At 37.5% G+C, this 144179-nt stretch overlaps 1 protein-coding gene and 1 long non-coding RNA gene across 2 annotated transcripts; one reads left to right on the top strand and one right to left on the bottom strand.

The window, feature by feature from the left end:
• Positions 1-75798: 75798 nt before the first annotated feature.
• On the bottom strand, positions 75799-97974 carry LOC132538212 (putative uncharacterized protein encoded by LINC00472). Its single transcript, XM_060190821.1, has 5 exons — positions 97844-97974; positions 97405-97799; positions 93721-93800; positions 84248-84290; positions 75799-76809 (listed from the first exon to the last, which is right to left on the bottom strand). The coding sequence occupies exons 1-4, from the start codon at positions 97972-97974 to the stop codon at positions 84258-84260; spliced, it is 639 nt and encodes a 212-aa protein (XP_060046804.1). The 3' UTR covers positions 75799-76809; positions 84248-84257.
• A 72-nt stretch (positions 97975-98046) lies between these two features.
• LOC132538103 (uncharacterized) lies at positions 98047-138897 on the top strand. The gene is made up of 3 exons (XR_009549509.1): positions 98047-98864; positions 132645-132726; positions 138741-138897. It is a non-coding gene; the product is annotated as an uncharacterized LOC132538103 (long non-coding RNA).
• Positions 138898-144179: the final 5282 nt, after the last annotated feature.

The following is a 144179-nucleotide window of genomic DNA, read 5'->3' as shown; positions in this document are numbered from 1 at the left end:
AGTTTAAGCAAGATATTAACCTTCATTATAGCAAGCAGAAGTTAAAAAAGGATAGAAATAAAATTCTCCTCAGGTCAGTGTAATTACTCTTTTAGTAACAAAAGAATAAAGGGGTGTACAGATACCATAGACAGAGTTTTGTTAGATATGACTTCAGTTTCTTTGGACTTTATAATCACATTTTAAATGTTCTTCTTTTTGATATCTCAAGATTGAAATTCTATTATATCCCTTACTATGAGTTAATTTTAAAGTGAAAATACTTAAAATAATTTAAGATAATTTAAGATAATTTAATTTAATTTAAAATAATTTAAGTTATTATCTTTGATTTTACTCATGACACTGACTTGCTTAACCCTCCCTGGGGTTGAGATGCGGGGTGATTTTTCAGGGAATATGAAATTCCTGGCTTACTTATAGAGAACAGGTTGACATCTCTCTCTCCTTCTATCCAAACAGGTTGACATCTTTCTCTCCTACTATCCAAACAGGACTATTTTTCTTATTAGTAATAAACTGCTGTGCTATACTACAAATAGATCATGACCTACTAGGTATCTTAATAACTGGCTGGAATTTGCTGCATTCAGACTGAACATGACTGAATCATATAGTTTCTCTGCGACTTACTTAACTTCTTTATAGTTTTTTTTCCAGTTCTAAAAATCTGCAAGCAGTGTTGTGAAAACAGTAATTAAGCCAAATGCATATTTGTACACTTGTCTTATTTTGACATAAGAAATTGTCATACTTACTAAGTCTTACAATTCTACCAATACTCATGTCTGACTTTGACAATGGTATGAGGATATGATTTAGAAAGCATAGTTAGTCTCTCAGGTATTCAATTAAAAGATTATGTCAATACTATGCAGCTATGAAGAACAATGAACCCACCTTCTCTGACCCATCTTGGACAGAGCTAGAAGGAATTATGTTAAGTGAACTAAGTCAGAAAGATAAAGATGAGTATGGGATGATCCCACTCATCAACAGAAGCTGACTTAGAAGATCTGAAAGGGAAACTAAAAGCAGGACCTGATCAAATTGTAAGTAGGGCACCAAAGTAAAAACCCAGTGGTGAGGGGTAGACATGTAGCTTCCTGGGCCAGTGGGGGGTGGGAGTGGGCGGGAGGGATGGGTCACAGTCCTTTGGTGGTGGGAATGGTGTTTATGTACACTCCTAGCAAAATGTAGATATATAAATCAGTAGTTAATTAATATGAGAGGGGGAAATCAATTGTATGTCTCAAAGTTTCTCAAAACACAAACTGAATCTTTTTAATATATAGGCTATGTATTTGATATACGGACTCTCTCAAAAGCCTAGACCAAGTAGATTAGAAGCTTCCAATAGCACAGCTATATACAAGATACTGGGTACTGTACAGCAAACCATAACAAAGGGACTTTTCAAAGTTAACCCAATTAACAAATAATGTGATGATAATATTAACTATTGATTGTCTTTTTGAACCCTAAGACAGCAGGAACCTCATATCTTCACTATAGAGCCCCTACTTCCCCCAGTCCTGGAACCCTTGGATAGGGCCCACTTTCCCGTATACATCTCCCAATCCAAACCAAATAATATCGCATCCGCCGATCACAACCTAACCAAAGCAACGATTGCCATCTCAACATGCTTCACCTCAGACTGTATCCAGAGACTTCACGTGTGGAATGACAACCCTTCAGCTTCATTACTCGGGTGAGACCTTTCCTTTAATAGTACACTCTAATTTCATCTCAGGTAGTTCACTTTCTAACAAAGTCCCATAACCTAGATATACACCAGTTTCTGTGAGAGAGAGCTTATGTGCACACGTATCCATAAACTACTGCAAAATATATACCTGAAAGCAGGATTACACTAGAGTTTGCAGTGAGTACCTCCCTAACACTTCCTCTCCACTATTCCAAGCTTGGGATCCATGATTGCTCAACAAATTGTTTGGCTTCATATGTTAACTCTCTTTTCAATCACCAGGTTCCAGATGCCACCAGGATGCTGGCTAGGCTTCCCTGGATTGAAGACCCCACCAATGGAGCTCAGCTTCCCCAGAGACACACCCTACTAGGGAAAGAGAGAGGCAGACTGGGGGTATGGACCGACCAGTCAACGCCCATGTTCAGCGGGGAAGCAACTACAGAAGCCAGACCTTCTACCTTCTGCAACCCTCAACGACCCTGGGTCCATGCTCCCAGAGGGATAGAGAATGGGAAAGCTACCATGGGAGGGAGTGGGTTATGGGGATCGGGTGGTGGGAATTGTGTGGAGTTGTACCCCTCCTACCTTATGCTTTTGTTCACTAATCCCTTCTTAAATAAAAAATTAAAAAAAAAAAAAGAAAGAAAAAAAAAAAAAAGATTATGTCTACTACCTTGAATATATTCCTCTACAAATATCAAAGGCTTGGAGACAGTATAATGATTATGCAATAAGTCTTTACATGCTCGAGGCGCTAAAGGTCCCAGGTTCAATCCCTAGCACCATTCATCTTGAGCAGTGGTCTGGTAAAGAAAAGAAAAGAAACTATTTCATTGGATACTTTATGGTGTCTTTTTAGTTCTTTCTCCTTGCTTGCTACATTTATTGCTACATTAACACTGTAAACTACTGTATACTTTTGCTTTAAGGTATATGCTTTTCCCCAACTCCTAGATATATGTGCATATGCCCTATCTCATGGACCCTGGTCTATATCTAGGTTTTAAGGTTTGTTAAGAAGTGCACCACCCAAAATGAATTTAAGGAGTCATATGAGTTAAGAAAGATCTCACCAGAGTAATGAAGCTGGTGGTTGACATTCCACTTGATGTCTCTGGATGCAGTCCGAAGGGAAACATGCTGAGGTGGTACTGGTTGCGTTGATTGGGCTGGGATCCACAGATGCAGTATCAGTTGGTATGAACTAGGAGAAACATGTAAGAAAATAAGCCTTGCCCTAGAGGTTTCAGGACTGGGAGAAATATGGGCTTCATAGAGAAAGGGGAAGGAAGGTTCCTGCTGTTTAAGAAAACAATGGATATAGCTATAACCAAATCATTTGGCAATTGCGTTGACTTTGAAAATCCCATTGTTAGGATTTGCTGTAGCATACAAGAGCCCACCATGATTTATGCCCCGTTATGCTATTTACTTATAGCTGTATCTTATAAAGGAACATTACCAGTTGCTTCTGTTCTCCCTGGTCTAAGCTTTTAGGAGATTTATTATTTCAAAGAACAAGTCGTTATTAGAAATGTATTAACAATTTGATCCCACTGTTAAAATTCAATATGATTGCCAATTTGAAGTCTTAAGTGTTTAGATTGAAGGAACATATACTCAGAGCTACGTAGACCTATATATGCTCCTCACTTACCTTTCCTCAATCACTCCAAAGCTAACCTTGTCAGACAAAGTAAGGACTACAAAAGGTGAATAAGGTCAAGTGACTGGCATACTTCAATGATAACTCATTAGTCATTACCAGGCCACCCCCTCACCTGGGGCCCTAGTCAGGGAGTCCTGGGATTCCCACACAGACATGATGGGTCTAAACTTCTAACAGATCCCTCTTCCCACTGTCACTAGTCATCTCCATCAGGAACAACACAATAGAACCTTCTGTGGGCCCTTATTTGACCTGGCCCTCAATGTGTATCAAGAATGGTAGGGAATGTTCCATTCTCTGAAGGGAGGTTGGATAGCATACTCTGCCTTTCACCTGAGGATGATGGGTCTGGAAATTTGTGCAGCCTAGAATATTCCTAGCTGTGACCATGGAATGTGAGCTCAGACCTACAGTGATGCAAAAGTTACATAGGCTGCTGTGCTGACTATGAGTCTCAGATCAAATTGATGGGATTTACAGTTAACAATGTTTATATACTTTCCCCATATTTGGGAACTACTATCTTCCCTGATCCAGCTTTCTGGTCCTTTTTCTAACTATGATACCATCCTCCTATACAATAACTTAGGTCAACTGCATATTAAATGTCAGGATCGGGTAAAAACTAGTAGAGTCATGGGCCCCCTGGAATGTACCTAAAATAGACATACTAGCTATTTCCAAAACAGAGACCCCAAATCTTCATCTGCAATATTCCAGCCTTTAAGTTCATGATTAGTCAACAATTTGCTCTGTGTTCTATCTTAACTCTTTTCAGCCACCAGGTTCCAGATGCTACCATGATGCCAAACAGACTTTCCAGGGCAGATGACCTCACCAGATGTGTCCTGGAGCCCCGCCTCCCCAGAGCTTTGCCCTACTAGGGAAAAAGAGAGAGAGAGGCTGGGAGTATGGATTGACCTGTCAATGCCCATGTTCAGCAGGGGAGCAAATACAGAAGCCAGACCTTCCACCTTCTGCATCCCATGGTGACCCTGGGTCTATACTCTCATGGGGTTAAAGAATAGGAAAGCTATCAGGGGGAAGGGATGGGATACAGAGCTCTGGTGGTGGGAATTGTACCCCTCTTATCCTATGGTCTTGTTAGTGTTTCCTCTTCATAAATAAAAATTAAAGCAAAACAATAAGAACATTTAATATCAGGTACTCACTACCACACTGAGCCCAAAAGTGAAAAGGGGAGAGACAGATACTACTAGAGCTACATAAAGGCTTAAGAAAGACCACCATAACAAAATTGCTACTATAGAGGAAATACAACCACCAGTAGAAACAGAGGGAATGGAAGAATTCTGTGAGAAATGCAGTGATGTTTTTGCTCTTGTTCCTCCCTCCTTTCAATCTGCAGCAGATGCCTCCCACTAACAAAACCTATCCTATAACTAAAGGAAAGGGAGTCTAGGTGACACACTGAAAAGTTCATCATAGAGATTGTAAAGTAGATGGGAGGAAAGTGGAACCAGAGAATAACCAGTATAAAGAACTCGACCAGTGTTACACAAACTGTTAATCAGCTGCTTCAAAGATCATATGACTTCTACTGTGACAAATCATTTTTTCCATAAATTATTTAAATAACTGTTGCAGATGTCACACTCTTTAAAACCAAGATCTGTTTTAATGATAGGCATGTATGTGTTAAAGAACTACATTAACTAAACAATATCAGGAAGGGAAGACAAAGCATGAAAGTCCATGCAATCATGCAAGATATTTTTGAATTAATGACAACAGAAGCCCAACAGTTTCCTCTTTGAATAATATTGAAAGAACTATGTACCCATATTTGTACTGTACAGCAAATCATAACAAAAGGACTTTTCAAAGTTAACCCAATTACCTAATAATGTGATGATAACATTAACTATCGATTGTCTTTTTGAACCCTAAGACAGCAGGAATCTCACATCTCCACTATAGAGCCTCTACTTCCCCCAGTCCTGGAACCCTTGGATAGGGCCCACTTTCCCGTATGCCTCTCCCAATCCATATCAAATAATATTGCATCTACCAATCACAACCTAATCAACACAACAATGGCCACCTCAACATGCTTCACTTCAGACTGTGTCCAGAGACTTCATCTGTGGAATGACAGCCCTTCAGCTTCATTACTCGGGTGAGACCTTTCCTTTTATAGTACACTCTAATTTCATCTCAGGTGGTTCACTTTCTAACAAAGTCCCATAACCTAGATATACACCAGTTTCTGTGAGAGAGAGCTTATGTTCACACGTATCCATAAACTACTGCAAAATATATACCTGAAAGCAGAAGTACACTAGAGTTTGCAGTGAGTATCCCCCTAACACTTCCTCTCCACTATTCCAAGCTTTGGGTCCATGATTGCTCAACAATTTGTTTGGCTTTGTATGTTAAGTCTCTTTTTAGTCACCAGGTTCCAGATGCCATCAGGATGCTGGCCAGGCTTCCCTGGATTGACAACCCCACCAATGTGTCCTGGAGCTCTGCTTCCCCAGAGACACACCTTACTAGGGAAAGAGAGAGGCAGACTGGGAGTGTGGACCGACCAGTCAACGTCCATGTTCAGCAGGGAAGCAGTTACAGAAGCCAGACCTTCCACCTTCTACAACCCACAATGACCCTGGGTCCATGCTCCCAGAGGGATAGAAAGTGGGAAAGCTATCAGGAGAGGGGGTGGGATATGGAGATTGGGTGGTGGGAATTGTGTGTAGTTGTACCCCTCCTATCCTATGGTTTTTTTAATTTATCCTTTCTTAAATAAAGAGAAAAGAAAAGAAAAGAAAAGAAAAGAACTATGTACCCATATTTAAAAAGGAAGGGACTTGATTGAAGGCAATCCATCTAATGTCATGAACGAGAAAAAAGCTTTCAGAATTTTCAAATCTTAAGTGTTCCTATCTGTCTTTCTTCTAAGTGCTGTACAACACAGATTAGTTATGAATGACCTAATACATTTTATTTTAAATACTTAGAGAGATGCCTTTTTCATATATTTATATTTCAGTAATCTTAACTGAATGTTTTGAATGACTATATCCAATTTTGCCCCTACACCCTCTAGTATTGCTTTTTAACCTTCCTGGAATGCATTTTCTGAAAGATAAAGGCATTGACAAACCAAAAAAAAAAAAAAAAAGCCAATTAAACAACTATAGCAGTTACAAAGCAATATTTGTATTATTTAGCCTTTCTTTTAAAGAGAGCATTATTCTCTCTCTCTTTTTATGTTTTTACAATTGCCTCTGGGGCTATCATTGGAGCTTGGTGCCTGTTTTCTTGTTTATTTGTTTGTTAATAGGACAGAGAGAATTTGAGAGGGTCCAGGGACATAGAAAGGTGTCTCATAGACAGAGAGACACCTGTAGTATTTCATCATTCTTGAAACTTCTCTCCCTGCAGGTGTGGTGTGATGGCTCAAATTATTTTACTCTTTATATGACTTCCTAATAAGACTGTATTCCTCTCCTAACAATATCAAAAGGGCTCAAATTAAATACCAAATTATTGTGCATCTATCTGACTAGAAGGTAAAATACTATTTAAAAAATCTTTACTTCAGTAAGTTGGTATATAGAATAATTTGGTCTTAAATAGAAAATTTTGGCTTGGATAAATAGAATTTTTAAAAAGCTCAATAGAATAATTGACACTAGAGTTTTGCACAAATTCTGATATAGATAAGTCACCCTAGAATCTTCCCACTTCTGCTGTTCTTCTACAAGTTTCCACCATCATCATTTAATTTTGACATCATCTACAAGGGATTTGGCCAGCAGTGTTTCGTCTTGTGCTACTGAATCTTCACTCTAGCAGGTATGGCTTTTGGTGATAGATGTCATAAACATGCAGAGACAGTATGAACATAAAAAGATAGTTGTGTCTCAGAGAGAAAAAATAATTAAGCAGAGTGATGCTAGCTGTCAAAGAATGTGATGATCAAACCTATTTTCTCATACTTGTTAATAACTGCACATTTTAAAGAAAAAATGCTTTCAGAAACATTATTATAGAGAATATTATTTAATAGAAGGAAGTATATCTGACAGTAAATCATGGATGGATTTTTAAAAAGAATGAAGACCGCTGTAGTGAGCATTTATAAACTAGGAAAAACCATGAGGTAGTCGACAGCTTCCCAGGCATTAAAATTTCCCTTTCAGCCTTGAATCATACAGTTTGATTCTTTCAGACTTGATCAGACACTGACAGGGCCAACATGTTGACTCTCAATATGATTGAATGTATTATGAACATTTAAAATATGTTGGATACTTGAAATGTGAAGTGAAATTAAAAAAAATTTACAGAGTAGGAGATGGCATAGTAGCAGAGTTGTGAATTTTCAATCATGAGGTCCCAAGTTCAATATCCAGTATCTACATATTCCAGAGTGATGTTCTGATCTCTCTTTTTCTTTCTCTCCTTATCTCTAGCTCATGAAATAAGTAAAATCTTAAAAAAATGTTTCCAATTTTTATTTATTTAATTTTATATGAAATTAAAATATCTAATGTAAATGATTGAGTCATAGACTTCTTCTGTAGTTATTGATCAATAACATGACATAAAAATGATACACAATTGTAGGTGGGGTAGAGGTAATAAAATGTGAATGTCAAATTTTCAATCTTTTTCATTCATTATTAGACTCAGGTGTCTGAAAGGACCCTAGGGTAATAATTTGTTAGGCTTTGTTTGATTCAGTTGTGGGGCCAAGTGTTGGCTCACTTATTACAATCTACATGTTACAATGCATGAGGACCCAGGTTCAAGAGGCTGATCCACACCTGCAGAGCTCAAGCTTCAAGAGTGGTAGAGAAAAGCTACATGTCTTCTGCTCCCTCTATTTTTCTTTGTCTCTATCACAAAAATGATCATCAGGATGGGTGGAGCCATTTAGGCATGGAAATACAGAGAAAATATCCATGGCAAAACAAAGCCAACTAGGGATTTGTATCCCAGCCTGAAATTTCTCAAGGTTTCTGATTTCAGGCATACTAACAAGTATTAAGCACTAGCTGTTTCTGCTGGAGACAATTCAGTAACTGTAAGGATGAGTGATTTAGTCAGAATCTCAAGGGGGAGTTACAGGCAGAGACAAGACTAAATCCTTTTGTTTTTTTTGTTTGTTTGTTTGTTTATGCCTAATCTATGCCATCATGGTGCTTTTTCAATACAATAAACTCAGAAACTTCTTTGACATTAAAACTGAATTTTTAAAATTTAGTACATTTAAAAACCCTACGTAATCTCATTTAGCATAATGCTCTCCGGAAGGTTATTTTCACTACTACATATTTTAGGCAATATTATAATGGCTAGTTTGATAATTTGCTATGGTACTCAATATGTAAATTCAGTAGCCTGTAATTCCCCATGACACTATCTTTTTTCCCCTTTTTATTAGAGAGGGAGAACTTTTTCCTTCTTTCATCTTCAGAGATTTTTTGTGTGTGTGTGTACTTTATAATTTCTCAAAAAGATTGAATAGTGGCTCTGTAGTGACAGCAGTAAAGCAATTTGTGATCCTTCAAAAAGAAGCAGTGCAACTAAAAATTACTATTCTGAGTTAAAAAACATGACATATGACACAATATATTTTGCTCTGGTCCTCATAGCTATAGCTCCAACTTTCCCAGAATTATGTCTATGAAAATATATCTTTAAAGTGTGTTATAGACAGTAGCCAAACTGTAAGAAAATATTTTTATGATTTCTTTTTTATTAAATTGAAAATTGTGAGAGTTATGATCATGACTTTTTAGGGAACATTCCCTACTATTGTTAAAGGATGTTTGCAGTTCCAAGCTGAACATTCTGCTTTCCTTTCTGGGTCTCTGTCAGGGTTGTGAAGTAAAGACTTCCTAGTAAGTCACTAAATGCCAACTAAGTGATCCTCACTTGGTCTAAGTCATTATGTTGCCCATCTTACAGAGTTGCTGTATACCCCCACAAGCTCTGTACAGTTAGAGTAATGCAGAGTTGTTTGTGTGTGTGTGTGTGTGTATGTGTGTGTGTGTGTGTAACAGATCCCTTAATTCAGGATGTAGGTGACTGCTCATTTTAGAAAAATAAAAAAGTTGATTAGGGAAAGAAATATATGTTGGATAGTCAACCAGGGGCCAGAAATAAAAAGTAGCTGGAGGTAGCAAGCTCTTCCCCCCACTTTTTTTTACTCCTGCCATTTAGCAACTCCTTTTTGTCAAAAGTCAGTATTTATTTGTCTTTAACATGGAGAAGTCTCTGGATTCTGCTTCAGATACTTAGAAACTCATAACATAATATATAAAATGGGTAATATATAAAATTGGTATGGGTCGAGAGCGAAGCCTGTTGAAAAACAACCTACAACCCAGGTTCCAGGACTGGGAGAAAAATGGATTTTGTAAAGAATGGGAAGGGTTCCTGCTGTCTTGGGATTTAAGAAGGTAATAGATAGTTATTATTATAACCAAGTTATTTGGAAATTTGGCTGACTTTCCAAGTCTCATTGTTAGGATTTTCTATATAATACAAGACCTCACTTATGTCCTCTGATGCTATTTACATATAGCTCTATCTAGTATAGTGACTCAGCTAGTTGCTTCTGGTCTCTCTGGTCTATGACTATATAGTTGATTTAATATTTCAAAAAGAAAAGAAAAAGAGTTACTATTGTAAATGTATTAACAATTTAAGCTCACAATTAAAATTGAATCAGGATACCAATTTGAAGCTTTAAGTGCTTAGATTAGAAGAAAATATACTCACAACTGAGGTCTGTGCATCACAAAGTTTGAGACATTCAATCCATTTTCCCCCTCTCATATTGAATAAATAGTGAATTATAAGGTTATAAATTAATAGGAGTGTGTATTATCATTCCTGCTATAAAAGGTCTGTGTCCCTACCCCCCCCCCCCCCGTGAAGCTGAAAATCTATTCGCCCACCACAGAGTTTTTTTCACTTTGGTGCAATACTCCAAACTCAGTCAAATTCTGCTTTGCATTCCCCTTCCTGTTCTTCTTTCTTAACTTCTCACCAGTGTACCCTGGAACCCCATCTGTCCAGACCCCTGCCACACTAGGGAAAGATAGAAATAGGCTGGGAGTATAGATCAACCTGCCAATGCCCATGTTCAGTGGAAAACCTTTTACAAAAGCCAGACCTTTCAACTTCTGCACCCCACAATGATCCTGGGTCCATACTCCCAGAGAGATAGATAAATAATAGGAAAGCTTCCAGTGGAGAGGATGGGATATGGAACTCTGGTGGTGGGAAATGTGTGGAACTTTACCACTTTTATCCTATAGTTTTGTTGATATTTTCTATTTTTTATTTTATAAATAATTTTTTTTAAAAAAGGGAAGCTTCCAATGAAGAAGATGGGACATGGAACTCTGGTGGAGGGAACTGTGTGGAATTGTACCCCTGTTATTTTGCAATCTTATTAATCATTATTAAATCACTGAAAAAAAAAAAAAACCACAAAGTAATATAGGAATCTATATGATGGAGGGCTGGGCGGTAGCCCAGCTGGTTAAGCACACATGGCGCATGGTGCAAAGTGCAAGGACCTGCACAAAGATCCCGGCTGATCCCCTGCTCCCCACCTGCAAGCTGTCGCTTCACAAGCGATGAAGTAGGTCTGCAGGTGTCTTTTTCTCCCCATCTCTGTCTTCTCGTCCTCTCTCTCAATTTCTCTCTGTCCTGTCCAACAACAACAACAGCTGTACCAATAACAATAATAATAACCATCACAAGGGCAACAAAATGGGGAAAATGGCATCCAGGAGCAGTGGATTTACAGTGCTGGCACCGAGCCCCAGCGATAAACCTGGAGGCAAAAAAAATCTATAATGAAAAAAAACGACATATACAATTATATTTTAGAGCTTCTTAAACAATTAAATCCAATGTCAAAATTTGATCATCTTACAACTCTGAAACATTAAATACTTACGCTAAGGAAAATATATATATACTCAGAGATATGGTCTAGGCAATTAGAGAACTTGAAGTAGTAAATCTACCACTCTCCAGGTATTGAATTAATAGTGATTTATAAAATTGTAAATTAATAGGATTATAATTTCATGCCTTTTCTTCCAGCTAACATCTGTGTCTTCCCCCTCTCCCATTCATCCACCTAGATAATAGTTTTCCACAGTTTGGATAGTTTTCCATAGTTGGTTTATTATTTGTTTGTTTCAAATTCATTCAATTCTTTAAATTCCTATAGTTATCCTTTACCTCCTTACTTATTTTACTAGGCATAACCTCCAATTCCATCCATTTTATTACAAAGGACACAATATCATCTTTTGTTTTCCTTTTTTTGCCTCCAGGGTTATCACTGGGGCTTGGTGCCTGTACTACTGAATCCACTGCTCCTGGAGGCTATATTTTTCTCGTTTGTTGCTCTTGTTGTTTATCATTGTTGTTCTTATTGCTGTCATTATTGGATAGGACAGACAGAAATAGAGAGAGGAGGGGAAGACAGAGAAGGGGAGACAAAGATAGACACCTGAAGACCAGCTTTACTGCTTGTGAAGTGACCTCCCACTGCAGGTGGGGTCCTGGGGCTTGAACTGGGATCCTTGAGCAGGTCCTTGCACTTTGCACCATGTGCGTTTAACCTATTGCATCACCGCCTGCCCACCCCTCACAATATCATTCTTTTTTTTAATTGCTGAGCAGTATTCCATTAAGTATATGTCCCAAAGCTGTTTTGTGCTCAGTGTGATGGATGTATTTGGTTACTCTGTATGATTTCAATCTGAAACCAAGTTTCAGTGGGTTTGCTGATGGGCTTCAACTCTAGTCATAGAAGCAGGGCTCACTTTACCAGTTAACTGCTAGAAATTACCTTTATGTTTTGACAACAGATCAGACTTCTTTTGGTCACAAATGCTCCCTGTTTTTTCAAGCTTCACTTTCCTGTAGTTCAGTAGTTTAAAGCCCCTGAGGTTATTAATTAAACGGTCATAAAAGAATTTTTAAAAAGAGGTAATAAAAGCTGAAGCCCTCGTTGGGGAGTCCCGAGATTCCCAAACAGACATGACTGGCCCAGATAGCGAATAGATCCCTCTCTCCATTACTACTGGTCATCTCTATCAGGAACAACACAATAGACCCCTTTGTGGGCCCCCATAGGACCTTGCCCTCAACTTGGAACAACAACGGTAGAGAATGTTCCATCCTCCAAAGGGAGGCTGAACAACATACTCTGTGTTCCACCTGAGGAAGATGAGTCCTGAAATTGGGGTAGCTTGGAACATTCCTACTTATGGCCACAGAATGTGAGCTCAGATCTACAGGGATGCAGAGGTTATATAGGCTCCTAAGATGAATATGGGCCCAGATCACATCAAATTGATAGGGTTTACAGTAAACAGTACTTATACATCTTATTTGGGAGCTACTCTCTTCCTTGATGCACCTTTCTGGTTCTTTTTCCAGCCATGACATCATCTCCCCAGACAATAACTTGGATCCACCTGCATATCAGATGTCAAACCTTAGGGGGGAAAAAAAAACTAGTATAGTCATAGGTTTTTTGGAATATAACTAAAATAGAACTACTAACTATCTACAAAACAGAGACACCCCCTACCTCTTCATCTGAAATATTCCAGCCTTTAGGTTCATGATTAGTCTACAATTTGTTTGGCTCTATATGTCAACTCTTTTTTTCAGCCACTAGGTTCCAGATGCTAATATGATGCCAACTGGACTTCCCTGGGCAGACAGTGCCGCCAATGTGTCCTGGCACCCCGCGTCCCCAGAACCCCACCCCACTAGGGAAAGAGATAGAAAGAGGCTGGGAGTAAGGATTGACCTTTCAATGCCCATGTTCATCAGGGAAGCAATTACAGAAGCCAGACCTTCAACCTTCTGCATCCCATAATGACCCTGGGTCCATACTCCCAGAGGGATAGAGAATGGGAAAGCTGTCAGAGGAGGGGGTGGGATACAAAATTCTGGTGATGGGAATTGTGTGGGGTTGTAACCTTCTTATCCCATAGTTTTTGTCAATGTTTCCTTTTCATAAATAAAAATTAAAAGAATAAAAAACGGTAATAAATTCCCTTTTCTCACCACCAGAACTATGTGTTGCCATGACTACTGCTGCTTATAGAGGGAAAATAATGTTATGCTCTGCTGAAGTTTAAAATTCTTTGTGTTTGGTTTCAGTCTCACATCTCTTCTCACCCCAACTATGTGTGTGAGCACCCACCTGAGGATGTGGTGTTTCTGCAGATGTCTCAGCTGTAGTTGGTGAATTTTATTAAGTTTGATAGTTTTAGATATTTGTTGTTTTGGGGAAGAGTCTTTTTTTAAAATATTTTTTATTGTTGTTGTAGTTATTATTGTTGTTATTGATGTCGTCGTTGTTAGGACAGAGAGAAATGGAAAGAGGAGGGGAAGATGGAGGGGTGGAGAAAAAGATAGACACCTGTAGACCTGCTTCACCACCTGTGAAGCGACCCGTCTGCAGATGGGGAGCCGGGGGCTCGAACCGGGATCCTTACACCAGTCCTTGGGCTTTGTGCCATGTGCGCTTAACCCGCTGTGCTACCACCCTACTCCCTGGGGAAGAGTCTTATCTGGTCGCTGTTACTCCATAACCATGCCTTCCCCTGTGTATTCTTTATTCTTGCTATTTTTTTCAAGTTAATTTGTATCATTTCTCTAGATTCCACATGAGTGAAACCATCTGGTAGTTGTCTTTCATCTCTTTACTTATCTCACTGTGCACAATCACCTCTACTTCCATCCATTTTGGCATAAAGGACATAATACCACTTTTTTTTTTATTGCACATTAGCATTCCATGGAGTACATATCCCGTAACATCTTTATCTAGTCATCTATTGATAGACATTTAGGCTGCTTCCACTCTTTGGCTATTATGAATAATACAACTATAAACATAAGTGTGCATGCTCCTTCAAATTAGTGTGTCCATGTTCTTTGGATAAATTCCTAAGAGTGGTATTGCTTGATCATATGGTAATTCCATTTGCATTTGTTTAAGGACTCTCCATACAGTATTCTGATGGGGCTGCACCAGTCTGTATTCCTACCAGCAGTGTTAACACAGGCCTTTTTCTCTACAATCTTGCCAATACTTGTCATTTCCTGTTTTGTTGATTTAGTCTATTCTCAAAGGAGTAAGATGAAACCTCACTATAATTTTAATTTGCATTTCTCTAATGATGTTAAGTGTAATATTTCTTCATATGTCTGTGAGCCATGTGTTTCTTTTCTTTAGAAAACTGTCTACTCAGTGCTTTGGCTCACTTTTTCCTCCTTCCTCTCTTCTCTTCTCCCTTTCTACTTCTGTCAATCTCCCTCTACTCCAAATAATATTTAAAAAATTGAACTGGAGAGCCAGTTCACATATACACAATGTTGTGTACTCACCCAACAACACTAAATAAATAAATGAGTAAATTGAATATAGGGATAAGCTAAATTTCCACAGAGAATTCAGAGTGCCTGACTGAGGTTTATAGTAGCAGAATGCAGATATCTGATGGTGTCCAGACAAAATTAGTTATCCTAATTCACCATAAATATTCCACTAGATTCAAGAGTAAAGTTATTACTTTCTAAGAATAGCTTCCTGTAGAGAACAAGCCATGAGGCTTTGGTTTTTCACTAACACATATTATATGGCTCCCAGGGTAGGACAGGAATGTCTCCCTTAGGAAGATATTACATCCATCAACAAACCATTCCTTGTATTTGGTCTAATTAAATTGTACACATTGTAGAGGTATATAATAGAGATGCTGACATGTCAGCATTTATGCTGCTGACACAATATTTTAAGTGTAGTTGATGTAAGTGATGCTGACATAAACCTTCTTGAGAATAGCTGTTAGAGGTACTTTTCCACTATCTTCTATCAAATTAATTTGAATATTCTCTAGGCTGAGAACTGAAGCATCCATACTGCAATTTAGTCTCCTAATATACAAATTGAGCCCACTGATTTTAAAGTATTCCTTTTATACTAATAATTAATTGAACTAAATTATGACTTTAAAAAATCAGTACTAGGTAAAGAATGCAGAACTGATTATATTTGTACTGAAACCTTAGTTTGCAGAGTTCTAAAGATGACTAACACAACTTATGTTGTATTACAGATTTAATGTTATTGTGATTTGAATTTCTGAGTTATCTAATAACTAGTTGTCACTGTTAATAATTTTGTAAATAAATATGAAAAACATACAGTTCTATGGAAAATAAACACCCAATTAACATGCTAATATATGTTCCTAATCTGCTGCACCACCACCAGGCCCCAATTAGCATGATACACACATATTTAAGGAACTCATAACCTCCTAAACTCACCTATGAGCCATAGGTCAAGAACTTCACTGGTTCCACTATAAAATCAGAAGTGGCATTTCTCATCTAAATTTGGGGGTGCATCCACCCTATTCACCCTGTTTGTAAAATGACATCTTCACTTATAGTACCTTTTTTTTTTGGACCCCCAGGGTTACCACTGGGGCTTAGTGCCAGCACTACAAATCCACTGCTCCTGGAGGCTATTTTTTCCATTTTGTTGCCTTTGTTGTGGTTGTTATTGTTATTGTTGTTATAACTGTTGTTGTTGTTGGATAGGACAGAGAGAAATGGAGAGAGGATGGGAAGACAGGGGGAGAAAAAGATACCTGAAGACATGCTTCACCGCTTGTGAAGAGACCCCCCTGCAGGTGGGAAGCTGGGTTAACCTGTTGCGCTACAGTCCAGCGACCTCCCCTTTTTTAAAGAATATTGCCATTCAAGGATTTTTGTGATTTGAGATGACCTACCAGCAATTGGAGGCATATTAGTTCAAGTCCTTAAAGAAGTTAATACCAACGCAGGACTAGATTCAAGACAGCACAGAGATTCATTGGGAAGCTATGCACTTGAAAGATGGAGGGGAAAAAAGGTCTTTAAACCTGAAGACTGAAGTGATACTCAATAAAACAAAGAAGAAAGAACTGAATAAAATGTGTCAGATTATTGTAATTAAAAAATAAAAGGACTTTGTGGGAGCTTAGCTTGGCATGAGTTTAAAACGATCAAGGTTTAATACATGGCAGTATAGCAGTATAGAACGGTATATTTTAGGTACAGCAGGATAGACAATTATCAGCAGAAGTAGGAGTAAGCCATGCCCATGAGTCCATAAGTTACCAAAGTTCAGCTCCATGTGTTGTCTCTTGGAATACACAGTGTGGCAGTTCCTGAGAAGCCCAACCTGCCTGAGTGTGTGTAGGAAAAGGAGGTGGTGGGTGTGGAGGGGTGGACTTCCAGCCACCTAGAAGTTAAATAACTGGATTATGTTAGTCCCTCAACCTGACTTCAGCCTTATGCTAATTACATTCTTACAGTTCTGCCTCAGCCATATGCTAATCAAGTCCCATAATCTTATTCACAGACTGTGTCACATCAGACTATCGTGTTTTTATGTTGTTTTTGTTTTTAAGAAAACCTTAGTCAAATCAATAAGGAGTACATAACAGTTATTTGTTAGAGAAGTTCTGCATTCGGCAAAATGGCCTACCCCTAGTAACAACACTTACTCCATCTGTGGATGGTAGAAACCAATAGGGAGCATGTTGTCAGTCAAACATGCTTCTGATGCACGGTTCTTGAATGAAAATCTAAGTAGTCGTCATCATGTTCACTACATGATGATAAAAGTATCATTGTAGGCACAAAAGTACAAACTCTTTACTCTTCTATGTCTTTCCATTTTGATAGCTGCTACTCTTTACCCTGGATGACTCTGCCTGCCAAAGCATCACACAGGTATAAGTAATACAATACTATACATTTTTACTTAGTTTCTGATCACCATTATAGACCCTGCATCTACTATAGTTGTTCATTAAAAGGATGGTGTGGAGTGAACAATATACACAAAGGCTAAATAAACAGAAATTCACTACTATGTTAGTCTTTTGTCCTGGGATAATCAATAATAATATTAACATCAAAATGAAAGCTTTCTAGTTATGACTAGAAACCAGGATATGGGTGGGGATATAGCATAATGGTTATGCAAAGAGACTTTCATTCCTGAAGCTCTCAAGTGTCAGGTTCAATTCCCCACACCACCATAAGCCAGAGCTGAGCAATGCTCTAGTAAAAAATAAAAATAAAAAACAGAATACCACCCAAAATTTGGTGGGAACCATACTATATTCTAATATCTTTCTTTTTAAATATTTATTTATTTATTTTTCCTTTTGTTGCCCTTGTTTAGCATTGTTGTGATTATTGATGTCATTGTTGTTGGATAGGACAGAGAGAAATGGAGAGAGGAGGGGAAGACAGAGAGGGGAGAGAAAGACAGACACTTGCAGACCTGCTTTACCGCCTGTGAAGCAACTCCCCTGCAGGTGGGAAGCTGGGGGCTCGAACTGGGATCCTTAAGTCTAATGTCTTTCTTATTTGGGGGGATTAAAACCAGAGATCAATAGCTGTTTCTGAGGTGGTGCAGTGGATAAGGCATTAGACTCTCAACCATGTGGTCCCAAATTCAGTCTCTGGCAGCCCAAGTACCAGAGAGATGACCTGGCTATATTTCTTTTCTCCTATCTCCATTATTAATAAATAAGTAAAATCTTTAAAAAATAAGATTTATATCCAGCTGCTTAGTGCCTGCACTGTTCCTGGCATCCAGAGGGAGAAAGAGACCTACTTCATAACTCATGAAGCTTCTCCTCTGCAGGCAGGAAACTGGTTCAAACCCCAGGGCCTTATGCATTGTAAAGTACCTATTCAATTCAGTGCACCACTGCTCCCCAACCCCCATAGGAATTCTTCAAATACATAAAGTCAAATGACAGAGTGAGATGACCCTGAATTTAAGATTTAGTTAATACCTTTGATTAGAAGGTAATAACTAAATACTTGAGAAGTCTGCTTTTTAACTAGAAATTAATAAATGACCTGGCTATATTTCTTTTCTCCTATCTCCATTATTAATAAATAAGTAAAATCTTTAAAAAATAAGATTTATATCCAGCTGCTTAGTGCCTCCACTGTTCCTGGCATCCAGAGGGAGAAAGAGACCTACTTCATAACTCATGAAGCTTCTCCTCTGCAGGCAGGAAACTGGTTCAAACCCCAGGGCCTTATGCATTGTAAAGTACCTATTCAATTCAGTGCACCACTGCTCCCCAACCCCCATAGGAATTCTTCAAATACATAAAGTCAAATGACAGAGTGAGATGACCCTGAATTTAAGATTTAGTTAATACCTTTGATTAGAAGGTAATAACTAAATACTTGAGAAGTCTGCTTTTTAACTAGAAATTAATAAATTTCTAAAAAACTGACTCAAAAATAGATTTAAAATACAATTGGCTGAAACTAAATTAAAACATCTAGGCCTTCAATTAGATGGAATAATCTTTCCAAACTAGGCATGGCCTTAGATAAAGACAGGCAAGGCTTTCACTAGTTATGATCTCACAATCCACAGATCTCCTCTGTAATAAATAGAGGATGAGACAATAAAAAGTACTGAACTGCATGGAAGGCAGACATTTGAATTCTCCCTTTGCTATATTAAACAATACAGCCTGCAATCTAGAATGACAGGAAGAGAAAGCCAAGTAAGAAATAATGACTTCGAATGTGTAGGAACCACAATTAAACCCTGACCCTGTTTCAGGACCAGTCTTTGAGCATACACAATTACAGCTGCATTTAAGGGAAGTTGTTTTATTTATTTATTTTTTTTACTTTTTTTTTGGTGGAAGTGTTCAAGGGACTCCTTATGGTCTTCTGGGTTCATCTTTTTAGGGGGAAAAACTCAAAAAAAAAAACCAAAAAACTTCTGACTCACTTAAAAATTGATCTATAGGCTTTAAAAGTATACATGAGTCATCAAACTGCTTACACTTCATCTAACTTCAGGTTTATATATAGATTCTATTTTTAAATTCTTATATCAAAAAACCAAAAATTATCATAGTAGCTGTGGGCAGTTGAAATTTTAATGAAACTTATTATGCCTATAGTCAATTAAAAGAAAATGTAGCGGGGCCAGGAGGTGGCACACCTGGTTCAGTGCACACATTACAGTGTGCAAAGACACAGGTTCAAGCCCCTGGTCTCCACCTTCAGGAGGAACGCTTCACAAGTGGTGAAGCAGAACTGCAGGTGTCTCTCTCCCTCACTGTCTCCCCCACCTCTCTCAATTTCTCTCTGTCCCTATCCAGTAAATAAATAAATAAATAAATAAATAAATAAAAGTTTTTTAAAAAAAGAAAATGTGGGTCACAACTAGAAATAATTTACAGAATGTATGAAAACATCTTGCACCCCTGTTACGACATTTTGAAGATCAGGTTACACTCACCTTTTCAAAAAATAGTTTATCTAGTCACTGTCTACAGAAAGAAAGATGAAAGAGGGAGACAGAGAGGTAGCGAGGTAGAGATAACACAGCACTGCTTCATGGCTTGTGAAGCTTTCCCCCTGCAGGAGGGGACACAGGGCTTGATTCCAGGTCCTTGAGCATTATATCATGTGCACTCTAAGGGGACAATCATCATCTTGACTCCCCCTCTTCACTGGCTTCCATCTATATTCAGCTTTTCTGGTAATGATGCTCTCTGAAGTGAAAGTGACAATGACAATGACCACATTAATGCTTTTCTGGCTCTTCCTCAATATTATGCTCTTTTGGCTTCTTGCTCTTTCTGAATTGCTCCCCTTCCTTGCTTGGACTGCTTGATTCATCTGATCCCTCTCTTCACATTCCTTTAATGCCTTTCCTTCTTTTCCTCATTTCTTAATTAGATGGAGAATTTCAAATTTAGTCATTGGTCCTGCCTTTTTAATAGTATCCATTCCATAGTTTCCAACGCTACGAGGGCTATGAGAACTTTAAGTTTCAAACTTTTCTGGAAGCATCAATTCAAAACTGAATACAAACTTTCTGTTAGACATCTGCAAATGAAGGACCACCTGCATACCAAGTTAGAAATTCACTTTCTACCCCTCTTCTAACTCTTCTCCTACCAAATATCCTCTGTTCATGTTCTCTCAGTCTCTTCAGTCAGAAAAGCTGATTAGAATCATCTTTAAGTCCTTCTCCCTCATTCCTTAATTTTAATGACTTCTAGTATAATTTATATCCCTATAATTTTGAATTTTCATTTCCAATTTAGTCTCATACCAGACTTTCTGTTTTGATTTTTATAATAGGCTTTTGACGGGAACTCCTTTTACTTCCTTTTTTTTTCTTTCATTAAGAAAAACTACTAGGTTGTTGGAGAAGTCATGGCACCTTTTTGCATAGAAAAGCAGGAAAAATATATTATGAACTTTCTTTTTTTTATTTAAGAAAGGATTAATTAACAAAACCATAGGGTAGGAGGGGTACAACTCCACACAATTCCCACCACATATTATGAACTTTCTAATAACCTCTAGAGTCTGTGACTGGCAAGGTAAGCTCACTTGGATAATGTGCCTGCTTTACTATGCACAGAACTTGGGGGTGAGTTTGACCTTCTTTACACTGGGGAAGCTCTGCTATTAAGATGCTTCCTTCCCCCCTAATCTCTATCTAGAAAAAAAAAATCAGCATGGGAATCAGGCTGTAGTGCAGCAGGTTAAGCACACGTGGTGCTAAGTGCAAGGACCAGTGTAAGGATCTGGGTTCAAACCCCAGGCTCCCCACCTGCAGGGGAGTCACTTCATAAGCAGTGAAACAGGTCTGCAAGTGTCTGTTTTTCTTTCTCTCTCTCTGCCTTCCCCTCCTCTCTCCATTTCTCTCTGTTTAATCCAACAAAAATGACATCAATAACAGCAATAATAACTACAACAATAAAACAAGGGCAACAAAAGGGAATAAATAAATAAATTTTAAAAAATCAGCATGAAATGGGAAGGCCTGGAAAGGGAGAAGCCCTGGTGATGATAAAAAATATATAAATAAACAAATATATAAAAATATTCATACATACATATGGTCTGCTTGGGGAGATAGTCAGCACTAACTTGCATACCTGAGGCCCCAGAGACCACAGGTTCAATTCTTTATGCCACTTCATGCCACAGTTGAATAGTGCTCGGATTCTCTCTCTCTCTCTTTGAATATCTCTCTCATCGTCCTCTCTCTGTTTCATAAATAGACAAACAATGGGAGTCAGGTGGTAGCTCAGCGGGTTAAGTGCAGGTGGTGCAAAGCACAAGGACTGACTTAAGGTTCCCGGTTCGAGACCCCCGCTCCCCACCTGCAGGGGAGTCACTTCACAGGTGGTGAAGCAGGTCTGCAGGTGTCCTTCTCTCCCCTTCTCTGTCTTCTCCTCCTTTCTCCATTTCTCTCTGTCCTATCCAATAGCAATGACATCAATAACAACATCAATAATAACTACAACAATAAAACAACAAGGGCAACAAAAGGAAATAAATAAATAAATAAATAAATAAATATTTTTGAAAAAACAGACAAATCTTTTAAAAAAGAAGTACCAGTTTACTTCCTATTCGTGTCAACATTGTGCTGCATCTAGGGAAACAAAAGCTACGGCTTGGTAGGCCAGACTCTTTCTCTGGGATGCTTATAATACACTTGAAGAAGAAGAAAGTGACCAGCATTACATTATTAACACAGGCTTAGCTGGCCCAAAGAAAGGGGTGATGTATTTTTTTTTAATTGAAAGAAGTGGACAAGGGGGTTAGCAAAGTCTTCACAGAGACAGGGACTTTGGAATTTGAATATGGAGATAGGATTTCACCAGAGTCATGGGAAGGGCATTTGAACCAGAGTAATAAATTGCACAGTCACAGAACAAAAAAAATTGTGAGAAGTATTTGGTAGTGTGGTGTCAGTGAGTAGACTGTGAAGTAGGCAGTGAGGAAGGTGGGAGACAGAAAACTGGAAGGTGGGTTGAGTTTGACGGTGAATTAGCCTCAAATGAGTCATTTTAAAGTTATTTTGAAACTGTTTGTTTCGCTTCTCATAACTAATTAAATACCAATTTTTGCACAGACCCAACAAGTTAATACTGGACTCTAACATTTTTTCCTCCAATTCCACTAACTTTGCTTCAATTTTGGCCCTGTTTTGGGGGTATGTGTGTAAGCACGTGTGCAACAGTATGGAACAATTTCAGGATCGATGTTCAAGTTGCCTACAAGACAATTTGTAAACACACTTTTTTTTTTTTTTTTTTTTTGCTTCTAGGCTTATTGCTGGGGCTCGGTGCCTGCACCATGAATCCACTGCTCCTGAGGCCATTTTTTCCCCCTTTTGTTGCCCTTGTTGTCGTAGCCTTGTTGTGGTTATTATTATTATTGTTCATGTCGTTCGTTGTTGGATAGGACAGAGAGAAATGGAGAGAGGAGGGGAAGACAGAGAGGGGGAGAGAAAGACACCTACAGACCTGTTTCACCGCCTGTGAAGAGACCCCCCTGCAGGTGGGGAGCCTGGGGCTCTAACTGGGATCTTTACGCGGGTGCTTGCGCTTGGCGCCACCTGCGCTTAACCCGGTGCACTACCGCCTGACCCCTGTAAACACACATGTTTTTTCTCATTCATTTTTGCTAAAGTCTGAGAAATTCCTTACCAAGTAATTTGATTTGCTTTCAGTTTTCACCTAATAGAGAATGGAGAGATATTTTGGACAACTTTCTACCTTACTCTAGCGTAAAACAGTGTGAATGGTCCACCATGTCTGCCGCTTCTTTCTGCATCAAGAGAAACAGCATTTAATGACTGAATTTGGATGTGGACAAGACTTCTACGTCAGCCTGATCAGGAGCCTTATGACACACTTCTTGGGTGGACCTAGGACCCAGACTGTGCAGGCTTTTGAAGTAGTCCACATAGACAGATGGATTCAAAAGTAGGGCTTCTGGTATCCATTGCCTCCCTCAATAGAAAGTAAATGGAACTGAAAAACCATCTTTTGTCAGCTGCTTGATGCTACACCCCTAGTTTTCACACCAAAAAGAACTCTGTGGACATGATTAAGGTAAGGACATTGAATTCAACAGAAAGATTATCCTGAATTATCCTATGACGCAACTCTAATCATATGAACTCTTGATAAAGGAAAGCATATCCAAAGTCAGAAAAATTCAAAGCTTGGGGAGGTTTCAAACTGCTTTTGTTGGGTTGATAGTGGAGGAAATGGGCCAGTTTCAAAATATCTTTTGGCATTTGAAAACTTCTATCTCATTATTTATTACACAGAATCAAAGTAAGCATATCTCTCAAAAGGGAACACCCTTGATTTTAGCAAGATTTAAAATTTTTTTTTATTTATAAAAAGGAAATATTGACAAAACCATAGGATAAGAGGGGTACAGCTTCCCACATTCCCACTACCAGAACTCCATATCCCATCCCCTCCCCTGATAACTTTCCTATTCTTTAACCCTCTGGGAGTATAGACCCAAGGTCATTGTGGGATGCAGAAAGTGGAAGGTCTGGCTTCTGTAATTGCTTCCCTGCTGAACATGGGCATTGATAGGTCAATCCATACTCCCAGCTTTTCTGTCTTTCTCTTTCCCTGGTGGGGAAGGGCTCTGGGGAAGGGGAGCTCCAGGACACATTGGTGTATTGTCTGTCCAGGGAAGTCTCATAAACAGAAGTTGAGAAAGAATAACAGAAAGGGAAACTCAAAGCAGGATCTGACTAAATTTGTAGCAAGACTTTAAAAGCAAGCTCTCACTATGCTTCACTCATATCATAGTGCTAACAGAATAATAGATGTTCTTCTTGTTTACTACTTTTCTTTCTCTTAGATTCTGCTATCCAATTTTGCTGTTTAAAAGCTTATTTTCCATTTCTCTACTTAAATACACCAATATACTTCCTGTTGCCTATCTGATAAAGCCCAAAATTTCTTGGTATTCCATAACTCCTTCCCTAGTTTTATCATGAATCTTGATGATTTAGAACAGCAAATAAAATTTCTAGGAATAACCCTTGAAATATGTGGAAGTTGTATAATTGTGTCTCACTCACAGATTATTGACATAGAGGCTGTGAATTACTTGTGAGCCTATGGGTTGATTTCTAAAGGTCCTTCAACCTCCTCAAATGACTCATTAATTCTGAGTAAGATATCCATTAAAGAATTTTTCATGGGACAAATTACACATCTTCTCCAAGATTTCCAAGGGGGGTTATACTCCCCAAAGTTAAGAACCTTTGTAAATCTATTAAGAACATAAATATTAAGTGGCCAGCTTAGTAAAACAGTATGTAAAATAAATAAATATAGTGGCAATATCTTAATCAGATCATCTGGTATAAAACTTCAGTAAAAAAAAAGAAGAAGACCCAGGGAATTCTATCTTGTCTGAGATCACTCATATATATAAAAGCACAAATTAGATTTAATTGAGTGTTATCTTTTTTTACTGTTTGTTGTTTCCTTATAAATCCTTGTGTTTCAACAGGAATATAGTGAGGTTACTTAAAAGTAGAGACTTTAACATGAAATAATCTTGATGATGATGATGACAGAGGAAAACTTTGATTAAGGAACACATCTAATACTACAGGCAAACCAAAGTATAAGATACAATAACTGTTCCATAGTGCTGCTCCTTCACGGTTAGAGCATTCCATTTACCTCTTAAAATCCTGGACACTAAGATTTTTTTTTTTTTGCCTCCAGGGTTAAGTGCAGGGGCTCGGTGCCTGCACCAAAAATCCACCACTCCTTGAGGCTATTTTTTCCATTTTGTTGCCCTTGTTGTTTTTTTTAAATTTTTTATGGTTGTTGTAGTTATTGTTATTGTTGTTGTTATTGATCTCCTTGCTGTTGGACAGGACAGAGAGAAATCGAGAGAGGAGTGGAAGACAGAGAGGGAGAGAGAAAGATAAGACACTTGCTTCACCACTCGTGAAGCGACTCCCGCCCCCTGCAGGTGGGGAACCTGGATCCTCATGCTACTCCTTGTGCTTTGCATCCTGTGCACTTAACCCATTGTGCTATCGCCTGACCCTACGATTTCTTATTAAAATCAGTTGCATTCCACAGATCAAGCCATTTCCACAAAAGGGTGAATTTTTTTTTCCAGTTGATATAGTGGAGTCTCAAATTTGTGGAGTTGACGATCTCTGTTTTCATGCTCCAGGTATTTATGAATTGATAAAGAAACTGCTGGTTCATGGGAGTCGGGTGGTAGTTCAGCGTGCTAAGCGCAGGTGTCGCAAAGCGCAAGGACCAGAGTAAGAATCCTGGTTTGAACCCCGGCTCTCCACCTGCAGGGGAGTCCCGTCACAGGTGGTGAAGCAGGTCTGCAGGTGTCTGTTTTTCTCTCCCCCTCTCTGCCTTTTCCTCCTCTCTCCATTTCTCTCTGTCCTAACAACGACGACATCAGTAACAACAACAATAATAACTACAACAACAATAAAAAAGACAAGGGCAACAAAAGGGAAAATTAATAAATAAAAGAAACTGCTGATTCCCTGAGATATTTTTATTAAGCTATGAAAACCAGAGAATATTTTAAACTTTTGTCAGGTAGTTCAACCATTAATTTTTTTCTGTTATTTATTAGAGGGCTAGTTGTTTACAGTATAGTTACTGGCACATAGCTATAGTTTCTCATTTCCTTGTGATAATTGTTACAAAATACTTTCACCAAGCTGGGAGTATGGGTGGACCTACCAATGCCCATGTTTAGCGGGAAGCAACTACAGAAGCTAGATCTTCCACCGTCTGCACCCCATAATGACCGTGGGTCCATACTCCCAGAGGGAAAAAGAATAGGAGAGCTGGGAGTCGGGCGGTAGCGTAGCAGGTTAAGCGCACGTGGCGCAAAGCTCAAGGACAGGCAAAAAGGATCTGGGTTTGAGCCCCTGGCTCCCCACCTGCAGGGGAGTTGCTTCACAGGTGGTGAAGCAGGTCTGTAGGTGTCTTTCTCTCCCTCTCTCTGTCTTCCCCTCCTCTCTCCATTTCTCTCTGCCTTATCCAATAAGGATGACATCAATAACAACAACAAAATAACTACAACAACACTAAAAAGACAACAAGGGCAACAAAAGGGAAAAATTTAAAAAAAAAAAGATAAAAAAAGAATAGGAGAGCTTTCAAGGGAAGGGATGGGTTATGGAGTTCTGGCGGGGAATTGTACCCGTCTTATCCTATGCTTTTATCAATATTTGCATTTTATAAACAAATAAAAAATATAAAAGCAAAACAAAACACTCTCACACCCCAACCTCAATATTTTTTCACCACCTCAGACCTCTCACCCCTACCCTCAATCCCACCCCTCCCTTCTCTCCTTCACCAAAATACTTTGCTAAGGGACAATACACCAGACCCATGATAGTATAGTTTAACTTTGTGTTTTCCCTTTCTGTCTTGTCTGAAGAGTTCCATTGTCTGTTTTACTGATTTCTTAAAAGCTTTATATCCAGATTCATTTTATTAGAGAACACAAGTGCCCTCTACTGTTTCTTTCATGTCATAAAAGTCATTATCTGTTACTTTACAAAAAGTTATTCTAAAAGCAATAAATTTATTTCTGATAAAGCTAATACGATGATTTTTTTCTTTTTTAAAAAAGGGAGCTGTCACTGGTTAAACACTTTAAAAGCATTTGCATGCTTGATAATTTGATTAATAAGTAAAATTCCAAACATTTGCCCTAGTTGTATTTTTATCACTTATATATTAGAAATGCAAATTCTACAGCCAGGATGATAGTTTAGTAGGCAGAGTATGTACCTTCTATGCATTAGATTCCCCAGCACAATATGAGACTGTTGAGGTGAGAAAATGACAGGAAGTACCCCAGGGGGAACACAGACACTGCTGCACTATTCCAGAATACATGTTCCCCAAGCACATATGTTTCCCATACTATGTTTCCCATATGACTGTTGCACAGGAAATGAAAGTGCTAACAGTTGTGGAAGTGGTTTAGAAAAAAGGTGAAGGTGAGTGCTTGGATGTTTACATAAAGTTGAGCTATGGGCATGATCAGGCTCTCTCTCTGCCAAGGTGGGCCTGCCAAAATGTAAGTAATTGGCATTCTGACTCCTTCTCTTTTTCTTCCTCTCTCATGGCCCACATGCACTCCACCATGGGGGTGTTCTCAGTTTTCCTGAATAAAATTTAAAATTCCTGAAATCACACTTTCTCAATTCTTTGTTGGGTTTATGTGTAATGAACCTTTAAACATGTAGGAATGATCTCGGTCCAATTTCCCCTGATAAAAGTCCACCAAAGACTAAAATGGTGGAATTCCATGAGTAGTGAAGCATTGCTTTAGTGTCTCTTTTACTTTCTTTCTGAAATATACCACTGAAAATTAGACTAGGGTGACTCAGTGGTGAAGAATTTGCATAAAGTTTTGAATTTGGACATTACATAAGAAAGAAAGGGACTGAGTGATAGTATAGTGATTGATTATGCATATGACTTTCATGCCTGAGGCTTTGACCTCGCAGGTTCAATCCCCAGCACCTCCATAAACCAGAGCTGAGCAGTGTTCTGGCAAATGAATAAATATGCAGATGTCTCTATCTCCATATCTCCTTTTCTTCCTATCACTATCCAATAAGAAAATTAAATTAAAATTACTCAAAAGATAAAGAATAAGAAAAAATTCAATTTCTGCTTTATAATAGACACATCCAACTTTTAGCATTAGTTTCAATTTGCTTTATACTCTAATTGTCTTTACTATATTGGCTAATATATTGTTAAAAAAAAAGATGAATCAGGTATATTTCAAAGGTCAGGTAATGGTGCTATGCCAGGAAGAGTGTACATGTTGACATGTGTGAGGACTGGGTTTGAACCCCTGTCCCCACCTGCTGGGGTGAAGCTTTACAAGTGGTGAAACAGTACCACAGATGTCTCTGTCTCTGCCTCTGTCTCTCTCCTCCTACCTTCTCTCTATTTTTAATCAGTAAAAAGAGAAAGAAAGAGAGAAAGAAAGAAAGAAAGAAAGAAAACAAAAAGTCACCTGAAAAGGTAGATTCATTGTACATCCACTAAGCTCCACTGATAATCCTACTGGGAAGAAAAAAAAAAGATATACTTCCAATTTAAAGATCAAAAAAAAGTGAAAACTGAGAAGTACCAAATCATGACTTTATTAATACAAACAACTACATTTTGCAACTAAAACGATATCTGCATCTTGTTAAGATATCTGTGTAACTTAAGAACAAAATCATTTTAGAAGTTTATATGGTTGGGGCTGGGTTGTGCGCTCAACCATGGTGGTGCACATGGTTGAGCGCACAAGTTGCAATGCTCAAGGACCAGGGTTCAAGCCCCCAGTCTCCACCTGCAGGGAGGAAGCTTTGCAAGTGGTGAAGCAGTGCTGCAGGTGTCTCTCTGTCTCTCTCCCTTTTCTTTTTTCTTTTTTTTTTTGCCTCCAGGGTTATTGCTGGGGCTCAGTGACTGTACCATGAATCCACTCATCCTGGAGGCTATTTTTGTCCCTTTTGTAGCCCTTGTTGTTTTATCATTGTTATAGTTATTATTGTTGTTGTTCTCTCTCTCCCTTTTCTACTACATCCTTCCCTCTCAATATCTGTCTCTATCCAATAAATAAATAAAGATAACAACAATTTTTTTAAGTTTATATAGCTGATGCTTGTGATTTTCTTTTACTAGTTGTTATATATCTAGATTTTCTTTATTAAGAGATTTCACATTAGCTAAATTAATTTTAACCACTTTTATTAATAAAATCATAAAAGTGAATAATACCCAAGTTTTAATTATTTCCATTATCTACACACTTACACTCATAGAATCTATACAGATCATTCTCTTTTAAGGTCACACATCTTATCATTTCAAAAATGTTACTTTCTCACTGCCAAGGTTTTAAAATTTTTCTAACTGTTTGTAGCTATTCAGATCTTTCACAAAGAAGCAAATCCTGGCTGCTGGCCTTTTGGCATCTGCTAATATTTTCATAGGCCTCAACTGAACTTTCAGTCTGTTCACAGGACTTCAGAGGCTATAATAGAAACAGCTTTTATTTGTATGCTTTCACCCTGCACTTTTAATCTTTTCCATAAGCCACTTGAAAGTCCTGTACTAAGCAGTTCAGGGTAGAAAGAGTGGAAAAAAAGAAAATCTGTGTTCCTCCCATAATGTTTGAGTATCTCTTTTCATTCAGAGAAAAACAAGTTAAGCAAACATTAAAATGGAGGAAAATATCATGGATATAAATAACTAAGATTAATTTTGGATGAGACTTTGATTTACAACAGTCATTTGAATTTCTTTTTGCTAGAATTAATTAGCCAAAGCAGCTGTAAAAGCATATGCAAAAATGGAAATGTGACTTAACAAGAGGGTCCTGTCAGAGTACTGTGTTCAGTTAGGAAAACTATAGAACTTGAAATGTGTCATGGCATAGAGGTTGGTCATCTAAGCAATCTTATATTTGCTGAAGCTCTAAGTAGGATAGCTCTCGGTTGTTTTCCCTCACCCTTGTTCTTCTTCAAAAGAAAAGGCATGACCTGTTTGGCTGGTAATTGTTCTGTTCCTATATCCCAAAGATCAGCACAATTAAATGAAATCTCATACCTATTTTCCATTTAATGGATAATAGGATATGATCTGTGGCAGTAGGAGGTTGAGTCTTTTGTTTATCTGGTTTGTCTAAACTGTCTCATGGCTGGAATACATTTTCATGGATACCAACATAAGCTATGGTCTTCAGCTGAATTATATTGTAATAACAATGTTACTGGCTACCTAAAGGGCAATTTATCATGATACAACTTTTCTCTGTTGTAGTTCCCTTTATGTTTTGAAGGCAATTGCATTGTATCTTTAGTGTGAGCCTAGAGAGTACAGTATATATATATATATATATATATATATATATATATATATATATATATATATATGAAACATAGACAAAACCATAAGATAAGAGAAGCACAGCTCCACACAATTCCCACCACCAGAACTCTATATCCCATCCCCTCCCCTGATAGCTTTCCTATTCTTCAACACTCTGGGAGTACAGACTCAAGGTCATTGTGGAATGCAGAAGGTGGAAGGTCTGGCTTCTGTAATTGCTTCCCTGATGAACATGGGTGTTGATAGGTCGGTCCATACTCCCAGCCTGAGTATACAGTTTCTTTTTAATTGATATTACTTGAGGAAATGTTTTATAAGACTGCTGTGGTTTTAAGAGTAAGACTTCACATCTTCTCAAAATATATGCTAAATCATCTTGCCCACCACCAAAGTGCCCTTACCATTTAGTGTAGGGGTTATTGAGTCCCTTCCCGTATACATCCTCTTCTTCTGCCCTTAGTGATGCCAGATTAGCAGACACAGTCCTAGGGTTTTTGTATATGTCTCACCCTGAACTCTTGCTTTGTTTCCTAAGTTTCACACATGAGTGAGATCATCTGTTATGTCTTTGACTTGTTTCACTAGCACAGTCCTATAGGAATGATTCTTTATCAATAAGCCTTAGCACATTTGAATTGCAAGTCTTAGCCAACAAATTATATTGAATTACAGCCTTTTTCAATGCTTGATGTTTTATTAACTTATTTATTTATTTAGTCTCCAGGGTTACCACTGGGGCTGGGTACTGGCACTATCAATCCACTGCTCATGGTGGCCATTTTTTTTTCATTTTATTGGTTACAACAGAGAGAAATTGAGAGAGGAGAGAGGAGATAAAAAGGGAAGGAGAAAGACAGACACACCTGCACACCTGCTTAGTAGCTTGTAGCTTGTGAAGCGTCCTCACTGCATGTGAGGAGCTGAGGGCTTGAACCCAGATAGTTGTGTGGCTCCTTTCACTTAGTACTATGTGCACTTAACCGGGTGCACCAATGCCCGGCCTCCTGCTGTTTAATTTTTGATGATCAAAATTTTTTACCTTTATGTTCTGGAAAAAATTGTATGGAAGTGCAAAATGTATGGGAATAGATTGATGGAAAAATTGTAAATAGGGGAAGTATATAGATACCTACCCCCAAAGAGTTCTTTTTTGCCACGGAGAGAATTCAAGAACTACTGTTTCTCCCTTAGGAGCTAGTGTCTCAAAGTTACCTTGGGCACCACAGCATTTAAGTTTATACTTGAGAGACGAGTCCTCAAAACATCTAACTTTAAAAACAATTAACTTGTATCCTGAGGCTCACAAAACCCTAGGAAACTGAGAAATGACACTTAAGGGGCCCCACATACTTGGGTCTCACCTGCTCTAGTATTTAACTAGGAACCAGCCTCAGGGTTTAACTAAAAGGCAGAAAGTGCTCAGAAATTACAACCTTTAAAAAACACTTAAGAAGAAAAAAAAAAAGATTCAAGTAGCAAAGTTTCCAATGCCTGCAAACCATTACAGCAAAAATCTTGGGTGTGAGAGTTGGGCTTGGGTGGAGGTGAAGAGATTGAAATAAATCTGAATATTAGCAGATGGGAGTTCATCAGACATAGATTGAAGAGGCTCACCTATTTATATTCATACAATGTGGGCATCTATTCCAATACACAAATGAGGATATTATTGGAATACCCTCTGGGGATGGAAACTACAGTTGCTATCTCTTTTGTTGTACTCAGAGAGCCAGTAATTTACAGAAAAGACCTTTAATCTCATGTTCCCATTTTTTTTTTTACCCTGTTACATAAAGGATACCTCTTGATCATCTTGAACATCTATTTGGATCTGGTTTGTGTTCCTGGTACCATAGGGGAGCTAGTTAAGTTATCAGTAAGTATATTTTATAAGAGTATATCTCCTGTAGAAGTCTACATAATACACACTCTTAAAGCTTAAAACATTGAATAGTAATGCTTTTCTCAACAAAGTAAGTATTGAGGGAACATTCCTGGGTATAATAGAGATAATCTGTGACCATCTCAGAGTAAACATTATACTCAATGGTGAAAACTAATTATTGCATCTTACATCAAGAACAAGGTGTTTTCACTCAACATAGCACTGGGAAGCCTAGCTCGAGAAATTAAGCAAGAAAGGGAAAAAAACTAAACAAACAAACAAACATAAAATGATAACAATGAAAAAACATCTAAATTGGAAAAGAGGAAGAAAAACTGTCAATACAGCAAATTATGTGATATTATAGCTAGAAAAACCTAAAACTCCAGCAAAAAATAAATAAATAAATAAATATATAAATATATAAATAAACAAATAAGGGCCTGGGAGACAGTGTAAAGGTTATGCAAAAAAGACTTTCATGCCTAAGGCAACAAAGATCCAGGTTCAGTTCTCAGCACTAACAAAAACCAGAGCTGAGTAACTCTGGATTGTAGTCCTATTCTCTGACACCATCTTCCCAGACAATACTCATAGCCCACCTGTATGTTAGCTGTTGGGCTCAGGCAAAAATTAGTAAAGTCATGGGCCTCTCAAAATATACCTAAAATAGACTTCCAAGCTTCTTCCAACATGAAGACACTAAATTTCAACTGCTATATTCTTACCTCTAGGCTCCTGATTATTATGCAAATTGCTTTGCTTTATATTTTAAAGCTTTTCAGCCACTAAGGTGCAAATGCTACCATGAGGCCAACCTGACTTCCCTGGGCAGATGACCTTACCAGTGTGTCCTGAAACCCCATCTCCTCAGAGTCCTACCCCACTATGGAAGATAGAAACAGCCTGGGGGGACATTCCTGGGGGTTTCCGGAAGATGGCAGACTGAGAAGCTGCTAGTGGCTTGAACTCTGATCACATCTTCTGGAAATGACAGCAGGAACCTCACATCTCCACTATAGAGCCCCTACTTCCCCCAGTCCTGGAACCCTTGGATAGGGCCCACTTTCCCGTATATGTCTCCCAATCCATACCAAATAATATTGCATCTGCTGATCACAACCTAACCAACGCAACGATTGCCACCTCAACATGCTTCACCTCAGACTGTGTCCAGAGACTTCACAAGTGGAATGACAACCCTTCAGCTTCATTACTCGGGTGAGACCTTTCCTTTTATAGTACACTCTAATTTCATCTCAGGTGGTTTACTTTCTAACAAAGTCCCATAACCTAGATATACACCAGTTTCTGTGAGAGAGAGCTTATGTTCACACATATCCATAAACTACTGCAAAATATATACCTGAAAGCAGAAGTACACTAGAGTTTGCAGTGAGTACCCCCCTAACACTTCCTCTCCACTATTCCAAGCTTTGGGTCCATGATTGCTCAACAATTTGTTTGGCTTCGTATGTTAACTCTCTTTTCAGTCACCAGGTTCCAGATGCCACCAGGATGCTGGCCAGGCTTCCCTGGATTGAAGACCCCACCAATATGTCCTGGAGCTCAGCTTCCCCAGAGACACACCCTACTAGGGAAAGAGAGAGGCAGACTGGGAGTGTGGACCGACCAGTCAACACCCATGTTCAGTGGGGAAGCAATTACAGAAGCCAGACCTTCCACCTTCTACAACCCTCAATGACCCTGGGTCCATGCTCCCAGAGGGATAGAGAATGGGAAAGCTATCAGGGGAGGGGGTGGGTAATGGAGATTGGGTGGTGGGAATTGTGTGGAGTTGTACCCCTCCTACCTTATGGTTTTGTTAATTAATCCTTTCTTAAATAAAAAAATAAAAATAAAAATAAAGAAACAGCCTGGGGGTATGGATCAACCTATCGAGGTCCATGTCCAATGGAGAAGCAATTACAGAAGCCAGACCTTCCACCTTCTGCTCCCCATAAGGATCTTTGGTCCATACTCCCAGAAGGATAAAGAATAAGGAAACTTTCAATGGAGGGGATGGGATTCAGAACTCTGGTGGTGGGAATTGTATGGAATTGCACCCCTCTTTTACCACAGTCTTGTCAATCATTATTAAATCACTAAGAATAATAACAGAAGATGAGTGTCAAGTGATGACACACCTAGTTGAGTGCACATGTCACAATGTATAAGGATCTGGGTTCAAGCCACAGGACCCCACCTGTAAGAAGAAAGCTTCATGAGTGATGAAGCAGTGCTACAGGTCTCTCTCACTCTCTCTCTCTCTCTCTCCCTCTTCCCCTTCTGCTTTTCTCTTGATTTTTGTGTCTATACAATAAATAATAATAAAACTTAAAAAAGATCTATGCACATCTGTGTTCATAGCAGATTAAACTTCAAAGCAATCTAGGTGTCCAACAATAGATGAGTGGCTAAATTGTGGTAAATAGACACAATAGAATACTACTCCACTATTAAGAATGATGAAATCACTTTCTTTATCTCATCTTAGATGAAACTTGAAGGAATTGTGTTAAGTGAGATAAGCCAAAAAGAGAAGAACAAATATGGGATGATTTCATTTATAAGCAGAACTTAAGAAACAAGAACAGAAAGAAAAACCACAAAGTAAACTTGCACTAATTTGATGGATTGCATCAAAGCAAAGTACCCTGGGGAAGGTAGGCATGGTGAGGTCTACCGGGGAGGAGGGGCTTTGAGGTTCTGATGCATGATTAACGAAAAGGACCTAAGTTGAAAGTGAGAGTATTTTGTAGACACCTATCATGGGCAGATAAGAAATTTTGCCCATATGCCAACAATTGTACTGTAAACCATAACCCCAATAAAATGACAACAGGAGGAAGAGGGGAGGGGGAGGAGGAGGAGAGGAAGAAAAAAAAAACCCAAAAATTCAGCACAGTTGTAGGCTACCAAGTCATTATAGAAAAAAATAATAACAATAATAACAAACTATCAGAAAAAATTAAAAGCAACCCCATTTACAATTGCATCAGAAAGAATAAAAATACTAATAATCATATTTAATCAAGAAATTAAAAGAACTTTACATCGAAAACTTTACATTGATGAACAAAAAGGAAGACAAGTAATGGAAATTATTTTATGGTCATAGATTGGGAGAACTTATTTTGTAAGATGTTCATACTACCTAAAGTAATGCACACCTTCAATGCACATTTTATCAAAAATGTAATGACTATATACTTTTTAAATTTTTATTTATAAAAAGTAAACACTAACAAAAACTATAGGAAAAGAGGGGTACAACTCCACACAATTCCCACCACCAGAAATCCATATCCCTTCCCCTCCCGTGATAGCTTTCCTATTCTTTATCCCTCTGGGGAATATGGACCCAAGGTCACTATGGGGTGCAGAAGGTGGAAGGTCTGGCTTTTGTAATTGCTTCCCCACTGAACATGGGTGTTGACAGGATGATCCATACTCCCAGCCTGTCTCTCTCTTTCCCTAGTGGGGCTGGGCTCTGGGCAAGCAGGGCTCCAGGACCCATTTGTAGGATTGCCTGCCCAGGGAAGTCCTATTGACATCATGTTAGCATCTGGAACCTGGTGGCTGAAGAGAGAGTTAACATATAAAGCCAAACAAGTTGTTAAGTGATCATGAACCTAAAGGCTGGAATTGTTCAGATTGAGAGTTGGGGGGTGTCTCTATTTTGTAGGTAATGACTATATGTTGCAGAAAAGACCACACTGTGGACCACACTATGGACTAGGTTGAATCCTAGATCCACAAAGGTGTGCCATCTTAGTACAGGATGATGGCCTAAATGCTATGGTGTCTCTCTCTCTCCCTCTGAATTAAAAAGAACAAAAAAACCTGGCCCAGGAAGAGTGAAACTATGCAGAGTGAGACACCAGTACCACCAAAACAAAAAACAAAAATAAACAGCAACAGAAATTAATTCAAGATAGAATGGACATTTGCATGTAATGCCTACAGGAAAATATATTTGGTAATGATTGTGATTTCAGTCTTCTTCTTCCCTATTAACAGATAGTTTAATAAGTAAATTAAAACTTTCACTATAGGGTTCAGGTAGTAGTGCAGTGGGTTAAGCACAGGTGGTGCAAAGCGCAAGGACCAGCATAAGGATCCCAGTTCAAGCCCCAGCATCCAACCTGCAGGGGAGTTGCTTCACAGGCAGTAAAGCAGGTCTGCAAGTGTCTATCTTTATCCCCCCCTCCCCCCGCTCTCCATTTTTCTCTGTTTTATGCAACAATGATGACATTAATAACAATAAAACAATAAGGGCAACATAAGGGGAAAAAAAAACTCTTGCTATAATTTATCCCCCTTGGCTTTCCCCTTCCTCTTTTTTATTAGAGATTTAATAATAATTGACAAAACTGTGGTAGAAGAGGGGTGCAATTCCATACAATTCCCACCACCAGAGTTCTGAATCCCATCCCCTCCACTGAAAGTTTCCTTATTCTTTATCCTTCTGGGAGTATGGACCAAAGATCCTTATGGGGAGCAGAAAGTGGGAGGTCTGGCTTCTGTAATTGCTTCTCCACTGGACATGGGCCTCGATAGGTTGATCCACACCCCCAGGCTGTTTCTATCTTCCATTGTGGGGTAGGGCGCTGGAGAGGGGTTTCAGGACACACTAGTAAGGTCATCTGCCCAGGGAAGTCAGGTTGGCCTCATGGTAGTATTTGCACCTTGGTGGCTGAAGATCATTAAGATAGAAAGCAGAACAATTTGTTAATGATCAGGAATCTAGAGGTAAGAATATAGTAGATGAAATTTGGTATCTTCATGTTGGAAGAAGCTAGGAAGTCTATCTTAGGTATATTCCAAAGGGCCCATGTCTTTGCTAATTTTTGCCTGAGCCCAACAGCTAACATACAAGTGGGATAGGAATATTGTCTGGGAGTTGAAGACAGAATTAGAAAGCTGAATAAGAGCAAAGAGAAGCTACCAAACATAGGAGACATATACAGATACCGTTAATGGTAAACCTCATCAATCTGACCTAGGGCCCATGTGATTTCAGTCTCAGTAATGATATTTTGCACTGACTCCAAAAACAAAGGCAGTAAAAATGCAAGAAGTGAAACTATATCAAACAAAAAAGTTTCTGCACAGCAAAAAACATCAACAAAATAAAATGGCAGTTACTTAGTGAGAGAACACACTTGCAAATCAAATGTCTGATAAGGAATTAGTAACCAAACTATAGAAGCTATGAAAATAGTGAAGAGGTACTACATAGGACTTGCATGAGAGAGGTACCAGGTTCAGTCTCTAATACCACTAGCTAATTGAGTGGTATTCTGAAAAAAAAAAAAAAGCTTTTGGGAATCAGGCGGTAAAGCAGCAGGTTGAGTGCACGTGGCACAAAGCGCAAGGATCAGAGTAAGGATGCCCTTGGAGCCCCCTGCTCCCCACCTGCATTTCACAAGCGGTGAAGCAGTTCTGCAGGTGTGTATCTTTCTCTCTCCATCTCTATCTTCCCCTCCTCTCTCCATTTCTCTCTGTCCTATCTAATAACAACAACATCAGTAGCAACAACAATAATAACTACAACAATAAAACAACTAGGGTAGCACAAGGGAATACATAAATAAATAAAGAAACTTTTTAGACTGTATTCCTGAATTGGCATAGTGGGAAAAGTGACAGACTTGTATACAGGAGGCCCTTAGTTTGATCTCTGGTACTGTATATGACAGTGATGCTCTGGTTCTCTGTCTCTCGTTAAAAAAAAATAAATTAAAAAACTTATAGGGTACACCCATCCATAGGAAAACTAATGACAAAAAAGGGCAAAAGATTTGTATAAATCTTTTCAAACACACACACACACACACACACACACACACACACACACACACGCTTATTTTACAGGTGTAATAAATGATGCTAATCGTCACTAATCATAGGAATACAAACTAAAAAGCATAATAAGATCAATTCACACCTTCTAGGATGAGTATTATCATAAAAAACAAAAAGTAACAAGTGTTGATGAGGATACAGAGCAATGGAAACTTATGAAAATGTAAATTGGGGCAGTCATTGTGCAAAACAATATGAAGGACCCTTAAAAGACTGAAAAATGAATCACCGTAAGACCCAGTAACTCCATTTCTGGATATTTATCCCAAGGAAAAATAATTATGTCAATAACTATATCTGCATTCATGTGGCTTTTAAAAAATTATTTTTTTTAATGAAAGCAAGACTAGAGCATTCCTTACATCTTATGATGGTGCTGGGGATTGAACTGGGACCTTGGAGCCTCAAGCATGAGTCTTTTGCATAACCACTGTGCTAGCTCATCAGTCCAGAATTTATTATTGCAGCATTACTTACAATACTTAAGGCAGGGAACCAACCTGAGATTTTATTCTCTTTCTCCTCCACCCCTCTGGATTGCTCTGTCTTTATCCAATAAATGAATAACTGTTTTTTTAGAAAAAAAAAAAAAGGAATTGAATTTGGTAGGGAGATCATTTAGAGGAATGATATTAAAAGAAGGTAGTAGAAAAGAAAATTTTCTTTGAAAAGAAAATACTGCTCAAAAGCCAATTTGCTATGTGAACTTAAAGAAGATATAAAATTAGTTCCAGTTTCTGAAGATGTCCAAGATGTATGCTGCTGCTGTATTTTAAGAGATAGATGATCTGGAGATTTTGTCTTAGTCACTAACTGAATAAGAATTCTGTCCACCTCATTTAAGAGTATTTGCGCTTGGACCAGCAAGCATGCTTCCCTGGGAGGATGTCTGTCTTGCCATGCTTGTGATCCAAGTTTGAGTTGGACCACATTACACTGGGAGAAGAATTGGTACTGTGTTGTGTCTCTTTATCTCTGTCTCTCCCTTTATCTGAAAAAGTTGATTTGATGCAGTGAAGCTCTGATGATAACCAAAAAAAAATAGATAAGAAGAAAACCATAAGAACTTGCTTTAATTAATTAACTTCATGGGAGTTGGGGCTGGAGGTAGGGTGTAGACTAGAGAAGCAAAAGCACTACTCTGGCACATGTGGTGCTAGGGGCCAAACCCGGGGCTCCAACTGTACAAATTCTTCTATCTATATCCCTCAGTCACATTTTTAAATTTTTAATGTTTTTCTTTAAATACAATTAAAGGATAACATTCACAAAGGTGCTCAAAGTTTAGCTTGAAGTCTTTTTTTTTTAATATTTATCTATTTATTCCTTTCTGTTGCCTTTGCTGTTTTATTGTTGTAGTTATTATTATTGTTGTTGATGTCCTTGTTGTTGGATAGGACAGAGAGAAATGGAGAGAGGAGGGGAAGACAGAGAGGAAGAGAGAAAGATAGACACCTGCAGACCTGCTTCACTGCCTGTGAATCACTCCCCTGCAGGTAGGGAGTCAGGGGCTCCATCCCGTATATTTACACCGGTCCTTGTGCTTTGTGCCACATGCCTTTAACCTGCTGCGCTACCCACCCCACTCCAAAGCTTGAAGTCTTTATGAAGTGGCATATCTGTGAAATAGGTGCTCAGACCAATCATCACCACATTATACACACGAACCCCCATTTCTGGTTATTAGTTTAATCCCCTACACCCCCACTCAACTCTCAACTTCTGTCACTTTAGATTGCTTGCATTTGAAGTTGAAAATAAAAACATATGTCATTTTGCTTTTTTCATATTCTAGTCCATCTTGTTCAGCTATGAGAGAATTCCTCATAATTTCATGCAAAGCTGCAAATAGTTCATATTCAGTCCATCTGTATATTATTCTATTGTATGACTACACTACAGTTCAAATTCCTACTATTAATGGAAATCTGCATAATTTCCATATTGGTGCTTAACAAACAGTGCTTTTTTTTTATTTAAGAAAGGATTAATTAACAAAACCATAGGGTAGGAGGGGTACAACTCCACACAATTTCCACCACCCAATATCCATATCCTACCCCCTCCCCTGATAGCTTTACCATCCTCTATCCCTCTGGAAGCATGGACCCAAGGTCATTGTGGGTTGTAGAAGGTGGAAGGTCTGGCTTCTGTAATTGCTTCCCCACTGAACATGGGCGTTGACTGGTCAGTCCACACTCCCAGTCTGCCTCTCTCTTTCCCTAGTAGGGTGTGTCTCTGGGGAAGCAGAGCTCCAGGACACATTGGTGGGGTCTTCAATCCAGGGAAGCCTGGGCAGCATCCTGGTGGCATCTGGAACCTGGTGATTGAAGAGAGTTAACATACGAAGCCAAACAATTTGTTGAGCAATCATGGACCCAAAGCTTGGAATAGTGGAGAGGAAGTGTTAGGGGGACACTCACTGCAAACTCTAGTGTATTTCTGCTTTCAGGTATATATTTTGCAGTAGTTTATGGATATGTGTGAACATATGCTCTCTCTCACAGAAAGTGGTGTATATCTAGGTTTTGGGACTTTGTTAGAAAGTGAACCACCTGAGATGGAATTAGAGTATACTATGAAAGGAAAGGTCTTACCCTAGTAATGAAGCTGAAGGGCTGTCATTCCACAGATGAAGTCTCTGGACACAGTCTGAAGTGAAGCATGTTGAGGTGGCCATCGTTGTGTTGATTAGGTTGTGATCGGTAGATGCAATATTATTTGATATGGTTTGGGAGAGGCATACGGGAAAATGGGCCCTATCCAAGGGTTCCAGGACTGGGGGAAGTAGGGGCTGTATAGTGGAGATGTGAGGTTCCTGCTGTCTTAGGGTTCAAAAAGACAATCGATAGTTAATGTTATCATCACATTATTAGGTAATCGGGTTAACTTTGAAAAGTCCTTTTGTTAGGGTTTGCTGTACAGTCCCCAGTATCTTGTATATAGCTGTGCTATTGGTTGCTTCTGATCTACTTGGTCTAGGCTTTTGAGAGAGTCTGCATATCAAATACACAACCTATATATTAAAAAGATTCAGTCTGTATTTTAAAAAACTTCGAGATATACAATTAATTTTCCCCCTCTCATATTAATTAAATAGTGATTTAATGACTACATTTTACTAGGAGTGTACATAAACACCATTCCCACCACCAAAAGACAGTGACCCATCCCTCCCACCCACTCCCACCCCCCACTGGCCCAGGAAGCTGCATGTCTACCCCTCACCACAGGGTTTTTACTTTGGTGCCCTACTTTCAATTTGGTCAGGTCCTGCTTTTAGTTTCCCTTTCAGATCTTCTTCCTCAACTTCTGTTGATGAGTGGGATCATCCCATACTCATCTTTATCTTTCTGACTTAGCTCACTTAACATAATTCCTTCTAGCTCTGTCCAAGATGGGTCAGAGAAGGTGGGTTCATTGCTCTTGATAGCTGCATAGTATTCCATTGTGTATATATACCACAGCTTTCTCAGCCACTCATCTGTTGTTGGACACCTGGGTTGCTTCCAGGTTTTAGCTATTATGAATTGGGCTGCTATGAACATAGGAGTACACACCTCTTTTTGGTTGGGTGTTATGGAGTCCTTGGGGTATAAGCCCAGGAGAGGAATTACTGGATCATATGGAAGGTCCATGTCTAGCCTTGTGAGAGTTTTCCAGACTGCTCTCCACAGAGGCTGTACCAATTCACATTCCCACCAGCAATGTAAAAGGGTTCCTCTGTCCCCACAACCTCTCCAGCATTTGTTGCTGTTGTCCTTTTTGATGTATGCCATTCTTACAGGAGTGAGGTGGTATCTTAGTGTTGTCTTAATTTGCATTTCTCTGACAATCAGTGACCTACAGCAGTTTTTCATATGTATGTTAGCCTTTTGGATCTCCTCTGAGGTGAATGTTTTGTTCATATCCTCTGCCCATTTTTGGATGGGGTCATTTGCTTTTTTGATGCTTAGTTTGCGGAACTCTTTATATATTTTGGTGATTAGTTTCTTGTCTGATGTATGGCATGTGAAGATCTCCCATTGTGTGAGGGGTCTCTTTGTTTGTTTAATAGTTTCTTTGTATGTGCAGAAGCTTTTCAATTTGATATAGTCTCATTGGTTTGTTTCTGCTTTAGTCTTCCTTGCAATTGGGTTTGTTTCATCAAAGATGTCCTTGAGGTATAGGTGGGAAAATGTTTTACCAATGTTTTCCTCTAGGTATTTGTTTGTTTCTGGTCTGACATCCAGGTCTTTGATCCATATGGAGTTCATTTTTGTTTCTGGTGAGATAAAGTGGTTCAATTTCATTCTTCTGCATGTTACAAGCCAGTTTTCCCAGCACCATTTATTGAAGAGAGCCTCCTTCTTCCATTTAATCCTTTAGGCCCCTCATCAAAGATTAGATGTCCATAGGTGTGGGGATTTATTTCTGGGCTTTCAATTCTGTTCCACTGGTCTGTGTGCCTATTTTTGTTCCAGTACCATGCTGTTTTCATGATGATGGCTTTATAATATAGTTTCAGGTCTGGGAGTGTGATGCCTCCATTTCTGTTTCTTTTCCTCAAGATGGTTTTGGCAATTCTAGGTGTTTTCAGCTTCCAGATAAATTATTGTAGTGTTTGTTCTATTCACTTAAAGAAGGTTGGTGGAATTTGAATGGGTTTTACATTAAATTTGTATATGGCTCTGGGGAGAATATTCACTTTGATGATATTTATTCTTCCAATCCATGAGCATGAGATATCTTTCCATTTCTTGGTATCAGTTTCTATTTCCTTGAGTAGCGACTCATAGTTTTCAGTATACAAGTCTTTCACTTCTTTGGTCAAATTTATTCCAAGGTATTTGGTTGATTTTGCTGAAACAGTAAATGGGAGTGATTTCTGGATGTCTTCCTCTTTCAGATTTAGTGTTTCCATAAAGAAATGCCATTGATTTCTGTACATTGATTTTGTAGCCTGATACCTTGCTACTTCCAGTAGTTTTCTGCTGGATTCTTTAGGTTTTTCTATGTATACTATCATATCATCTGCAAATAGTGAGAGCTTGACTTCTTCCCTTCCAATCTGTATTCCTTTGATTTCTTTCTCTTGCCTGATTGCTATGGCAAGAACTTCCAATACTATGTTGAAGAGTAATGGTGACAGTGGACAGCCCTGTCTAGTCCCCAATCTGAGGGAGAATGCTTTCAGCTTCTGTCCATTGAATATGATGTTGGCTGTAGGTTTGCTATATATAGACTCCACTATCTTGAGGAATTTCCCATCTATTCCAATGTTTTGTAGAGTTTTGAGCATGAACGGGTGTTGGATTTTGTCAAAGGCTTTCTCTGCATCTATTGAGATAATCATGTGGTTTTTGGCTTTGCTTTTATTGATGTGGTGAATGACATTGATTGACTTACGGGTGTTGAACCAGCCTTGCATTCCTGGGATGAATCCCACTTGGTCGTGATGAACAATTTTTTTGATATGCTGCTGTATCCGGTTGGCCAAGATCCTGTTTAGTATTTTGTCATTTAGGTTCATCAGAGATATTGGTCTGTAGTTTTCCTTTTATGTTGTGTCCCTATCTGCTTTTGGTATCAGGGTGATGTAGGCTTCATAGAAGGTGGAAGGGAGTATTCCTGTTTCTTCAAACTTATGGAAAAGCTTTAGGAGTATGGGTATTAACTGTTTCCTGAAAGTTTTGTAGAATTTGTTTGTGAAGCCATCTGGTCCAGGACTTTTGTTGTTGGGGAAATTCTTAATAACAGTTTCAATTTCTTTGTCCATGATTGGTGCATTTAGGTTTTGTAGTTTTTCTTGGTTCAGTTTTGGAAGGGCATATGTTTCTAGGAATTCTTCCATTCTCTAGTTTGGTGGTGTATAGTTCTTCGTAGAAGTTTCGCATGATTCTCTGGATTTCTGTGGTGTCAGTAGTGATATCTCCTCCATCGTTTACAATTCTATGAATTTGAGTCTTCTCTCCCTCTTTTTTTTTTTTTTTTTTTGGTGAGTCTGGCTAGGGGTTTGTCAATTTTGTTTAATCTTTCAAAGAACCAACATTTGGCTTCATTGATCTTTTGTATGGTTCTCTTATTTTCGATGTCGTTTATTTCTGCTCTAATTTTAGTGATTTCTGTCCTTCTGGTTGCTTTAGGGTTCCTTTGTTCCTCTTCCTCTACATCCTTGAGGTGTGCAGTAAGGTCGTTCATTTGAGCTTCTTCTTGGTGTTTAATATGTAATTGTATGGCTCTGAGTTTCCCTCTCAGTACTTCTTTAGCTGTGTCCCAAATATTTTGATAGGTTGTGTCTTCATTTTCATTTGTTTCCAGGAACATTTGAATTTCCTGCTTGAGTGAATCTCTGACCCAGTGGTTCTTAAGGAGTATGTTGTTTAGTTTCCAAATTCTGTGACTTTTAATAATTTTCTGTTTGTTGTTATATGTTAGTTTTACTCCACTGTGGTCTGAGAAGATACTTGGGATGATTTCAATGCTCTTGAATTTATTGATGCTGTCTTTGTGGCCTAACATGTAGTCTATCCTTGAGTATATGTTATGTGTATTTGAAAAGGTGTATTCCAGTTTTGGGGGGTGAAGGACTCTGTAAATGTCCAAGAGGTCTAGTCTGTCAATCTCTTCATTCAATTCTCTTGTATCTTTGTTGGTTCTCTGGATTGTTGATCTGTCTAAGCGTGAGAGTGGGGTATTGAAGTCTCCCACTATTATTGTATTACTATTGATGTATTTTTGAAATTCTTTCAGTAAGTGCTTGACGTATTTAGATGGTCCCTCATTGGGTGCATAGATGTTAATAATTGTTAAGTCTTCTTGGCTGATTGATCCTCTAATCATTTTAATGTCCTTGCCTATCTTTAATTACTTTATATAATTTAAAATCTATCGTGTCTGAGATGAGAATGGCTGTTCCTGCCCTTTTTTGTGGTCCATTAGCCTGTATGATAGTTTTCCATCCTTTCACTTTGCGTCTGTTTTTATCTTGTTGTGACAGATGGGATTCTTGCAAGCAGCATATGGTTGGGTTATATTTTCTGATCCATTCCCCCACTCTGTGCCTTTTGATGGGTGAGTTTAAGCCATTGGCATTTATTGATATTATGGATTTAATGTATTGTAGTGCCATTGTTCAATAAAAAAAGTTTTTTTAGCTCTGATATATTTCAAGTATTATAGTAATGTTCTTGTTTATAAGAGGTCTTTTAGAACCTTTCAGGGCCGGTTTGGTGATGGTTGCCTCCTTTAACTGTTGTTTGTCTAAGAAGGTTTTGATCCCTCCATCTAGTTTGAATGAAAGTCTAGCAGGATATATTATCCTTGGTTGAAACCCTTTTTCATTCAGGGCTTGATAGATATCTTGCCATTCTCTTCTGCTTTTAGAGTTTGAGTGGTTGCTTTAGGGTTCCTTTGTTCCTCATCCTCTAAATCCTTAAGGTGTGCAGTAAGGTCATTTATTTGAGCTTTTTCTTGTTCTCTAATAAGTGATTGTATGGCTATGAGTTTCCCTTTACTACTGCTTTAGCTGTGTCCCAGATATTTTGATAAGTTATGTCTTCATTTTCATTTGTTTTCAGGAACATTTGAATTTCTTGCTAGAGTGTCTCTCTGACCCAGCGGTTCTTAAGCAGCATGTTGTTGAGTTTCTACATGTTAGCTTTACTCCACTGCGGTCTGAGAAAATACTTGGGATGAATTTAATTCTCTTGAATTTGTTGATGCTGTCTTTCTGACCTAACATATGCTCTATCCTTTAGTATGTGCTGTGTGGATTTGAAAAGAATGTGTATTCCAGTTTTGGGGGGTGAAGATCTGAAAATGTGCAGGAGGTCTAGTCTGTCCATCTCTTCATTTAATTTTCTTGTTTCCTTGTTGATTTTCTGCTTCATTTATCTGTTTAAGTGTGAGAGTGGGGTGTTAAAATCTCCCACTGTTATGGTATTACTACTGATGTATTTTTGTGGTTCTTTCAGTAGGTGCTTGAAGTATTTAGATGGTCCCTCATTGGGTACATAGATGTTAATAATTGTTAAATCTTCTTGGTTGATTGCTTCTCTAATCATTATGTAATGGCCTTGCCTATCTTTTATTACTTTATTTAATTTAAAGTCTATTGTGTCAGAGATGAGAATGGCTGTTCCTGCCCTTTTTTGTGGTCCACCAGCCTGTAGGATTGTTTTCCATCCTTTCACTTTAAGCCTGTGTTTGTCTTTCTGGGTCAGATGGGACTCCTGCAAGCAGCATATGGTTGGGTTGTGTTTTCTGATCCATCCTCCCACTCTGTGCCTTTTATTGGGTGAGTTTAAGCCATTGACATTTGCTGGAATTATGGATTTAATGCATTGTGGTGCCATTATTCTACAATTTTTTCATTTGCTCTGATATATGGCAAGCATTTTATGGTGATGTTCTTGTTTATAAGTGATCTTTTAGAACCTCTTTCAGGGCAGGCTTGATGATGGTTTCCTCTTTTAACTGTTGTCTGTCAGAGAAGGTTTTGATCCCTCCATCTAGTCTGCATGAAAGTCTAGCAGGACATAGTATCCTTGCTTGAAACCCTGTTTCATTCAGGGCTCGATATATATATCTTGACATTCTCTTCTGGCTTTTATAGAGTTTGAATGGAGAAGTCTGCTGATAGTCTTATGGGTTTTCTCCTGTATGTGACTTTTGTTTTTCTCTTGCAGCCTTTAGGATCCTGTCTTTATCCTTACTTCTTTTCATTGTAACTGTGATGTGTCTTGGTGTCTTCAGGTCTGGGTTGATTCTGTTTGGGACTCTCTGGGCCTCTTGAATCTTAAATCCTTTATGTGGTTCAGGTCTGGGAAGTTTTCTTCTATAATTTCCTCTAGAATTTTTACTTCTCCTTCCTCTCTTTCTTCCTCTGGCAGGCCAATGATACGAATGGTACTTCTTTTGATATCATCCCATATGTCTCTGTTGTTGTTTTCAGTTTGTCTCAGTCTGTTTTTGAGCTCTTTTACCTCTTTCTTTGTTTTCTCTTGTTCATACTCTGGCTAATTCTGTTTTCTGTTTCTGTTAGCCTGCTTTCCCTTCCCTCAGATTCTTTCTTCAGTTCAGTTATAGTATTAGCTTGTTCTGCTAATTGATCTTTTATTTCAGCTATTACAGCTCTCAGTTCTCTAATTACCTCAAGCTAGCTTGTGTTTACCTTGAGGGTCTCATCTGTTATTTCCCTAATTCCTCCATAGTTGTCTTCCTTTCTCTGATTATTAGGTTTATTATTGCCGGCATACTTTTCCTATCTCTTGTTACTTCTGATTTGAAGTTTATTCTGGGCTCCTGTCTTGATTCATTGTGGAGACAGTTTTATTTTCTCTTGATTTAATCATTTTCTTTTTATTGATGTGTTTTTTATTTTTCTGTTCTGTCGTTCTTCACTTGTGTTTTGAGTACAAGCTATGCTATATTAAATACCTTTATGACAGATGTAGTCACCCAACCTCAGGAATTACAACAATAGTAACTTAATCAAGGATTGATGCAGTTCAACCAATGCCAGTTGGCCAAAAAACTCTTGCAGCCCAAGAAAAAAATAGTAACAAATCCAAAAAAAAATGAGAAAGGAAAAAGGGAAAGCAAGAATAGACAATTATGTAAATATACTGTCCACTGTAAATTTTAGGGATAGTAAGAGGAGAAAAAGAAGTAGAGAAGACAAACACACACACACAGAGTCCACTCTGAGTCAGTTTTCTTACATCAAAGTAACTCACAAACAAGTATCTTTGAATTCAGATATTAAAAGAAGGAGGAAGGAAGAAGACAAGAACTAAAAAAAATAAAAAAGAGCAATGAAAGGAAAGAGGTTGTTTTTCTCTTTAATTAGCTAGGAGGAGAAAAAGGAGAGTGGAGGGAAGAGGTAGAGAGAAATAAGTTCCTCTCACACTGAATAGGACACCCAGTCACCTAGCAATGGAGAAAACAAGTTAATTTTGGTCAACCTGAAGAACTAGGGACAAAAGGCTCACATGTATAGAATAATAGTAATACAATAGAATAGAATTAAAAAAACCTGTCAGTCTGCAGCTTGGATAGCTCCAAATTGGCTGCAGGCATCCTGAACAAAAACAGCCAATTATAAATACCCCCCCCCAAAAAAAACAAACCTCCAGGTAGTCTTTCCCAGGCAGGGTGGGGGTGAGGCTCTGATTGGTCAAGTATTTAGTCAAATAGAGCTCCAGCCACTTACAAAAAAAAGGGAGAAGAAAAACAAAAAGGAAAAGCACCCCTGGTGAGCCAGGAATCTTGGTAAAGAAAACAGCTCAGTGGGAGCCTGCTAGGAGTGGCTGTCCTGCCCCTGGCCCCTTGTCATTTGAATTCTAAGAGTTAGTCTCAGCTCTAAACACACATATGCAAACACAAACACACCTACCTACACCTATGTTCATTTTGTTTGGCTCTACCTTGTTATTTACTTGACTCACTTGGGACATGGTCACTCAACAGTACTGAGATAGCCTTGTTTTCAACAACAATATCTCCTCCTTGCATTTAATTTTTCTTTATCTCAGTGACATGGATTTTCTGGTGTAGACCTCATATATATGTTAGACAAACTGCTAGGCAGTTCATAGTTTTTGTTTTTATTATCAATGATATTTTTCACTTTTGCACATAAATAGAAATATAATTCTTGTATATAATCCACATAATTTTTCAACTGTAACATGGGTGTTAAATAAAATAATACCCAAGATGATTGTTGTGGAATAATAAACATTGTCCTCTGCTGCTATTAAAGGAGAAGACAGGAATATATAGAAATTTAAACAAAACAAAAAAAAGAGAAATTTAAGTAGTTTTCAGTTGTCAAAGATGAGGAAGTCTTCTACTTTGCCTCATTTTTTATGGAAGTTGAAAAAAATCATGTTAAGTGATAAGCCTAAACAAGCAGTATGAATGCCAGGTGATGTCACTTATAGGTGAAACCCAAAAAAGGACAGAAAGAGAAACTTGGGTTGGGTATTACACCAATGTAATATGGGCATGTGGAGAAAGCATTGGGGCCTTGGTACATGATGGTGAAAAAGGACACAGGTTGGGGATGAGAGTGTTTTGCAGATACTTAACAGAGAGAGATGAAAAATTGTACCCATGTGTCATTAATTCCCCAATAAAACAATGAGAAATTAAAAGAAATTTAAATAGTTTAAGCAAAAAAGGACAAGGAGACCATAAATGAATAAATTGTCTTTTATTTTTATTTCTGTTGAGCTTTTATGACAAAATTAAACTCATGAAGAATTGCCAGTTGAAGTTTCTACTTTTACAACAATAATGTCTACACTTTAACATAGTATGTTGCCTTAAAATAGTTGTAGCATTTGCTTGACAAATACCAAATAACACAGATGTAGTGTAAATATAAACCATTATTATCAGTATCTAGAGAACAATACGCTTCAACAAGTCAAAATTTACTGTTACTATAAACAATGATAATTCAGATACAGAAACATACATATGTGTATATACACACAAATATACATCTTCATATATCTGTATATATCTCTCTATATATATGTTATATGCTGCTTGGTTTTAGTATAGAGCTATATATATTAGTGATATTTTTATCAATATTGGACCATGTGTAGGACATTGATCCCAACTGGTAAAACACAGTCTAGGTGTAGATTATACATCTAGGTAATAGGTTCTATCACACTAGTACAACAATTAAATCACCTGAGGTATTGCTCAGAACATACCCTTCACTCTAAAGGTGATGCATGATTATATATTTATCATATATAAAGATGTATACAAACATATACATTTAGTCTTTTATAGAGCTGCTTAACAATATCTTCTCAGTTAAAACATATAGTGACTTCTAGAGTGAGTTTATTACTCTTACTTACCCATATCATAAAACAGGCTACAGTGAGGTCATATTTGGAAGAATAATGCTAACAATAATATAATAATGTAGTTCGAGGTTTTTTCATAGACAATGAAGTAAATGTTCCATAACAAACATCATTTATCCATATGTTTTCCCTTTTGATTTAGGCTGAAGAACTAATAAGTTATAGAAAAGTACATGGAGCATTCCTCTACTTCTACTTGAACTGATTTTGTACTTATGTCTGTAATCTGCACCTCCTGGCAGAAAGAAAAATTTCAAACACCCACAGTAATTATCTCTTTGGAATCCTGTAGAGCATTGTTTCCACGAGATCTTCCTCAACCCTATAAATAAAGTCTGAAAAGTTCTCAATCAGATTGAAGCTGCTTAGTATTTCAACAGTGTTTGTCACTGCTACAAAGCCAACTTAACAGCTCCTGACAGCATGCAGTAAGATGGTCATTTATACACTTATTTTTGTTAGATACATGGGACAATTATTTTGATTTGTCTTACATTCTGCACTAAGTAGGTGAAATTAAAAGTTACTCACACAGTTTTAAAAAAATAGATTTTATTTTAAATGAATGACACATGTTGATATAAGACAATATATACAATATTTGTACCCATACTTTTATATTTAAAAAAAATAAGTTATTTTACACTTAGAAAGGTCTATTTATACTAGAATATAAGTTGTAAGTTAAGTATACTCTCTGAAAAGTCTTACTTAATATTGGTTAGAAAGGAAAAACAAGGGGGGTATGAATTTATAGTCTGTCAAATTCTATGCTGAATCAAATTATTTAAATAAAATAGGAAATGATGGCTTTCCTGGCTAAGGCAGAACATAGGAAATAACTCTATACAGTTTTCCCCAGTTTCTTTTTGCATCCCATCTGCCTCTGTCATAATCCTTTCCTTTTTTCAAGAAATATAACTATATTCTGGCTTTTAATAGCATACATTATTCATCATTATCATTCTTTAAATAGGAGTTTCAAACTGCATATCAGATCCTTGAAAAAAAAAAAAAGCAAGTTTCAGGGCACAAGAACTTTTGCTTCAAAGTTTATTCAGGACAGAAATGCTCTTCAGGTTAACAGAGAATTATCTGGTATGATGTGTAGGTGTTTAATGTTTTGTTGTTTTTATAGACCAAACTGTATCAAACCATAAAATGTAGCCTTATACAAGTTAGTAGGACTTTCAGCTCCTGAGTACCTAGCGATCTTTTCTTTCCCCCAAATGATATTAGACAGTTATATATAACTTAGTTTAATATAATATAACATAAATAATTTTGCTGTGGTTAGCATGACTTATTCTTTTCCTTTTAGAATTGATCTCACAACAAATACTGAATAGTATCAATTTCAAGGCATATAAAAATACTCCAAATCGATGTCTCTTTAGTTGATTTCCAAGGCAGAGAGAGTAAACAGCCTTCTCCCAGCTTTTTTACTTTCCACAGCTGAGAGTGTAGGATGTTTACAGTATCTGTCACTCAGTGCTCTCTATGGTGGGGCTGTCGGTCAGCAGCACAAGCCTCAGAAAACCCAGCATCATTTCAAGATACCATAGTGTTGCAGGAAAAAAGAATCACATTGGAAATAATTATGACTCTTTTTAAATGGGAATGGAGAAGTTCCATGATGCCTCTTTCTCACTGCCTCCTTGGTTCTTACTCCTTCCCTCTCTGCACATCGTAGGATTTTCCTGACGTTAGCAGCTTTGGTCATGCACATTCATATATTCTGTAGCACTGGATTTCTAGTATTTTTTTTATTTTTCAAAATAGTCTAAAAAATTAACCAAACCCTTAAGTGATATATTTTTCTATTTGTGAAAGATGTGAAATCTATCTCCTCATTCTCTGAGTTATAAAACTTTGGTGTAGCTTACTACTGCATCGAACTGAGAACAGAGGTTGAATTATGCTTGTGGCATAGGCCATCCATCAGCTTAATTAAAGAAAGCTACTTCTTCAACTATGGGTTATGCATTTATAAATTACATCAAATGAACATAAACTAAACATGACAGAACACAAGTTCAATGAAGCAAATGATGTATTACAAATTACTAACAATACTAACAGTTAAAAGTTTGATATTTGGAAGGAAGCAAATCTGAAATTTAGAAACATAAGCATGAATGCATTAATCTATACTTATTTTTATGAATGATTTATTTAAATAGGTTTTGGACTTAACTTGCTAGATTGATCTACAGTATACAAATAACTTGGGTAGAAAAGAAAATCATCACTACTACAGTCATAAAGCAATTCTTTATGGTAAGAGAACATCACATTGACAACTAAAGTGGAATACTTCAGTTACTGGGTATTGTTCACTCATTCCATCAACAACATTTATGTCTATTTCACTGCAGCAATGTCTTACATTCTCAGTGACGTAAAATACCATCACTGCACTCAAGAAAGATAGCCTAAGCTTTAAGGCACATGCATAAACTGCTGTTATGTAACAAGTGCTGTGTTGGGTCAAAAAACACATATGAATTGGCTGATACCTAGGTTAAGTCTTGATTACTGAATCAAGTAAACTAGGTTAAGATAGACAAGAGATTTCCAAGCAGTTGGGAGAGGAGTGTAGCTAAAAATGTTTTGTGCCCATTTACACCCTAGTTCCTAGATAACCACCATAGTTCTCACACAGCCTAACAGTTTGGCTACCTACTTTTTTTTTTTTTGCAAGTTCATTTGCTAGGTAATCTCTATGACACACAAGAGTGGAACGACTTGTCCTTCACCTCCTATTTCAGTTAGCAAAATTACATCCTGTTCCAAGCATTTTTTTCCAAATGATAAATTTCCTCTTTTGTGATTGCAGTAGTATTTTATTGAATATATATCCCAAAACATTTTTTCTTTTTAAAAAATTTTTATTAGTGATAAAGCCACTCAATAAATGTTTACAAAATTATAAGATTACAGAGGTATAGTATACACACCTACTACCATAGTTCTGTACCCTTACGTCCACCTACCTAGGTTCCCTCCCTCCAAGAATAATAATCATAATTTTCACAAAGTCTTTTTTTTTTTCTAAAGAATTTTTAAGAGGGCCAGGCAGTGGTGCACCTGGTTAAACACATATAGTAATAAATGAAAGGACACACACAAGGATCTGAGTTTGAGCCTCCTGCTTTCCACCTGCAGGGGGGTTATGCTTCAAAAGCAGCTAAGCAGGTCTGTAGGTGTCTCTCTTTCTCTCTATCTCTCCCTTCTCCATCAATTTATCTCTGTCCTATTCAATAAGATGGAAAAAAATGGCCACCAGGCAACTAAACAGGACTAGAACAACTTCAGGAACCCACCAAATCACTGGTGAGTGCAAACACATGTGGCTTGTGGACAGAGAGGAGCCTAGGGAGAGACTAAGTGGCTGGTAACAGTCCAGCAGTATACCAGTTGAGACACCACCTCCAGTCTGCTTCACCAACAAAAAGACAGCTGAAGAGAGGAGAGGACTCCCCTGAGACTCACCAAATGCAACTGTGAGTCTCCATTGCTACTGAGCTCAGAATCTGGAGCAGCAGCAGGGAGACCCTGTGCTGACACCAGGGGACAGAGAACCAATGAGGAAACTCAGAAAAAAATCTATACCTCAGTGGCCTAGTGGTGGGGCTCTGAAAGTCTCTTTGCATAATCACTGGATTATCTCTGCCACACGCTGCTTTATCTCTTGGTCAGGAGTCAGTGATTAAGCTAAGAAGACTACTTATAGTTTAAAAGCTCTCAGGCTCCCATAACCTACAGGGAAGGTTTAGTTAAAAAACTAAAGAGGCTTGAACGGTCACTGTGCTCCAACTCAGGGATTAAAATAATATTGAAATGACTGTAAATTTCCACTACTGTGAACCCTTTAATTACCTTACTTAGACACAAGTCAATCCAGGCAAGGGTGATAAGTAATTTGAAAAGTACTGAGAGAGAGACCTCATAACATGCTATACAGAATGGTTAAACCAACAAGAAGAAATACTGGAGAAATGAACCAGGACAAGAGTCCAGTTAAAGCCCCCCGAAAGGTTGAAGCACAAAATAGTGAGGTTAACTTCCAAACACTAGTTAAGGAAATAACACAGGAGTAAGTAAAGATTTTGAAAAAGTTGTCATAAGAAATGCAGAAACAACAAATAAGACTCTGGAAGAAAATACTAGTTATCTCAAGGTTATTAGAGAGCTGAAAGCTGAAATAGCTGGCTAAGAACACAACTAGCTGAACAAGCTAAAACAGTATCAGAACAGGGTAACAAAATAGATGAACTCCAGAAAACAGTAGAGAGGAGAGAGAATAGAATAAATGAGGCTGAACACAGAATTAGCAAGATCAAGGACAAATTAGAGACAACTAAAAAATAAGAGATCTCAAAGAGATTAAGAGATACTGAAACCAACAACAGAGACCTATGGGATGACTTCAAAAGAAATAATACATGCATTATTGGCTTACCAGAGGAAGAAAGAGAGGGAGGGGAAGAAAGCATTCTTCAGGACGTAATAGCTGAGAACTTCTCTAGTCTAGACAACATCAAAGACATAAAGGTTCAAGAAGCCCAGAGGGTCCCAAACAGAAGTAACCCAGACTTAAAGACACCAAGACATATCATATTTAGAATGGAAAGGAATAAGCATAAAGAAAGGATCCTGAAGGCTGCAAGAGAAAAACAGAGTCACCTACAGAGGAAAACCTATACGATTAGCAGCAGACTTCTCTTCACAAACACTACAGGCCAGAAGAGAATGGCAAGATATCTATCGAGTGCTCCATGAGAAAAACTTTCAACCAAGACTACTGTATCCTGCTAGACTATCATTCATACTAGGTGGAGGCATAAAAACCTTCTCAGACAAGCAACACTTGAAAGAATCAACTATCACCAAACCTGCCCTGAAAGAAGTTCTGAAAGGTCTTCTATAAAGTCAGACCACTATAAATAGGCCATATATCAGAAAACTCTAAAACTCTACAAGAACGGCGTTAAAATATCTTCAGTCTTTGATATCAATAGATGTCAATGGCCTCAATTCACCTATTCAAAGGCACAGAGTAGGATAATGGATCAGAAAACAGACCCCAACAATATGCTGTCTACAGGAAACCCACCAGACTCAACAAGACAAACACAGACTCAAAGTGAAAAGATGAAAAACTATCATACAAGCCAATGGCGCACAAAAAGGGCAGGAACAGCTATTCTCATATCTGACACGATTGACTTTCAAGTAAATAAAATTTAAAAAGATAGGGATGGACACTACTTAATGCTCAGTGGATCAGTCAATAAAGATGACTTAACAATTATTAACATCTATGCACCCAATGAGAAGCCATCTAAATACATCAAACATCTACTGAAAGAGCTACAGCAATATATTAATAGCAACACAGTCATAGTAGGGGACTTCAACACCCCACTCTCTCAACTTGAAAGATCACCCAGGCAAAAAAATTCAATAAAGACATGAGGGAGATAAATGAGGAGATAGATGAACTAGAACTATTGGACATTTTCAGAGTCATTCATCCTAAGAAAATGGAATACACATTTTACTCAAGTCCACTTGGGTCATTCTCAAGGATAGACCATATGTTAGGCCACAAAGACAGCATTAGCAAATTCAAGAGCATTGAAATCATCCCAAGCATCTTCTCAGACCACAATGGAATTAAACTAACATTTCACAATCAACAAAAGATTAATAATAGTCCCCAAATGTGGAAGGTCAATACTATAATACTTAACAAGTACTTGGTCAATGAGGTAATAAAGGAGGAAATCAAAATGTTTGAAGACACAAGCTATCAAAATATTTGGGACACACACAGCTAAGGCAGTACTGAGGGGTGAGTTCATAGCCATAGAAGCACATATTAGGAAACAAGAAAAAGCACAAATAAACAGTCTGATTGCACATCTTAAAGACCTAGAAGAAGAACAAAGGAACCCTAAATAGCAACCAGAAGTACAGAAATCACTAAAGTTAGGGCAGAAATCAATAACATTGAAAATAAGAAAACCATACAAAAGATCAATGAAAGTAAATGTTGGTTCTTCAAAAGAGTGAACAAAATCAACAAACCTTTAGCCAGACTCACAAAACAAAAAAGGGAGAAGACCCAAATAGAGAGAGAGAGAGAGAGAATGTATGGTGCCTTCTGCAACAGCAATTTAATAAGCTGAACATGATTATTCAGGCATTATGACTATAATTAATAATACTTACAGACAATTCATTTTAAATTCTCAAATAACTCAAGGTTAGGAAGATTTACTTTTCTAAGGAACCCGTGATAAGAAATGACTGAATCATAAGCAATTTTCCTTAAATGATAGTGAGACCTTTTGGAAAGTTAATGTTTCATGAAGGCAATTTGATTTGCTTTGTTTATTTTATGATGGTTTTGAAATGAGGGAAAATACGGGTACGAATTAAACACAGAATAAAAATGCAGTAAGTAGTTTTAAAATGTACACAGTTGGGTCTGCCTACTGAAAAATCATTTTAGATTTTAATATGTCCTTACTACAAAGAACTATACCTTGGCTAAATATAGCCATTGACATAATTTCAGTTCCATAAGATGAGTACTTTAATCACTCAAAGATAAACCAGAGAAGTTTCTTAATTTCAAGTTTTAATATAGAATCTACTGATTATTTTTCATTTCTGATTTAATGGGCATTTTAGTTATATAAAACTAATCTCTTGTAAACTAGTAATTGTGTCACTTCAAGTGCTAAGTGAAAAGGTACTTATTTGAAGTATATATTGTGTCTGATCGTATCTGACACAGTCTGCTAAATATATACTATCTGATTTTTAAAAATCACAGTAGTACGCATCTCCTGGACAAGGACACACATTTCTTTCTCAAGGTTGAAATGTAATGACACTGGCTACTCTTGTCAACAGGATTTCTGATCTTAGAATTCCTGCCACAGATAGGGAGAGGCTTCTTAAGGCACATCATAGGTGAGAAAATGACTACTTGACAAAAATTATCACATCAGAAAATATTTTTTTTAAAAAAATTATCACCACCAGGGGTCACTATAACCTAAAGCACCACTAGATGTTTCTTCATTGAAATAGACCTGTTCCTTTCAAGTAAATGAGTACTGAATTATATAGGCTTCCATGTCAGTAATTTATATGTCATAATTACTGACTTACAGGTACCAAATTATAAATTTAGGTTATCACCAAAATCTCAATAAAATTTAGTGGAAACACATTTTAAATGATTTAAAGTATAGTAAGTCTTTAAATAAGGATGAATAAAATATAGTTAAGTAGGTCTTTGGTTATTAAAGTTTTCATTTTATCGTTTGTCTGAAATCCATGATTTTGGTATTATGTAGTTTTACTGAAACAGATTCAACAGAGAGAAAAATGAATTAGCTGTTTGCTTGGAAATTTCCTTGTTTATTGTCTATTCTAATTCTTCTCTTAAAGTGACAAAGAAAAAGGGCTGGAAATTCTCTAAACTGAATAACAATGATAATAAATTATAAAATTTTATTTCTTTCCAGGGATTTGTAAGATAATTTTTATACTTTTGATCTATTTAGTTTCTTGTCTACATATGCTTAAGGCAAGCATGCATTGTATTTTAAAATGTATAGATATAATATGTGAACACATTCAAGTATTATACAGAGAGAACATCAATAAAAATAATCTAAGTGTTGAATTATAAAAACAAGTTCCAATATAGTTAAGACTAATGTGCATATATGTTCTCTGATCACACAAAAATTTAAGATATATTTAGAAAACTGTAAATATCTGACAATAAACAACACATGTACATAGGTAATCAATGAGTAATAAAATAAATTGTAAAGGAAATAAATATTTTGAACTTAATGAAAGTACCACGTGAAAATTTTTGGAATGCAATAAAGTCATGTTTAAAAGACCATATAAAGCTTTAAATGTTTATATGATAAAAGCAAAGACCTTTCTCTTAAATAGACCTCCAATTTTAATAATTCTAATTTTCTTATATTCTACTAGTTTGTGGTGCTGAAAGCAGTTATGACCATTACTCAAATATATTATGGTTAGTATTTTCTATTATTTTGTAAATAAAACTGGAAGACAAGTAGCAATGAATTATTCACTAAGTATCTACTGAGCAGCAGACTGTGTACTTAAGTGATTCCCCCTCTCCTGGGATTCAGTGAGGTCATCCAGGTCACAAAGCGAGTAAGAGATGGAGAAGGTCAGACTTGGGTCTGCCTGATTTCACAGTGCACACTCCAATTATCCAGTAGAACTTATAAACTTTTTTCTTTAAAAGATTTATTTTTTTATAATAAATACAAATGTATGCGTACATATCCATGTCTCAGATCTGGATTATGATAGTACCAAGAATTAAACTCAAGCCTTCAGACATGCAAGCCCTGTATTTTAAAGCTTTGAGCTCTCTCCATCTCCGCAGTTCTGAATTCTTGATTATTACTCAGCCTATAGTTGAGTTTTTTTTTTAATTGCCATCAGGGTTATCACTGCGGCTTGATGCCAACACTATTAATCCACCTTTCCTGAGAGGCGGGGGGAGGGTGGGAGGAAGAGAGAGAGAGAGAATATGAGAGTCACTTGCAGACCTGCTTCTTCCACTTGTGAAGCATCCCCCTTGCAGGTCAGGTGTGGGGACTCAAACCAGGGTAATGCATATGTTCAACAGGGGGCACCAGAGCCTGGCTCCCTCAATTTTTAGTTTTATATGGCTAAAAGCTCTTATATTTAACTTTGATCTAGTCTATTATTTTTAATTATGATAATTTGTTGGGTTTTTTTTTTTTTTACTAACTAGGGTTCCTTAAAATTTATCCAATGGCAACTTTATAGAATTTATAAAAATAAATGTAAAATCTCTGTTTATTGTCATTGTATTTATTGCCTTTTTGATTATAAATTATAATTGGGTACAGCCTTGTTTTCTACATTACACAATCCTCCATGTGAATGGACAGGTATTACATGCATGTCATGAGAATAACATACTTACAGATCAGATTTGTTTAGGAAGCACATCTATTATAACATTTTAAAATAGATGTTGACCCTATCAATTATAACTAACACTTAATACTATATTTACCAAATAGAAAATGTCTTAAAATTAAACAATTGAATTATCTGAATAAGCCATATATTAAAACAGTGCTAGGTTAACATGATCAATCAGACTTTAATAATAATAGCTAGCATATTTGCATGCCTTTTGTATTCCAAACTCTGTGCTAAATGGTAATTGTCATAATACTGTATGTGAAGTCACATGAGGAATTTGAAATTTGAACTTGTTTAAAATCACATAGGTGCTAAAGATCTGAACTCAGGTTTATTTTTCTCTGCATATATGTAAATAAACATGCATACCCTAAGCAGAGAAAGTATGCATGATGAAAGTGCCTGTTTTGAACACTTGATATAGTCTTAGACATTAAAAAACAGGAAATGTTCAGATATATCTAGATTTTTTTAAAGATTTTTTTTATTAGTGGTTTACACTATGTGCACTTAACCCACTGTGCTACCGCCGGGGCCCCTATTAGTGATTTAATTGGCATAAGAGGGGTACAATTCCATACAATTCCCACCACCAGAATTCCATATACCCTCCCCTCCACTGGAAGGGTACCTAGATTTTATCTCTCTGGGTGGGTATTTTATAGCCTTTTAACACTTCATAGAATTCCATATCAACTTCTTTCTGTGGAAATCATATGACATCTTATCATTACTGGCCTATCAATGTTTTAACACTCAACTAAAGAGTCAAGAAATGACTGTTTACACGTACTCAACTTCCAAAAGAATAAATACACCCGGATCCCCACCTGCAGGGGAGTCACTTCACAGTTGGTGAAGCAGGTCTGCAGGTGTCTATCTTTCTCTCCTCCTCTGTTTTCCCCTCCTCTCTCCATTTCTCTATGATATCAATAACAACAATAATAACTACAACAACAATGAAAAACCACAAAGGCAACAAAAGGGAAAATATTTAAAAAGGATAAATACAAATAATAAAATACAGAGATCATAACTTTTTATAACTGAAAATTCAAGTAAATATGAATTTTAAATTATAATTTTGCAACTACTAAAGTAGCAACATACACATAAGAATACAAAGTGATAATAAATCTGTTATAATTATGTGTAGGTAAAAAATCTACTTTAGAGTTCATAATGCAACTTAAGAAAACCAAGTAGGGGGGCCTGGTGGTGGCTCACCTGGTTGAGCGACATGTTACAGTGCGAAAGGACCCGGGTTCGAGTCTCTGGCCCCTACCTGCAGGGGGAAAACCTTGCGAGTGGTAAAGCAGGACTGCAGGTGTCTCTCTGTCTATACCCTCCTTCCGTCTCGATTTCTGGCTTTTTCTATCCAATAAAGATAATTTTAAAAAATGCTTAAAAAAAAAAGAAAGAAAGAAAACCAAATAGGGAGTCCGGTGGTAGCTCAGCGGGTTAAGCGCACGTGGCTCAAAGCACAAGGACCAGCGTAAGGATCCTGGTTTGAGTCCCCTGCTCCCCACCTGCAGGGGAATCCCTTCACAGGCAATAGGAAGTAGGTCTGCAGGTGTCTGTTTTTCTCTCCCTGTCTTCCCCTCCTCTCTCTATTTCTCTCTGTCCTATCCAACAACAATGACATCAATAACAATAATAACTACAACAATAAAGAAAAACAAGGGCAACAAAAGGGAATATTAAAAAAAAGAAAACCAAATAATAGAAAAAAGCAGTATCAGAATACTATTCATCAAATGGAAGCAATTTAAACAGTAATTTGGTACAATATGTTTGATTTGATACAGCATAACATAATCACTTGAGTGATTCATGACACCTACGTGTAATATAATGCTGCTAAAAGTATACTACATTCATTGTACACATGATTGCCTCTGCATATAAATTTGTAAATAATAAAAAATTAATATATTTGAGTTTGAGTAGGGAGATTATAAGTAAGTTTTATTTGGGAAAATTTTTTATTACTGCTTTCTCAATGTTTCAACAAAGTTCAAGAGGACATGAAAGGACATGAAAGCTTCCTGTCTGATGACAAGAAACTATAAGTGATTTACTGCTCTTTTTAGGTACTTCAGATAAAAGGTATTTGTTCAATACAGTTATGTACAAAATAGCAGTAAAAGTGTAAAAACTTTTCAAGTTGCTGATTATATTCAATGAAACCTGAGTAAATAACATTTTAATTTTTAATTCACTTCTGAAAATGATTTATTTTCAATAGCATTTGGGATGGTATCCTTGTATAGTTTTCCTTTGCTGCCATTTTATATTATTAGCATTATGAATGTTTCTTTTTGATATAAAATAACTCAGAATGGTTAAGCCAAGGAGAAAATATGCTGAAAAAAGTAAATTATTCTTAAAACATTTGGAATTTTTGTCATAATGCTTAACTTAATGCCCTTCTAATTTTTTATATGTAAATTAATCAAAGACCTTACTATTTTCCATTATAATAAAATCAAAAATATGTTCAGTTTTATCACAAATGTTTAATAACGAAAAGCCCTGTGAGAAGATAACAGTTTTCGCAAAATAAAAATCTACACTCAATGTACCTTCTTCCCACCAAGAAAATCTTTAAAAATACCCAGGGGCAAGACAAAGGCTATCAGGAGAATTTAGAACTGATACAATGTGTTCTGAGGGATAGGAGAAGATTGCTTATCTATAGCAAAGTCTTGCTATTTAAACTGGAAGAAATAAGGTTTGGTAGAGTATAGGTCAAATGAGAAAGATAAATAAAAGCCAAAACATATTATCTAAACCCTATACATTTCCTTTTCAGCTCATCTGAAAGCTGAGGAGCTTGTAATGGAAACAAGAAAAAGTTCAAATGCAACAAATCACAGGCAGATGAGAAATTGTACTCACGTGTTAAGGACTGTACTATGAACCATTAATCCCCCAATAATGCGATTTGATGGAGAAAAAGAAAAAAAAAAAAAAGGAAAGATAAAGTCTAAATAGCTACAGGAAAAACTGACTTCAAATCTAGTCCAAGGATCTCTAGGGAGTCAAGAAATAAGTATGGGGTTAAAAGGAGTATAATTTATAAACTTAAAGTATGTGTTTCCTCATTATCTCTCCTCTTGCAGAGATAAAAAAAATAGTAAAAAGTTAAAATTTGAACCTTAACTGAAAGGTGAAATCGAATGGCTATTTTCTTTAAATGTTCTATATTAAACATTTGTGAATGGAGCACTTTATTGAGAGGTGCAACCTTCAGATTAATTATAGATTTTATCTACAGTTAATAATCTGACTTTATCCACTCTGACAAATTGACATATACAGATTAGCAGATATCTGTGATAAAGTTTTATCATATGTTCATTATGCTTGTCTCTATGAAAGTATTCCAATAAATATTTGTGAAAATAATATATCTCTATTTGAAGACAAGTCATGTGGTCATTTGAATACACAGCCAGCAGAACTGAGTTTAGATCCTGTTTCTATTTACCACTTCTGTGATGTTGTGCAAGCTTGGAACTTCAGAATGGACAGGTTCAATATAGAGATGATAACTTATTAAGATACACCTCAATGCTCTTCAAAGTCAAAATTTAGTAGGTACTTTGTTTTTTAAAACGCAACTATTTCTTTTGTACCAGGCACTACTCTAGAGTCCATAAATGAAGCAGTGAGTCTCTGATCTTAGTGTTAATGAAATGACAATAATAATAATAATAATAATAATGATAATAATAATAAAATAAGGAAGAAAAAAACTGGGGGTCCGGCGGTGGCGCAGTGGGTTAAGCGCATGTGGCGCAAAGCGCAGGAACCGGTGTAAGGGTCCCGATTCGAGCCCCCGGCTCCCCACCTGCAGGGGAGTCGCTTCACAGGCGGTGAAGCAGGTCTGCAGGTGTCTATCTTTCTCTCCCCTTCTCTGTCTTCTCCTCCTCTCTCCATTTCTCTCTGTCCTATCCAACAACGAATTGCGTCAACAATGGCAATAATAATAACCACAACGCAGCTACAACAAGGGCAACAAAAGGGGGAAAAAAAAAAGGCCTCCAGGAGCGGTGGATTCATGGTGCAGGCACCGAGCCCAGCAATAACCCTGGAGGAGGAAAAAAATAAATAAATAAAATAAAAATAAAGAAAGAAAGAAAAAAGAAAAAAACTTTCACGTCACAGGTACTAAAGGTCCCAGATTCAATCCCCAGCACCACAAGTCAAAGATAAGCAGTACTCTAGTAGAAAGTAAAAAATACAGTAAAATAAAGTAAGGTACACTTTGACAGATGTGATATTCTAATGGAAAGTATGGAGTTAAATGATCTGTTAAGAGCAGGGGTGGTGAAATTTATCCTGCCAATGGCTATTATGATACTTTTTTTTTCCATTTTTTAAAATTTCTTTAAATTTCAATACTTATAACATTACTCGTGGCCATACACAATTATCAACTTAACAATTAGCATTTCACACTGTTATAAAAAATGTTCCTACACTTACTTAATTTTGGGTCAGGCCTGCAGTTCCGTTGGCAGTGTAAGACCAAATGATTTCACAGGTCATATACGGCCAGCAGGCTAGATATTAGCCACCCTTGGTTTTGAAAAATATCTGTATTATATCAAGTTGGGGCTTAAGTATGGGTTTTCTTACTAAATGTACATTTGACCAGGAAGTAAAAAGAAGCAGAGGAATGAATTCTGGGCATATCTGCCTGATTTGATTTAAACAAGTCAAAATATGGCACACATTTATATTGGAAGCTACAATATAAAGAAACATATTTGAAAGAAGACTGGGAAATAAAGGAAAATACATAAAGCAAGAGGGAATGAAAACAGCAATGGGAATTAAGAACAAGTTATCTTTTGGTCAACTGGAGAGGACTTGCATGCAACTTCTAGGTTTGAGCACAAACTCTAGCTTGTGCGATTTCTTGAAGGTGGAAGGGAAGTGGAATATCTATAGAAAGGCTTCCACAGGGGATGGACTACAACAGTTTCTAGTGGGGCGACTAAACATTTTAGCTAGGAATAAAGATACCAAAAAAAGAACAATGGAAATATATGAGGGGTAGACAAGATCTTGTGCCAATTACATTATACCACCTATGATCATTTTGGGAACTGTACATGGGGAATAAATAACTTGAAATGTATATATAAGAGTCAGTTCAGGTATAGAACACACCTAAACAAAGAAGGACTTTGAGAAAATGATTAATATGAGCCCTGTGGAGAAACAGTGGGAGAGATGGCTGTTGCATAAGCAATTCTCTGAAAACTCTCTAAATAACATTAGAATTAGGCAATGTAGTAAAAAATTGATTCATTGTTCTGCTAGGTCTTTTTCCCCCTGTGGCAAAGAATCAAAATTCCTACATGGCAATTCTAAGTTCAAAGACATTTACTTCAGATGACAGTTCCATTTTTATTGCATGTTAGCCAATGTGTGTGAAAGCTTTTGCTAGTATGCACTTGAATTACTGGTGTGAAAAGTCTATTAATACCAAATGTTTTAGAAAACAAACAGACTCCAAATTTCAGCTTCTTAAGAGTTTGTTACATAATTCAACCAGTTTCCCAATCTCTCTAGACCTCGACACCATATTTTATGTTACAATCTCAGCAATCTAAAAAGCTTCGACTTCTGCACAAGCCATTTCCTGGCTCTGGGGAGGCTACCATTTACAACAGCTGCTTTCCACTCTAACCCCACCCTTCAGTCTCTTAGCAGTCAGACAAAAATGGACATGGAGTAGGGGAAGGGATAGTCTCACTGGTTCACAGTTGTATACTCAACTCTCAGGGGTTAGTTCAGAGTAACTGCTTAATAAATATTTATTAAAAGAATAAACAATGTCTACATTCTCTGTCTTAGATCCACAATTATCTTCTGTCTTTTCTGAGCAGGATTTGGGAGAGAGGGCAGGCAGATATTACACAATGTGGTTGTTGATTTTTATTTTCTCTTTTTGATAAAACTACTGGACAAGCAGATAGGAAAAAAATGTGTTAGAAAAAATATATTCAACCAAGTCTCTCAAGATATCATTGTAGAAAAATTTAGTCTGAGCCAAGTAAAGTTAGGAAGATTTATAACTGTTTAATGATTATACCCTAAAGAAACTAAAGATAGGGTATCTCAATTTGGAAGAGTGCTGAGAGCCAGAGCTTGCTCTATCATTTTCCATATGATTTTATTTTAATTTTTATATCTTCATCTAAACTGGAAAACAAATCTCTCAGCTTGACATAAAATTAAAGAAATTAGTCTTTATGTCATTAATTGAACCAGAATCTGAAAGGACTTTTGACAGATAACTGCAATTTGGCAAAATCCAACAATTTCATAGCATTTCTAAGACATTTTCTATGGCGGGAAAGATAGGACTTAGAAGTAAATCTTATGAAGTAAGTGTAAACAGTTACTTAAATTCAGGTAATGGTCTAAATAAGTACCAACTGGGGAAAAGGAGCAATTCATGTGAAAAAAGAAGGGGCTTTAATTGATATTACACCCAACCTGAATAACACTGGTGACTGCCAAAGAAGAGTTAATGTGATTTTAGCCAACATTAATGGAAGTGTGTTATCTTTAGAAACCAATCAACTATTTATAGATCTTCTATTGGCACTGTTTTAGGTGCTGTGTGAGATAAAGCAGTAATAGGCATAAAAACTGTGATTTTAAGGTTTATTATCCTCAGAGGAAGATTAGCGATCAGAAAACTATGTAAAATACATGATTTCACTGCCCAAGTATCAAGGAAATGACCCTTCTAAACTCTCCAGCATTCAAAACCAAAACTGAAAATAAACAAGCCATAGGGCTGAACGCACTCAGCAGGCATAGTGCATTAATTGTTGCTGTTTGTTTGTTTGTTTTAGTTTCTTGTCACTGGGTCTCTTGCCTGTATGACTCCAGTTATTCCTGGCATTTTTTTTCTTTTGCTTTCAATCACAGATAGAAACAAAGAGGGAAATAGGAAGAGAAGAGACATCACAGTACCACTTCACTGCTTGTGAAGCTTCTCCTGGGGACAACCACTTTACATGCATGGTGCTGGAGGCTCAAACCTGGATCTTGCACATGATATGACCTATCGGCTATCCCTCATATTAATGGATACTTTTAACCATAGCTCAAAGCCATCAAATTCACTCTTTACATAGAATAGGAATCATTTTCAAAATATTACTTTGTTGCTAGGTTAAATGCTTAGTTTCACATGAAATGCAATTTTCTTTCTGAGGGTCAGTAAAGGGGCCCAAGGTCAATTCATTTATAAAGGGGCAAAAGATAACAGGTATTACTTGCAACATATAGTTGGATGCTGAAGCATACATGCCAAGTCGTAATACTTGAGAAATAAAGAAAACAGACATGAATCGGACAATATATTTCATTCCAAACTGTAGAGCTAAATTACATCTGCCTATTTTGAGTACTCTGAGGTCATGGCACAACCAGAGTGCTGATGAGAAAAGGGAAACAGTTCTTCAAGATAAGACTGTAATTTACCAACACACCAATAATTACATACAACTTTCTGTAGCCACACAATGCACATCAAAACTATAGCACATATCCTTCTCTGGTGGGATTTCCAAGGCACAAGACTTTCAGGCAGGATCCACTAGCCATGCTTCCTGCTTTATGTTCTGTTACTCACATCAGTGTCTCAGCTCAAACTTGTTCTTGGTCCAACTACCCTTTTTCTTTACAGAAAAGGTGTCTACGTCTGCGAAACTATTGGAGCTTTCTCCCTCTTTGAATCCTCTACTCCCTTCACTTCTAGTTTCATCGTCTTCTTCCTATCTTTACATGTAGTGTCCTTTAATTCTGTCCAGGGTCCTCTTCTCAACTGACTTAGGCTGTATCATACACCAGCCACTCTTCCTGAGTAGGCTCTGCTCTCCATATTCTGTCTTTTGCATTTGCCTCTATCTTTCTGGAATATCTGCTCTACTGATCTATTTTCCCAGGATCTTTCTGCCCTTCAGTATCTTCAATTTTTTTTTTCTTTCTGAATCTCACACTGAACTAAACAGAGTCTACCACATTTACTACACTTAGTAGCATTCTCAACTACTACTGTTGTTTCTCTCATGCAATCACCAGTTTCTATGCTTCAATTTCTTTAATTGCCACTCCTTGAAATAATAGACCACATCACTCTTGTCCACATCTAAATGTGAGAAAGCGTCAATAAACTTCAATCAAGAGAATCAATGAATTTTAAATGTGCAAAGTAGGATGAGAATTTTTTTTGACTCAAGGGGTATTGTCTGGATAACTATTTGGTGGGGTTGCCATTTTATAGGGATGTGTAAGCTCAATGACTTAACTGCCAAGAGAAAGTTTAATATGTTTTGATGACTCAATAAGCTAATCTTAAATGTTTGTTTTCTTAAGACTAGATATTAAGTAAGTATAGACATATGGCAAAATTTTTAAAAGCTCCCCTTTCTTAGCAGTTACTTTTGTTCTGTGGTATAGTGGCATGAATAGCTAGCTCCTAAACTTACACCATTATTGTTCCCCAAATTTGTAAACCTAGTAGTTCCTCGAGGAAAGAGATGCAACTTTGTTCCTCAGCAGATGGCCTCTAATGTTCCACTGTGACTGCTTATCCATCATTTGCCCCATCCCATAGGTGCACTACACTCAGGAAACCTGCCTCTTCAGCAGATGCCTTGAAGATCCTTGGAAAGCAAACAGTATGACAAGAAACTTCTTTCTTTTACTTTATAAAAAATAATTAATATAAAATTACTTGTACTTAAGGTTTTATAATGTGTGTAAAAGATAATAAGTTTCTGCCCTGATTGGAGAAAATAAATGTTCAGTATAAAGTTAAGAGTGTACATTTTCTTTTCTTTTTTTCCTTCTATCACCTTCCATGTAAATGATAAATGGAAAAATAATTATCCCACAAAGTCCAATAAAGGAGTCAAATCCTTCCAACAAATTCAGATACTATTACCCTTAAGCACCCTCCACTTATCAGAGGGTAGAAAAAGGAAACTTCCTTAGCTCTATTCAAATATCAAAACATTCTTTACTACATTGAATTTTACAAAATCCTATTGTTGAATACTTCCTCTCAAACTCTTGCCAAAGGGGAGGATTACTGCTGAAACAGACAAGGAATATGTGACCTCCTCCTGCTCCCCTGATGAACATCAGGGTTTACACTTTGGCACACTTACAAATCTATTTTCTACAAAGGATGCAGCTTTCCAGAGATGTGAAGGATCTGGAGTAAGAACACTGGCCCTCATCAACTCACTTCCTCTATTGGAAGGGAGTCTCCCAAATAGTCCTCTAAAGGAAACACTGAAATGAAGTCATCCATGTTTAGTAAAGTAACAGCAGTCTGATGATGTGCTTGTCTCAGAAGTGATACGAAGCCCGGTGGTTAGACTGAAAGTTCACTGGGACCTTTAATAAAATATTTGCTTTAGGTAAATATTTGCACAGATGCACACTTATTTATTTGTTCTGCATCAACTGTACTCATCCAAGTGCTAGTTTTAAAATATAAACAGTGGGGAACTGCTGCAGTAATGAATAGCAAAACATAGCAATTATTTGCAAGAGCAGAAAACTGCTCATCTAAGAAGAAAGAGGAAGCTGTGTGGGAGAAGAAGGAGTGAAATTCTCTAGCAATTGAAGCCAGTTGGAATTTAATAATTCACTTTGGCAATCATATTTGTTTAGTCAGTGGGCCAACCTTCCTACTGTGCTGCACAGTGCCAGGGACAACCTTCATCTTAAAACATGAGCTCTGTGATGAAAGTGACTATTTCTAGCCAAGCTGCACAAGTACTATAGCTATGGCAGTCCTTGAACATGTACCATTTATTTATTACATATATTTGGACAGATCTGTGAAGTCCATAAAGGGCTCTTGTTAGTTCAGAGATTAATTTGGCTGAGATGACATCACACTGTTTGAAATCATATAATATTTCAGAAGAGGTCTATGTGTCAGAAGATACTTTCTTATGCTCCAGTTAAAGAATATAAGATAGTTTCCAGACTAAGTTTTTGAACATTTCCTTAGTAATATAAACAAAAACTAAGACATGGAAAGCTCTCGTGGTTTTATTTTTTTATTAAGCACTGCGTTTACTCTGCAAGAATATTTCTTCATCATTTTTCACTAAAATAAATTTCTTCTTCAAAAGCAAAGGAATGTCAGATATTAAAAAAAACATGCTACTGTATTAAAAGTAGATACATGTGTCTAATAATCAAAATAACACAGATTAATGGGTGTCAGGCAATTCCCCTACTCCATCCTCCACTGCTGACACTATGGCCTATTTACATAGTCATTGTTTTGCCTGACCTATCTTCTTTCTACCTCAAGACCCACCCTGCCTTCAGGGTATTAATTAAACCCACCGATTAAAACCTTTGCAACAGTTGCTAAGGGAGTTTCTACCATTAGCCCGCTCTTTCCTTTTCTCCACCCCCTTTCCTAGCCATTTCCTTTTCTGACTTGCCACTTCCGGTTTTCTAAGATATAAAAATGTTGTCTCTGATCAATAAAGGCATTGCTTCCGCTCCTCCACGAGGTCCTGGTCTCTCTCCCTTGTCGCTGAGTAAGCAGCAGCCCAGGTTGGCTCTGTTTGAGTTCTCTCCAACCCAGAGAGCACGTGCCCAGGAAGAAACACCCTCAGGCTAGCCTGGCAAATGGGACACACATAATGTAGCTCAAATTTATAAATAAACAACTGAACAACTGGCATCTATGGAAAGGTCATATAACAATTAGGAATACAAAGATAACGAAAAGTGCAAGAAGATATATATACCTGAGACTCAAGCAGGAAGTCTTGAATTCACCCCCAGCATCTCATATGCTAGAGTGATGCTCTGTCCTCTCATTAACAAATAAATCTTAAAGAAGAACATGAACTTACACATATGTTTGTGTAAATATACAAATCTCTTTGTTTCCTTTGCTTAGTCATTGGCTCTTTGTTGATTTTTAAATTAGATTTGACTGGCTAAATTAACACTTCCTCAAGATTTGATTTTATTAAGTACATAAAGCAACTCAGAAGCTGGTTACAGCTTATTAAGTGCATAAAGCAACCTGATTTTTATGGAGCAGAGATAGTCAAATACTACCTAACAATTTTTGTTTTCCTATGGTAAATATATTTCCGTCCACAAGTATGTCTAACCTAAAGCCCGAGAATGTAGGATGCCAGGCACAAAATGTACACTCAACAAATGTGAGCACTGTGGGTGAAAATCCAAAAATTCTTTCAATGAAGAAGAGAAAGTTAAGTATTTGGAAAGATGGACACTCAATAAGAAGTACATAGGGCGAAGGAAGATAATACAGTGATTATGCAAAAGACTTTCATGCTTGAGGTTCCAAGGTCTCAGGTTCAATCCCTGGCACCAACTAAAAAGCACTCTGGTAAAAAAATTAATAATAATAATAAAATAAAATTCAGAGTTTCATACCATACACATTCTGTGTGAGGAGAGAGACTTGTGTGGTTAGTCCAAAACTAAAGTTACTTCCTTTCCACTGAAAATGTCACTCTAACCATTCCTACTACTGAAGTAGGGGGCATATCTCCACCAAGTACAGCTTGTAGAGCAGAGACCCAGAATAGGCCTGACAGCACCAGAATCAGGAATAACTTCCTAGTACCACATAGGGAGGTGGCATCCTTTAGAGTTCACTAGAGAAAAGTTAACAGCCAAGGAAGCATAGGAAAGGTTAAATTTAGAGCAATAACAGATGAGGAGATTAAAATTTTTCACACTTGTACTAAAAGACCTGAACAGTACTGACAGGTGTGGAATAAGGAAACACAAAGGGAGAGGAGAGCCAAGGTGGAATCAATTTCCTCAGCCAAAGTTATTTAACAGAGTGGTGAAATGATGGCTACTAATTTTGCTTAGGAAACCTTTTTAGAAATTTTTGAATTGTTCACTACAAGCATTCCTCACAGTCCTTAGTGAAGACGGCAGCCATGATACAGAAAAATGACATCCCATTATTGTTACCTTTTTCAAAATAGTCCCCCACCCCTTTCTATAGGCCTCTCCAACCCAAACTTTAGAATTTAGACTAAGAACAACTCAGGTCACTGTATCCTGATGTCAGAGAAGACACCAAGATGGTGAGGAGACAATGGCGGCAACAGAAAGCCCTAGTTGAACAGAATATATAATTTCATTTAACAGCTGCAGAAGCTCATTAACACATTGGCATGAATGGGTCTTTAAAACAACAAAAAGGAAGGAAAACAGCAGCCTATTTACAGATGCAGGGAGCGCTGTCTCATGTTTCCTAGCTTTCAAGGGAAACAAAACATTTCTGCATAATAACTTTATCATATAACTCAATACTACTTAAAAGTATAGCTTGTCATAGGCTTAAAGAGATATTTTTGTACTACAGTTTCAAAACCTCCACAATACTCCAGTGAAATTTCTGGCTTTCAGGTTTCCTGTGACCTGCTGAAGGGTTCACTAGAGGACATCTGTTTGGCCAGGCCACTGTTCAAGCTCACACCTTCCCTATAATCATGCCCTCTAAACATGCCCTGTAGTTCTTCATGTCCTTTACTTGAAGAAGGTAGAGCTCATATCCTTCCAGTTTAAATTGCCACTCTTTCTTAAATGATAATTAGCATGTTTTATTCATTATTTTAGATTCTCTGCTACTGCGTGACCATAAGAAAACCACTTAGCTCTTCTGCACTTGAATTTTTGTAAATTATGAAAATACCTACTTCACAGTGCTTTTGTAAAGATCAAACTCAGTTCATACAAATAACACATCTAGCACAGTGCCTGGTACACTATACACACTAAAATGCCAGCAGTCTCTCATTGTTACTATTACTATTTAGGACATCATTCACCCATATTATTTTAGATGTATTTTGTACTTTACCACAAAAATTGCTGCAAGGCAGGTTTGGTATCCAGGGCAAGTGCATACTAACACTTTTCCTTGCTTTCTTCTCTCTTTTAGCCACGTTTATAGTTTACTCATTTGGATAAAATTTTTCATGATCTTTCTCTCATGAGTATGGTGTACTCTGGAAAGGACCCCAATAGATTTCTTTCATTTCCTTAGAGAAGATCTCTCATAAAGAGAAATGACTAGTATGGAGCTCTAAGTAAAAATAAATAAAAATAAATGATTCCTTAGGGCAGCCAGGTTCACTAGCATTTTTACACTGGCATTAGAAGTATGACACTAAGTTTGTTCTTCCTAAGGCATTTTACTGTTTGTGTTTGTTTTTGTTAGCAAGTATTTCCTATGACCTTTTTCTCAGGAAAGGATGGTTGATCTCAGGTAAGATTCAAGTAATCCTGTATCTCTGGTACATATAACATGATCTCATCTTATTCTTACTAGGAACTACAGGGATTAAATATTTCTCAATTTTGTTCCCTTAAGGTCTTTACAGTCACCATTATTGATAGATATAAGTAGACATTTGATATCCACTGGGAGTTTTTATCTTGAAAAAAAAATGTTACCCATATTACCCATGATTATGGTACTGCTATTGAATTAAACTAAATGAAAGTCCAAAGACCTATTTCATGATAATATGCCTGGTCCAAATTCTGCTCATTTTCACTTGCTGTTTGCTTGATGGTTAGAGCCCCCACTACCTTCTCCCTTCCCTCCAGCCAGAATTTCACATTATCTATTGCTTCTAATTCCTTTCTCAGAAGAAAAGAGAAGCCTAAAACTTGAAGAGAAGGGAAGACTCACTACAGAAATGACAGTATATATGATATCTAAAGCAAGAGAAGGCAGACTGTGTGGATAGTTATGTGTGTGTGGTTATAGAAGTCAGAGTATTCAATCTATGCAGAAGGTAGTATTCAATCTATGCAAAGGTTTTGGGATACAAAGGAATAGAAGCAAAGTTGCTTGGCGAATTGAGTTGATGTGACTCACTCTTAGGAAATTGGTAGTCAGTGGTCAGAAGAGGGGCCATAAGTCTAATCATGAAGAACTTTTTAGAAGAGGCTCCAAAAGAAGGGGCAGTATAGTAGTCATGCACTGGAGTCTTATGTAGTACTTACTTATAAGATGCAGATTAATCATTCTTCATAAGAAAATCCTCCACCCTCAATTGTTATTCTTCTCTAACTTAAACATAATCAGTAGCGCTATGTGTTAGTCACCTCTAGAACTTCTCCCTACAATATCTTTTGGGTTATTTTAGGTGGGAGAACTAGATGTGTTTTTTAAAGAGAGTTTCAATTAACTACTGGCACACCTAACACATTCAATAAGAATGAAATTTGCATCAATGATGTGATAGATTCTATCCTACACAAAATGAATAAGCTATATTTTAGTAAATTATAGTTAAATTTATACTATCAAAATAGAAAGATATTTTTAGAATTTCTAATAACTCATGGATTTATCTTTAGTTATTCACAAGCTTAGGGAAAAAGTACAAGAAATTACTGAAATCAACCTCACAATAAAGCTAAAGTGTAAAATGTTTAGGTGACTTATTTAAGATACAGCTGAACATTATCTAATAAGTAGTGTGAAAATTTCCTAATCTCTTAATATCTGACTTTCAGATCTTAGTTTGAGTAAAGTACAAGTGAGAGAATACAATAAAAATTGGAAAAAAAAAACTGTATACCTGATTTGAACAAGAAAGTCACTGAAAGTAAATTTTGTGAATGACTATCACATATTTGAAAGATTATGATTCCAAATATAATTTCATTCTAAAATAAGAGTAAGTAATTTAGCAAAATTACTTAACATGCACTGAGATACAGCTATCTATTACTGGAATACAGAGATAGCTTACTAGGTAGGGTGAGTGATTTGCTGTGATACACCCTACAAAGTGAGCTATTTCCTTGGGCCTTTATAGTGCCATTTTTTAAAAGAAAGTTAAAGTAAGATTGTGATTTTTCTCATAACTGTTAAGGAACTGGGAGGAGTTCTTCATTAATTTCTCTTGCCATGCAGGGTACTGAGATCTTTGGGGACACTAAGTTTACATTTAGTGTTTATACTGACTGAATTCCCAATCTACTGTGTTTTAATTTGTATTAAAAAGCCTCTAGTCACTTGTAATGCATCATTAAGCTTATATAATAATGAGATATACAAATTAGGAAAGGCAGATTAAGCATCACTTGGCAACATTAACTTGCCCTCCACATTCACACAAAAGATTTAAAGTGTATATTATCATAAAATACTTGTCTATTTATAACAACTGTAGGCTATTAAAGAACATTTAGCACACTGACTATTATTTCTAATAAGCACATTCAAAGAATAAGATTTTTTCCCCTCCATTTTATTTATTTGATTCTCGCCACTCTGAAGAGTCAAATAAAAGCAGAAAACAAAGATGACAAAAACCCCTAATCTCTTGAATGATTTCATGATTCAGTTCATGTGTAAGAACAATGATAGCACACATCAACTATGTCTTCATATCTATTTAAGATACTTATTCTGACATAGTGCCACATAATTTTCCCCTATTATTTAACTGAGACTGCTAAAACAAGTTTCCTTACAATTGCATTAAGTCGCTTCAAAAAGTAAGAGAAATACTTAACTTCCTGTTATTCTTCTGCTACAGAAAAAACTAGCCTCTACGCCTGAGTGCTTACTAAACCACCACAATTTTGATACCATTCAAGAAAGAATATTGCCCCAATGATAACATTACATGCAGGTGTAGGAAGAAAAAAAGACAATACTGACAGCATCTGGTTCCAGAGGGATGGCTTCTGAATCCCAGGTACAGCTGTCCTCTGGTGCAGCATTCTTTGCCTCCTTTTTGCCCCAAGTTTTAGATTTTGCCTAGTAGAGGAAAGATCTCACATGTGTTTCATTTAAAGATAGCACGGCTATAAAATGGAATGCAGGTTCAAATCAGTGTTTAAGATTAGAAAAAATATATATTATTTAAATGAGTCACCACTTTATCTTTAAGAAGCTATTAAATTTCTTCTATAAATCTTTATCTTGAGAATATACTAGCTTTTATTTTGGCAAATCATAAGTAAAAACTAAACACACAATAGTAGCGATGATTATTCCTATATGGTGTTTTTTTTAACACTGCAAACTTGACAGTAACACTTGGGTTTTGCTTAGCACACATTCTGACAGTGTTTTATTCTCAATAACTAACCTAATGCAGTTGATGTAAAGAAACAAAGGTTTCTTGAAATATATTGTTATGCTTATATGAACACAAAAATTTAAAATGTATAAAAAACTACATGAAAGCAGCTAGCACTAAAGCTTCCAACTTATGCTAAGTATTTTACTGAAGTATACATTAACTTTGCATACACTATTTTTGGATGTAGAAATATAAAACTGTATATTTATAAAGCTGGGTTTTGTGAAATTAAAATATACATCTAGAGTTTATTTCAAACTTTAACATAGCACTTTCATACTATTACTAACATACAAATGGATTCTTAATTTCAAAACTAATCAGAACATTTTCTGGATATTTGTATATGTTGGGTTAAGAATATTTTAGGAATATACTTCAAATGTTTTAAAAATAACTTTATTATTTACTGGATAGAAACAGAAAGAAATTGAGAGGGGAGGAGAGAAAGACACCTGCGGCACTGCTTCACTGTTTGTGAAGCTTTCTCCCTGCAGGTAGGGAGAGGGGGCTTCAACCATGGTCTTTGCATATTGTATATGTGCACTCACCATGTTCCTTCCACTGTTTTTTTTTTTTTTTTTTTGTAATTTAGAATATTCCCAAATCAAATTACTTAAATAAAGAAAAAGAAAATTGGCAAAATGAAAAGTTTAGAGGGCAGTGAGTCAAGAGTGCATGTAAAATAATGTGGGAGGAAAGCTTTAAAAAAGTGGAGGTCAGAGGTATAGGAAAAGTTTACCCAATTCTTCAAACCTATAGTCATTTACCTAGGAAATATAGTTAAAAATACCTAGGGCACGGCTGAATTACTTGCTCATAGTGCTTTTCGTTTACCTATTAAAGGTACAGGTCACATTCTCAATTCCAGATCCAGGGCCCAGTAGAAGTGGAAAACCCCATATTCCTTCCATCAATGTGTTTCCGTGGCAGTCTACTAACTTCTCATGTTCCAGCATGACTAATTGAGTTTTTCACTTCATGACTTTATGTATGGGGGAAGGAGGGAAGGGGTTAATGGCATTTCTGTATAAAAGTGTTTCCACCCAGCTAAATAAAATGTTCAACTGTAGTTTGATCAACATTCTAAATAGTTATGGCCACACTTTTTCAGATCATCTCAGAGAGCTGACATCAATGGATATTAAATATGGAACAGAAATGATAAATTTTTCATTAATGAATACAATGCATGGCTCAAAGATGCTGTATTCACATCTTTTTAAAGTGCTTTATTTCCACTATTTAAGCGTTTCATATTATATAAACCTACCATTAAACAAATACATATTTGCAAGATGACAAGTTAGAAATTAGTTGCTTTGCTGAGCTGCACAACAGTGTTCCTCAGAAAAATCTTACATTGCTTTCAGATCTTTAGGATAGCACTTGATGCATTTATTATTATTAAGAGGTGTACACTATTTCAAAAAGCTATAATTAACTACTCAATTGAATGGAGAGTGTATCAAAAATGGCTAAAATGCTCTACTCCTCAGCAAAATATGAAAAGGTGGATTTTCAAATTAACAGAATCGTTAATAGTTTATGCAAGATGTGTCATTAAATTGAAAACTACTTTATTACTTAATGACTGAACCTCTAAGAAAATAAATGAAGGTTAATAAAAAAAAATGAAAGCAAATTAATGCTTTTCTCTGGACTTTACCTTTTTTTCCCCCACATAATTTAGATTTCAACACTCCAAATGTTTGTGAATGGCTGTAAAAACCATCCAGTTTGAAATTATAAGTAAATAAAAACATCAGGACACACAAAAAAATTACTCTTCAAAATGATACATGAAATGCTTTTCTACTAGCTTTTTTTTTTTTTTTTTTTTTAGTAATAAAAATGCTGTATTTCCTTATTTCTCCCAGGAAACCTCAGGCTTTTTTTTCTTTCTTACATTGCAAATTCTACATGCTGAATCCTGTAAAAGTGTACAGAAATGCTTTAAAAGCTATTTAACTGTTGCCCTTTTCACTCAAACTTTGTAAAAAAAAAAATGTATTAAGATATGGCAGGGTATTTAGTTGTAGTTAGCAAGATAACTGATCCTAATGTAGCTGATTGAAGTCTGAGGCAGTAGGCAGCTGCAAACATCCGACTGAAAGCCCATTTGAGAGTTCACAGCTTCCAGTCGAGGATGTTTACAGTTGCTCACTGTCAACAGTGAGATACCTTCTTTCTGTTTGGCTAACTTGAAGAAGTATCCCTAGAAGTGTCTCTAAAATGTACAGGTACACATTTTATACATTATTCAAGTCTCATTGAGACTCCGAAATATTCAGAAAATGTCAAAACAAAAAAGCTCATATATGTCTATCTTCATCTACCAAGTTCATATAAAAAAAATGTGATACACTAAGACAATATATAGAAATGACTTTCAACCACTACTGTTGACCTCAGGGAAGAAAAGGGAAAGAGTTGTGTTACTTAATATGATTCCAGCACATACATAATTAAAATCCTTCGAGTAAAAATGAACATAAAAATTAAACTGAGTTAACAACCTAAAGTGAACACTTAAAACATTCAATACTATATTTAAGTTAACTTAGACTCAATAAAAAATACAAAAGGCCTTCAAGTATTACAGACTATGGCAATTCAAAAAAAAATTCTTACATACTGCTTTATATCTACAATTTTCACACCGAAATGGGCTTCCAGAGACAACTTCTATAGTCAGCAATCTTTGAAAGAGTAAGCAACAATCAGGAGAAAAACATAAAAGGAGTAACAGGTCTATAACAGACACGTGTCAGTTTGTGGATCAAAGTTTTCCACTGGAAAAACACAGAACCTATCACTTGCAACAGTGACGCACATTAACTTCAAATTTGAATGTTTTGAATTCCACACCCATTCTCTTATGAAAATAGATGAGGAAAACTGAAGGTTAAGCTTTATCAGTCACTACTTTCCTGAATGTAATTTAAAACCTTTCCTACTTTAGTAGAACATTAAATTGATACAGAGAGGCGGGTGTGACTTCTGAGAGATTTGTTTTTCAGATGAAGTTACCATAAGGGTCTTAAATTGCAGAAGTCCTAGAAGTTTGTGACACCAAACCCCAAACAAAAAACAAAAATGCAATCCACACAAACAGTGTCATGTTTGTTGAAACTAACAAATCTGAAGTGCTCCATAAAATACTTTTTCAAATTGAAATGTAACTCAATCCTATTAAGGTTAAGAAAGTTAATCTCTCAAGCATCAGGTGAAAACAAGGTGAATTATTATTATTATTTTTTTTTACTTTATTAACTAAGGACTTTGAGCAATTAAAACTTCACAGGGAATCACATTTTCTCAATGGGTCAAGTCACAAAAGGGAACAAAGCAAACTTTACCAGTGCTGTGCAAGTCTACATTCCAGAAATTCTTAGTACTTGGCATTCATTTACCACTGCTGACTAGAGTCTGAGTAATTTCATCAAACTCAGTTACAGCCACCAATGTTGTGAACTTTTCACTAAGACACCCGTTTCTTTTAAATTAGTTACAAACAGACAGTTTAGGTACTCTTTAATTAAGATAAATGCCAAGCCTTACGCTCCCTGCGAAGACATTGTTCAGCTGTACGTATTTATAAACAGAAAATATTTTTACTCCCATAAATTTCTCTCAGTGACAGACCCCCTACTTGCACTGGAATTTTAAGACTTTCAACTAATAAATCTAAGTTAAAGGGGCATGGAGATAACTCACCTGGTAGTGTGTACCATATCATGCACTAAATTTTAGGATTAAGCCCTAGTACCACACAGGAGCTCTATGAGTGACGGGATAGTGCTATGGGGGCTCTCCTTCCTAAGACTAAAAGAGGGGTGGGGGGAGAGCAAAGGTGGTATTGCACATATGTAAGACCCCAGTGTCACATTAAAATAGATAAGTATGAAAAACAGCAAGTGGTTAATATATGCTAAGTGGAGCAAACAAATGTGGGAGCCTTAAGTCCTAGTACAGCTTTGAGGATATAACTTTCACTCAGAGTTCTATGAATGAATATAAGCATTTCTCCAAACCATGAAAATTGTAAGCTAAAAAAAAAAAAAAGAAAATTGTAGGCTAATGGGTACCCAAACATAGCTTGTCAATGCCCATAGAAGGTCTATTGTAGCAAACCTCTAACTAGGTGGAGTCTTAAGTTGTTTAAGTTATTTGCTTGTTTTTGGGGGGTAATAAAATATACTGTTTCTAGTAAGCGTTATGTGTTCATTTGGAATAGCAATTGTCAAAAAGGGGAAGATGGCAACAGAATTAACTAGGATAGCTTCTTCTAATTTCACATACCTGCATTGTTTTTGCCCTATTCACTTCGTAATTCTGTCCAATAGTGCTGAGTATAAGTTTTTTTTTTTCAGTATTAGTATTTTGTAAAATGCTTTCAAAGAACCAATTTAGAAAAACTGAACTAAGTAAAATTGTTTAAGTCTAAAGAATCTTGTCACTACTAGAATAAATGTCACCAACAAATCCAATAAAAATCACGAATTAAAAATAAAATTAAGAGCAAATATAGCAGAATAAGAATCAACTGTGTATCCAGTATATCAAACCTTTAATTTGACTTACATGAACCTAGAAATGTTCACAGAAACTACTTAGTTTAAAAGCATAGGGATATTGATTGCTTTAGCCCTTTTTTAAGTCATGGTGCTTAAAAATCTTCCCATCCAAAAATATTGCTCTAGAATTGTATACTTTGGATAGGTTATAACTTTCCCTTTAGTCATGAAAATTCAAAGGTGCAGGGAGTCTGGCGATAGTGCAGTGGGTAAAGCGCATGTGGCATAGAGCGCAAGAACCTGCATAAGGATCCTGGTTCAAGGCCCCAGCTCCCCACCTGCAGGGGGATCACTTCACAAGTGGTGAAGCAGGCCTGCAGGTGTCTATCTTTCTCTCCCTTTCTCTGTCTTCTCCTCCTTTCTTGATTTCTCTCTGTCCTATCTAACAACATCAATGACAATAATGACAGCAACAAAATGGGAAAAAAAAAAAGGCCTCCAGAACCATTGGAGTCATAGTGCAGGCACTGAACCCCAGCAATAACCCTGGAGGCAAAAAAAAAAAAAAAAAAGGAAGAAAGAAAGTGAAATTCAGAGGTGCATGGGTAACCCTGCTCCACTAAAACTAGTCATTTTTCTTCTGCATCCATCTTGCTCCTCCCATAGCCATCTAATTTCCACCATAAGCCCACACCTCTGGTCTCTGAATATTTGCAGCGACATTCATGAAATGGAAGTGCTTTCTGTCAGTGCAAAGCCCAGGGTTCAGACTCTGCTCTGCATTTAAGGACCAAGGTCCCATGCAACTGCATTAGTAATACTGGCATTTGGACCCCATCCGTTCATCCTGAAAACCCTTCTAAAGATTAGAAATACAAGTGTGGGGGCGTCAGGCGGTGGCGCAGTGGGTTAAGCGCATGTGGCGCAAAGCGTTAAGGACCGGCGTAGGGATCCCGGTTCGAGCCCCCGGCTCCCCACCTGCAGGGGGGGGGTCTCTTCACAGGCGGTGAAGCAGGTCTGCAGGTGTCTATCTTTCTCTCCCCTACTCTGTCTTCCCCTCCTCTCTCCATTTCTCTCTGTCCTATCCAACAACGAATAGCGTCAACAAGGACAATAATAATAACCACAACGAGGCTACAACAACAAGGGCAAGAAAAGGGGGAAAAAATGGCCTCCAGGAGCGGTGGATTCATGGTGCAGGCACCAAGCCCAGCAATAACCCTGGAGGAAAAAAAAAAAAACTTGTAAAAAAAAAGAAATACAAGTGTGTTCTGCTTCCCATTGTAGAAAGCATATACAGAACTGACATGAAATGGGAGCGAAATAAATGTACAAAATTATACCCTGCTTATAATTTTTACTTTCTTCTATTCATACTTTATACTTAGTTGATAATAATTTTTTAATTTATTTCAGGTAAGCAGGTTTTTTACTTTTCTTGCTATATTTCTTCCTAATAAAAATGTACATCCCCTTGCTTTTTAAATAATAGAAATATAGATGCACCTTGTCCTTGCTTCTTGAAAATGAATGATGACTGCAGAAATTATGAAGAACATTCTCCTATAGATTGTTCATACACAGATCATGAAACTCCAGTTTTAACAAGAAAATCATTATCTTGTAGAATATATAATTAATATAGTAAAATCTCTGCTACTCTAAAAATTCATGTTTTTATCCAATTAGCATTCTAATAAGATGACAAATAAATAAGTTGAGGGGCTAGGCGGTGGCACACTTTGTAAAGCACTTATTTACAGTGGCAAGGGCAGCCCATCTGCCTGGGGAAGTTTTGTAAGTTGTGAAATAGTGCTTTCGTTATCTCTCTCTGCCTCTATGTCCCCGTTCTCTCTCAATTTCTCTCTGCCTCTATTCTAAGTAAAAAAAAAATGAGCTATTTTAAAAAGAAATAAGTTGAAAATTGAGAATTAATTTATAAGTTTAATGTATTCTGGTTCTAACCCAAGCAACACCTATGTACAATCTCATGTTATCCCTGCCAAAGTATGACAAAGCATTTCATATTACCATCAAACAGATGAGAACACCAGATTTGGAGAGCTTTTCATATCCTGAGGTTTTACTTTTTGTAAGTTTTTCTGAATCATATGTGGGGCTGAGTTTGAACATATAAGACAGTTAATGATAATCCAGTAAGAATTATGTTTTCGTTATAGAGAGGGCATAAAAGTTCATAAATGAAGATACTTTTAAGAGTAGAAACAAATACTCAGATCTTTTGGTGATAAAAACAGTTCATTCAGTCACTTACTCATTCACCATATACTTACTCATTTGTTAAACTCTCTTTTAAAATAGCACTGTTTTACAAGTGAACCCAGGGTTCCTCAGGCAAGGGGAAAGCTTATCAGAGCTGAGTGGTTGTTATTCTCTACTCTCTCATCTGCCAGTACCCCTCCCTCTCCTATTTTGGCTGGCATTCTCACTAGGGAGGGAGATTCCACAAGGTCAGGGCATCCCAGCCTCCAGGCTAATAAGGGACTTTCCATCCCACTCCTACCAGCTATTGTCTGTCCACCCCCTACCCCCTTGCACATCAGTCAGCATCCCTCAGACCACCTGCTGGCTCAGCACTTCCCCCCTAGAGAGCTCCTACTATAGTGCATTCCTCAGAGGGCAATGCTCACCTAGAACACACTCCCAGTCCTAGTGGAATATAGAATCATATTTCTAATGGATCATTAAATGGATTTAAGATTAATTAGACTGTAATAACCACATGGAAAAATCCAGACAGTTTTTTTTTTTTAAATCTAAGCTATTCAGGTCTTTAAATAACAAATATTCAACATGAATTGTGTGATATCCTCAGAGTAATGGGAATTTATTTCAAAGTAACACAAATTCTGTAGTAGAAATTGTATGTCACACTTTAAAGAAAACATCATCTCTAATAAAGGTAAACTATGCAGAACTAATATTTCTATTGATAGCTTTAAGCAAGTCAAATGATGCTAATGCTCTTAAAGATTTGAAAGCAATATGTTTAGTTCATTATTTTATTTAAACATAACATGCCCAGCATTTTAATAGTGCCCACGTAGGTTTAGTGCCCTTTATTTATTATTCTGAATAAAATAACTTGCTACAGGAAAATAGCTGATAATTTGACATATTTAGAAATTGACCCCTTCTGAATTTATGTAGGCTTGAAAACATTTTTATAAGGCTATATAGTGATATAAAACATTAAGCTAAAGAAAAGCCAAGAAAAAAATACATGTGATACAAAATTACCAAGTTGAATAATTAAGAAAATTTATGATTTTCTGTTTGCATTTTACAAATGGTCTCTAGAGTGAACATTTAGAAAAAATATTACCAGTCTCAGACATAAGAATATCTTTCATATTTTAAGAGTTATGTAGATAGTACCAGACATTTCTCAAGAACAACTGTCTATGGTAGATAAGTCTTTGAAAGGAGAAAAGATGTCTCCTCAAGTCTCCTGAAGGTCATGATTCTGTTTTAATCGCTGTTGTGTCTACTGAAGTAGGCCATAATGTGCTTTACATATAGTAGTTGCTCAATATAACCTAGATGCATTTTTTAAATGTTGACACGAAGACTAACAAAATAAAATACAACTCATTAGCAATTAACAGCCATATTTTTTTTCAAAGAAAATTTACAACCTTAAAAATTTTACAGCCCCCCCCCCCCAGCTCTGGTGTATAATGGTATGGAGTATTGAATCTGGAACCCTGAACCCTCAGGCATTAGTCTGTTTGCATAATTATTGTGCTGTCTCTCCCACATTATTTTTTGCATCTTAAGAGACTGTTGATTGGTCCAAGTTTAGAGACAGTATTCTAATAGGAAGACACAGTTCTTCAATCCATAGCTTGTAAGAATTCTTTTCAGACTGGTCAGTATTTCTGCCATAGTGGAAGGAAGGAAGCGCTGGGTCTCTTGATAGATAATTGCCACAGACAAGTCTCTGAACATTGCTGAATCTATTTTCTCTGTGAATGGAAACTTTTGTACTTATACTTCACAGAACTTTTCTGAGAGATGACTGAGATATAAAAGAGAAACTACTGTTCATGTGTTAAATTATTGTTTCTTATTATCTTTTGATTGTGAACGTGCTGGGGCAGATTAATCAGAATAGGGTCTACTAATGGAAATAAACTATCCACATGTCATTTGGGCTTTTAAACTAGCTACAAGGTCTCATTTGACCTCATTGGCTCTTGATTCCTTCAATTGTAAAAAGAGGGTTAATCAGATTCTTAAAAAAAAAAAACAAAACCAAACCTTCAAGCTATAAAAAAGAAGCCAATGACTAACTCCTTTATTGCCGGAATTTATGAGGCAAGGGTGGGAACTGGAGTGGGTTGAAAGAATTTTTTTTAAAAAAATTAAATATACACAAATCATGGAACCTTTTCTTAACTGGTGTGATTTTTTTTCTTTTTAATACAAAGAACTACCAATTACCCTAAGTTCATTCAGGATCACTTCCCACACCCACACATTTTTAAAAATAGCAGGACTACAAAATAGTTTGAGAATATTTACAGACAAAGTACTTGGTAGCTGACATAGGAAACTTTCTATAGAAGACCTCAATAGTCACTAATACAGTTTTGACCAAAGAAAAAAAAGCTTACCTACTCTTCACTAGTGGCAAACAGTCACATTGCACACAGAAAGCTGAAAAAAAAAAAACAAACACTTCATATTTAGTGTCCTTGAACTCATATTGAAAAACTTCCACAGCAGTACACATACAGAACAGTCAGTTTGTACTAGTTCACTGCATATCAAAAGATAGTTTTAGCAAAGTTTTACTATGAGTTAATGTCTGCCTTTCATTGTTTAGTGTTATCTGCAGTTCAGTTGTCACATGAGTTTTCTAGATTTTCAAGAAAATAACTATAAATATATAAAATTATACCTTTATTCTCCAAAAAAGCTCGTAATATAAATTTGGCTTATCATATTCAATTAATGTGTATTCACAGCAGGTTTGTTCAAAACTTATACCACTAGGGACAGCTATAACAAAATACGGGGTTAAGAGATAACTTGCCTAGTAGAGCAAAGTCTTCTCATGCATGAGGCCCTGAGTTCAAGCCTTGACATCACATGGGAGCACCAAGAATGATGATGGTGGGGGATATGCAGTGAAAGGGTAGTCCGGGGCTCTCACTACCTCTTTCTCAAACAATAAAGAAAGAAAAAGTAAGCTGGGGAAGTTACTCAGAGGCATCAAACATGTGTGAGCCTTTATATTTATATATATTCTTAAAAAAAAAAAGTATGATGACCCGAATTTCATTTGTAGATTTTAACATTAAGAATGGAGACCCACCCTACTAGGGAAAGAGAGAGGCAGACTGGGAGTATGGACCGACCAGTCAATGTCCATGTTCAGCGGGGAAGCAATTACAGAAGCCAGACCTTCCACCTTCTGCATCCCACAAGGACCCTGGGGTCCATGCTCCCAGAGGGATAGAGAATGGGAAAGCTATCAAGGGAGGGGATGGGATATGGAGATTGGGTGATGGGAATTGTGTGGAATTGTACACCTCCTACCCTGTGGTTTTGTTAATTTATCCTTTCTTAAATAAAAAATAAATTAAAAAAAAAAGAATGGAGGTAAAAGCTAAGGTCAATAAAACAGAATTCACCAAAGCAGTAAGTGACAAGCCTCTAGCTACTATTGTATTCTTCTTGCCTCTGGGGAGGAAAGAATCTGAGAATGCATGAGATGGTTTCCATTAGTTTCTAAATTTCCAAGTTCCATTTGTTGCCTGATTCTAAAAAAAAAGTTGGTGCTGTGGTAATCTATCATGTGCAGCGTGGAGGAAAGTTTCCATAAGTGTAGGAGAAGATAGACAACTAGGGAAAAACAGATGAAGTAACAAGGAAAAAGGAACACATGAAAAAAAACCTCTCCACCTTTTATTCCTTACATTAATACATTAGTTTTTCCAAACACACCTGAATAAAATGTTATTACCATGCAATGACCAAGAAGAAAGATTTAGCTTACTATGTTTTACTGATGGTAATCTAGCCAAACTTAGTAGAATTATGCTTTCCAACATGGAAAGCAAATACCTATGCAAAAGTAAGTTAATTTTCACATGAGTACTGTAACTATTTAACTCAATATTATGTTAAACTTTTTTTTCACATATGCTAGTGAATAATCTATATTTCTTTACAGTGAACAGAATAAAAGGAAAGAGTTCAGGGTACTGTAAAATGAATAATCAGAAATTTTCAAGTAAAATGGACTATCTTAGATTTTCTGGAAGTGTTGCAATTTCAACCATAAATCAGTAAGAAATATTTTGAGATCTGTGATGTGACCAGGAAAAGCCAACCCTTCCCAGTTGTTAATTTTCTAAAGAATTAACTTTAGTTTTTACTCTTACTAAAAGAAAAATGCCACATTTTAATTTTACCTAAGTTATCTACACAAAAGATTCATAGACAAGCAGAGTACTTTAAAACCACTTTATTTTAAAATTTCTGTTGTATAGCAACAGAGAGAAATCTAGAAGGAAGAGGAGACAGAGAGGGAAAGAGAATGAGAGATATCTGCAGCAGTACTTCACTACTTGTGAAGCTTTCCTCTGCAGGTAGGGATCAGGGGCTTGAACTTGGGTCCTTTTGCATAGTAACACATGCACTCAACCATGTGCGGCATCACCTGAACCCCAAACCACTTTAAATATCTAACTGGATAATAGTCCAATCTAGAGTCTCTGAAAACATTAACGGGGGGGGGGTGTACTTACCACATTGGTTGTCATATGTCTAAATATCCTAACTTTTCTCTTTATTCTCTTTAAAGAGCTCCTTGACATTGCCTTAGGTATTTTCTAAATATGTTCAGAAGTTCTAGGGCTCTGACAGTTTTTTAACTAATAAAATAAACATAGCAATCTGAGTACCTGCAGTTCTGCTAACAGTATTGTTTGTATTCTAAGCCCCATGCACAAAGGGTACAGAGAAAAATACCCAGTATAAACAAATATTACTTAGATACCAGTGGCATCTCAAAGCAGCACGCCCAAGTCTCAAAATGCAAAAGAGAGAAATTTTCCACTCCCACAGTGCTTAACTCCCTGGTGAACTTCATGTAAGGCAAAAGAGAGTGAAACTGCCTCTGTTACCAAGAAGCTGGGGAGGTGGTGTGGGTGGAAAGCAAATCAGTAATTCTCTCTTCATTTTTTCATCTTTATTTCTTTTCCATGATGCCTTCCTTCCTATTTCCTACTTTTAGTTACTTTTTTTCCTCTCTTCCTCCATGTCCAATTCCAACAGAAACTAGTTTTGTCCTTTAATTTGGTTGCTTAACATGAATCTCTAAACTTCATACACTATCCATTCATAATTACTATTCAGTAATATTTTCAAAGTAATACATAGTGAGCAAGAAGAAAGGATGAAGAAGGCTAGGGTTAATGCAGGGCAAAAAAAAAATCTCCACTGGTATTTGCAATACTTAAATTTCCAGCTGAACTGCCTGAGTCCTGAGAAATGTTAGGAGATAAGGCATAAGTGCTCATGCAAATTTACTAAGAGTAAAATGAGCAAGCATTGTCTGCTGCACCAAGCTGAACATACAACTTAAAAGAAAGAAAGAGGACTCAGTTGATAGCACAGCAGAATTAGCGCACGTGGCGTAATAGCTCAAGGACCTGTTAGGATCCCAGTTCAAGCCCCCAGCTCCCCATCTGCAGGCGAGTCCCTTCACAGGCGGTGAAGCAGGTCTGCAGGTGTCTCTCTGTCTCTCTTCCTCTCTATCTCCCCCATCTCTCTCAATTTCTCTGTCTCTATCCAATAACAAATAAAAAAATTTAAAAGTAGGAAAGATCACTTTCTAGGACTGAAGAGTATCACTTTTTTTTTTTTCCTTTTGGAGTTAGAGGTTGAAAGGGAGAGAGAGAGAGTGAGAGAGTGGGAGAGAGAGAGAGTGAGAGAGAGAGAGAGAGAAAGAAGGAAAGATACCAGTAATACTGTTGCACTGTTCATGAAGCTTCCCCCAGACAAATGGGGTGGGGGGGATAGGCAGGGTTAGATCTTTGTGCATGCTCTAGTGGGTATGCAACATTGGGTTCCCCGTAGCTCCTCTTTTTAAGTGTGAAGATTACTTAAAAAGCCCAAAGGTTTGAAACTGAGTAACAGAATAAGTTATATTATTTTGTTTGTTTGTTTTGCCTCCAGGGTTATTGCTGGGGGTCGAGGAATCCACTGCTCCTGGAGGCTATTTTTTTCCCTTTTGTTGCCCTGGTTGTTTTATCATTGTTGAGGTTATTATTATTGTTGTTATTGATGTTGTTGTTGTTGGATAGGACAGAGAGAAATTGAGAGGAGGGGAAGACAGAGAGGGGAGAGAAGACAGACAGCTGCAGACCTGCTTCACTGCTTGTGAAGCAACCCCTCTGCAGATGGGGAGCCAGGGGCTCGAACCAGGATCCTTACACTGGTCCTTGCGCTTTGTGCCATGTGTACTTAACCCTGTGCACTACTGCCTGATTCCCAATAAGTTGTTTTTTAAGACAGAGCCCATCTGAGTGCCTGATCTTTTAAAGTAGACTCATCAAACTCTTGCTCATGTTTTTAGCACTATACCTACGTAATACATTCCACCTATAGCTATATCACTCTTACCATTATTTAAGTCCCTACCTGCAAGACAACTTTATGCCTTAGACCTCTTAATTGTAAAATGATAATAGTGGCTTTAATTATAGAATTAAGATTAAACAACTAATAATTGTAAAGTGGTTAGAACCAATAGTTGCAAGTGGTACATGGAAGTGAGATACAAGAAAATTTTTAGGAAAAAAAAAAGAAAGAAAATAAATGGCCCATGATCACACATATCTGAGTTTAAAAGATGACAAAGCTGATTTCAAACAGAAAAGAACAAATATATTGATTTTGGACATATATGTCATCAGTCCAGTGGGATTACCAAGAAGTTCCCTTTAACTTAACATCCCATTTTTAATCAAGTCTGGGACACTGAAGTACGAATGAAGAAATAAATCTGGCTGTTGAAACCACAGTTTACAAAATGGAAGTCTGAACATATACCTCTAGCCTTGGGTACCCTATATTTGACTATTCAACCATTTGCATTCTTTAGGTATTATTTATATAATATTCTTTAAAAGACTTCATTGTATATTCTAAAGAAGGACGGAATTTGAAGTTCAATGCCTAGAGGAAGCAAACAGGGCATACATATTTTTCCTTTGGAGGTAGGGTTATAATGAAAAGGATAGTTGCATATTTCACAACTGGGAAGAGAAAAAGCTAGGAAAAAAGGGCAAGATGAGTAAAAAGAAAATAGAAGGTGATTAAATGATATTCCTATGCCGATAATTGTAAATATATAAATGACATAACCACATCAAACTTATAAACTGGGAATAAAGTCCACTTAAATACAGAGCTACATGTTTGAAAAGTATAAAATTAACTTGTGAAAATTAAACTCTAGCCTGAAATGTTAGCTTTACTACTTAAAAATAGCTTTTAAGGTAATATTATTTTTAATATCTGAAATTTCAAAGATAATTTACCAAAATCTGGTAATTATGTTTTCATTTTTCTATCAAAATTTAGCAAAAGTTTATAAATTATTTTATGATTACATATATTAATTTAGAAATCTACAGGGCAGCAATTATGGAAAAATAATTTCCAGAGACAGTAAATTTCACAGATCTAAAACAAGTCATATGTTCTCTAGGTGATAGTAGTGTTTACATTTTTAAAATGAACATTTGACTTTCTCTTTGAATAAGATATTGTCTATAATAAAGTAAAATTCCACTTATAGTAAATTCAAGGAATGTACTTAAGACTTTGCTAGTAAACCATATGCTCTGAATCCTTGTTTTAGAAAATGTACAATCAATGGGAGCTTTAAGCTACAGAAATAAAAATGAGTCTGGAAAGTTTATGTGAGGAATTCGTTATGTTAAGAGTCAGGCAGTAGGCCAATATGTAGCGTGTACACCACATTACTATGAGTAAGGACCCAGTCCCCAGCTTTAGAGGAGAAGCTTCACAAGTAGTGGATCAGTGCTGCAGGTATCTCTCCTTTTGGTTCCTCTTCCTGTCATCTTCTATTAAAATAAAAAAGTCACTGGGAGCTGTAAAGTTGTGCAGGTACTTGGCTCTAGTAATAGTCATGGTGGCAGGGAAAAAAAAGAATTTGTAATGATGACGTGTTATGTTTATCTAAATTTTAGCATTGTGCCTTGAAGAGCTCTAATTTCAGCCAGAAGAAGAGTACACTTCATTTAAGCAAGAAATTTCCTTTACTCCTATATTAAGATACCACACCCTACACAACTAATAACAGGAAAACATTTCAGTTCAAACTCCAAGCACTACCCAGCCTGAAGCGAAGCTAAAAAGTAAAATAAGATAAAAAATAAAATAAAATAAAATACAACTCACATTTTCAGAAAAGAAAGCCTTGCTAAATAAGTAGTAGCAATAATGCTGAAGAATTTTTATGCTACGCACGACTGAATGTAAAAACAACAAAGCAGTCAACCATAACTTTAGCACTTTGAGTATGATTAACAGAATGAACTTTCAAAGGTCAATTAAATGTCAACACATTTTAAAAGAGATATTCTTGAGTCTAGTCAATGTATAATAGCATCTTATAACTTAGGGATACCTTCCTTAATTTTAGTGTAATATGCATGTGATGTACGTGCGTACAAATGGACGACTTACAGCTTGTCACCAACCAGACTACTACAGTAATGACCCAGGATTTATACTGGAGTTTTGACTATTTAACATTTGTCAATATATAAAATGAATTTATTTATATTTATTATGCAGCATTATCCAATGAAACAAAAATGCCAAGACTTAAGTTTATTCTACAGCTAACCTTATTGTATCATGAAAAGTCATTTACAAGGGGACTCTTTTCTAATATTTTTATTTTATTTATTTGACAGAGACAAGAGAGAAATTGAGAGGGGAAAGGGAAGTTGAGAGCGAGAGAGACAGAAAGACACCTATAGCACTGCTTCACCGCTCTAGAAACTTCCTCCCTGCAGGTGGGGAGTGGGGTTTGAATATGGGTACTTTTGCATTTTAATGTGCACTCAATCAGGTGTATCACCACCCGGCCCCCAAGGGAACTTGGGGAATCTCTGGAATAATATATGGAATAATAATTCCATATAAATATATATACTATCCTGCTACCTAATTCATTAACGATTAGCTCCCCTGAATGTTCTTGGTTAAAAAGTTTGCCCCTCTGCCACCTACAGAAAGAAAAAGAAAAAAAAAAAGATATATAATACTCAAAACCAGCAACACTTAGCATCAGAAATCAGTGCAATGGATAGAACAAGTCTTATAAACACCAAATGGCCATTCCTTAACTCAATTAAGAGCTGTATTTACAAAACACTCTCTCTCCCTTAACGTAGGTCCTTTTCCATCATCATATACCAGAAGCCCAGTGCATATTCATCTCATTTTTCTCTCCCTCCTTCTTTGGAGATTTTTGCTTTGGTGCAATACACCACACCCACTCCAAGATTCACTTAGTTTTTTTCCCCCCTCTCTTGTTTCTTAGATTCCACCTCTAGATGAGAGATCATTTGGTATCTGTATTTCTATTTCTGGCTTACCTCACTCAACATGAACCATTCAACTTTTGTCCAAGATATGGTTACCTAATTTAGAGGTGGGAGTGGGGGTAGAAGGAAGGTAGAGAGAAAGAGGAAGAAATATCTAAGTACGACTCTATAACCCTGGTTGGCACTGGTCATGGTATTCCTATGTGGTACCAGGGATCAAAACCAGGGCCTAATTCATAAGGTATGGCTCTCCCTACTGAGCCATTATGCAGGAAAAGATCAAAAGTCCTTAAAATTTAGTTGAGTGTTTTCATGTCCATATGAAATCTATCGTATATGACTTTTTTCTACTCGAACTTTAACATGTTACAGCTATGACTAGCCCTAGAATTCAGAATAAAGATGACATTTTCTAGGTTTTGAGACTTTGTTAGAAAGTGAACCACCTGAGATGGAATTAGAGTATACTATGAAAGGAAAGGTCTCACCCGAGTAATGAAGCTGAAGGGTTGTCATTCCACAAGTGAAGTCTCTGGACACAGTCTGAAGTGAAGCATGTTGAGGTGGCCATTGTGTTGGTTAGGTTGTGATCGGCAGATGCAATATTATTTGATATGGATTGGGAGAGGCATACGGGAAAGTGGGCCCTATCCAATGGTTCCAGGACTGGGGGAAGTAGAGGCTCTATAGTGGAGATGTGAGGTTCCTGAATTTGGTCAGGTCCTGCTTTTAGTTTCCCTTTCAGAAACCTAGATATACACCAGTTTCTGTGAGAGAGAGCATATGTTCACACGTATCCATAAACTACTGCAAAATATATACCTGAAAGCAGAAGTACACTAGAGTTTGCAGTGAGTACCCCCCTAACACTTCCTCTCCACTATTCCAAGCTTTGGGTCCATGATTGCTCAACAATTGTTTGGCTTCATATGTTAACTCTCTTTTCAGTCACCAGGTTCCAGATGTCATCAGGATGCCGGCCAGACTTCCCTGGACTGAAGACCCCACCAATGTGTCCTGGAGCTCCGCTTCCCCAGAGACCCATCCTACTAGGGAAAGAGAGAGGCAGACTGGGAGTATGGACCGACCAGTCAACGCCCATGTTCAGCGGGGAAGCAATTACAGAAGCCAGACCTTCTACCTTCTGCAACCCACAATGACCCTGGGTCCATGCTCCCAGAGGGATAGAGAATGGGAAAGCTATGAGGGGTGGGGTGGGATATGGAGATTGGGTTATGGGAATTGTGCGGAATTGTACCCCTCCTACCCTATGGTTTTGTTAATTAATCCTTTCTTAAATAAAAAAAAATTAAAAAAAGATGACTTTTTACTACAGTAATGATCCGCGTCTTAAGATACTAATGATACCCTTAAGAAGGAGTTGGAAATTAAAGAATGAGTAGAAGTGAGTTGATTTGTAGAGGGGATATCACTAATGAAGCAATATGGTAAGATACATGACAGAATTATTTAGAATAGAATGGGATGCTGATTTCAAGATCCTCTTCTTTATAAGCTAGGTATGAGGTTCAGTTTGATAGGAAGATAAACAGAATAGTTCAAGAATTTAGATTTTAGAAAACAGATATGACGACAGCAAAGACTAACAAAAGTTTTGCAAAAGATGTAAGAGAAAGGAGTCGGGCAGTGGTGCAGCGGGTTAAGGGCAGGTGGAACAAAACCAAGGAAGGTTAAGGAAGGTTGGAGCCCCAGGCTCTCCACCTGCAGGGGAGTTGCTTCACAAGTGAAGCAGGTCTGCAGGTGTCTTTCTCTCCCCCTCTCTGTCTTCCCCTCCTCTCTCCATTTCTCTGTCCTATCCAACAACAATGAAATCAATAACCACAACAATGTTAAACAACAAGGGCAACAAAAGGGAAAATAATTTAAAAAATTATAAAAATAAAAAAAAAAGATATAAGAGAAATATTTGAGATATCTGTGATAACTCAGAGTCTAGGTAGTTATAGTACTTTACATGACTATCGTGATTAGTAAATGAACTAGTAAGAGAAAAAGTATCTTTTAAAGTATAAGCTCTTTAGAAAATAAAAGTAATTTTAAAATTCTGGGGGTAGGAACTGCTATGATAACATCCCCATGACCTGAGGTCACACACTTCTTCGAAAAGGCAAACTGGTAGTCAAATTTCAGATCTATTCCTATGAGGTCAGAGATCAATTTCTTCCTTTCAATAAATCCAAAATCAAGACTCCAAGAGAAAAGACAGTTGCTGTCTCTAAGCTATTGCATGGCTAAGGATCACCAATACTAAAGTCTGTAACCTGGTTTAAAGTATGGAGGCAGATAATAAATGTTTCTCAAAAGTAAATGATGAAAAGTATATAAAATGCTAAGTAAGAAGATACAAAGCAAATAGAATTTGAGCCAAGGAGATAAGGGAGAAAACCCAGATTACTAGCTGGCAATGCATGCAATGTGCACTTTTCTGTCCCATTTCCCTCTACTTAACAATCACTTATTGATATGACCTTCCATTGTGCCTGGATGTACGTATCTCCTCCTGCATTGTCTTCCTTCCTTGTCCCTCTTCTACGGTAATTCTTCAGTGCTAAAATAAATAAATAAATAAATAGAAAATAAGAAAGAAATTAATGTAATTAAATCTAAATACATCGGGTATATAATGAATGACAGTTACATAATTTTCAAAACAACTCTTAGGAGATAGTTATCCTCATTTTTCAAGGTAAGGAAACTGAAGCTTGGTGGTCAAGGGTAAAACTTCAAAGTCACCTAGGCAAAAAATGGCAAAGTTAGAACTTGAATCAAGCACAGTTGATTCCACAATTCTGAATCTCTCTCCCAAACTTTCCCTATTTTTCCCAATAAAGACAGAAAATTCTTACTTTCATGCCAAGGATTTTATGAACACAGAAATTATAGAAACCATTATGTGGGCTTATAAAGTTTTGATAATAGTGGGAAAGATGTCAAGAGTTCAGCTACACACTTGCCAAATTGTCACCTGCTAAATTATCAGCTTTAGGAATGAAATCTTGAAAATATGTGAGTGTGAGGGTATCTATCCAACATTCTTATCCTGTTCTCTTGGGCCATCTGTTACTTGGGGTCCATTCCTAAGCGCATACTTGAAACCTTATCTCCCTAATTGAATAGAATGGGGAAAAAATGACTGAAGTTGCTGTTCCCACCAAACCACATTCAGGTTGGGGAGGTAAGTGGGGATAGTTCACTAATAGAAGGGGTATCCTGGGCTTTGTCTCCCAAGACAGCTTAAATTTTGCTTATAGGTATTATCTTAATTACCCTGCAGAAGCAGTTCAGTGAGGGTACCCCTGACCATGTTACCTAAAAGTTGAGACCAACATGTCCAGTGCTGGAGGAGAGCAGAGCACTGAGCATCTGGGTTGCTTTTGTAATGTCCTTAGAGAAAAGCAACAGTTGCCACTAAATATTGGCAAGAAAACTGCACTATTAATTCTCAAAATTTGGTATGATTCTCATTTTGGGAGGAGCTTGCTAAGAATATAAATTCCAGGTTCTGTTCACCGACATTCTGATTCTGTAAGTGTAGGAAGGTACCCAGGAGGCTAATCTTTTGCAAGTATTATTCTCAGATAGGCAGTTTAGGCTGTCCGATTAGCAAATCTGCTCTGAAAACATACATTCTACAAAGATATCTTTCTGCTCAAATATCAGTGTTAGTTTCTAGTTTGAGTGACTGCTTTTAAGTAAGTTCGACTTCCCAGAAGTCTCCAGGCTTACAAATGTTGTGGATTTATCATTTTCCTAATGTTACCAAAATAGACTTCTGCATGGGTCACTCAGGAAAAGTATGTCTCATGTATGATATTGTTCATATATGATTTCTCCATACACTTAGCACCTGCCTAGAGTGAAGTTTTTTTTTTTTTTTTTGGCAAGACATAATATCCACTGCTCATTTTATGTTTAGTATGAGATTGGAGATAATTTTTTTCTGAGAATTTATTTTAAAAGGCATCTTTTCATTAATACAACTGCTTTGAAAGGTCTACTTCATTGCTATTTAAAAATTATTTTAAAAATTGAACAACACCCAAGTGAACTATTTTTATTATTTTTTATTTTTCCCCTTTTTGTTGCCCTTGTTTATCATTGTTGCTGTTATTATTATTGTTATTGGATAGGACAGAGAGAAATTGAGAGAGGAGGGGAAGAAAGAGAGAGGGGAGAAAAAGCTAAACACCTACAGACCTGTTTCACTCTTGTGACGTGAACCCCCTGCAGGTGGGGATCCTGGGGCTCGAACCGGGATCCTTACTCTGGTCCTTGTGCTTGACGCTATGTGCGCTTAACCCGAAGCTACCGACCGTCCCCCTCAAGTGAACTATTATAGCTATGATTAAACCACTTAATTATTCAGTCATAATGCAGACACCTCCTGAATATTTGAGAATAGAAACACATTTTTCCAAGGTTCTTATTCTTCAAAGAAAGTTTGGTTATAAAACATACTAAGCCAAAGCAATACCTCCTTCTAGAAACACTGCCAATTGTGTCTCTTTCCAAATCTGTATCTCTACTTTAAACCATAAACTTTCACGCAAATCCTGGAACTCAGATATCTTCCTGCCAATTTCTTTCTCTGATACCTTCTTGTTCCCTCTCTAGCACAATAATAATTTTAAAAATGGGCAAGAAAAATTATTTTTATCTGAGCTCTGGGCATTTTATCGAGCAAAAAACACGAATTTGAAAAAAAATAACTCTGGCTGTTACAAGTTCCATGAGAACACAAAACATCTAAGAGAACAGAGCACCTAACTTCTAGAAGGGGCTCTCACGAATGAGAAAACTGGAAGAATATATTTTTCAAAGAACAGAATTATTTCTCCTGCATACAATTCTAGTAAGTATATATTTAACAGCTTAAGGAATTCTGCTGGGGGACATGCCTGATTTTACTTTTTTCTAGTTTCATTTTTAATGAAAAGGATTTTATGCTGGTATCAAGAAAACCCAAAGTTAACACTCCACTGGAGTTCAGCAAAACCTGTGATGACAATATTTCAAAATAACTGTCAGACCAAACCTTTAACATTAATAATACATCAAAATTATACATGCACTAACACATCCCAACAAAGAAGATTATGTAAGTGAGCCGTCCTGGCATCAGTGATACTGAACACAGCAGCTATTTTCAATCCTTCATTAAAATTAGATCAAGACGTATTTGCAGCATGTTACTGTTCCTGTAGAAAGATTTACATTAGTTTAAGATTGACTTTGGTTATAAGTAATGTTTTCTTGTCCCTCTTTGTCAGAAGAGCCCTTTCCCCTATATAGAAGTTTTCAAGAGAAAGACTAGAGTATCAACAACAAACACCTGCTCTGTGTACTCTTTCCCAGGAATAATAAACGCCTTGTTCTCCTTCAAAACTAAGTTCTGAAGGGAAGAAGAAATCCCCAGGGGCACCTGCCACTTCACCCTCAAGCTTGGTTTCTCTCTTCCCAACCTGGCTCCCAGAACTTCAAATGGAGCAGCAGAGCTGTCCAGTCTTAAGAAGCGCTTTTCAAGCAAGTATGGAGTGATTAACTTCTCGATTTAAGAAATACCTACAAACATCACTTCGAAACACCAGCTTTTAAAAAACACGCCCGGGGTAGGCTGAAAGGTGAATGAATCCAAAAGTATTTAAGTATGTCCTGGCCTACCTCTTCCTAACTCGTGCTCCACAATGCGACCAAAATGAAAATCTCGAATCGAGATGTAAAAAAAAAAAAAAAAAAAAAGGGAGGGGTACCGAAGTAACACCACTAGGTCACGCAGCTCTAACTGTATCTATTGAGAACTCAGCCGTGAGGAAAGATCTAAGTGGTTAAGTCACTTGTCCAAGGTCAAACAGAGCCGGTTGCAAGCAGGGCTGGTGCGCGACCTTCTAGTCTCCCCCCTCCCCCTGGGGTTTCCCCTCCCCGCGCCCCAGTCCTCGGTGACCCCGCTTCTTCTGGGGTTCCCACGGAGATGGCTCGCGAGGCAAAGGCATGTCAGCTCCCCTTACGTCCTCGCACTTTTATTTGTCCTCCCCGACTGTTCCGAGAAGTATTAAAGGCTTTCTCTCCCCACGCCTCGCCTCCTCTCCCAGCCCAGGTGCCCCCCCCCCAACCCTTGCCGCTCAAAACCCGCACCACACGCTAAGCCGACTCACCCTCAGCCCCCGGCGAGGACCCTCCGGCCCAGCCCCGCGGTCCCCGCCGCTCGCGCCGCCGCCCGGGTTGACGGCGAGTCCCGAAAGTCACCGGCGGCCACCGCGAACGCCAGGGGCGGGCCGCGCAGCGCCGCGCCGCGCCGCGCCGCCCCGCGGACGCGCTGCAAACTTTTCCCGGCTCGCAAGTTGCCGGGCTCGGCTGCAGCTGACCGACTTCCTTCCCCCGCCGCGGGAACCAGGGGGCGCCCCTACCCCGGGTGGGGACCTGCCTGTCCGGCCGGGAGGGGGCTGGGCGAGCCGCGAGATCGTCAAGTGAGGGCCAGGGAGGGGGGCAGAGGGTGGGGAGAGCGGGCGCTCTGCACCCCGTAGCGCGCGGAGCCGGAGCCCGGCTGCATTGTCACCGCGGCCTCGGACCCAGACCCGGCGGCGGCGGTGGCACCCGCAGGCGCGGCGAGCAGTTGCAGTCCCGAATTTGCCGCCGCCGCCACCGCCGCCGCTCACCGCGTTCTTTGTGTCTCTCGCCGCCCTCGGGCCGCTTTGCTGCTCGCCTGACAGCTGATGGGCTCGCATCGCCTCGTCTCACGGGATCATGCTTCCCCCACCCCCACCCCCACCCCCCGCGGGCTGCCGCCAGCGGAGACCGGCCCGGCGAGAGGAGGTGGAGGTCTGAGGAGGAGCATTGACAGATGCTATCTCGGAGCGGTCACCGCCGTGGGTAAACCCGGGACAGCTTTGGGGAGACGCAGAGGGCTATTATCCACGGCTTTGCACTCCCCCTGCACGATCCCTTCCGCTCGAGGACCTCGCGATTCTGCTCCCACGGCCGGCCGGCCGCCTGCCCGCACACTCGTTCCGGTCCGGGGCCCGGCGTCCAGCTCTGCTGCCCAGCGCGCTCGGTCAAGAATCCTGGGGAACCCGCTCCGCCCCCTGGCTCCCGTACCCTCCAATGATCTCGGCCTGTTCCGTCCAATCAGGTGTCGGAAAAGCCGGCCAGTCCCCGAGACTGTAGCCAATAGAACACGACTCCGGCAACACACCCGCCCTGATCCACTAGGGACAAATTACTCTGTGCTGGGCAATGGGACACTGAGCTAGGCACCCAGGTCAAGTCATTTCCAGCAGGAATTGTGTCACACAGAGAGTGTCCAGGGAGGCCCGGTGCTTAAATTAGTGTGGTATAATCTTAGGTGTTGACAAAAAATGGGAACGTTGAGTGCACTACTTCTATAGATTATCCCAACCCACATGATGAATTTAAAAGTCTTTTCTAGCCGAAGTTCTTACATGAGAGAAAGCAACAAGAGCTTGTTTTAGCATTGTTATCTGTTCAAGTTAAGGCCATTCCTTTCAGAACAATGAGGTGTCTAACTTGATGTAGTTCAGGTTGGTGGATCTTCAGTACTGGGCATTTATTTGCATTCCTTATACGTTTACCCCAACAGCAGACATCTGAACCAGAGGTGAGTTTCCTTTCTATCATCCTCTTAAATACAAATGATCTGTCTGATGGTGGTGGTGACTGTAGTGATGTGTGTGTGTGTGTGTGTGTGTGTGTGTGTTCTTTCTAAAAGAAAACTATTCAAGAATGAAAATATAGAAGCTTTTGAATTCAGGCCAACTATATATTTTACCTTTCATCTATAATAACGTTACACAAACTAGCATTATCTGTGGTAGAACAATATAGCAGGATAGAATATTATATTCTGAGAAAGAGAGGAGGGTGAGGGAGAGGGAGAATGCACTGGAGTTTGAGTAAAGCCTTGGTTATAAGCAAATTTAGTTCTTAGTACCTTGCAAGTATTAGACACACCATATAGTTGTTGGGTTTTTTTTTTCCATTGGCTATGAATAGTATAACTCAACTGTTATTGCCAATATAAAGTTTATAAGCTATACTGAGTTCCCTTTTGACAGTGGGAGCTACACCAGAATGAAAATTAGGGTTAAGGTTAGGAAAAATTAAAAATAAAATTTAGTGGGGCCAGGCGGTAGCACAGCAGGTTAAATGCACATGGCGCGAAGCACAAGGACCCACACAAGGATCTGGGTTAGAGCCCTCAGCTCCCACTCCCCCCCACCCCCCGCAGGGCCATCACTTCACAAGCCATGAAGCAGGTCTGCAGGTGTCTATCTTTTTCTCCACCTCCTCTCTTGATTTCTCTCTGTCCTATCCAACAACAACAATAACAACAGTAACAATAACAACAAGGGCAACAAAATGGGGAAAAAATTACCTCCAGGAGCAGTGGATTCATAGTGCAGGCACCAAGCCCCAATGATAACCCTGGAGGCAAATAATAATAATAATAATAATAAATTTAGTAACATATATTTGTTATTATATATAGCATATTAACATAATTGAATGTGTTAAAATCAAATTGCATTTACTTATCATTCCAATAATTGTCATATTCAGTTTATTTCTACTGGAAATAAACTTTACACTTAACCATTTTTGTACACATGGGACGTATTTCTGCATAAATTATTTGTTTTCCAAACTTTTTTCCAAAGGGTTATCTGTCCCATGTAAATGAAAGAGAGAAAATGAGAGTCTGAATATGTAAAATATATATATACATATATATACATATATATATATATATATATCTTGCATTACCATCTTGTTTTCTTAACTAAAACTTAAATACCTTATTACATTAGACCCAAGGCACATTATTAACCTCTACAAACTGTGTCAATAGATTCAGTTTCTGAATTACCTTAGCAAATTTCTTAATAACTTAACTAGAATGTAAAAGAACAATCTCAGTTCTTTCTGCCTCATCCCAGTACTGTCAGGTCTAACCAGATTGGTCTTTGTTAAGTATTGTTTCCTGGAAGATGCTATGTCAGGTATACTGCAGTCTTAAATTAGTTATTCTTCTCTGATTTTTTGACAAGAAGTTATCAAGGTACTTACCCTCAGCAGCTTACAAATATTTCCTCTGACTCCACTTTTTTTTTTTTCAATGTAACATTTCTTTTTTGGAGCCCATCAATTTTCTCTCAATCTAGATGTGAATGATACTCCTACCTCATAATGCTGGAACAAAGCAACACTTTCATATTTTCCCCTCTTCCTTGTTCATTTACTCTGTCCTTTTTCTTTTTCATCCTTCCCTTTTGTTTTCCCCCAGTGGAGAGGGTATTAGGAGAGAACACAAGAATATTTAGGAAAGCATTTTCTGGATAGAAACAGTTAAGAATTTCTATTCACTAATCTTAACATATCCCTTTAAAATCAAGCATGATGTCAACTTTAATAATTTCCTATATGTAATGTCAAAAAATATATACAAGTTTATATATATATATATATATATATACACACACACACAGATACAATAATGAATGTATCCTATCTATGCCAGTGTGCATAGGTTTATGTGAAAGTTATTGATGCTGGATCAATTTATAGCCATATATATATTCAAGTAATTTTGCAGGCACTTATTAGGGCTTTTCTTAAGGCATTTTCACTTAATTTTCAATGTGGAAAGCAAATGTGCATTTTTAGTGGTATTTTCATGTGCCATTATATAATTTGTTTACTTTGTTCCAAATTATACATATTAGTACAGAAGTTTAATAATTACTTTAAACAAATGTATATATGGTAATATTAGAATGTGAAATTTGCTAAATTTAATTGAACCAGCAGTTGTTATTTCCAAGTAATTATACAGATTTTATTTTCTGGGTGAAAACTGTAAGAGTATTGATCAATATGAATCCAATATGCATGAATCACTGGGTGTATAAGTAAGTGCAAAAGTCAGTAATTGGCCATTTCTTAGAAGTTAATTAATCCAAGCACACACATACTTATTACAGGGAATAAATGTTTCATCAATTTTCTGACATTAATTGTAACTCCTATGTGTCTATTTTGCATTCATGAGTGATAATTTCAAAGGTTTTCATCAATGATTTCATTAGTTTTTCAATATGGACAACTGTCCCTTAGTGAGACAGAGAGCACGAGTACTGGAAAATGTTATGCGTAATATTGCTATTAATAATACAAACTATTGCTATTAATAATACAAACTATTGCTGTCAATTATAAACCATAATCCCCCAATAAAGAAATTAAGGAAATAGACACATAGCACGAGTCCAATGAAAACTTTGGTAGCAATTGTGAGGGGTGGTAGATACAGAATTTTGATAGGGGTGTTAGGTTGAACTATACAAACTAGTAAATCGTTAAGTCATTAATACAAAAATTAAATAAGTAAACAAAAGGGTACAGTTTTAACATATTTATGTTTTTTTGTTAAAGAAATTTTAACTTTGTGAAGCAGTGTTAGAATTTGGAATATGTGTGTCTGTGTGTGTATGAAAAAGAGAGAGAGAGAGGTGGAGAATACCAAAAAATCACTCTTATTAAATGAATAATTTAATTAGAAAGTGTTTAAGATGTGGTTTTTATAAATTGCATCACATAACATATAATAATTTATCATTATATCATTGGGGTGCATTGGATCGACCTTCTCGTGGTGCATCCCGTGAGTACCCATTCATTGGGGAAACTGACGATCCTTCCTAGCTGACTGAATCTACATGGATCCCAGTCACTTTCAAAGCCATTTAACTGGCTACAGAAGAAGGGCAAAAGCTAGAAGAAGAATTATATCATTTTTACATTATAAAGATGTTATTAACTTAAGATTGTTTCATCAATGAGTATAAAATGTAAGGTTTGCAGTTTACGATTCTACTTTCCCTTTGATACACCAAATTCAGTTTATTCATTTTAAGGTAAAGTTATTAGGAATAGGTAATACCTACATAGAAAGAATAGAAAATATTCATACAATTTTTCTATTTCTGATATGGTTGATGTTAACAAAATTCTTTTGTGAATCATAGCATCATATCTACTTTATTCTGTACTTAAAAAGCTTATATTTTCTGTTGTTTTTTTTTTTAAACCTGACCATAGAGAGTTTTATCACTATACCAAGAGTCCTTTTTCTTTTTTTACTAGAGCACTGCTCAGCTCTAGTTTATGGTGGTGCAGGGGATTGAACCTGGGACTTAGGAGCCTAAGCATGAGATTCTCTTTGCATAACCATTATGTTATCTACTGCCACCCCCAAGAGTCGTTTATACACATATGGAGAACACAGCCATTGTAAACAACACTGGTGATGGGTATACCAGAATACCCTCACCAATATATCTTAGGCCATAATCCCAACGGAAAATTTGTTTAGATTCATGAAGTGGTTAGGAGAATTTTTTTTTACTTTTTATGCAGAATTTTAATTTTTTTCTTATCATTTGAAACATTAGAAAGCTCAGAACTAAACATACAGCTTGATTGAGAAAGGTTTTATGAACTAATTCATTGTGATATTTTTATAAGAATAATGTTTACCTTGTCTTGTTTTATTATTTTTATCTGTACATTACTAACTTCTACTCGTATGTATACCCTTTAATTATCTAAAATCCTTTTGTAAATGAGATATATGTACATAATAGCATATTTTGCACTACACATTAATGCTGGGCATGACAGTTGTTTTTTTTCTTAAATAATATATTTTCTTAGGATCTCTGGAGAATATTGTATTATGACTTTGCTCTGTTCTGTGACATACATTTTAATTGTCTTAATTTACAGGTGAAAACAACATTCATCTTTTTGAAACGAGTCACTTATACAAAGCAGATCAATACAGAAGAGGCTCTTAGTGAGGTTCTGCTGTGATAGAAAATAAACTATAGCTGAAATAAATATGAGTTTTTTTTTTTTTAGCTAGTGTGATTAACTGTCCATTTTATAAACTTGATAAAGTAAAAGTGAAGGTACAGCTGAATGACTGAAGGTGGGAGATATAAGAAAAAAGCTGAATAGAGACATTAACAATCTTATTCTGTCTAAAGGGGTGTCAAGTAACTGACTAGAACTTATTAGAGAAGAAACAGACATAAATACCTAATATAATTTAAAATCCAGAAAAGTCTTAAAATGTAAGGTAATTTAGTTATTGAAATTACAGAAGTGTTGAGAGATAGACTGTAGTATGGAAATTCTTTTTATCTGACTGAGGGCCAAACACATAGAGACTGGTAATAGATTAAACACATAAAAATTCAGTTATTTTATTATTTGTCTCTTATTATTTCAAATAATTTAGTATTTAATATTCTAAAGGCATACATGCTTGAAAGAGTTTTCCTACTTTTTTATAAATTCTTTTTTATCTTATTTTTTAGTATTTACTTATTGGATAGAAATAGAAACTGAAAGGGAAGGGGAAGGGTGGGACGGAGGGAGAGAAGGAGAGAGAGAGTGACAGAGAAAGAGCACTACTTCACCACTCATAAAGCTTTCCCCCTTGCATATGGGGACCAGGGGCTTGAACCTGAGTCCTTGTACACTGTAATGTCTGTATTTAACAGGGTGTGCCACCACCCAGCCAAGACTTTTCCTTTTGGGGAGTGTTGCAGTTGGGAATGAGAATGTCTTACTTGATCTTCCAAATAGACCATGAATGTTGTTTTGATGGAAAATGTAAACATTACAAAAAGTTTGAGCAAGAAATTTAATAGCTCACTTAGGCACCCACCTGCCTTGTTATACACACAAGCCTGTTTGAGCCAGCCCGCTAATCTATCTGGAGAAGCCTCAGTGGTGTGAATTATTTTCCTTTCTCTTTTTGTTCCTGCTTCTCTTTACAACTGAAAAATTTGGCCCAAAGTGAAGCTCCAGCAATGACAAAAAATGAGAATAAATATAGGTTGTGATAACACAACTGTATTAGATTTTTCAAATATAAGTAATTTTTTTTAATTTTCTGTGCCAGTGAAAAATAATATTGGGGTTTCTGTGAAATGTTCTGGGAATCTAGTGTGCTGAAATGCAAATATTAATTATATATACATATATTGTATGAAGTCAAATACAGTGGATATGTAGTGATTTTATTTCATTTTGTTCACAAGCAGTTAATGTAGGTTAGTGTGTGTGTGTGTGTGTGTGTGTGTGTGTGTGTGTGTGTGTACTAGAGAATAACGGTGCTTTTGGATCCCACAGATTCTAGTACAGATTCAGATAGGGTGTTTATCACATGCCTGTTTTTTTCTTTTTTTTTTTTTGTTGTTGTTTGTTCTTTTTTTTTCTTTTACAAAGTAATTGTATCATTTAAAACCATTTGACTCAGTGACTGAAAAACTGCATAGGAAATATGTTCAATTGTGAACTTCAGAGCTTGAGAAATCAAAGAAAATTACTGAGAAGATTCAGTGAGATGTTATGAAAGAAATTAGAAATCTGAAAGATAATATTGGGGAACTGACATTTTTGAGCATTGGGGACTCCAGATTTTTCAAATGTAAGTAATTTTTTAATTTTATGTGCCAGTGAAGAAGAATATTGGGGTTTCTGTGAAATGCTTTAGGTGACTAGTGGAATCAGCTTATCTTAGGTAAGAAGGAAATTGGTCTGTTGACCTTGAAGACTATGTTGTAAATATTCAAAGGCAAAGTAAAATATTACAAAAGTCACAGAGAAACTGAAGGAATGTATGAGTATGTGTTTGTGTGTGTAAGAGAAAAGACTTCATAAATGCTTGGTTCACTTGCTATTTAACAAGAGGGAGACTAATTTTTTAAATGAATGTCTGAAGAGATAAAAGGATCATGATAGCAATAAGATCTGCTGTCATAATATAGTATTCAAATATGAAATATGCAGAGTTTTATATTAACATGGACTATGTCATTTGGAAAGAATATTTAGGAGACTAAGCTCTATTTAAAGAATTATCTTGTAGATGATCTTTGCAAAACTATCTCCAATATAAATATATATTTAACTGTTGGATTTTTATTCATTTTTTTCCTATTAGAAAAGAACTTTCACATAAGTAGTACCATTAGAAACTCATAACTTTTCTCTCAGATTAGAAGAAAGTAAGTTGGTGTAGGATTTGGATTTGAAGACACTTTCTGAGCCCTGTCACTTTTAGGTGATTCAATCTGTCCACTAATTTCTATAGGTCTATAAATGAGGAAGATAATAATTATAGATGCTGTATCTTCATCATTTACTGTAAAACAGAGCAGTTAAATTGTTTGACTATGCTTTGCAGATCATTAAATCAATTTCCAATTTTCTTATTAGCATAGTCTCTACTATGACACTGTGTTATAAAGAATCTTCAATCCATAAAACATAAAGCTTTTGGTCATAGGACCATATAAGGACCACACCCAGACCCCTATAATAATAAAGGTGTTGGCTTTTCTACTATTAAGGGAAAAACCTATGGCTGACCCCCCTCCCCACTGTGACCCTTGGCCATGACTGTCCTGCCCTGCTGATATGACCTCCTGGGGGCTATTATGATGGGGACCAACCAGAAACATAAAAAGTGCAGCCTGAGCTAGGTTTCTTGTCCATATGCCCTGGAAGCTCTTGGTAGTGATCTGTGGCAGACTCCCTAGCTAGCTTTACACATTGCCTCACATGCACACTTTTCATTCTTGACCTTACTCTCAGTTCAATCTTTGATTCTCTCCCTGCACCTTACCCACCATTCACTCCCATCTCCCTCATCCCTCATCCCTCACTTTCTTCTCTTTCCCCTCTCTCATACTTTACTTGTCCCCCATATTCTCTCCTCTTTTCTATCTTCCCCTCCCCCTTCTGCACCCTCTCCTTTAGTAATATAACATAGTCTTAGTGTATTATAAGAGTAGGAGTTAAGTTAGTTGTTGCTTGTTGTTTTTACATAGTTGATACACAGTTTAGAGTTCCTAGTCAGTCTATAGTTAGCATAGACAGGTCTTTTTAAAAAAATTTATTTATAAAATGGAAATAATGATCTCAATCTAATCAATGCAACAAGTACCACCAGCATACTTCACTTCAGACTGTGTCTAGAGACATCAGGCATGGAATGTCAATCCTTCAGTCTCATTACCTGGGTGAGATCTTTCATTTCATAGGATTCTATAATTCCATTCCAGGTGGTTCACTTCCCAACGAAGTCTCAAAACCTAGATATAGACCAGGTCCCATGATATAGGACATATGTTCACATGTATCCATAAATTAGGGCAAAATATATATCTGAAAGCAAAAGTACACAATAGTCTACAGTGAGTCAGTATGAACCTTGCCCTCAACTTGGATCAACAAAGGTAGAGAATGTTCCATCCTCTGAAGGGCGGCTGGACTCTATGCTACACCTGAGGAAGATGGGCCCTGATATTGAGGCAGCTTGGAATGTTCCTACTGATGACCACAGAATCTGAGATCAGTTCTACAGGGATGCAGAGGTCACATAGGCTCGTAAGCTGAATCTGGGCCCCAGATCACATCAAATCAAGGGGTTTATAGTCAACAATATTTATACACCTTTCCCATATTTGGGAGCTTTTTCCAGACATGACATCATCTCCCCAGGCAATAACTTGGATCTACCTGCATATCAGATTTCAAGCTCAGGAGAAAAAAAAACTAGTACAGTCACAGACCCTTTGGAATATAACTAAAATATGCCTACTAACTATCTACAGAATGGAGACCCCCCAACTCTTCATCTGCATTACTCCAGCCTTTAGGTTCTTGATTAGTCAACAACTTGTTTGGCTTTATATGTTAACTCTCTTTTCAGCCACCACATTCCAGATGCTAGCATGATGCCAACCAGACATCCCTGGACAGATGACCCCACCAATGTGTCCTGGAGCTCTGATTCCCCAGAATCCCACTCCACTACAGAAAGAGAGAGGCAGGTTGGGAGTATGGACCAAGCTGTCAATGCCAATGTTCAGCAAGAAGCAATTATAGAAGCCGGACTTTCCACTTTTGCACCCCATAATGATCTTGGGTCCATACTCCCAGAGGGTTAAAGAATAGGAAAGGTATCAAGGGATGGTATGGGACATGGAGTGCTGGTGGTGGGAACTGTGTGGAGTTGTACTCCTCTTATCCTATGGTTTTGTCAGTGTTTCCTTTATATAAATAAATAATAAAAAAATAAAAATGGAGATATAGTAAAGAAAATAGAATAAAAGGGGTATATTCCCACACAATTCCCACTAACAGAACTCTGTATCCCATCCCCTCCCTTGATGGCTTTCCTATTCTTTTTTTTTTTTAATTTAAGAAAGGATTAATTAACAAAACCATAGGGTAGGAGGGGTACAATTCCACACAATTCCCACCACCGAATCTCCATATCCCACCCTTTCCCCTGATAGCTTTCCCATTCTCTATCCCTCTGGGAGCATAGACCCAAGGTCATTGTGGGTTGCAGAAGGTAGAAGGTCTGGCTTCTGTAATTGCTTCCCCGCTGAACATGGGCGTTGACTGGTAGGTCCATGCTTCCAGTCTGCCTCTCTCTTTCCCTAGTAGGGTGTGTCTCTGGGGAAGCGGAGCTCCAGGAAACATTAGTGGGGTCTTCAGTCTAGGGATGCCTAGCTGGCATCCTGATGACATCTGGAACCTGGTGAAATTTGGTCAGGTCCTGCTTTTAGTTTCCCTTTCAGATCTTCTTCCTCAACTTCTGTTGATGAGTGGGATCATCCCATACTCATCTTTATCTTTCTGACTTAGCTCACTTAACATAATTCCTTCTAGCTCTGTCCAAGATGGGTCAGAGAAGGTGGGTTCATTGCTCTTGATAGCTGCATAGTATTCCATTGTGTATATATATATATACCACAGCTTTCTCAGCCACTCATCTGTTGTTGGACACCTGGGTTGCTTCCAGGTTTTAGCTATTATGAATTGTGCTGCTATGAACATAGGAGTACACACCTCTTTTTGGTTGGGTGTTATGGAGTCCTTGGGTATAACCCCAGGAGAGGAATTACTGGATCATATGGAAGGTCCATGTCTAGCCTTGTGAGAGTTTTCCAGACTGCTCTCCACAGAGGCTGTACCAATTCACATTCCAAACCGGCAATGTAAAAGGGTTCGTCTGACCCACAACCTCTCCAGCATTTGTTGCTGCTGTCCTTTTTGATGTATGCCATTCTTACAGGAGTGAGGTGGTATCTTAGTGTTGTCTTAATTTGCATTTCTCTGACAATAAGTGACCTAGAGCAGTTTTTCATATGTTTGTTAGCCTTTTGGATCTCCTGTGAGGTGAATGTTTTGTTCATATTCTCTGCCCATTTTTCGATGGGGTCATTTGCTTTTTTGTTGCTAAGTTTGCTGAGCTCTTTATATATCTTGGTGATTAGTTTCTTGTCTGATGTATGGCATGTGAAGATCTTCTCCCATTCTGTGAAGGGTCTCTCTGTTTGTGTGATAGTTTCTTTGGATGTGCAGAAGCTTTTCAATTTGATGTAGTCCCATAGTTTGTTTCTGCTTTAATCTTCCTTGCAATTGGGTTTGATTCATCAAAGATGTCCTTGAGGTGTAGGTGGAAAACTGTTTTACCAATGTGTTCCTCTAAGTATTTGATTGTTTTTGGTCTGAAATCCAGGTCTTTGATCCATTTGGAGTTGATTTTTGTTTCTGGTGAGATAAAGTGGTTCAATTTTATTCTTCTGCATGTTACAACCCAGTTTTCCCAGTACCATTTATTGAAGAGAGCCTTCTTTTCAATTTAATCCATTGGGCTCCCAAATCAAAGATTAGATGTCCATAGGTGTGGGGATTTATTTCTGGGCTTTCAATTCTGTTGCACTGGTCTGTGTGCCTATTTTTGTTCTAGTACCATGCTGTTTTGATGATGGTGGCTTTATAATATAGTTTCAGGTCTGGGAGATTGATGCCTCCATTTCTGTTTCTTTTCCTCAAGATGGTTTTGGCAATTCTAGGTGTTTTCAGCTTCCGGATAAATGATTGTAGTGTTTTTTCTATTCTCTTAAAGAAGCTTGGTGGAACTTTGATGGGCATTGCATTAAATTTGTATATGGCTCTGGGGAGAATATTCATTTTGATGATATTTATTCTTCCAATCCATGAGCATGGGATATCTTTCCATTTCTTGGTATCAGTTTCTATTTCCTTGAGTAGCGACTCAAAGTTTTCAGTATATAAGTCTTTCACTTCTTTGGTCAGCTTTACTCCTAGGTATTTGATTGATTTTGCTGAAACAGTAAATGGGAGTGATTTCTGGATGTCTTCTTCTTCAGATTTAGTGTTTGCATAAAGAAATGCCACCGATTTTTGTACACTGATTTTGTAGCCTGATACCTTGCTATATTGCCTAATAACTTCCAGTAGTTTTCTGCTGGATTCTTTAGATTTTTCTATGTATATTATCATATCATCTGCAAATAGTGAGAGCTTAACTTCTTCCCTTCTAATCTGTATTCCTTTGATTTCTTTCTCTTGCCTGATTGCTATGGCAAGAACTTCCAATACTATGTTGAAGAGTAATGGTGACAGTGGACAGCCCTGTCTAGTCCCTGATCTGAGGGGGAATGCTTTCAGCTTCTGTCCATTGAGTTTGATGTTGGCTGTAGGTTTGCTATATATAGACTCCATTATCTTGAGGAATTTCCCATCTATTCCCATTTTTTGTAGAGTTTTGAGCATGAATGGGTGTTGGATTTTGTCAAAGGCTTTCTTCTGCATCTATTGAGATAATCATGTGATTTTTGGCTTTGCTTTGATTGATGTGGTGAATGACATTGATTGACTTAAGGATGTTGAACCAGCCGTGCATTCCTGGGATGAATCCCACTTGGTCGTGATGAACAATCTTTTTGATATGTTGCTGTATCCGGTTGGCCAAGATTTTGTTTAATATTTTGGCATCTGTGTTCATCAGAGATATTGGTCTGTAGTTTTCCTTTTTTGTTCTGTCCCTATCAGCTTTTGGTATCAGGGTGATGTTGGCTTCATAGAAGGTGGAAGGGAGTATTCCTGTTTCTTCAATCTTATGGAAAAACTTAAGAAGTATGGGTACTAACTGTTTCCTGAAAGTTTTGTAGAATTCATTTTTGAAGCCATCTGGTCCAGGACTTTTGTTGTTGGGAAGGTTCTTAATAACGATTTAATTTCTTTGTCTGTGATTGGTGCATTTAGATTTTGTAGTTCTTGGTTCAGTTTTGGAAGGGCATATGTTTCTAGGAATTGTTCCATTTCTTCCAGATTCTCTAGCTTGGTGGCATATAGTTCTTTATAGAAGTTTCGCAGGATTCTCTGGATTTCTGTAGTGTCAGTTGTGATATCTCCTCCATTGTTTACAATTCTATGAATCTGAGTCTTCTCTCTTTTTTGTTTGGTGAGTCTGGCTAGGGTTTGTCAATTTTGTTTAATCTTTCAAAGAACCAACATTTGGCTTCATTGGTCTTTTGTATGGTTCTTTTATTTTTGATGTTGTTTATTTCTGCTCTAACTTTAGTGATTTCTGTCCTTCTGGATGCTTTAGGGTTCCTTTTTTCCTCTTCCTCTAAGTCCTTGAGGTGTGCAGTAAGGTCGTTCATTTGAGCTTCTTCTTGGTGTTTAATATGTGATTGTATGGCTATAAGTTTCCCTCTCAGTACTGCTTTAGCTGTGTCCCAAATATTTTGATAGGTTGTGTCTTCATTTTCATTAGTTTCCAGGAACATTTGAATTTCCTGCTTGAGTGAGACTCTGACCCAGTGGTTCTTAAGGAGTATGTTGTTTAGTTTCCAAATTCTGTGACTTTAATAATTGTCTGTTTGTTGTTAAATGTTAGTTTTACTCCACTGTGGTCTGAGAAGATACTTGGGATGATTTCAATGTTCTTGAATTTATTGATTCTGTCTTTGTGGCCTAACATGTGGTCTATCCTTGAGTATGTGTTATGTGGATTTGAAACGAAGGTGTATTCCAGTTTTTTGGGGTGAAGGAGTCTGAAAAAGTCCAAGAGGTCTAGTCTGTCAATCTCTTCATTCAATTCTCTTGTATCTTTGTTGGTTCTCTGGATCATTGAGCTGTCTAAGTGTGAGAGTGGGTTATTGAAGTCTCCCACTATTATTGTATTACTATTGATGTATTTTTGAAATTCTTTCAGTAAGTGGTCCCTCATTGGGTGCATAGATGTTAATGATTGTTAAGTCTTTTCCGCTGAATGATCCTCTAATCATTATGTAATGTCCTTGCCTATCTTTTAATACTTTATTTTATTTAAAATCTATCGTGTCTGAGATGAGAATGGCTGTTCATGCCCTTTTTTGTGGTCCGTTAGCCTGTATGATAGTTTTCCATCCTTTCACTTTAAGTCTGTGTTTATCTTGTTCTGACATATGGGATTCTTGCAAGCAGCATATGTTTGGATTATGTTTTCTGATCCATCCCCAACTCTGTGCCTTTTGATGGGTGAGTTTAAGCCATTGACATTTATTGATATTATGGATTTAATGTATTGTAGTGCCATTGTTGAAAAAAAATTTTTTTTTGTTTGCTCTGATATAGTTCCAGGATTGTAGTGCTGTTCTTGTTTATAAGAGGTCTTTTAGAACCTCTTTCAGGGCCGGTTTGGTGATGGTTGCCTCCTTTAACTGTTGTTTGTCTAAGAAGGTTTTGATCCCTCCATGTTGTTTGAATGAAAGTCTAGCAGGATATATTATCCTTGTTTGAAACCCTTTTTCATTTAGGGCTTGATAGATATCTTGCCATTCTCTTCTGGCTTTTAGAGTTTGAGTGGAGAAGTCTGCAGATAATCTTATGGGTTTTCCCTTGTATGTGACTTTTTGTTTCTCTCTTGTAGCCTTTAGGATCCTTTCTTTATCCTTACTTCTTCTCATTGTGACTATGATGTGTCTTGGTGTCTTCAGGTCTGGGTTGATTCTGTTTGGAAGTCTCTGGGCCTCTTGAATCTTGATGTCCTTTCTGTTATTCAGGTCTGGAAAGTTTTCTTCTATTATTTCCTCTAGAATGGTTGCTTCCCCTTCCTCTCTTTCTTCCTCTGGCAGGCCAATTATACGAATGTTACTTCTTTGAGATCATCCCATATGTCTCTGTTGTTGTTTTCAGTGTCTCTCAATCTCTTTTTAAGCTCTGTCACCTCTTTCTTAGTTTTCTCTAACTCATCCTCTGTCTGACTAATTCTGTTTTCTGCTTCTGTTAGTCTGCTTTCCCTTTCCTCAGCTTCTTTCTTCATTACAGCTGTTTCATCTTTCAGTTCTCTAATTGCCTCAAGATAATCAGTATTTTCCTTAGGGGTCTCAACTGTTGTTTCCCTAATACTGCCATTCCTTTCCTCCAATGTTGTTTTCATTTCTGTGATTAATAAGTTTATTATTGCTTGCATACTTTTCTTATTTATGGTTACTGCTGGCTGATTGGTAGTTTCTTCTGGGATCTTGTCTTCATTCATTGGAGTAGCAGTTTTATTTGTTTTTGATCTACCCATTTTTTTGATTTATGTGTTTCTTTTTTTTATGCTCTGTTGTTCTTCAGCTGTTGTGTCTTGAGTACAAGCAACACTGTGCTAAATACCTTTATGACAATTGCACTCACCAACCTCAGGAATTACAGTAGCAACTGAAGCAAGTATTGAAGCAGTTTAATCACTACCAGTTAGCCTAACAATTTCTCCAGTCCGTGAAAAAATACTAATCAAATCCCAGTGAAGAAGAAAGAGAAAAGAAAGAAGGGTTAGCAACAATAGACAGTTATGCAAATCTACTATCCACTGTATATTCTAGGGGTGAAAAATGGGAAATGGAACTAGAGCAGAGATACACACATAGAGAGTCCACTCTGAGTCAGATTTCTTCCCCAAAATAATTCACAAATTCAGAAAGGCAAAGAAGAAGGAAGAAGTATATGACAAGATTATAAAAAATGAGGCAAGTGAGAGAAAAGGGAAAAAATAAGAAAAAGAGGTGTTATTAAAGAGCAGTGAAAGGAAAGGGTTTTTTTATTACCTTGTTTTTAATTTAATTTTTTTAATTAGCTAGGAGAAGGAGGGAGGGGAGAGTCTGTAGAGGAGGTAGGAGTAAGGAGACAAGTTCCTCCCATAATTGATAAGATGCCCACTACCCTAAGAGTTAATTCTGGTCAACCTAAAGGGGGTTAAGATATATGCCTTCATATAATATTAATAATAAAATAGAACAGGGTAAAAAAACAAACAACCCTATCCCAGATTACCTCAAACCTCGTGATCAGAGGTAGCTGATTGTTAAGAATGAGAAAAAAAAAACAAAAAAAACCCTCAGGACTAGACAAGAATAGCTGAAATAGACAGTTATGCAAATCTATTATCCACTGTATATTCTAGGGTTGGCTAAAGGAGGAAAGGAAGTTGAGCAGAGACACTTGCAGTGAGTGTCCACAGTGAGTCAGAATTCTTCCCCAAAATAATTCCCAAATGTGTATCCGTGAATTCAAAAAAGCACACTGTTTGGTGGTGTGTGGGTTGGGGCCTGTGGCTTTGGAAGCTGTAGGATTAAGGAAGAAAGGATGACAAGAATGAGAAAAAAAAGAAAGAGAGAGAAAAATGAAAAAGACAAGAAAAAGAACAGTCATAAAAGAGCGGTGAAAGGAAAGAGTTTTTTTATTTATTTATTTTCAATTATTTAATTAGCTATGCGGGGTGAGGTGGGGAGGGGTTGGCTACTTAGAAAGAAAAAAGGCCAGAGGTTTTAGAAGGGTATAGACTTAGAATGAATGATACTCCCTGGAGGGATAGGAATTTGGTAAAGACAGAAGCTCAGTAGGGGAGCCTGCTAGGAGCTGGTCCCCAGGGAATGGTTATGGGGGGGGGTAAAGGGGAGGAGGTGTGCTTAATAATTAAAAGGAAAAAAATTTTTTCCCTTTTTATCTAATCTATTTCTTAACCCAAATTAAGTTATAGTCACCTCCTTGGTGTCACCGGTAGGACCCCTTATTGACTGGCCTACTAAAGGCAGAAAATCCTACTGTTTCCAGAAGATGTGGTCAGAGCTCAAGCCACTAACAACTTCTCAGTCTGCCATCTTCCGGGAACCCCCCTGATGGCTTTCCTATTCTTTTCTTCTGTCAGTATGGACCCAGGATCATTATTGCAGATGAAGATTTGGGGTCTCAGGTATATTCCAAGGGGTCCGTGACTTTACTAGTTTTTGCCTGAGCCTGACATCTAATATACAGGTGACCTAAGTTATTGTCTGCAGAGATGGTGTTATCGTTGAAAAAAGGACTAGAAAGCTGGATCAGGGAAGAGAGTAGTTCCCAAATATGGGAAAAGTATATAAATATTGTTAAGTAATCCCCATAGGTTTGATCTACGGTCCATAGTTGGGTAGTATGCCAGCTCCCCTGGCTTAAAGCTTCTGTCTCTAATCCTGCTTAACTAAGCACCGGCATGCCTGCAGGGCATTGGTTTGATCCCACTTAAAGCTGTGGTCAATTTACATAAGCCACTGTTAACTAAGCACCACCCTCCCTCCAGGGCATTGGTTTAATCTCCACTGGTTCATGATGTCTTTTTTCTCCACCCCCTCTCCTAGTACACCCTGATCTCCATCACTGTCTTTTAGCTCCCCCCTCTCTACATCACACCCTGTTTCCACCCTACTTGGCTAGTATATATACAAGTTGCTTTTCTGAGTAGAACACTTGAAATTGCTTTCCGGTTCTGAGAGTTCCAGAGTGTTTCTCCTGCGATGTTACCTCGGCATGAGTTCCTGATCCCTCTCCAATGCAGCAGTCTAAATTAGCTCCAGTTGAGTTCTCTCCAACCCAGAGAGCACTTGCTCGGGAAGAAGCACCCTCAGGCTATCCCGGCACATAGTCAGTACAGGAACCTATGTAACTTCTGCTTCCCTGTAGGTCTTATCCATCTACAGGTCTTATGGTCCTTCATAAGACCTTTCCAGTAAGAGAGGGCATGGTCATAGAAAGCTTTTGTGTCTTGGACATCATTGGGGCCAGCAGCTTCTGTCATAATGCTGGCCCAGAGTCTCTGCAGTGGAGAGGAAGTTTTGATCAAGATGATGAAGAAACAGCACCTCAGACCTGGAACTGACACACCAGGAGCACATCATAATGCAAGGTTTGATCCATCCTAACATCATGCCACTGGCATGATTGAGATGGAATCAGGCTGCTCCTAGTCATGCTCTATGTGAAGGGGGAAACCTCGGGCAGTAAACTATTTCAGAATGGCCCCCTGAGGGAGGAGGAGGGCAGATGTGTGTTCTGCCAGCTGGTGTCAGCTATGTAATATTGTCACTTCAAAGGGATCACTCATAGAGACTGAAGCCCACGAACATTCTCCTAGAGATCCTGGACAAGGTCTCAAGATCACAGACTTTGCTCTGAGTGTCAATTTTCCACATAAGCCAATGGAAAACATGTATGGCATGATAGCCTGGATGCTACCTGAGGTAATGATGTGGAGGGGTACCTATGGGCCTGGGGGTGGACAAATGAAACCTGCGATGGTGCTCTACAAGATGGTAAAATGACATCTGCCACCTGACCTATGAGAATCCAGGAATTCATTCAGAAAGAAGTGAAGGCTCTCCCCTGAGACTGCGTGCTCAACTTTGATCAAGGAGTGAAGTGGGTGGTTGTTGGGTAGTATGCCACCTCCCCCTGGCTTCTGCTTAACCATATGCCTATATAGGGATTTACTGATCCCATTCAAAGGTTTGGTCTATTTACATAAATCACTTTTACATTTACATAAAGCACTTCCTCCAGGGCATTGGTGGTTCAGTGATAGGATTCTCGCCTGCTCTGCCCCCTCTTTGTCACACTCTGATTTTCACCAGTCACTTTTCTCTCCACCCTCTCTATGTCACATCCTGTTTCCACCCTACTTCACAAGTATATATAAAGACAGCATTGTGAGTTTTACAGTACCTTTAGTTTAGCTCAGCTCGGCTTAGATTGCGCTACGTCCTGCATGAATAAAGAGATACTGCCTACAGCTCAACCATGAGTCCCTGGTCGTCTGTTACCCGCCCGTGAAGCCAGCCCATTGAAAACAACATAACCCGTCAAAAACAACATATGGCGCCTACAACGTGGGACCGGACCTGTGCAACTCCCAGATAAGTGAAGACTTTGCCTACCTATGCACTATGGTCTTCTCTTCTACTTACGAAGAGGTTTTCCAAAGCCTCTAGTGTTTCATTATGAGACAGTTTCTCTGTCTCTGGAACATTTTACTCTGGGCCACACTTCGGTTCCCTGACCGGGAACTTTGGTTTCTTATGACCGGGATCATAGAGCTTGGGAGATGCACGGAGATTTCTCCTTGGACTTTCTGGATTCCCTCTCCCATGTTTCCTGAGGAAAAGGACTACATTTTGCTCCGGGCCACAGTTTGGTTCTTTATGACTGTGATCGTAGACCTTGGGATATGCATGGGGATTTCCACTGGGACTTTCTGGACTTCTTCTCGAATGTTTCCCATGGAGAAGGACTACTCTAATTTGAAGAACATTCTCGAGTACCCTGGCAGTTCCCAAGTATGGAGACACGTGGTTAGTTCTACTCTCCTAATTGGATTCTTTCTTCGATGGGAAGACGCTTTTAAAAATGGGTGCCTGAAGCAATCCAGCAGGAACAGTCAGAAGCACCCTAAATGGATTTTGAGGAGCTTTTTGGACTAGGACGCCCTCCGGGGATTCTTAATCCTACATGGTGAGATCTTGATAATCTGGTTCAAGTTGCGTTTCATAAGAGAATGATTTGAATGACTGAATTTTTGTTTGACATTGACTTAAAAAAAATGCTGGATGCAGCCATGATTTCTAGAGACATCCAGAAACAATCCAAAAAATTGTTTTTTCCTCCTTTGATTTCTTTTTTTATCTTGGCATAAATCTGAAATGTTTAATCCTCAAAATGGTATGAGTTATGGGTGGGGCAGATAGTGCAATGATTATGTTAATTATTCTCATGCCTGAGGCTTTTAACCGTGGTTCTTCTGTTTACCTTTCCACATTTTATTGAGTTTAAACTGTTTAAACAACCTTAAAATCATACTAGAAACGACTTCCAATTATAATGGAGTTATCAATTATAGTAAACTTCTAATCTGCTACAAGTTTTGTTTGACAAGTAAGTGAATTTCAGCTGTCAAAGTCTTCACATGAAAAAGCATCTACTCAAATGGAATTCCTGGAAATCCATTTGGATCCTGTTCTCTGACATCGCCCCCGGAAACCAATGATGAGACCTGGCACGTCCTGAAGAAACAGATTCACAGACTCCAAAGATCACTCTCTACAGAAAAGCAGAATTCTGGTGGCCGACACTCCCCATCGAGACAGACATGCAGCGTTTCATCCTCTGGCATTTTCTTCTGTGGTCAGCTACTTTGAACTGACACCTCCATAGGACTTACTGGTACATGCTGCTGTGTTTTTCAAAGACTAACTTCAGCCAATTGCCTTGAGACTTTATAGACCATGTCCCCTCGCCTGCAGGCTCTGTCCCAGAGGCAGAAAACTCCCCCTCCTTATTAGGTTATGCCCACAGAGGCATGAAGCGCCCCAAGAGGCAAGAGATGCCCACAGAGGCAGGAAACGCCCTTTGAGGCAAGAGATGCCCCCAGAGGCATGAAGCATTCCCAGAGGCAAAAAATGCCATTTCGCCTGCTAGGCCTTGCCCTTTGAGGCAAGAAACGTTCCCCTTGACATCACATTGGTTATTGCTGCTCGCCTATTTTGTTTTCCATGTCTTATGCCAGTTCTTTTGAAAATGCCTGTACAATATATGTTTCTGTTCACCCCACAATGGCCATTAGTTAAAAAGAAAGGGGGAATTGTTGGTATGCATGAGACCCCTTCTGTTTCATTTGGTTTAAATCCCCCCTGCTTAACACTATTCTATTTACATAACCACTTCATTCTATTTACATAACCACTGTTAACAAGTTCCACCCTCCCTCCAGGGCATTTGTGGTTCCGTGATAGGATTCTCGCCTAATCTGCCCCCTCTTTGTCACACTCTGATTTTCACCAGTCACTTTTCTCTCCACCCTCTCTATGTCACATCCTGTTTCCACCTTACTTGGCAAGTATATATAAAGACAGCATTGTGAGTTTTACTTTACCTAGAGTTTAGCTTAGCTTGGCTGCATCCTGCATGAATAAAGAGATACTGCCTACAGCTCAACCATGAGTCCCTGGTCGTCTGCTACCCACCCGTGAAGCCAGCCTGGAGAAAACAACATAACCCGTCGAAAACAACAGGTGGTGACACATCATGTGTCACCCATGAGTTACCAAGGACCCTGGGCCAACAGAGGTCTACATGGAACTCAACCCCTCCTGTGAGCCTGCACCAGCTGAGCAGCCCATCTCTCTCAGTCATCCATGGAGGAGGAACTTCCCCATGAGCCCTAGGTACCAGCTCCTTGGAGGAGAACAAGACCTGGGAGCCTGGCAACCACTGGCAGTGCTCCAGTATCCCTGCCGGCCTAGCATGGGGGTGCCTCTTCCTGGTCTCGTACTCTGGGTTGGAGAGAACTCTACCAGAGCCAATCTGGGCTGCTACTCACTCAGCGATGTGAGAGAGATGACTCAGGAACCAAACACATAGCAGTGAGGTACTGCAATTTCTTTATTGATCAGAGAGCCAAAGCTTTTAAAGGGCAGATCAGGAAGTGGCAAGCCAGAAACAGAAATGGCTAGGAAAGCGATGGAGAAAGGCAAAAGGGGCTGTGAAGGTAGGAACTTCCTTGGCAACTGTTGTGAGAATTTTAACTGGTAGGATTAATAATACCCTGCAGGCAGGGAGGATCTTGAGGGTAGAAAAAGATAGATCAAAGGAATAGAATAGGTGGGGATCTTTCAGGCAAAACAATGGTTATGTAGATAGGCCATAGTATCAAGAATGCAGGGTGCTTTGTGAGGCTCTTCACAATTTCCCAACATATCCCTGTCATTACATCCACCTCTATACTTGCAACCCAACTGGGGCCTCCCAACACAACAAACAGCAGCTTCACTGGCTCTGTCCCCTCCACCAAAGCTACCCTGGGTCTCAGGGAGAAGAACTGTCCCTCCTCCAGCCAGGGCCTAGTGGCCAGCAGTACCCCCTTCACCTGGATCCCCATCTGCCATGGCTGGTAAACCACCTCCTGTGGTTATGTAGCTGCCATGCCTCCCCTCCACACACACAGGTAGGGGGATGCATGTCCACCTGGCCAGGACATGAGGACACATAGCCCTCTGAGTGCCTGGTGGTTGCTGAACACTGAGATATGAGCCCTGCATCCAGCTGAACCCAGGGACTCTGCTTCTACAGTGCTGCTCCTGCCTGTGGGTGTGAACAGTCTGAGGCTGAAGACCTTCATATCTGATGGGGTGAGACCCAGAAACTGAAATTGTTGGTATGCATGAGACCCCTTCTGTTTCATTTGGTTTAAATCCCCCCTGCTTAACACTATTCTATTTACACGACCACTTCATTCTATTTACATAACCGCTGTTAACAAGCATCTCCCTCCAGGGCATTGGTTCAGTCCTCACTGTTTCATGATATGTTTTTGCTCCACCCCCCCTCCTTGTCACACCCTGATCCCTTCTTTGTCACACACTGATTTTCACCAGTCACTTTTCTCTCCACCCTCTCTATGTCACATCCTGTTTCCACCCTACTTAGGAAGTATATATAAAGACAGCATTGTGAGTTTTACAGTACTGTACTTTGAGTTTAACTTAGCTCATCTTAGATTGTGCTGCATCCTGCATGAATAAAGAGATACTGCCTACAGCTCAACCATGAGTCCCTGGTCATCTGTTACCCACCCGTGAAGCCAGCCCGGTGAAAACAACTTAACCCATTGAAAACAACATGAAATAAAACATGATAATGGGAGAGACAGAGAGAAAGAGAGAGAGAGAGAGAGAATGGAAAGAATGATTGAGATGAGTCTTCTGTTGCCCAATGGATAAGGTTTGGTGCATGGCCCCCAGTTCTAGGTCTTCTAATTATTCATAAATATTTGGTCCACAACTTTTCTTTATGATTTGAACTATGTTGATTAAACTAACAGAATAGTATTGTGGTATTTTTAGATTGAAATTACTTGCTCCATATTAGGACCTTTCCAATTGATTGAGGACTTGGTTCTTCACCACTCTCAGGGGCTATCCAGAATCCTAGAGGAAAATCCAGAAACCACAGCATAGGGTAAAAAACTCTGCATGGAAAATAACACAAGAAACTCTTTTGCTGGGGGTTGGGTGGTGGCACACCTGGTTGAATGCACATGTTACAGTGCTCAAGGACCCAAGTTCAAGTCCCTGGTCCCCACCTGCAGGGGAAAAGCTTTGTGAGTGGTGAAGCAATGCTGCAGGTGTCTCTCTATCTCTCTTCCTCTTTATTCTACCTTTCCCTCTCGATTTATGGCTGTCTCTATCCAATAAATAAAGCTAATTTAAAAAAGTTTTAAAGAAAAGAAACTCTTTTGCTTCTGTCAGAAAAGATAAATGAACAGATAATCGAGTTAGCTGAGAGTAGGACTACAAGGTTTAAACAGTCACTCTGCATTTTCTGAATGTGGCATAGAAAAGACATGGAGAGAAAAATACTAAGTTTAGTGACATCTTCTCAACATATGACTGACTTGTGTGAGCAGCATTATTGTCATTTGGTTGTTTTGTTTAAATGAATTTATACATACAAAGGAAGAAAAACTAAAGGTGACCATAACATTATAAGCAAGCATGAGATCCTGAGTAATATTCCTGACACCACATATAACAAAGTGATGTTCTGGCTTTCAATTTACCCCTTCTCTCTCATTAATAAATATTCTTTAAATAATAAATTTGTGGAAAAAACAGGCAAGACGGGGAACGAACACTAAGGGTGTCATGGCCATAGATCAAATTTGGAAAAATCTTTTTTAAGTTTGCATTGGGTAGACTATTTAAAGACTAGAAAAGTAATCAGATAGCAAGTACCTTCAATGTTTTAAAGATAGGTATTTTCAATTATTTAAAGACTTTGCAGTATATTAAGAAGATAGGTAATACTAAGTAGTCCTCTGTGGTCAATGAAATGTAAACCAGATATTAACAACCAAATCAGTGTTGCCAGGGGAATAAAGGGTAGGAGTCAAGTAAGTAGTGGAGTTGGTAAAAGAATGAAGTACTGGATGGTGGAATATTCAGTAGAGAACACACTTTACCATGAACAAGAACCCAGGGTCAAGTCCCTAGTATCCACCTGCAGGGGGAATTATCATAAGCAGTGTGAAAAAAAAAGTTACTGCTGTCTTTTTTTTCTATTTCTTTCTGTTTCTATTAGAAAAGAGAGAAGTGGAGTGCTATTGGAACAGCAGAGTTGTCTTGTAGGCACTGACAAGCAGAGGGCTTTATCTTCTCCCAATATTTGGGGGTGGGGTGGGATATCAATATATTAGATAAGAATTCTCAACTAGAAGAGATTTTTCCCACTGAGGTACATTTGGTAATGTCTAGGGAAATTTATGGTTGCCTCATGGGGGAGTGGATACTGCTGGTATCTAGTGGATAGAGGATAGAGATACTTTTGTTATACTGCTACAACTAAGTATCATAACTAAGCTACTCATTCCAAAATTTTCACTAGTGTACCAGGCCACCTTATTTCCTGGGCCCCTAGTCAGGGAGTCCTGGGATTCCCACATAGACATGATGAACCTAAACCTCTACCAGGTCCCTCTCTCTACTGTCACTGGTTATCTCCATCAGGAACAACATAATGGACCCCTCTGTGGGCCCCCATAGGACCTTGCTCTCAATATGTATCAACAGTGGTAGAGACTGCCCCATTCTCAGATGGGAGGTTGGACCAAAATCCTCTACTACTCAAGGAAGATGATTCTGGCAATGGGTGCAGCCTAGAGCGTTCCTAGCTATGATCACAGAATGTGATCTCAGACCTACAGGAATGCAGAGGTTACACAGATTCCTGTATTGAATATAGGTCCCAAATCAGACTGATGAGGTTTACAGTTAATGGTATTTATATACTTTTTTCAGATTTGGGAGCTTCTTTCTTCCCTGATCCAGCTTTCTAGTCCTATTTCCGACTCTGACACCATCTCCCCCAGTAATACTTTGGCCCACCTGCATGCTAGCTGTCAGACTTAGGCAAAAATTAGTAAAGTCATGGGCTCTTTGGAATATGCCTTAAGTAGACCTATTTACTTTTTTCTGAAATAGAAACCTCAATTTTCATCTGCTATATTCTTGCAATTAGGTTCCAGGTTATTAAACAGTTTTTTCTTCTTTATAACTTAATGCTTTTCCAGACACAATTTGCAGATGCTACCATGACACCAACCTGACTCCCCTGGGCAGACAATCTCACCAATGCACCCTGGAACCCCTGTCTGTCCAGAGTCCTGCCCCACTAGGGAAAGGTAGAAACAGGCTAGGAGTATGGATCAATTGCCAATGTCCATGTTCAGCAGAGAAGTGATTACAGAAGCAAGACCTTCTACCTTCTGTACCCCATAATGACCCTGGGTTCATATTCCCAGAAAGATAAAGAATAGGAAAGCTTCCAGTGGAGGGAATAGGATATGAAACTCTGGTGGTGGGAATTTTGTGGAATGTTACCCCTCTCATTCTATGGTTTTGCTGATATTTTTTATTTTATAAATAAATTAAACAAATATATAAAATTTCACTAGTGTACAGTTGAAAATCTTGCATTAATCTCTATTTTATTCATAAATAAACAAATTGATAACTATCAGTTCTGCACTTAAAAATAGTCCTTCCTTACTTATATATTTTCTATCAAATAATGGAACATATAAGTGATTTTTTTTTACTTCCAAAAGGCAAAAAAAGAATGTTTCTTAATATATTTGACATCATTTTTTAAATGCTAAGAATCTAGGATAGCTATTCACAGTGTGTGAGGGCAGAAACTGAATAGTATAATTCATGGAAGGCAAAACTTGCTTCAGCAAGTTAGCTGAAGATGGACTTTTTCAACATTCCTCCAAAGAATATTTGATGTAATAATTCAAAAATGGTTGAAAATGTGAATACAATGATATATCAAGAGCACATTAATAACAATTGCTATTCTCCCAGAAAAATAAATGAAAACACAAAATTCACTTACTACAGTGTTTTTTTGTGACCTTCAGAATAATGAGATGTTAGAAACGTGCTTCCAGAATAAGATGCAAGGATGAAGGGCAGAAATCCTCCTCCCAACCACTAACTTGAAACTTTTGTTCTCACAGGAAGATTCTTGGTTAGGACAACAATAACAACAATAATGGGAATTTTAGCACCATTTTGGATATGTGATTCCAAGAACCCTGAGACATTTTTAGGCTACTTAAAGGTGTGTTTTTAGTTGTTTAGTGCATGAAGTTCAATGAAGGTCAATGCAAGTTCTTTTTATATTTCCCCCTAGAGAGGACATAATCTTAATTCTCTGTAAATAAGAATGAAGGCTGTTAACTAAAATATACTCGTTTGGTCTTTATTTTTATTATCCTCAATGATGGGAGTACATTTTGCTCAAGGATAAAAGTCTATGTCATTATTATATTTTCTTTTAGTTTTTAATTAAATGTGGGATGTTTGAAGTGACACAAAATTGGTTTTGGCAAGTTAGATGAAGACACGCTGAAGATCAATTTACTTTATGTTATCAAGAGACTTCTTTTTAGTGGGTGAAAGAATTGATTCTATGAGGTTAATCAGAAAGGTAAAACTCTGTAAATAAATATTAAATACGTCAAGTACTGTATAAATCAGGAGAAAAAGAATTAGATTGTTTTTTCTTTATTCTATTGTTAATATATTTTTATCAGTGATTTACAATATTATAAGATAATAGGGGTATAGCTTGACACCACTCCCAACACCAAAGTTGTTCCTTTATTTTATAGTATTTTATTTAATGATAATTTATTTCTGGTCACTAAAATAATATCTGCTCACTAATTAATATTGGAAAAATTCAGGTATAAAAAATATTTTAAAAAATCCTAAAAACTATCACTTGCAACAAACAGGGTTCCAGTTTTTACACACACACACACACACACACACACACACACACACACACACACACACATACACACACACGATAGGGTCACTGAGTGTCCAAACCAGACTTTTTTCTCCACCATATAGAAAATATTTGGGAGTCAGGAGGGTAGCACAGCGGGTTAAGTGCATGTGGTGCAAAGCACAAGGACCCACATAAGGATCCTGGTTTGAGCCCTGGGCTCCCCACCTGCAGGGGAGTCGCTTCACAGGCGGTAAAGCAGGTCTGCAGGTGTCTTTTTCTCCCCCTCTCTGTCTTCCCCTCCTCTCTCCATTTCTCTCTGTCCTATCTAACAACGATGACATCAATAACAACAATAACTACAACAATTAAAAGGAGGCAACAAAAGGAAAATAAATATATATTTATGAAAACATTAAATCTATTAAATCAGAGGTCTTCCAAAGGAAGGTTTATATTTCTCATAGATTTTCAATATCTACATCTAGCGTAATTATCTAAGTGACTCTATATTTTTTTCTCCTTTATAACATATAGAGATATAAACTGTTCACAAGTCAATGAGTTTGGATGTACCTATAGATATGAAGTCTTTGTGTAAGTTTTCCTAGAAATTATCCAGTGTTCTCTTCCACTTTAATATTTTTTAAAAAGATTTATACTGGAACCTCTCATAGTCTGGTTATTGTCACACATCTCCTTGGCCCTCTATTTCTTTCTTACTAGAAATATTGGATTTTATAAGTATTGAACTTTAAAAATTTTCCAGTTTAACAAGTGAAAAATAGAAAGGAAAGAATAAACTATGAAAGAAAATATTAAATTATTCAATTTCAAATACTTTTAACTATGAAAGAAAATATTAAATTATTCAATTCCAAATACTTTAACACAAAAGGATTTGAAATTGAATAATTTAGTATTTTCTTTCATAGTTTATTCTTTCCTTCCATTATGTTTCCTTTCTTCTCCGTTCTCCCCTCTTCCCATGTTTCCTGCCTCTTCCTTCCTTCCTTCCATTCTTTCTTTCTTCCATAAAGTAGAAAAATAGAAATTTCGTACTCTTTGCCGATTTTTAATAAAGTTTTATGATTTACATGACCTCTTATTAATATAAACAATGTTGAATTTTTGACATAAATTTGCCAAACATATGTGAGAGAGAAAAAAGAGAGGTGAGAGATCAGAAAATATTCCTCAGTTCTGGCAAATGCAGTGTCAGGTATAAAACCTGGTGCCACAGGTATGCTAGTACTGGGTTGTCACCATGTCTCTTTTATTCATTTTTTAATGTTTTTATTTTAATTATAAAGAGAGAGAAGGAAAGAGACAGAGAGAGACAGAGAGAAAGATTGAGACCCCAGAGCACTGCCAGCTTGGGCTTATGGTGATGCTGGGAATTGAACCTGGGACTGCAGAGGCTCAGTCAGGAAAATCCTTTTGCATAACCTTTATGCTGTTTTCCTAACCCCTCCATGTTGCATTTTAAAAATGTTATACATTTTCTTACCTCTATGGCTCTACTTATAAAAAAATGTATATTGACTAATCATGAACCTAAAGGCTGGATTAGTGCAGATCAAGAGTTGAGGGGGGATTTCCTTCCTGTAAATAGTGTTAGGCATATTTTAGTTATATTCCAAAGAACCTGTGGCTATACTAGATTTTGTTTTTCTTCGCCTGAGCCTGAAATCTGATATGCAGGTGGATCTAAGTTATTGTCTGGGGAGATGATGTCATGTCTGGAAAAAGGACCAGAAAGCTAGATCAGGGAAGAGAGTAGCTCCCAAATATGGGGAAGGTGTATAAATATTGTTGATTTGATGTGATCTGGGGCCCATATTTAGCTTAGGAGCCTATGTGATCTCTGCATCCTTGTAGATCTGAGCTCACATTCTGTGGTCATCAGTAGGAACATTCCAAGCTGCCCCAGTATCAGGGCCCATCTTCCTCAGGTGTAGCATAGAGTATGTTGTCTAGCCTCCCTTTAGAGGATGACACATTCTCTACCATTGTTCATTCAAGTTGGGGGCAAGGCCCTATAGGGGTCCACAAAAATATCAACAACTTGTTTGGCTTTATATGTTAACTCTCTTTTCAGCCACCAGGTTCCAGATGCTAGCATGATGCCAAACAGACATCCCTGGAGAGACGACCCCACCAATATGTGCTGGTGCTCTGATTACCCAGTACCCTGCCCCACTAGGCAAAAGAGGCAGGCTGGGAGTATGGATCGACCTGCCAAATGCTCATGTTCAGTGGGGAAGCAATTACAGAAACCAGACCTTCCACCTTCTGCATCCTACAATGACCTTGGGTCCATACTTTCAGAGGGTTAAAGAATAGGAAAGCTATCAAGGGAGGGGAGGGGATATGGTGTTCTGGTGGTGGGAATTGTGTGGAGTTGCACCCCTCTTATCCTATGGTTTTCTCAGTGTTTCTTTTTTATAAATAAAAAATGTATATTTATCATAAAGATGGAGATTTCACTTAAGTGTTTGATATTTTTTTCATGTTGTTGGGAAAGTTTAAAATCTTATTCTCCATAATCAATTTTATAGGGTTTTGTTTTTGCAAGATTTCTTTCAAAATTTATTACTTGGAAAGTATTTCCTTTTTTAAGATTTATAGGTGAGCATAATTTCTTCAAGTGTGTTTGTATATATGAATTGCTTCTAACATTAAAATAATCATTCTTCAGTTTCTTTTGTTTTGCAATATAAATGTGCAGCTTGCTTAATTTTTTTCACAGACAATTTTATTTCAATTTTCATACAACTATAATATAATCAACAGACTTCTATGCCATTACAAACTTGTAATGATTGTATATCACAGTTTCTTTTTTAATTCTGGTCATTTCTTTGTATTTTAATCTGCCAGGGTTGATTTGTTTTCTGTTCTATTCATTTGTTAGATTATATTTATTTTCACATTTTAGCACAATCTGGTAGGGGTAACTTTCTTGATGAAATATTCATTTAAAAAGTTCCTCTTGCTTATTCTTGATGTACTATGAACTTTTTTTTTTGAAATTATACTGTTCCTAACATGCCAGTACTTCAAAAATGTATATAGAAATTTTGATTGATTGTATTTTTCCTTATTCAGCTGTAAACTATGTTCTTCTGTTCATGAAAGTATCACAGCCTATTGTAATTTTCATTATATAGGTCTCACACAATTGTTTGAAAGGACATGTTTGGCACAGAAGCCTGTGTGACTTCTGAATCCCTGTCAGTCTGAGCTCGAAGACCATGGTCACAGCTAGGGACATTCTAGGCTGCACTCATTTTAGGACCAGACTTCTTTGAGTGACAAGTAGGTTGATACAGTCTCCTTTAAAGATTTGTGAGGCAAGGTCCTGGAAAGGCCCACAAGAGAGCTTTTAGTGATGTTCCTGATGGAAGTGACCAGTGAAGGTGGAGAGAGGGATCTATTAAAGTCTAGGCCCATCATATTTTTGTTGGAATTCAAGGACTGATTCTCTGACTCAGATGATAGGGTGGCCTGTTCTTGACCAAAAAGGCCATCACTAAGTGTTCCAGTCTCACCCTTACCTAGCTTTTGTAGTCCTTAAGTTATCTGATGATGAGGTTAATAGTTATTGGTATTTATATACTTTCCTCATCTTTGGAAGCTACTCTCTGTCCTAATACAACTTTCTAGTCCTATTCTCAACTCTGACACCATCTTCCAAAACAATACTTTTAGTCCACCTTCATATTAGCTATCAGGCTCAGGCAAAAATTACTCGAGTCACGGGTGCCTTTGACCATACCTAAAATAGACTTCCTAGCTTCTTCCCACACAAAGACCCCTAATTTTGTTTAAATTTATTTTTTATTGTTGTTGATGTCGTCATTGTTAGATAGGACAGAGAGAAATGGAGAGAGGAGGCGAAGACAGAGAGAGGGAGAGAAAGATAGACACCTGCAGACCTGCTTCACCTTCTGTGAAGCGACTCCCCTACAGGTGGGGAGCTGAGGGCTCAAACAGGGATCCTTATGCTGGTTCTTGAACTTTGCACCAAACCCAGTGTGCTACCGCCTGACTGCCAGACCCCTAATTTCTATTCCTACCTTTGAGTTCTTGTTTATTAAACAATTTGTATTGCTTTATATCTTACTGCCTTTCAGCCACCAAGTTGCAGATGCTACTATGATGCTTTTCTGACTTCCCTGGGTTAGTGACCTCATCAATGTGTCCCAAAGTCTCACCTCTCCAAAGTCCTACCCCACTAGGCAAAGATAGAAACAGGCCGGGGGGTATGACTTGACCTGCCAATATCCATGTCCAATGGAGAAGCAATTATAGAAGCCAGACTTCCGTATTCTGCACCCCATAAAGAATTTTGTTCTATACTCTCAGAGGAATAAAGAATAGGGGAGCTTCCAATGGAGAGAATGGCACACTGAACTCTAGTGGTGGGAACTGTGTGAAATTAAATCACTAATAAAAATTTAAATCACTAATAGAAATCAATAATAAAAATTAAAAAAAGAAAAAATTGATTTATTTAAAATATATAATTCAGATTTTATCTTTACCAAATGAGAATACATACCAAAATCAATATTTTTGATTTTTTATTTAATGAAATTTAGGTTACAAATATAGCTATAAGGAGATATGAAAAAGAAAAGATATTCTTGTATATTATAGAATACTAACATTTGACTAAGAGTAAGATATTTTCATTATAAGTTGTTGTGTATTATTATTACTATTAGAACTATAGTTTATTTCTGTATACTTATTTTGTAAATGGTCACTTTTCTCAACTGTTATTAGATTTCAAAGTAAATAATCATATTATCTGTAGTTAATTATGTATGTTAAAATTTTTTTTCAGTTAACAAACACACCTGCACTTCAGAGTTTTTTGTTTGTTTTGACTGCTACTTTCAGAACAGTTGGAAATAACAGTGATAATAATAGATATCCTTGATTTGTTTAGGATAAAAAAATTGCTCTTATGTCAATAAATATAATTGTATTATGATATTAGTAAGTAGATGTTATAACTAGAGAACTCATTAAATTTTTTAATTGTTCTCCAGGGGTTGATTATTATTTAAACATAATTTTGAGACTTTTTGTATCACTAGTTTTGTATAGTGACTTAGAACATATTTTCTTTTATGTATAAAAGGAGTATACATCACAAAAAATGTTTACTTATAAAACTGAAAAGTACTTATTGATAAGACTTGTATTTCTATAATTTTTTGGAGCTTCAGGCATGAGAGTTTTGTTTGTTATTTTTATTTTTTACATTACCATAAATACCCCACTATTTATGTAGTTTCTTGAAAGTTCTTCGTGAAAACTTCTAAAATTTATTCAGTAGACACTACTAATTTTGACTCACAGTCTTCTCTCCATGGTATTTGTATCTTCATTATTAAGATTTTTAACCTTATCAAATTTATTTATGCCAATAATTTAAAATTCATATTTTAAAATGTGTTCAAATCAGTTTGAGATTGTATATTTCCTCTTCAAGTTTTTTTTTAGTTGTCTTTCATCCCTTTACTTATTTTGTTAATCACAATCACCTCCAGCTCTATCCAGTTTGTCCAAAAGGACACAATATCATCATTTTTGATTGCAGAGAAAAATATATTCTTTGTTTTCACCAGAGCTCTGCTCTGCTCCCTCTTCTAGTGTTATTTATTAGCTTACTCTTTTCATCTTTTTAGGTTTGCCAGCACTTTCAGTAAGCTGTTTATTTTTCTCTGGGAAATTAGTAGGGTAGCATATTTTAGGTTTTTATTTTTGTATGCATTCATTTACACTTTTATTTTAAGTGCTTTATTCTTGAAGTCAGACAGGTGGCTAAGTAGTTAGAATGCTTGCCTTTTATGATCAAGACCTTGGGTTCCACTTCCTGAACCACATGAGAGCTCAAAAGCAAAAATCAATGGAAATTCATGGATAATGAAGTAGTTCTTTGATGTCTCTCTTTCTCTTATAAAAGTATAAGATAAAATCAAGGCCAGGTGGTGGTGCACTGGTTGAGTGCACATGTTACAGTGCATAAGGACCCAGGATTGAGTCCCAGTCCCCATCTGCAGAGGGAAAGGAAAGCTTTACAAGTAGTGAAGCAGTGCTGTAGGTGTCTTTCTGTCTCACTACCTCTCTATCTCCTCCTTCTCCCTCGATTTCTGGCTGTTTCTATCCAATAAATAAAGAATAAAAAATATATATAAGATAAAATCTAAGCGAGGGAGTTGAGTGTATATGTGAAATCTTGAGTTTCATGATTGATAATATACAATTAAAAATTATTCTGTTTAGATTTTTCATTGTTTTGTTTTAACTTTTTACTTTAAAAAAATTTTATTTATAAAATGCAAACACTGACAAGACTATAGGGTAAGAGGGGTACAATTCCACACAGTTCCTACCACCAGAACTCCGTATCCCTTCCCCTCCCCTTCCTATTCTTTAACCTTCTGGGAGATGGACCCAGGGTCATTATGCAGTGCAGAAGGTGGAAAGTCTGGCTTCTGTAATTGCTTCCCCCCTTCTTCTTCTAGCGTTTGCCCTTCTTCCGTAGCCAGTCAACAGGTCAGGTTGAAAGCTGTCAGGAGCTGCTTGTTGCTGGCTTTGAAAGTGACTGGGATCCATGTGGATTCAGTCGGCTAGGAAGGACCGTCAGTTTCCCCAATGAATGGGTACTCAGGGGATGCACCACGAGAAGGTCGATCCAATGCATCCCAATGCTTCCCCCCTGAACATGGACATTGACAGGTTGATCCATACTCCCAGCCTGTCTCTCTCTTTCCCTAGTGGGGCAGGGCTCTGGGGAATCGGAGCTCCAGAACACATTTGTGGGGTTGTCTGTCCAGGGAAGTCTGGTTGGCTTTATGATAGTCTGGAACCTGGTGGCTGAGAAAAGAATTAGCATATAAAGACAAACAAATTGTTGACTAATCATGAACCTAAAGCCAAGAATATTGCAGATAAAGTTTTGTGGTCTCCATTTTGGAAATAGCTAGTAGGTTTACTTTTAGGTATATTCCAAAGGGCCCATGACTTTACTAGTTTTTGACTGAAACTAACATCTGATATGCAGGTGAATTCAAGTTATTGTCTGGGGAGATGATGTCACGGCTGGAATAAGGGCTAGAAAGCTGGATCAGGGAAAAGAGTAGCTCCCAAATAAGGAAAAAGTATATAAATATTGTTGACTGTAAACCCCATCAATCTGATGTGATCTGAGGCCCATATTCAGCATAAGAGCCTATGTAACCTCTACATCCCTGTAGGTCAGAGCTCACATTCTGTGGTCATAAGTAGGAACTTTCCAAGCAGCCCCAATTTTAGCACCTATCTTCTTCGGGTAGTAGATAGAGTATATCATCCAACCTACGTTCGGAGGATAGAACAGTCTCTACCATTGTTGATACACATTGAGGGCAAGGTCCTATGGGGACCCCCTAAGGGGTCCATTATGTTGTTCTTGATGGAGATGACCAGTGATAATGGAGAGAGGGATCTATTTGAGGTCTAGACCCATTAAGTCTGTGTGGGAATCCCAGGACTCCCTGACTAGGGCCCAGCTAATGGAGTGGCCTGATAGTGACTAAAGAGTTATCATTAAAGTATGCCAATCTCTTGCCCTTATTCAACTTTTGTAGTCCTTATTTTGATAAAGTTAGCTTTGGAGTGAGGGAAGTATAATAGGAAGTAGGTGAGGAAGGTATCTAGGTCTAAGTAGAAATAGTTTCATTAGGTATTTTATGGTGTCTGTTTATGTCTTTCTACTTGCTTACTTCATTTATTGACTCACTGCAGACTATTGTGCACTTTTGCTTTAAGACATATTATTTTTATTTATGGATACATGTGTACTTATGCCCTATCTCATGGAATCTGGTCTATATCTAGGTTTGGGGGCTCTAGGAGGAAGTGAACCACCTGAAATGGAATTAAAGAGTCCTATGAGAAAGGAAAGGTCTCACCCAAGTAATGAGGCTGAAGGGTTGACATTCCATGCCTGACATCTCTGGACACAGTCTGAAGTGAATTATGCTGAGTACACGTTGCATTGATTAGGTTGGGATCAGCAGATGCAGTATCAGTTGGCATGAATTGAGAGAAGCATGCAGGAAAGTGAGCCCCACCCTAGAGGTTCTATGACTGGGGAAAATATGGGCTTGATAGCTGACTTTTTTTTTTTTTAACAACTAAGAGAACTTCTGAGGAAAAAGATTTAAAACTGTAAACTCTAGGAGAAGGGTGTATTTGAAGATGCTTAGTGGGTATAAATAAGGGAGTGAAGAAAGAAAGTTGTGAAAGGACACCCTCAATGTAATTAAATCATCTGTGTTTATGGTAGGTAAATGTAAAATATTTACAGAAAGTGAAATTTGTACAAATTTGAGATGTCTCAAAGGAGTGGAAGAAAAGTTACTATGAAGGTAATGTAAGCTTTTACATTCTACTACTTTTTTTGAGTGTATAAAGATGAATTTAGAATCTTTCAGAATTGATTGTACTTTAAGTAATATTTTTAGGTTTCTAGGTCCTAAAACACATACATCTTGACTTTCCTCATGCAAATAGTGGCTTTAGCTCAATTTCTTTCTCTACTTGTTCTTTTCTTTCATGTTTATGTTTCTATAGTCTACAAAGTTAGATCTAAATATCATTAAATTATTGAAATGTTTGGCCCCCCTTGACAATATTAGTGGTAGTTCATGAAGTTACCTTTTCATTTAACTGTTTCCATGATTTCTGCTGCTTGAGTTCTATAGGACTCATATCTTGTTCAATAGAGGTACAGTTTTGACCTTTTCAAGAGTCAAATGTATATTTCATTTTACTGAGCTTTTGCAAATCTGAAAATATCCTGTCATACATGAAGGCCAAATTCTCCTGGAATTCAGTTCTTGGAACTTTTACCTTCATAATTTAAGGAAATGTTACTGCATTGATTTTCATAATTTTGTATTTGAAAAAATCTTTATAAACCAGGGTATAGAACATAATGGTTTTGTAAAGACACTCTCATGCCTGAGGCTTCAAGGTCCCAGGTTCTATCCTCCACACCACCATAAACCAGAGTGTTCTGGTATTAAGAAAGAAAGAAAGAAAGAGAGAAAGAAAGAAGTCCTTATAAAAAACATGGGGTTCAATTTTATTAGAAGCCATTAACTATTTTCCTTCTTGAATGCTTAAAATAAACTTTCTTAATTAAATTAAAATACATTTTCCAGAACATGTCAATGTGGTCCTATTTTTATGAGTTTGTGTCTTGAATATGTTGAACATTTTATGATTATACAAGTGAATAACATTTTAAAATATTTATTTTTTAATTCTTCTTCTAGCGTTTGCCCTTCCGTAGCCAGTCAACAGCGTCAGGTTGAGCCTGATGTAAAGTTTCGAGACCTCCTTTGAATCTGGAGAGGTGGCAGTCGTTGACTATGTGGGTCATAGTCTGTCTGTAGCTGCAGGGGCAGTTTGGGTCGTCTCTGGCTCCCCAGCGATGGAACATAGCGGCGCACCGGCCATGGCCTGTTCGACAGCGATTAAGGAGGACCCAATCATAACGTGCTAGGTCAAAGCCGGGTTGACGCTTACAGGGGTCTGTGATAAGGTGTTTGTTCTTTACCTCAGCTGACTGCCAACTCTGTTTCCAAGAGTCTGGAACAGAGAAGTTCAGTGTAGGTGTAAGGGACCAGATTGGGTGACAAGACGTCAAGCATTGGACAGGGTGGGCGAAGATATCCACATATATTGGCAGGTCTGGTAGAGCGTAGACGTGGGAAATGAACTTAGATGATGCCACATCCCGACTAATATCTGGCGGGGCAATGTTGCTAAGAACTGGCAGCCATGGAACCAGGGTGGAACGGATGGTTCCAGAAATTATCCTCAAGGAGGAATATAATTTGGAATCGACCAAGTGGACATGGGGGCTATGGAACCATACTGGGGCACAGTATTCTGCAGTGGAATAGCATAATGCCAGAGATGATGATCGTAGTGTGGAAGCGCTCTCGCCCCATGAGGAGCTGGCCAGTCTTGCAATGATGTGATTCCTCGCGCCCACCTTTGCTGCAGTTTTTATGAGATGTTTGTGAAATGACAGAGTGCGATCGAGAGTAACACCAAGATAGACTGGCTGGGCTTCATGCCAGATTCTCGTACCGCCAAGCTGCACATTAAGCTCACGCGAGGCCGAGGCATGGTGTAGATGGAAAACAGATGATACCGTTTTTGCAGTGCTAGGGATTAGTCGCCATTTTTTACAGTAATCAGATATCAGAGACATGTCTTTCGTGAGTGTTTCCTCGAGGATGTCGAACTTGGATGCCTGAGTTGCACAGCAGATGTCATCGGCGTAGATGAACTTCCTTGAAGAAGTTTCTGGGAGGTCATTGATGTAAATATTAAATAGCGTAGGAGCCAGAACAGAGCCCTGGGGGAGGCCACCTGAGACAAGTCTCCATCTGGTAGACTTGTCACCCAGATGCACCCAGAATCTTCTGTTTTGGAGAAGAAACGATATAGTGTTGGCCACCCATGGAGGCAGGCATCTTGAGATCTTGACTAGGAGACCATGGTGCCAGACCGTGTCATAGGCTGCTGTGAGATCAACAAAGACAGCACCCGTCTTTAAATTCTTCTGGAATCCATTTTCAATGTAAGTTGAGAGGGCCAGGGCTTGTTCGCAGGTAGATCTTCCTGGGCGGAAACCAGCTTGGGTGGTTGATAGGAATTTCTCTGTAAGAGGAGAAATACGTGACAGAAGCAGCCTCTCAAGGAGTTTGTAATACACGGAGAGGAGAGAAATTGGTCTATAGCTGGCGGCCAGTGTTGGGTCTTTCTTTGGTTTCCCAAACTTTGGGCATAGACTCAGATTCCAAGATGAGGGACAGGAATGAAGCGAGCCACTTCTTTTTTAAATTTTTTAATGAGAGAGAGAGACAGAGAGTGGGCAAGGTGGTGGCATGCTTAGTTAAGCACACACATTGCAGTTTGCAAGGACCTAGGTTCAAGTCCCTTCCCCCACGTGTCAGGAGTGGTGAAGCAGGGCTGCAGGTGTCTGTCTCCCTCTCTGTCTCCATTGCCCTTCTCAATTTCTCTATATCTCTATCCAATAATAAATAAATACATTTATAAAAAAGAAAGAACTTTAAAAAAGAGATATAGAGAGAAACAGAGATAGAGATTGATTATAGATGATTGATAGATATAGATAGTAGATAGATGGTAGATAGATAGACAGGCAGACAGACAACAGAGCTCTCCTGGTTTATGGTGGTGGTGGGGATTAAACCTGGGATCTCAGAGCTTCAGGAATGAAAGTCTTTTGTATAAACATTATGCCCCTTGTTGGATATATTTTAAGCCTTAGTAATGGAGACTTCTAATGGTGATATTCGTGTATTTTACCCTTTGCCATTACATATTCTGAACATTTTGTTTGTTTGTTGTCATTGTTTACTTAAAACTATCTATTCTGTTCATTAAGCTTTACTCTTCTATCTTCCCTGATGATGGCATGAGGATTTTCATCATATTCCCATGCTTTCTGGGAAACTACTCAACATTGGTCTTAAGATTCCTGATTTGATTTTCCATAGTTTATCATTTTTTCTTTTGTATGTGTATATTCAATCCTTTAAATTTTTTATTTTTTATTATTGGATAAATACAGAGAAAACTGAAAGGGGAGGGTGAGAGATAGTGAAAGAGATAGAGACACCTGCATCCCTGCTTCACCACTAGTGAAGCTTTCCCCACTTCAGGTGACGAGCAGGGGCTTGAACTTGTGTCCTTGTGCACTGTAATGTGTGTGCTTAACCAAGTGTGTCTCCACCGCCTTCCCCCTATATATTTAATTTAATTATTGAATATTCTATGTATTGAAATGTGGTTGCCCATTATTTCACTGATAGACATTAGAGTTTTCAGTTGGTAAAATTTTATAATTATTATTCTCATACACCTATATTAGGGTTCATAGTGTTAGTTACATGTCTGTGAGTGGAATTTTTCATTTACAATTGCAGGGGTTTTTTTGTATGTTTTTGTAAATTCTTATTATTCATATTGTTCATAATCTTATCTCACCTAAATTTTCTTTTATGGTGATATTTCAGGGACAAAATATTGTTTTGCATAGTATGGAAATTATAACCACTCTAAAGTAGTTAAATTGACTTTAAGATAGTAGTTGAGATATAGCAGTTTTCTTAAGTATCAACTGAAAATTTTTTTTCTTTTCCCTTTTCATTAAAAGTGGACAATTCTCATTGCTGATTTGGCTTTTTTGTTTTGCTTTTATTTACACTTAAATGAATAACCATATTTTTTCTATGCAAATAGCATGCCAGTAGATCTTTAGTTCCACTATTTTTCTACTGACAGGCTAATATACCAACTACTGCTATAATTATCACTGTATTTTTCAGTTGGACAATTATATGATGTATTCTTCTTCTGAAATCTTTTTTTTTAACTTTAAACTTTTCTTTATTTATTTATTGGATGGAGACAGCTAGAAATCAAGAGGGAAGGGGGGTGACAGAGAGGGAGAGAGACAGAGAGATACCTGCAGCCCTGCTTCACCGCTTGTGAAGATTTCCCTCTGCAGGTGGGAACCGGGGGCTCGAACCTGGGTCCTTGTGCACTGTAACATATATGTTCAACCAGGTGCGCCACCACCTGGCTTCTTCTTCTAAAATCTTAATTCACAAACTTATGCCCTTCCAGGAAGTTGTAGTACATGGAAAACTATTATCATGGCTCTTCCTGTCAGTCCAGTTCTTTGAAAAATCCCCAGATTTTGGTTTAACAATCTTTGTTTCCTAGTACTGTATCTTCATTATTTCTTTTTCCTATCATCAACCAAGCTTAAACTTGGGTTGAATATTGTGTATTTTCATATTTAATTTAAAAATATGGATGAGAAATTATGGGGAAAAAATCAGGGACTAAGTTCCCCATCAAAACAAAAACACTTTGTATATCTCAAACAGATCTTTCCAAAGCAGATAGATTGTTGTCCTATAATCTTGAGTTCTGGAGGACACTCTGGAGTTTTGTATCTATATTATTCTATTAAGCAATCAATGATGAGGATGAATAATTCAAACAATTGATCATCACACATACTAGTATTGTGTGCGTGTGTTTTCTCTTAGTTTCAGCTTGGTGCTTCCTGCTGACCTACTTCTTATAAAATAACACAACAATTAGCTGGTCATGCAGATTTTACTGAGACTAACAAAGAGTGCCGTCTGTGATGTACATAATACACATCCCTGTATCAGTTCTTGACTGCTGTGTGTAATTTGAAACACTTCAAAGTTTTGTTTTTAATTAGAGGAAAATATTTCAGTGTCACAGTGAGAGAAATTTAAATCATCTTACAGATGATAAGCATAAGGGGAAAAGCAATGGAATTGAGTTAAAAAGAAAATCACTCCAAAAATCAATAGTGTAACCCAATCACATGATTTCTAGTCAGATTTTTAAAAAATGTTCCATAGTGTCTGGATAACCTTCCCTTTTGTAATGGATATTTGATATTATTTGTGAAGTACATACCTGATCAGTACTGGTCTCTCTGGGAAGATGGTAAGGCACACCTTTGCAAGTGCACTTAGTGATGAGATGGGAAGAAAGTGTTACTTGTATAGCCACGTGAGAGACCCTCATTATTACTACTTAAGAATTGTCCATTTTATATGGGATGATCTCACTCTCAGGCAGAAGTTGAAAAACAAGATCAGGAGAGAAAACACAAGTAGAACTTGAACTGGAGTTGGTGTATTGTACCAAAGTAAAAGACTCTGGGGTGGGTGGAGGGGAGAGTACAGGTCCAAAAAGGATGACAGAGGACCTAGTGGGGGTTGCCTTGTTATGTGGAAAACTGAGAAATGTTATTCATGTGCAAACTATTGTATTTACTATTGAATTTAAAACATTAGCCCCCCAATAAAGAAATAATAAAAAAGAATTGATCATGTTATTTGAAAGTAGTTTAATTCAATAAACTAATATGTATTTTGATCATCTTAAATATTTCTGATAGGATAATTACTAGTGGTTTTCACTTAGAATGTCTTGGACAGAAAATTAGAAAGAGGGTTTATAGTATGACTGTTTTCTTGGACAAAAAGTTATGCAAAAAAACCTCCATTTTTTCATTACATTTACAAATATCTGGGGAGATAAAAATGTCATTAGTTGCTTCTGACCCATGAATAGGTAGGCTCCATTAATGATGGGGCACAGTCCTACTGAAGAATAAGAATAACTAGGAAAACATGTAATTATTACTATTTAGAAACAACTCACTTTTGTTTGTGTGTCTGCCTACTGTACAAGAGGGATTTTTTTTCTTTTCAATATGTATTAAAATCATTCAATCTTCAGTGCCATGTGAAGTAGTTTACATTACATTTTCATTTTACAGATGAGGAAAAGAAGAAAAAGAAATCTTTCTAAGCATCTGAAGAAAAAGCTCAGCTGCTAAAGCATAGGGTTTGCATACCAGAGGCTCTCATTGCAACCCCTGATGAGCCATGTTCAAGAGTGGTACTCTGATTTCTCTCATTCTGTTCTGTGTGAAACTATTTTATATGATACAAAAATAAATATTTAAAAGAAATCGTCTAAAGTCTTTATAGCCAATTTATTATGATGCCAGAAGTCACACCCAAGCAATCTATTACCAATGCTCACTCTCCTCCCCCCACCTCTTAATTCTGTCTTCAAATAGTGAGCTAAGAGATTTCTTCTTCCTTCCTTCCTTCCTTCCTTCCTTCCTTCCTTCCTTCCTTCCTTCCTTCCTTCCTTATTTCTTCCTTTCTTTCTCCCTATCTTTTCTTTTTTAAGCTAAGAGACTTTCATTCTTGTTTTCTAAGCAAAGCTGGTAAGTTTAACCAACTAGTCCTTGGCAGATGAGATAGTGTTGAGTTCATTTAGTAGCAAATTATGTTCTCAAAGGATAAACTCAGGGAAAAAAATTATAGTGTTAAAGGAATCAAACTTAGATTAACTCTAAAAAGAAATGTTTCTTTGAGACATCTTTCTACATTCCTTTATTTGATTCACTCCACTGGGATTTGCCCAGCCCCCAATTTAACCTTTGCTTCTTTGGCTTACTTAGTAGTCTCAAAAGTGGGAAACATTACGAAGAAAAAAAAAAGCGCCAAGTGTCAGAACAGCCAGCTGGCAGAGACAAGATCCAGTTATACTGTGCATCTCCTTGTGAGCTTTTTATTTTAGTTGTTTGGCATGCTTAAGTCAAAAGCCCAGCTGGCTAGCAGCATCTTGAAGGATGACGACTGTGCAATATTCAAAATGTCCAAACACATCTAACCAGATGTGGTCTGCATGGACATTGAGTAAGTTGTAGTAAGTGAATAAACATAAACTGGTGCTTTGGTCATCACTTATTGAGAAATAAATCACAAGAACAGGAAAGAACAATCCTCTTTATTCTCTGGCTTAGTATATTCAGTAGGCCAAAGGGCTAAGAAACCAGTCCCTAAACATAGCCCTTTTGTACCATAACCATGCTTAGAACTGCTTTGAGGGTCTGTGGGCTTAGAGAAGTCAAGGCATGTTATTTGGTATTTGAAGACTGGCCAGGAGCTTCTATCTACTGTTTTTCCTCAGACATTCCGGGCTGTTATTCAGAGGCTACACAATTGGCACTACCGTTCTATTGTCTATACACTGCATGCCTTTTGATGGTCAGTGACTTGGTCAGTGTGGGTCCATTGATAGGTGTTGAACTTTTTTAACACCACTCCTTCTTTACATATATTTCAGAATACTATATGAAAAAAAATCCTGATCCTATCAATTTCTTTTACTTGACTGTTTCTTAGGATCTTTTATAGTTGATATCATAATGCTTAGTATTTGGGGGCCCATTGTGAATGCTAATGCAAATTGTGGTATGAAAAAATGATAAATACGGACAGAATATAATTTTGTGGTTTTTTCAGTATGCCTTGAGAAGGAAAAACAGTTGTAGCTGGAATAGCAGGGGAAGAAAGCATGTGTACATCTTCCAATTCTGTTGGCTTAGAAATAACATATGATAGTTGATTCTTTCAACTGTTGCTTGTCTGAGAAGCTTTTGATGCCTCCATCTAGTCTGAATGACAGTCTAGCAGGATACAGTTTTCTTGGTTGAAAGCCTTTCTCATTGAGCACTCTATAGATATCTTGCTGTTCTCTGCTGGCCTATATTGTTTGTGTGGAGAAATCTGCTGCTACTCTTGTGGGTTTTCCTCTGTAGCTGACTCTTTGTTTTTCTCTTGTAGCTTTCAGGATCCTTTCCCTATCCTTATTCCTTTCCATTCTAAATAGGATGTGTCTTGGTGTCCTTAAGTCTGGCTTAATTCTGTTTGGGACCCTCCGGGCTTCTTGTCTTTGACCTTTATGTCTTTGATGTTGTCTAGACTAGAGAAGTTCTCAGCTATTATGTCCTGAAGAATGCTTTCTTCCTCTCCCTCTCTTTCTTCCTCTGGTAAGCCAATAATGTGCATACTGTTTCTTTTGAAGTCATCCCATAGATCTCTGTTGTTGTTTTCAGTATTTCTTAATCTCTTTTTGAGATATCTTACTTATTTTTTAGTTGTCTCTAATTCATCCTCAATCTTGCTAATTCTTTCTTCAGCCTCATTTATTCTATTCTCTCTCCCCTTTACTGTTTTCTGGTGTTCATCTATTTTGTTACCCTCTTCTGATACTATTTTAGCTTGTTCAGCTAGTTGTGTTCTTAGCTCAGCTATTTCAGCTTTCAGCTCTCTAATAACCTTGATATAATTAGTGTTTTCTACCAGAGTCTCATTTGTTGATTCTGCATTTCTGATGATAATTCTTTCAAACTCTTTACTCACCCCTGTGATTATTTCCTTAACTAGTGTTTGAATGTTGACCTATTATTTTGTGCTTCAACCTCTGAGGGGTTTTAGCTGGACTCTTGTCCTGGTTCATTTCTCCAATATTTCTTCTTGTTGGTTTAACCATTTTATATAGTATGTTATGATGTCCCTCTCTCATTACTTTTCAAATTACTGATCACTGTTGCCTCGAATGACTTGTGTCTAAGTAATGTAATTAAAGGGTTCACAGTTGTGGAATAATATTCAATAGTATGTTTCAATAGTATTTTTATCCCTGATTTGGAGCTCAGTGGCTTAAGAGTCACTTTTGTGCTTTTTCTTCCCAGTAACAGTATTTTTAAAAAAGCTATTTTAAAAAATGCTTTAGCAATTTAAACCCAGTGTCAGAATCAGTTTATAAAATTGAAATATTAAATGCTTAGACTAAAGGAATATACTCAGAACAAAAATATAAACTCAGACAGTTAAATAATTTAAAATATTCAATCTATTTTTCTGACATACTGAATTAATAGTGATTTATAAGATTATAAGTTAATAGGATAATAGTTTCACAGTGCTCCCACCACCAAACTTCTGTGCCCATGCCTAACCCCTACAGTGGACCTGAAAACCCTTCCTTCACCCATAGACTTTATCTTTGGTAAATACACCAAAAGTAGTCCAAGTTTTGCTTTCTGTTATTTTTTCTCATCCTCAGTCTATGAGTGGGATCATCCTATATTCATCTTTCTCTTTCTGGCTTAACTCACTTACCATGATTCCTTCAAGCTCAATCTAAGATGAGGTGAAGGTGAATTCATTTTTTTAAATAGCTACATAGTGTTCCATTGTGTATATATACCACAACTTTGCCAGCCACTCAACCTAGCTCGCTTCCAGGTTTTGGCTATTACAAATTGTGCTTTTATGAACATAACTTTATTTTTTGGATGGATGTGTTTATTTCCTTAGGATATATCCTTGGGTCATAAGGTAGGTTCATTTCTAGCCTTCTGAGAGTTCTCCAGACTGCTCTGTGATGGGGTTGGACTAATTTATATTCCCACCAGCAGTGCAAGAGTGTTCCTTTGCCTCTGCAACTTCTCCAGCATCCATTGTTGCTATCATTTCTGATGTATGACATTCTCACAGGGCTGAAGTGGTATCTCATAAATATCATTACTTGCATTTCTTTGACAATGATATGGAGTGTTACTATTTTCTTAATTTTCAGGAGTTTCCTGCTGAATTATTTAGGTTTTTCTATGTATTCTATCATGCCATCTGCAAGTAGTTATAGTTTGACATCTTCTAATCTGTAGCCCTTTAATTCTTTGCTCCTGCCTCATTGCTATGGCAAGAACTTCCAGAGCATGTTGAGTAGTAATGGTGATAGTGGGTAGCCCTGTATAGTACCTGAACTGAGGGGGGATGTTTCCAGTTTTTCACCATTGCACATGATGTTGTCTGTAGATTTGCTGAATATGGACTCCACTATCTTAAGGGATTTTCTATCTGTTCCATTTTTGTAGTGTTTCGTTCATGAAGGGGTATCAAATTTTGTCAAAGGCTTTCTCTCCATCTATTGAGGTAATCATATGTTTTTTGGTTTTTCTTTTATTGATTTGGTGAATGATTAAATTTTATTTATCACATATCCAAGTAGTTTAGTGACACTGAATAAGCTGACCTCTTGTCACAACTTTCTCTTGCTTTGCTTTGTTATTTCCTCTAAGCACATTCATATCCCATATTTCAGGGTTTAATGTAAAGTTTTCCTTGAATTTCCTTCTTTGACTACTCATGTTGTATGCTGATATTTTTTCTAGGACAGAAATGCAGTTTATGATTATTATATAGTTTTACAATTACCACTGCTTTCAACAGAGAATAAGGCACAACTATGGATTTATTATCTATTATTACAAAGTAGATGAAATATTTTTATTTTATTTTTTAATATTTTATTTACTTATCAATGGATAGAGACACAGAAATTGAGAGAGATGGGGGATATAGGGAAGTAAAGACACCTAAAGCCCTACTTCACCACTTGTAAAGCCTTTCCCCTGAAGATAGGGACCAGGGACTTGAACCTGAGTTCTTCTGCACTGTAATGTGTGTACTTAACCAGGTGTGTCACTTCCTGGTCCCTTGAAAAACCTTTTATTTTTGTGAGGGAGAGCACAAAGTGAAGCACGAACTGAACATGGTGTATTGCACCGAAGCAAAGGATTCTGGGGAAGGAAGAGGGTGGATAGGAAGAACACTCTGGAGACTTATTATATAATGAAATTGTATGCATATGTCAGTGATTGCGCTGTAAAGCACTGACTCTCTTAATAGAAGAAATAAAAATAAATTTAAAAAGAAAGAAAAAAAGAAACGCTTTTTATGTGGCAGCATTATCTGTCTTATTAAAAGCAATTTAATCTGTAGTTTCTTAAGAACATTCTAGTAATGACAATGTATGTACATGACACAGAAAATAAGAAAAAATAATTAGTGTGTGAGTTATTTTGGTAATTACACAATTTTTTATATGCCTGACAAAGTTGAATACAGAGTACACTGTACACTACCTTTTGTACACTCTAGGTCTCCAGTAAAAATAAGTTTAACATTTCCCAAGATATGGAAGCTTCTTATAAAGCACAATATCTTGCTCATAAATGGGAACACATCTAGGAAAAAATTCACTTAAATACCATTTAAACCAATTATACAGCTCCAAAAAATTTTAATTTCAATGGACATAAAATATAAGTATAATGAAAATAAACTAATTAATCAAGATTTTAAGGAGTTATCTTTTAAGATAGTGAATACTTAACTACATATATATTTATGTTTTCTTTCTGGCCATAGCATTGCTTTTTAAAATAATATTATTTCAATTACTTTTAAAAAGCAATTTTACTGGAATGATGATTTATAAGGCATTTGTTGTCACATGGGAACACTCTCTCATTTCTCTAAGATAGATATCAGCAGGCCATATACTGCAC

Source organism: Erinaceus europaeus, chromosome 4, assembly GCF_950295315.1.
Source record: "Erinaceus europaeus chromosome 4, mEriEur2.1, whole genome shotgun sequence".
Taxonomy (NCBI): Eukaryota; Metazoa; Chordata; class Mammalia; order Eulipotyphla; family Erinaceidae; genus Erinaceus; species Erinaceus europaeus.
This window is presented reverse-complemented; position numbering and strand designations above follow the sequence as displayed.

Coding starts and splice junctions, on each gene's coding strand:
- LOC132538212 (XM_060190821.1), bottom strand. CDS start 97,974: ATGCGAGCCCATCAGCTGTCAGGCGAGCAGCAAAGCGGCCCGAGGGCG. Junction 97,800..97,843: donor ACTGCTCGCCGCGCCTGCGG/GTGCCACCGCCG, acceptor GCCGCGGTGACA/ATGCAGCCGGGCTCCGGCTC. Junction 93,801..97,404: donor GTCCTCGCCGGGGGCTGAGG/GTGAGTCGGCTT, acceptor TATTTATTTTAG/CACTGAAGAATTACCGTAGA.